This window comes from Acipenser ruthenus, chromosome 15, assembly GCF_902713425.1.
Source record: "Acipenser ruthenus chromosome 15, fAciRut3.2 maternal haplotype, whole genome shotgun sequence".
Taxonomy (NCBI): Eukaryota; Metazoa; Chordata; class Actinopteri; order Acipenseriformes; family Acipenseridae; genus Acipenser; species Acipenser ruthenus.
The window spans coordinates 28,402,305-28,525,699 of record NC_081203.1 but is presented as its reverse complement, the minus strand read 5'-3'; the positions used below and the strand labels follow the sequence as shown (position 1 = coordinate 28,525,699).

Sequence of the window (123,395 nt, the reverse complement as noted above, 5' to 3'; positions counted from 1 at the left end):
GCGCACACGCACACACACGCACACGCACACACTGACACACACATACACATGCACACACACACACACACACACACACACACACTGACACACACATGCACACGCACACACACTGACACACACATACACACGTGCGCACACACACACGCACACGCACACACACGCACACACACACATGCACATGCACACACAAGCACACACACACACTGACACACAAATACACACGTGCGCACGCACACACACACACACACATGCACACACACATATGAACATGCACACACAGAATTCTGGGCTAATTTGGTGATTTTTTAAAATTATGAAACTGACAACAAGGCTCTATTTTTCTGATCTTCTGCTCTGCAAATAAGCTTGTCATGTGACTATTTGCGTACGTCTCTTAACCAAACAGGAAATACAGATGATAACTGATTCTCTTTTCCTCTGAATTAAACCCCCACTTGAATTCCCCTGCCTTAACCCTGTAACCATCAAAGAAGCATTTTTACATTTGACTGGCAAAAAGGGGACATGTTAGATTATTTTAAACCATAGATTTACCAGCAGGAAGTAAGTGGGACATTGTAATGTGTGCTATTTATAGAACTACCGGTAACATGAACATCATTCACTGTTGATCTAAGAAATAATTTGAATGTTATAATATGTAAGGGGTTTTCATACTGAGCATCCCCGGACAGCAGGCAAGTGCGTACTGAATTGGTTAATTCTCATACTTTGAATTGAATGTGTCAAATGTCCAGGAAGTGTTTTAATAGGTATTTATTAACAGAGTGTGATAATTAAGCATAATCTGGCCAATAGATGAATGGGTGTCTCGTAAAATGCTGATAAGGGTTTTTGGAGGGGTTCAATTATGGTGTTCGGAGGAACTGCTGTAGCCGCTAAATAAAGATCCTGTATACATTTATCAGCCTTAGGCATCATTTCAAATACAGTGTTAACTCAGGCTTGGCTCAGTCCTAATACAGGTAATTAAAACATGGCTAAATTCCCTTCCCTATGTGATTGGGGGCTGCACACAAGATATTGAATGTAATCTATACTACAGTTTATATGAACTCTTACCTGAAATGGGATGGTTCTCTTGGAAACAGTAGTTGAAGCCTTCCTTGGCTCGAAGGTGATACTGTTTTTTAAAGGCTGGTGGTTCTTTTACTGTGGTTGCTCAGGTCAGACTTGGGTAGGTCTTGTTTTTGAAGCTGGTCACCTTAGAGGTCAGTGGGCATTCAGGGAGCAGATTGGAGCCAGCTGCAGGAAGAGATAGCCTCAAGAGGTGACACATATTTGAACAAAAGTACTATGTTGACCTGGAGACGGTATACTAAGTTGCCCTAGCAAAAAATAAATAAATAAATAAACTGTGCTGGTTTGCGGTGCTTATATATGAACCTAGCAACTTTCAGGAAAGAGGTGTTAAGTTGTTTATTGCTAGTTTTATATTGTTACAATTATTTATTCCTATCTGAAAACATGCCTTATTTAATGTACTAGGGCCTGTTTCTAACTGGGACCAGTTCAGTTCAGACAGCTTTTAAACACCAGACAGCATTTCAACACAAGATGCTTTCTTCTTTTCAAATAACTGAAAAAAAATGCATTAAAAATACTGTGGGTTTAAGTTTCTATAAGTGAATGGGAGAAACCAATTTATTATACCTGACGTGAAAGTGCTTATAGCCTGGTCTGTGTCGGTATCCCTGAAGCCACTTCTGAATCTTCTGGCATATCTTCCTACTGGCAGAACTGGGATTGGCTCACCAAAGCTAGACTTGGTGAACAAGTCTTGAACTAGAAACAACACAGACAACACAAAAAGATTAGTCACAGTGCACTACAGCATCATCATCAGTTGACCTACTGTAACCTCAAAACAGACCGTTACGGTTGATTAAGCCATTTGTATTTATTTATTTTTTATAAATAAACATTTGTTTTGGTTTCAATGACGGTGACAATACCACAGTTTATGCGCATGTGTGTCCCGGTGGGTGAGCGAGTGCTTGTGTGTTTTGATGGGTTTTGTGTGTGTGTGTGTTTTGGATGCTGAAGCGCTTGACGAAACAGACAAAGACGTCTCAGATTTTACACGCTACTTTCACTTTCCCTACAGTACAGGAAAGGGACGCTGCTGAAGCAATCGATTTCCCTTTTCCTCAGAAATGAGAAGTAGTTTGAAAAATAAACGTGGTGAAAAACTACCTTTCGTGGCCCGTGCAGATATATATTGGTATTTTTTCAAGATCTGTAGTGGACCAGTTGAAGTGCACTGGCTCTACAAAAGAAACAAAGAAACAGGGTTCTGGAGAAGAAAAGGAGGCACATAAACGTTGAAACATTTTTTTTGTTTGTTTTTTTAAACTTTCTTTTGGCTTTGATATTTTAGTACGATATTGTATTTGAAGATACAGATCCCTGTAGTGGTTACTTTCAGTTTAACAATACGCTCACCTTTACGCAGTTCAAATGTGTTGTTTATCTGCGGTAATTATAAATTGTCGAGTGATGATTTGTTATGAAATTGGTTTAACCATCAAATAATGTGCATTCTGATTCCCAATAATGGGTACTAACCGCAATTCCTGGAAAATTTTAAAATGGCAGTTTCCCTGTTTAGAACTGTTCCAGTAAAACATGCTCCAGTGACATGGAAATACATATTTTTTACAGCCCTGACAGCTTTAACATAGCCAATGAAATACATATTAAATATTATTTATAATCAGTACCAATTACAAAATATAACATTTAGTTAAAAATATTATCCTACTACAACAATATTATATATATATATATATATATATATATATATATATATATATATATATATATATATATATAAAAAAAATTACAAACCTTTGAGAATGTTCTACTTTAACATTGGCTCATATTAAGTTTGATTATATTATTATATTAAGTCTCAAGCTACTTATTTATGACATCACATCAGCTGTGGTCATCAGTGTTTTGATTACATCATCTTTTTTATGGTAACATCAGCTTCAGTATGCAGCATTTTCTAATGAGGGGAGAAATTTTAAAATATGCTTCTTGCTGTTCATTATGCATGTTCTATTTACAAACTGGTGCCTTTTCAGCTTTTCATTGTCATTGTGATTGATGACCAGCCTATCAGTGTAAAATTATGAGCCTACTGTGTATGCAAGTCATGGTGATCCACAGTACTAACAGCTCCAGTGTGCTACTTATATTGTAAGTAATACATATCAAGTTCATTACATACTCTGCTTCATCGGATTAAGGAAAAACTACAACCTGATATTTCTCAGCAGAGGGGAAATCAGCTAGAATAACCACATGTAGTTACTTATGGCAACTGCCATATTTCCATGTACGTCAGCAGCCAATCTCAAATAAATATGATGTACTGTCACTGTTCAAAATGGCAACATATTTGGCATAATGTCTGAATAAAGTGTTAAGTGTTTCATTTCAAAGAAAAAAGAAAAGACATATTTTTCAAAAACCTCAGCTTTATTTGAACAGGGTAAATGTACAGCAAACAATGGGCATACAGCTCTCAACCTGCAGTCTATATTCTTAAACAGTGCTCTAAGGGGCATACTCCCAATCCAGTTTCAATCTCTCTCTGCTAGGGACACCAGGTGTGTATCAATCTCTGCTTCTGAAAGAATCCTGGAAAACAGAAGAGATGCAAAACATCTTGTACTGGTTTATGTCATTTAGATAAATGTGAACCATAAAATCCTGATTCAGGAAAGTATAAAAATGAGTAAGAAGTATAAAACCACAAACATTCAGCCATCTTCACATTCAGTAATCCTGGCAATATAAACACACTTTCAAAAGACTTGGTTGTTACACCTTTAAAAACTGAAACCAACCCTTTACGGCACTACTATTAAACCACCCAAAAATCCCCTTTCATTTATAGCCTTTGTTTTATACAGCCAAATGAAAGTGAAATGTTTGTGGTGACTTGAACTTGGCCAACAATACTACAAACAAAAATGACAAACTAAAGTTTGTATTAGTAGTTCATCACAACACAAAACGAATGTTCTCCTCGTTAAAAAGCTCCTTTTTTTTACAGAAGACCCACTCACCTGAACTTCGTGTTTTCTGTTGTCACAACCCCAATTTCTAGCTCGGAGGGCTTGAAGTCAATAGACAGGACTGTTGACAGGCAGGTTATTGCGGTCTGGAAAACAAAAATAATATTCTTTCATAACATGATCTGTAACGCAAGTTACAAAACCTGGACCAATGTACTAATCACTTCAATGAACAAAAGCTAAATATCCTCTTTGGAAAACTGAAATGCGAGGACTACTTCAGAATACAGACACACAAAAAGACAAGCATGTGTACAATGTCATGCAACATTGCATTTGACTGAAAATATGGTTGTACCTGTAAGTGAACATTTAAAAAGTATACACTGCAAATTAACTGCACTTGAAATTTGCATGCCCCATTCTGATCACAGGCATTTTAAAACCACAAAAGCAAGGCGTCCTCAACATCAGGGTATTGCGCAAATTGGAAACGCTGACGACTTGCATCCACAGTTTGCTGTTCATAGGCCTGTATTATTGTACCCTGTTTTTTCAGAATAATTGCAAAAGTGTTCAGAGGAATGTTGAAATCTACAACATCTTTCTTTTTCTTGTACAGTTACCCGCCGCTTTCAACACTTGCACTTTTGTCTGCAGATAATGCACGTTTCTTGGCACTTCATAATCCATGTTAGAAAGAGCATCACCAGAAGTAGAGAAGTACCTATCAAACTTGGAAATAACATGGCTTCTTCTAACAATTTTACTGAACACTAAGCAACTAACAAAAATAGATTAGATCTTATATACTGCACAATCAATTGAGTGAAACATAATTCAGCTCCTTAATTATCAACATTAAGGAAACACAACCATTAATGAGATGATCATACAGGCTAAACATGGCATTATGGCTATTGTCCATTGACAATAGTTTAGGTTGAATCATGTTTGCAAGCTTGTGATGTTTCTTTAGCCAGACAACTGATGTGTTACACAATTAGACGCTGAGGAGCTTTGACATAACCCAAAATAAAATACAATAAAATAAATAAATAAAAACAGTTTGGCATATCTAATGGAAACACAATCTGAACATTTCTTACTTGGCTACAAGAGTCAGTTTTGGAAGATGTTTGCAGATGAAAACCTCAAAAGTCACCATGATGAGCTGCTTCTTACCTCTACTGTCTGCTCGAAAGTCCAATCCAATTTCTTCTTTACTTTCTTCTCCAGGAAGCTTGTGGCCTCTGTTTGTTTGACCCCAGCAGCAGTGGCCTTGAATCCACAGTAATAGCCTGCTGGGTCACACTTGTATACCTGAGGACCATTCTCTGCATCCACTCCTATCAGGATCATGCCTGCAATGAACCAAACCTTTATAAAAACCTAAACATTTCAGTCAGAAATGTGGTAAACATTGACAATCAATGGACTAATGGGTTAGCAGACGTGAGCTCACATAACGCAAGTCTAAATTTGGGAAATAAAATAAAGGCATCTGCCAAATTAATAAATACATAAAAAAAGACAACAATCTTGTGCATCTACAATTGTTTTTTATTTACTTATTTTTTATTTAGCGTGCACAATGTTTTCCCCCCTGCCAGCAGCAATTCCCCCACAAAGCTTAGGAGAACTGAAGGCTCAGTGGGTGTCCTCCGAAACTGTGACCAAGCCAGCTTCCTCTTTTACACCCAGGAACCCAAAAGCAGATGTAAGCGAGCTTCCGGCCTCTGGAGGTCAAAGGCCAGCCCTGTAGGTGTGTGCCTGAGCTCACTAGGCACCTGGCCAGCAGAGTTCACTGTAGCACGATGAGGTTTTACCCACAGGAGCGTCAGACCCATTGCAACGCTCCGTCCGGAATCCCCAGCAAAAACCGGTGACCACATAGCCAGGATGCGAACCCCCGCACCTTCAGACTGTATGACTCACCGTGCACACCACAAGGTCATGCTTTTACCATGCGAGCCACAACTTGTAGATAACTAGCTGCTCCGGGTCATACTGCCCAGTGCAAGCAATACATATCACTGAACAGATTATTTTTCTACAAACTGTCTTTCTAATAGGCTTAAAGTTACAGTGTATATAAACCCTAGGCGAGTGTTTACTACTTTCTTCCACACTGGACCTTTAACTTACACATGCAAATAATTTCTAGTAGCAGAACAATACTTACAACAGCCGAGAGGTCTCATCTCAGCGTTTTGTGTGTACACTTGAGAAATGTCTGCGATTCTCTTACACAGCATGTCTACTGGGATCTCATAGCCGTACTTGTATTTCCAGTTAGCAGCTTCATAGCGTGCTCTCTGGACCTGAGACCTGCTGTCAGCTGAAAGAGGTAGACAAAAACCAGGAACACAGTGAAATACAGTAAACAATCACGTGAAATTAGAGTCAAGCACTGTGTGTGGTACCTCAGGCCAAGCATCATCAGCTGCTTGTGACTAATACACACTATGACTCAACATAAAAACTAATTGGAGGGGTAGAGAGCTGTATAAACTGATTAGAACAGTCAGCCCATCAGACTGCTGGAGCCACACAGCTGATACTGAAAATCAAAATAAAACTCTTAGATAAGCACAGTACTACTTTCATTATCATAAATATTTACTTATAAATATTTGTTTTGCTACAAAACAAGTTTCTACACTCTCATTCCCTGTACAAACTATACAGCATACACAACAACCCATGTTTATTACTGAAATGTTATAGTTGAAACATTTCCTTAATTCATCCTATCAGGATTTCTCTCAAAATGTTTGAGACAGTTTTTACAGATGTTTCTTTCACAAGTAGTTTACCTGTCATCCCTGACATTACGCAGCCAATGTTTTCAGTTATTCTGAACAAATGAGAGACAGTGTTGGAGTCCAAAAGCTTGTCCTGAAAGACAGAATTAAAATTACCTAATAAAAAGGCTTTCTGTTAAGTCTGTGCATAATCTGACTCAGAAAAGTGCACCCCACACACCTCTCTCAAAGATGCTCTTTTGCTTCATTTTTCAAAATTAAGTAATAGATTACCTCATTAAAATGAGTGTGTTTCTATGAAAACCCTGGTTGAGTTGAATAAACCAGTTACCTTTTATAATACTGACTGTATCGTGTCATGATTACCATTATCAGCAAAATGAACACAGTTGTCAAAAACGACTTGTCTTTTGCACAACACATTTCAATTTTTTTTTTTTTTTTCCGGTAGAGGTATGCAGACCTATTCATTCACATGAAGTGAGACACACAAGAACACAACAAAAAATATGTATATGCAAAAAAAAAAAAAAAAAAAAAAAAAAAGCCAAAACTGCTAACTTGACTCTGGTCAACACAGAGTCACGGAGGTTATTTTGTGGTCTAATCGTTATTTGGTGGTAAAACTGATCATACTAAACAGGGTTACTGCTAATTTGGGCACCTGCATCTTTGCATACATACCGGTACTTTTTTCTGTGTGACAACGACTGCACATTCCTTCCCACGGACAGCTACTGAGGTAAGGCCACCTTGGTTTATAGCCTTGAATGCATATTCTAAAATATTAAAATGAATACGTTAAAAAATGGTAGCAGCAGAAATTCTCCCTACATGCAAAACTCTGTTTATGAATGCAAGTGCGTAAAAAAATAATAAAATTCTGTAAAGATGCTATATCACAACTGCAATGGTTTACAGTGATAATCCTGATACCAATTAATCCTGAAACAGCTAACATAGCTCCCGTTTGTACTGCTTATGAAAGCAACGCAAATTTACAAAAACATCAAATTAGAAAAGAATGTGCAAATATTGTAAAATACTCTAAACGAAGTAGTTCAAAATGCATATCAAAATGTTGCACGTTCCTTACGTAACACTAAACCCAACATAAGGCCTCATAGCCTGCAATTTCCATCGCACAACTATTCAATAAAAAAAAATAAAAAAAAACCGAGGCACACCGTACAAATCTAAATAGTATTCAATACCTTAACTGATCTGAAAAAGGTACATTAAAAATAAACATATTTTAATATTCTAGTTGTGGGGGATGGGAGATCCATAATGACTGGGCAGTTACTAGAGATGCCGCTATACGTAATAAAAGTTGAAGATAAATAACTTTTATACTGACCTACTTGGTAGAGTCTGCCTTCGGGAGAGAAGATGGTAATGTGCCGATCAAAGCCCGCACTCGATCCCCTGGACATTTTGATACAATTCTACACGTACTTATATAAAAAAAAGATTGAACTGTATTACAAACTGAACTGAACTAGGCACAACATGCAGAATTCACCCGGAAGAAATTTACCCATGCGCCGAAAAATTACTACCGGGGTCACCGGAAAGAGGGAGGCGTTCTATGAGACAATGCAACAGAGCAGCGGTGCAGAACTGAGTTTGCTTTTTGCATTAGACCTACCTTACTGACGTGGCTGGTTGCAAGAGGTGGTAGTTTTTATTTTAGGCGAGATGTTTGTGTGCGTCTATAATAAATATATAGAGAGTGAGAAAAATAAATAAATAAATAAATAAACCCTGGAGCTGGAATGATTTCCTTAAAGAAAACATGTTCTATTATTTGAATAATTACAGTATTTTTTTGTTCACAATGCTCTGCAGATCCATTTTCCGTGTGCTATGCCCAAGTTTTGCACCACCCAATAAAATTAACTAATTCTGCTTCATAAAGTTGAATGAAACCTGCTGAACAATGTCATGTTAACATATTGAATTACATTGCTCTTTGTAGTTTTCTATATACTTAACAAAAAACTGACACATTCAAATATGTGACATTTTCAAATCTAGTTTATTTGATTACATGATGTTGAATAAAATATCAAAATTATTATTATGTTTATTTTAAATGATGTCTCATTCCTAAAATGCAAAACTTTTGGCTATAGCTGTAGATGCGGCCATAGAGGATAATATGAAGAAAAGCAGTGGAAGGATTCAGAGTGCATCAACAGCAAGGAAATGGGCTGCTTGAAAGGTTAAGAATGGACTCGACACAGGACACTGGTTCATTAGTAACTTTGCCTCATTCACAGTATTCCCTAATATTTTTAAATAAATTAAGTCAGTGGTACTGAATTTGGTAGCTTCTTAGTCTGGTAAGTATGACATATTGAAAACTAGAGACTTTGAGGCTAAAATAGAGAAAGTGAGGCAAAATTATATTAAAAAAACGGTTTTAAATTTTAAACTTTTAGTAAATGCGTTCTGTGATTCTTACTGACTGAAAATACCTAATATAAAATGCACAGAGTTAGACACTATCACATTAAGTCCTGTGTAAACAAAACAGACTGTCATCAAGTCAGGCTAACATACACAAGTAATTGCTATTTCTGTGTAAAATTGAAGATTAATATTATTGTCTTTAAAATCAACAGTAAATTACATTATACGAGACTGTTGGAAAGATAATTGGCTTCTTAGTTACTGTTGTGAAAGATTGTAACTATTATTTATTTAGGTGTGACAAATATGCAAATCTTCAGGAAAAGGAAACAACTTCATTTTTGTAGTAAGACTGACACACATGGCAGGAAGTTGATGTTGGTTAAACAATTAGTTGTAAAAATACATATCTTAACAGGAAACCCATACTGTAAAACAGGTCAGTTAACAATAGAACAATATAAAAACCTGATCCTTTAATAGTAGGTAATATATGCAAACTCACTTTTCAGTGGAGGGAGTTTATGTTTTATTAAGTTACTGTTCTTTGTTTAAGATAATATAAAGTTCAAAGTGAGCAGGACAACAATTTTGAAGTAGACTGGTTTATTTAACATATTTATAACATCATAATACATTAGGACACCCTGGTTCACATAAATGATATTGAACGAGAGAATGTAATTAGGTACTCTTGGACTAAACCATTTATAGTAGGTAGGGGGTTTGTTCTGCTCTGTCTAAACTATAGGAAGCTTACATTTATTCACTCTTTGAGACATATACAAAATCTATCTGTACCACCTAAATATAGTCAATACCACACCCACTGAGTTAAACTCATTGCCAGGAAGGTAACTGACAATTTAACTACCACTTGTTAATTCCTGCTGAGCATAGACTGCTATAGTTAACTGTTTGTTTTTTCTCATTTACCTTTTTGAAAAGTGGCAGGTGAGCTACATTTGGAGTTTTAATAGGCGTGTGACTGTGCTTTTTGGTGAAGGAAGAATTGAAAAGGAACACTGGGCTCATCCCAAGCAAACTGTGACTACTGAAGCCTGTCTTCCCTTAACCCATGCAGCTGCAGGTATTTTAGGGGAAATTTTGGTTTTTTTATTCACAAATACAGATCTGTAGTTGAACTTCTTTCTCTTTACATCAACTGCTTTTATACAAACCCTAAAATGCAGACCATATCAACTGATGTTCAATGGTGGATTATGAATTTAGTTCATAAAAACAGCTCATTAGGTTGTTTCTTTTATCTAACTTTATTTTCTGGGTGTGAATACTGAGATAATGAAGTTTCATACACAGAACTACAGTCCAAGCACGTTTTTAGAATATTTGTTTACAGAATTTGTTCCTAGCAGGGCATTTTTTTGTTTGTTTTATCTATCACAAAATATGTAACCCTATTATCAATATACACACCATTTTTCAGAATACACTCCTATAGTACTGAAATATATGTTTTGCTCTTTCAATAAAAATACACAGGGAAATACACATTTTGGTAGCTTTCCTCATCTTTTCATTTCAAGACACAACCATTTTCTTGGCACTTCATAAGAGTATCTCTCCACTCCGTCTTCATCATAAGGAATGTGCCAGGAGTTCTCTTCTGTCTGGATTATAGTGTCATACTTAGGCACAGTCTGGGAATGAAGAGTTATTAGAGATTAGCCCTGATTAATAAAGTTAAGATTACCATAAAAAAAAGTGATAACAAAAATGTCATTTTAAAAAGAAGGTGGTTCTGAATTTGTTTGGTTTTTTTATTGGACTACCCTCCAGTAAAATCAATCAGACCTGCTGAGTTACTGGTTCTCAGGTTCTGGTTGTCCATTTCTTTATTGTTCCTTAAGTTATTCCCTTTGTTTTACCTCATCTTCAACCATGCATTTCCTGATAAAACTCCACTACCTTAAAAAGGTGATCTGCTGGCAGAGGCAGGATAGAATGAGTTTCACCCAAAGCAGCTTTCTCAATGGTTCTGCTGCATGCACTGGCCTACTTTCTGAATCACTATTAACTCAAGCATTCTGTCCAGTCCCACCTCAAAGCGAATCCTCCTTCCAGCGGTGTAGCTGGACAGAACTAGCTGATGTCCGCGCTGCCACTTAAAGAAGAGGCGTCGGGTGCTGCTGTCGGGCAGACAGGCCTTGTGGTCTCTCATGAGGTCTCTACTCAGGAACTTGCAGTGGTTTCCTGAGTGTAGGGTGGCATACAGCAGGAATGGATCATCTTCTGAACTGGTTTAGAAAAATAAATAAAACGGTTACGCCAGTAGATCTTTTGAGAACTTGAGCATTTTATGTTTAAGGTTTCAATAAAGCTATGTCTTCTACATTTACCATTTTCTTTAAAACTCCATCAGTACTGATGAACTACCCACCCCCAGGACAGGCAGAATAAATCTTGAAACTGCATCTCATTTGTGGGTGTATATTCCCTATATTACTGTAGCTCATTGAACTCACATGTTGTCGGTGAAGAAACAGTCTGCCTTTTGCTGAATAACAGACATGTTTTTCCTGTCCCAACTGCGAGATCCCCTCAGCATGTGCTTGCGACCCAGAACGAGCAGTCTCAGGTTCTGCTGGGCCAGGTGAGACACTACCTCCAGCAGCTGAGAGAGGGGGAAACAGGGATATCACATACCCGTATAAAAGAACGTACACTAAAAGCACCTCTTGCAAATGAGATTTGAAAGAACCGGCTGAGAGTGGGCGTTTGGTTGTCAGGTGTTTCCACACCGAGCTCTCTGCATTTCTGAGCTATCATAGTAGCAAAAGTGATATGACTGGAGATTTTCAAACTCAAGCAATGAGAATCAGTAAATGGCAAGGTGTGGTTTTGTATTTCTCCAAAACAACTTAAACACCCAACAACTAAACAATGGAAGTTTTTTATTGTCCAATTCCTAGCTATGCCCAGCTGGCCAACCACTTAACGTTAACAGTGTCATATTTTAAAACACAGAGCACATTTTTGTTCAAACTTACTGTGCATATTACAATATTTAGGACAGCTAGACCCCTTATGTACGACACAAGGAGGAGAAAGGGATTTATCCCAATAGAAGGCACATACTCCATACTGGTAAAGTGAAATCAGAACATGGTAAAGTGAAATCAAAAGTGACCGAATCTATTTATATGTCAGCTTTTTACAATGAGATTCTCTTTGCGGAGTTCTAGAAGAATGAACCTACTCCACAGACAGGCAGGCGCGTTTTAGACTTATCTAACCACACTTGTCTGTTTCTACATTTCTTTTGTGCATTTCTGTTTTACCTTTTTACAAAGGAATATACTGTATGGTACATACTGTGTTTATTCCATCACTAAGTGATGTTTTGTACTTGTAGCTGAACCTAATGAGACCAAGAGATATACTTGTCCCCCCCCCCCCCCCCCCAGTGAATGAGGGCATATTTGTGGAACCTTATGTTCGTCTGGTTATATCTAGATTTACTCCCCTGTGGTCCTCCCCCTAGTGTTGCATTCTTATTCTTTAAGAGATCACTGGGGGGGATTTCCTGATGACAAGGAAGTGGGCAAAACATTTTTGCAAAGGCAGTTCTGAATTGAAGTTCAAGAATGAAGAGGAAGTGTGATATTGTAGGAGGGACCGTGTTTTTTAGTTTTAGTTTAACTTGGCAGATTAAGTCATTGTAATACCCAACTTTTCTGAAGATTTCATCAGCTTTTGTAATGAGCCATAATCAGTGGCAGTGTAAAAAACGTTACTACTGTCTGGAATGAGCTGGGTGAGCTATTAAGTCAAATTCTGTGATTATTTTTCCTGCCATTTCAGGAATCACTGGGCTGGCGTATGTATTTGCAACATGATTTAGGTTAAAGGAGTGATAACCCAGGTATAAAAGCTTTTTTTTAGCATTTGTAATATTATCCCTACCTCCCTTTTGTTATGTTGAAGGCAAGTGCATGAATTTTAAAGCCTTGGTAATCAATCAGTTAAATCTTGCTGAGTATACCTAAATGTAAACTGAATTTACTACCAGGTACATTCAAACAAAGGCCTCCCCTGTAGAAAGGAGAACAGGATTCTCGAGTTTCTGCTAATTCACTGCAAGGAAGTGGTATACAGTCAGAGAGGTGTAATGTTTTACCTGGGAAACCACCACTGGCTGAGCTTTCCCCTTCCATTCCTGACATGCAATGGTACACGTTCATGTTGCATTGAGATGCATAAGACAGACTGCAATACAAACATGACAGAAATTCCTCTGAAAATTCCCCTACTGTCTTCCATTGTTTCACTCGCATGGAGTTATGAAGGATCTACAAACAAACTGATGCACTTCATAATTACATGTGACACTATAGTGATATGAATCATAAAACAGGGATAGAATTAGGACTCATATTGTATAACAATTTGACACATTTCAGGTTTTACTAAGGAGTTAATTATTCGCTCCTGAGCTTAATTCAGGATAACCTTGGTGCAAAACCATTGTGCTAAAATGTGTGATAGTAGAAAGGGACTTGCTTTCTAACAGAGCCTACCATAATGCATTACAATGTCTTGTAAGTATGTAAAATGGATAACAGCTCAGCTACATATTGGAGATTCTAAAGGCTTAATGTGCCCAGTCGGAACCTACCCAGTAGGGACCCGGCGTCATGTCGGCCGGCTACGCGATTTCACACTGCTTTTGATAAAGCAGGGTCGACCTGGGTGACAGAAGCAAATACACAACGTGCATAGGATTGAACTGTCGGCTCAAATGTTGATTAGAGCAAATGTTTCTTCATCCCTACTGCAATCTGGATTTATGGTGTGTCTCAAGCAACAAAAATATGGCTAAACAGAACAAACAGAAATGTTCCTTGCGGAAGTGAAACCTTCATGCATGTGTGGCTGTTTGTTATTTTGTCAGTTTACGAACGGCCGTCATACATTTTATCTCGCTCATTACCCGGGTCAAAGTGTGTCGACCCACATCCTGAGGTGGGTCTCTGCGACCCAGGTACGACCCAGGTACATGGTTTCACACTATGCGGAATTGTGACCCGGGTAGCGAGAACCCAGGTCGGGACCTAGGAGTGTCAGTGTGAAAGGGGCTTTAGCAAACAAGTGCAATGCTCAAGTCTAAACTGTACTAATACTGCAGTATCATAACAGCACCTTAAATAAGATTAGAAATTGAACCGAAAGGCTCACAATGTTCCCATTTAGACAAAGGAATGAAAAAAAAACAACACATACTTAGAAAAGTGAATAGCTTTGGATCATGTTTCATGTTTTTTTTTTTTTAAACAGAAGGCCCAGAAACTTAAAACCACAAAAATAAAAAGAACAGAGTAGACTACGCTGTGGCAGAACTCAAGTTCTAAAAGGATTGTGCGAGGATTGTGTTACAGATTATGTTAATATCTGTATCCAGATAGACTTAAAAGAGATCCCATTAGATATTAGCGCACCTTTCAATTGTACTTTTTTCTATTCTATTTTGTCTTAGGGGGAGCTTGATTTTCGTGTTTTTATTATTAGCTGCAAATACTGATTTTGGGCAGGTGTAGGTGGGCTGCACCTGCAATGGTGCATCTGATGCACCACCAGGATTCATAAAAGGAAAGACATTTATGCGTCTGTCATCCCACATGTTTCAAAGACACCTCTCCCCCCTCCCTCTCTCTTTCACTCTCACTCTGTCTTTTGTACGGGTGGGACTTTTCTGATTTTGTCACCCTGATTTGAGAAAGTCCCTGAGAGCTAGCGGGGAGATTATGGTACTCTTTTGGAAAGCTATAACGTTTCCAACCCACAGTTCAGTAAAAACAGATTCTTTCCAGCACACCAGCTTCCTGGATCCCAGTTCAGCCCACTCCCTCATAAACTACAACAACGCAGTTCTAAATGCTAGGCATTGTTTGAAATACTTAAAATATTATATATATTTTCTTTAACAAAACTAAATAAATACAGTAATTTAACAAATGGAATGTACAAAACAAAAGCAGCACCCAAGCTAATGCTATTGCGGTGCAGGGACACAGAACACAATCTACTGCTCCCAGTCTATTCCAAAATCAACTCACTCCAGGAGCTGTCTCAGATCCTATATATGTGGCCAAGCTATATTAAATGATTAACTGCCAATCTAGCTTGACCACAATTCTCACATGCTTTTTTTCTTTCCCCTCCAGTGAGGTCAGGCCTTCCATTCAAACACACATTCTCACATGTTTGGTGGCCTGGCCATTTGGAGGGGTAAGTACATAGAATTCAACACTGCAGGGATGAGTTTTCACACATAATACTAATTAAGAAATCACAAATATATACACAATTACATACCACACACACGATTATATATATATATATATATATATATATATATATATATATATATATATATATATATATATATACACATGCACAGGGCCTCTGTCCTGCTACAAACACGTAATCATTATATCCATGTTTTCCAGGTTCCTGAAGGTTTAATGGGATCAAATGGCAGCACAGCTTCTGTAATATTGTTAAAAAAAACAATTAAATGGGTTTGCTGTTTTAAATTCCATTGATTTTTTTTATTTTTTATTTTACCTCCTAATTCATTTGATTTGCATCATGCATAATCTTTGCACTTCATGTCTGGTGTTTGTTGCCAATACTATTTTCTACCACCAACAAAAACTACATGGTATAACTGAGACAAAGCCACAGACACGCACATAAATAAACAGACCAGTTTTAATAATGAGAATCTTTCACTGCTGCATTAGTCACTTCTAGGTCTGGTGGAAAGAAGAAATCCCCTTTCAGGCTCTGTGGGTGCACTTGTTTCCTGTGCAACATGGCCCTCCTGCTAGAAGAAGCATTTGACACAGCCTTTAACCCTGATTTTACTACTGCATTTTTTTTAACTGTGCCCCATCAGGTTTAGCAGGGTCCCCTTATTGCACTTGTTTAATAAAAGCTGGTTCAGCCCCTAAACATTCAGAGTAGGAATACCCTAGCTGGTAAAACAGGCTGCTAGTTAGGAGCACCACATTAGAGATGAGGTACTATTCAAGGCACCTCACAAACCTACGCCAAACAACCCAATTCTAAGAGGAAGGACCACTGTTGCTATTTGCTAATGTGCCACATTTGAGATCACAAAACTCATTTTGTTTATACCGTTATAATTATTTACTCTTCACAGAAAATGTGCCATTGCATTTGCACTTGTTTCAAAATAGGACCTCACAAAATTTCCAAACCTAAGAATTTAGGTAGTTTTGCAAAGGCAGTTTTTCATTTTGGTTGTACTAAATTGTTCTTTACTCAGACAGTCAGGTATGTCTCTTCATCTTCCTGCAAAAAATGCATAATTAATAAGGGGTTTTCCCCACTGTGCAGCAGAAGCAGCACTGTTGAAGCTGAGCTGCTTTGAAAGCTGAGCACAAGGACTTGGAGCTCCATGACAATATAGCCACTACAGAGAGCGTCAGCTCAATAGAAGGACAGACTTTTATGTTTTCATCCCTATGATATCAAGTAGTGAGTTAAAACACAAAGTTTTTCTTCAAACTACAGTGCAGCCATTATGTTTGTAATGGCTATTGCTGTGGGAAAAGTCAGTGTGTGTCTGTGTAAAAAACCCTCTTTTTATACAGTAAAATAGTATATCGTCTACTTTGTATACATAGAAAGAGAGAGAAACTCAACATTGAGTTGTAGTGTATGCTTAGGTTTGCTTCTAAACTGTTTCAGTTAAATATCTAAAAATATACTATCTTCCCCCACAGGAAGTTACTGTGGTAACAGCGCTCAGCTAACAGAGGCTGCAAAGCACCTACCTACCTCAGACCAAAAGTCAACAAGATTCCACCATGGGCTACAGTCAGGTGGAAAATACAGTTATTACATCAAAAATTCCTTTATTAAATGTGATCTGATTTCCAGCCACACACTGGACTGTAAAATACAAACAGAACATCACAAGGGAAGCAGTTTATAGAGTACAGGAAATGCTGCCTCAGAGAACTTGCAAAATGCAGTATAAACAAGTGTTTTAAGTTTGTGAACAGAAGTAGTAACGTGGCGCATGCTCCAAGAGTTATTTAAAACCTTCTCACTTAAACAAGTCGTTTTAGTAAGCATTTAGGAACACAAAGGAAAAATATTGCACAAAGGATAAAACATTGCACTGAATGACAGACAATGTGTCTTCTAGCCTAGGTTAGAATAATTAAAAATAAAAATAAAAAGGTTCAACCCAAGCTGTCACAGGTACTTTTATTTCTCCGATTGTCAATTTCAACATACCACTATTAGATTACCCCCAGTACTGTAAGTCAACTCTCTCTCGATTTCAATCCAAAACAGCTGAATAAAAAGACTGCATCATGCTAAGATGTAGTTCATGGGGTTTATTTGATTCTGTTCAATCAATTTAATGCAGAGAGTGCCCCTTTGAGTGTAATGGAATGTAAACAACATGGGGTCTTTACCGATTGGTGATGGAAACTCTGAAGAGATCCATGACTGCCCTTCACTTCTGTATTAGCGGCTCTGGAAACTTCCTTTACCTGTGTGCACAGCTACTCTTGCAGCTCCACTACCCCCCCTGTGGCTGCTCTAGTGTTACACGCAGATCAGATTACACTTTTTATCTGTAAATGGTCTGTTTCTTTTCTTTATACTTCTATTCCAAAACCCCATCAAACGTGACGTTTGCAGTTCACTGACTTCACACTGTCTTGCTAAAAGTTCATTAATATGCCTTTAAGGGCTTAGGTGCAGTCATTGGCTCATTATGGGTCTGCTGATACTAAAAGAGAAAGGAGACTCAAAGTCACCACTACTCCTTGTTCACACCTTGTTGGAAAACGAAACCATTCCGGCTACCTTAAAGTACACATAATCTCAATACAAGGTACAACAGAGAGCTGAAATACGATTGGGTTTATGTAATAAGACTAGCTGTCATCAAATACATTGCGATTTACTTCTTTCTAAAGAGGTAGATCTCTATATTTAGTTTTGAAACGCAACTGAATATTACAAAGATGTGGGACAGATTTTATGTTGCATTCCTGTTGCCATAGTTCCCACAAAACACAGTGAGAATGTTTGCTATGTTGTCATAGGTGCATAAAAATAGCGACACACCTCTTGTACTGAAACACACTGACGTTAACAATGATGCAGGCAAGTCACTAAGCAAGCATTGCAATAAACGGTATCCTTACAGTGTAATAAGAAATAAAATCACAAACTCCATTTAGAGATTTTAATCTTGGTGAAAGAAAGATACTGGAAAAGAAACCTACACTTAGCTCAGTGACTAGCACTATTAAAATGTATATACTTATTTTCACTTTGCAGGCCAAGCTTTGTATAGTGGTTTGATGGTTCTGTCATGGGATTTTGTACAAAAGAGATGATGCCAATAATTTTATGCAATATATCCTTTTATGCATGTGCCCCTTGAGGTAGTGTGTGCATACTGTACTTGTAGTTCAAAGGGGGAAAGCCATTTATTTGGAAATAAAGAAATGCTCTAGAATTTAAATAAAAACAAAATGCTGAAAGTATGATGGAAAAATAACAATGCATTTCTAACTGGAAAAACACAATCCTAGTTCAAAGCTGGAAGCACAGTGATAATGGTTTAGGAATAACATTATTTTGTATATCTGGTTAGGGTTAAAGTCACCCTGCACTGCTACTGTGCAGTTCATAGGATCTGGTTCTATTTTAAAAACAATGCTCTGAGGGACTTTTTGCACTGAAGAAAGAGCTTTTTTTTACATCATTAAATGCTGACACATGCTGTGGCTTGTAGCTTCCTGAGATTTTCATTTCATAAGACAGAGCTGTAAGCGACCTCTCCACTGCTTTTATTAAGTTCCTCCTAGCCAGTGAGAACTGAAAACCACAGCATGTCATCTGGTTATCACTGACTTCCGATTTGTACATGTTGGATTTGCCATGTTGTGTGTGGAGATATTGCTATTCCCCCACCCAAATTAGGGAGAAATTCAAAGCTACAGTATTTATGGCTATATAACACACAATAAACACAACAGTATATATATATATATATATATATATATACTACTTACCAACAAGAAATGGGACAGATGAATATGTGTATAAGATGACTATGATAATTGCTGCTCATCGGACCCCTTGCTCACTAAATCCCTAAATAGATACACTTCAGATACAGGCAAACGATTTTAATGAACAATCTTTAATATTGAATGTTGTAACAGAGTAAACCAGTTAAGTAAATTAACCAATAGTTCTGCATTGGCAGTAAATGCATAATGTTTGTTCATGTTTTTAACACTTCCCATTGCATTGGTTGACAAAAGGTAACACTGTTCAGATTTAGAACATTGAAAAACAGGCTTAATGGAATAATGCTAAAAGATTCAGTTTCTGTCTAACGATACCCAGCCCTAGTCTGATACAGTATATACAGTACTACAGATTAGGAATCATGAGAGACCTGAAGCAAATAAGGGAGGTAGAAATATCCAACCACTACTCACTGTTTCTGACTGGTTTCCTTTACTGGTGGTGTTGGCAACGTTCAGTCCATCAATTACAACATCAAAAGGGGGTCTCTTCTTCACAAAACTCTTGAAGCTCTCCAATTCCTTAAAAATAAATTGACCTTTCCATTTTAAATCATGGAACAGCAAGTGATTGCACCTGAACGATCATCTAACGAATAAGGAATAATCCCAAATAAATATAACTGTGATCAGCCCTCGGAACTTTGTTGTGTATTACATTGCTTCCTTACTAGCTGTAGATCAAAAAACATACAATCAAAACACATTTGCAAAGCCAGCAATAAACATAAGCAGTCTGGATGTAAAGAATGAATATTTAAGAACATTAACTAATCCCATGCAGTAAGCTTTTAGAAACCCTTATTCTCACTAGTAGCTATGATAATAAATCCCTTTTTTTACTGGTTATAGTTTTTTTGTAATTCGAGTATTTCCACAGTATTTGGAAAGGCACTGTAAACATTGTATTGGCCTTGCATTGAACTGACTGTTCCAGGAGTTTTACTTTCCATTCAATTGGCTTATGTGCACATACACTATGAATGATTCCAAAGTACAGGATGCCTTTTGTTGAATCCACGCTTCAGGGGAATTTCCAACTGTTTGCTTATTCACCTTTCAACTTGCAAACAACTCTTTAATGCTGCTCAGCTGGTGCTGAATAGTCCACATTATTTAGAAGAAGATGGATCTGTTCACATTTTGAAAATTCAGTTTATTACGATTTTAAATTTTCATTGGTCAAAGGGGTACAATACATCACTGGAATCAACAAGCTACCAGCTATACTGTTAAATTGTTCTTAATTATATTTAATAAAATATATAGTTTAGTGTGTTGTGTAAGATAATAAGCTGATTTCCACCCACTCAAAGACAGAACGGACAGCAAGTCCACTTGTGTGATATTCTATATATAAGTCGGACTACACTGAGCACTCCTCCTCCATCTTCTAAAGACATTCTTTTTTAAAACTTTTTTTTAATTCTAGTGCACATTTCTGCCTTCTCTGTATTTCCTCTGGACAAAACTATGACTTCTCCTTTTTCAGCATAATGTCTGCAGCTGCTGGCTCCAAATAAAACTGTAGTGTAGTCCCTCTCCTGGAGTCTAACCTGCCACAGTATACAGTATATTATCAGCAGTCTACCATGAAACCTTTCAAGGATCTTGTTTCGAAAGGACACACTATGTACTGACTTTGATAAACCCTTTGAAAGGTAAGAAATGCTAGCACCTATTAGAACACCACAGCTGCATATGGTGAATTGCACAGCAAAAGACTTACATCAGTGCAGCATTAAAATGCATTTAAAATTTAAGCAACTGATTCTAAATGAGACCTTTTGATGCAACTAAAAGCAAAGTTTGCTAACAACAAAGAGAACTATTTCCATAATTCTTCTGTCCTTAAGTTTTAAGAAGTCCCTAAAGGAGGATGGTTTATTCATTAATTATATGGTTCCTTTCGGTCATTGTCTGGCCTGAAAAGCAGAACCGCACTCCAGTTGTAAAAGTGGGGAATCCCAGACTGAGCATGCTTATATGCACTGTACACATTCCAAAGCCTAGGGGATATTTAAAAGCAGACGTGCCAAGAACAAAATGTTCTGTCTTTAGATACCTGAACTCGCAAGCTACCTGTACAGAACAAATGGTAACATTTAAACAACTGTCTACTCACGTCCTTAAATAGACACTCACTTGCTCAACCAGTTTTAAAGACAAAAATGCTGTAACATAGCTTTCATTTTTATATATTTTGAAAGCTGGCTGATGTTGAGTTGCTATATTTTAATTTCTTTCTATATTTTATATTTTAAAATGCTTGCTTAAAAAACCTGTTAGGTTGGGAAAAGAACAACCCTTTCTTGTTTTCACAAGTAATAAAACAAGGTGTTTTCAACAGGTATTTAAGCTGATACTTAAGAGTACTTGGCTTGGGTTCACTTCAAACAAAGGCTTGTACAAACAGGAATATGTAGTAGCATTGCTGTACACGAAAAAGGCATGAGGCAGTCATATTTTAGGTTAGTATCATAGTGTTTTGATTGCACAAGCCAGTACTAAAAGCTCTGAAAATCCAGCTATAGCACATAGCTAGTACCTAGCCATTTGTGGTTTAAGATAGAACAGCATTTGCCACAAAATTCCTACATGTATGTGCAAGCAAGGACACAGGAAAGGATTTTATATGTAAGGCTATTAGTGCATGGAAATTTCAACACTGGTGTATCATGTATTAATCCACACAGGAAGCCCCAAGTAGAAAGGAAAAATACCAAAACGTGATGTGATGCCAAAAGTCACAAAAACCCTTACTGTGCTAGCTGCTAATGCAACAGAAAGAGGAGTCAGCTTAAATACTGGAAATCACTAGCAAACTTTTTTTTTTTGTAAAGATTTTAGTAACTGGTGATAGGTGGAACCATATGACTTAGATTCCACCTAGTTCTTCAGTGTGTTCCTGGGTGTATACAGCTGAACTGCTATTGGGGGTTAAAGCACAATGAGAAGGGACTTTCCAGGGTCATGCTGTGTTATCAGTTAATGGCTGAAATTTGAAACCAGTATCTGTTTTTTACACTGCTTTCGCTCTAGAACAGATTCAGAAAGCAAAAAGAAAAACTAAATGTTCATGTTACAAAACATGAAATGAATAACCCAGCTTGAGAGCTACCATGTACTGCACGTAGCTGCTTCTTGCTAGTGGTGTAACATTACCAGTTTATTGTTAATGTTACCAAAACCGTTGCAAACTACTGTATGCACTGAAGTAAATGCTTAGTGAAACTGCCTCAAGGTTGAAAGTCTTAGGCAAGTACATTTGAGCAAAATTAACACAATAAGCATAAACTTGCAGCAATGGCTTAATATTAATTATAAACTACATACTTAATCATGGCTTACTTTGCAGTGATATTACATAGCTGTAGTTTCTTTTTTTAAATCTTGTGAACCACTGGATTTGTACACAAGTCAAAGTCAAGATTCTGCAGGATGTAAAAGCAGTTAAATAATAGAAGCTCATTGTATAAGATCAATACAAGGCAACACTGAAGGTGCAAGGCTTTACCACACAGTACTGCAAAACTGCAGACAGATATATTGCAGATTATGTACTATCCTGCAGAAGTGCGCAGGACACATTGCTGGAAATCCCCCGTTTAAGACGGAAGTTTGGAGCCAGCCTGGTGGAGGAATGGACAGCTTTCTGTTTTGATTCAAACTGTAGTGCATGACTGTAGGTGGGCTTTCTGTCTTCTGAAGAACATGAGCTCACCTTCTTGTAAGAAAATAACTTTTCCAATTAGTTTGTAAGGACTTGTCAATTTGAGAAGCCACTATTTCTTTGATTACTACCAAAGTAATATAACCCAGGATTTTTTGTTCATGAATCTTCAAAGCAAGTGCAAAGGAAAATATAGAGAGATGAATACAGCAATTGCAAATGTATAAAATAAGCAAGAAAGAAGTGTTGGGCCAAGTGCTTTCCAGCTTTTTTTAGTTGACTAAATTTGTTTTTAAAATGTGCATTTACTTTAGGAAAAATTGGGCCAATTATGTTTAGAAATATTCATGCATTTTATAAAAAAAACAAAACAAAAAACAAACAAACAAAAAAAAAAACTGCAGTGAACTGTGGCCAAAAAACTCCCAAACGGATTTCCCCTCATTTTTTCAAAATGTTAATGGGACAGTGGTGCCACCTAGGGGAAGTAATTTGTTTAGCTTAGGTTTTCTTTTTCTGCTTAAAATGTCGGCAAACTAGCCGAGTACTAGAATTTAGCATCGAAGTAAAATGGAGTTTTTAAAACAGGAAAGCATGCCAGAGCTACTTTTAAGAAAAAAAGCAACTACAGTGCACTTGTTCATATTAACAGATTATTTTTTTCTCTTGATATTTCCTGTCTGGTAGATATTTAAATTTGCTCACTACTCTTTTGAATCATGTATTTCGTTTTCCCCTTTAAACTGCAAATTGCTTTCGATACTTTGAAGCAGGAGGAAAGTAATGCTAATGTAATGACTGGAGTAATCTGCATAGTGGGGAAAAATGTTTTTAGTCCTCTTGCATTTGTTATAAATAAGTGTTAATCTAATTGAATGCTACAAAATAAGAATTTCACAGTTGATTCAACATAATGCGAATATCTCAACAGTATGCCCCTGTACTTTCCCATTTTCACATTGGTCAATTCATCTCATCTCCCACTTTGCTTTGTACAGTTTAGCAATCACAACCCCAGGCACTGCCCCCTACGTCACTGAAATGCAAAAAGAAAACAACCAAGCATGCAAACAAAACAACATGTCTATTGCAAAAGCACTGCAATTAACTTCAAGGCCATCCAAAATGAAGTTTGCAAATGGTTTAAAATGTAATCATACTTAATTGGGGCTTTAAAATACATTATATTGCCAGTTATGAAATTAAAATAAAGGTTAGATGGATACATGCTTTTAAAATAACATCCACTGTGAGCTTACCTGAGGAGTTGTCTTCTTAAACACGTCTTTGCCCTGTATGACATCATTCATCACCTTCTCCTTCAACTGGTTATACTCATCCTCAGTCAGCTGGATGGACTCCAGGCTTGAGCAGCAGTTCCTACAGTGGCCACTAAACCAAAGGGAATGACAAGGGGAAGCATCAGTGAAGCATGAGGGCTGTTGCACTTGACTCAGCATTTATCACTTTGTCAGACATCATCAGTAGAACGGACTCACTGTTTGAAGATGTGTCTTCGCTGGGTTTTCCAAGTATTATTTCTTTATATATAAAGAATGCATGTATGTATAATGCAATTGCTGCTTGCTAAATAAGTACAAATGACTGTAAAAGAGAACAAGCTATCTCTTCTGAAAAGGGTGTTTACATTATGTACCTGTTTTCAGGGGTTGTCCAACTTCCATTCCATTTGTTACCTGGAACACTTAGAGAAAAAGCAAACAGAAAAAAACAAACATAATTTATCTTCATAAATTGAGTATTATTATTAAAACGTAACGCCTCACCCGTAACACTAAATAATATGAGATTCTGTATATCTTAAACACAACTCTTCTGCAATTTAAACATTGCTTACTAGATATAAGGCAGTACATGTTTCCCAGCTTTATAATGTGTTCTTGTGTAAAACTGTACACATTAAAATGAATGGTCAAAAGTGCACATATAATCTGACCTTGGATTTCATTAATTTATCCTATAATACATATCCTATAATACTGTGGGATATGACGCCATTTTGTGACAGCTCACTAATGCTGCCACCTACTGTGCACTTAAAAGCATGTCACCACAAACTGCATGTCGGAATGAATGTATGATTGTCTACATTGGTAGATGGTATAGATTAGACAAGCATAGTAAACTCATAGTGTAGGTATGGTAAAATCATGGTAAATCACCAAGCAAACTTACCATAGTAAACTTTATAACAGCAGGGAAATACAGAGTATTCGTTACTTATCATCCAAACTACAGCGTGGTCATTTTGTTTTCCAAGGTCTTTGTCTTTACTTTAAAGCTTTTGTCATGTTACTCTGCTTTGATCTGCTCTGCTAGCAGGGTCGATAAACCCTTTAAACCCTTTTTTAAGCAGGTCAAAGTGATTATAGGGAGAATTTCAATTGCTGCTCCATGTGTTGACGGAAGTACCAATATGACTGTAATATGCATCACCTGGGTGAAACTCATGAATTGCATCTAATCAGATGGCTGAACAGAACCTTTAAATTCAATAAATTAATCTGTCAATCAAGTCTATAGACTTCTAATCTGCACCTTGCCCACATAATAAACTCACATTACATCCATCCCCTACGGTTTCTTTAGTTTTTATGATTATTTGAGGCCTGTAGAACTGTAGCCTACCTTTCAAACCACGCCTTGATGCTTTTCACCAGTGCCTCTCCAGGATATATCTGATTGTTCCTCATATACAACAGAAGTGACGACAACTTGCTTTCACTGTCATGGGCTGAACGGTCACTGTCGAAGAATGCCTGCCAGGTTTCCTGATTGGGAGTCAGTCCCTTCTCCACCATTTCTTCATACAAAACCCAAGCAGTCCTGCTGTCACTGTGTAAGAGAGCACCGTTGATTGCATGTCCATAGTTGCGAGGGGAGGGGGTGATGACCCTCTTGATGCTTTCTAAGAGCAATAGACATTCTCGCCACTTCTCTGTCCTGCTGAACCCTTTAATGAAGAGGCTGTAAGCCCCGGTTTCCAAGGTCTTGAACCGTTTTTTCATTATATCATACACATCAAAGACCTCTGATTCATGGTTGCCATGAACACAAAGTGTCAAGTACCTAAGGAGCAGTTCGTAGCTAACTGTCCCTGTCTCCATAGCAACGTAGGCCAGAAGGGACTTGGCCACATCAATGTCACTATTGGCAGCTAACATCTTCTCCATCATGCTCACTTCAAAATGATGGCTGGCCCTGGCATCATCCTTCAGTTTCTTCCATTGGGCTGCTGAGAGTGGTTGGCTTGGGATGTTGTTTTCTTTAGGCTTTCTGGGTCCTTTTAGCTCTTTGTCAAAGTCGTTCCCCCATTTCTGCTTCAAAAACTCTGCTTTTTTCCTTGCAGTTCCAGCTGCAAATACTGATTTGGGTAAAGCATGCGGTACTTTGCCCGACTGCTCTTTTTGCTTTGTGTTTGGTCTCTTATCATCTCCTTCATGACTGTTCCCAACTCGTGTTGAAAACCTGTGCACTTTAAGTGGCACCCAGACTTTAAAAAATGATGAGACATTTTTATGAACAGCAAAACAACTGGCCCTTGAATGCACCAACAATGGATATATATTGTTTAAAGTGCATGAAATAAGGAGTGTTCCCATGCTTAAAAATGTTGACTAAACCTTTACTGCATCATTTAGTGGAATTACTGCTGACTTATTTGGCTGTGATCTTATTAATGGTACCAGTAATGGATAGCCAAATAGGACAATTTTCAGCTAGGTTCAAATTTTAAGATTGCATGTGTAAATTAAATCTAAGGAAGAGTATGTATTGTGTGATATTCCTGAACTTTGGAAACTGGATGCAATTGTATACTTGAAGGAGTTCCTCTCATAAAATCTCTTATTTGCTCGGGTGTATTGTTTTCTAATACTTTTTTTCAGAATCAGTAGCATAGACAATGCTGTTCAAAGATTTAGAAACCAGTTAATACACTGTATTGTTGTGGAGTGGTTTTAACATAGGACTCAGTTCAGTTATGAAACACAAAACGTTTCTTGCCGGAAGCCTAAATATCATTTCTAAGATCAGGGTAACAAAATGTTAATAGTTTATCATTGGAAAAACAACATATAGTAATTCACGTATTACATTACCACAAAACACTGGCACCGATTCATTGCACCCCTCTGTCAGTCACTGTCAGAAATGAAAACCATGCCTTTTGCTAATCGTACATTGTGACTTCTTTAGTGACGTCATAATAAAGCGACGAGAAGACACCGAGGTTAGAGGTCATTAGTACCCGCCCCTTCACTCCGTGTGAGCCAATCAGGTTGCGGTTATGCGCTTTGGAAACAGACATTAACTTCTTCAGAAGGGATAGGATATTTAATATGTCGAATGATAGCGTAATGGACTGGAAAGAGGTTCTTAAAAACAGACTTTCTGCTTCTAAGAAAGGTACAGTAACGTTAAACCCTCCCCCAGTTATCAAGTTAACGAGCGGAGCGGCGTAGGTATTTGTTATGATAGTGATCCTCAAAATGATATACAGTATATACGTTGTATTGACTATAACTGAAGACAAAAATAGAACATAAATGGTCATTTTAAACAAGTATAGCCTGCAGTAAAATGTTACGATACTGCAACAAATGTACCGGGCGGTATAACTTATTTCATTCGCTTGCAATCGGTTGATGGAATATCTCCGTGGCCGGCAAGCGCTGGCAATTATATTTCATGACAACCTTAAGAAAATGTGCACAACTGTATGGCTAAACTCTTCTATATTTTCTACAGTTGAAAAGATGGAGGAAGAGAAGAAGGAGGAAGAGATGGCACTGTTTACCAAGAATTACATGGAGTGGAAAGGGGGAGGAAAAAGAGATTATTCCTATAACAATATACCAAGATTTTACTACAGGGTACGTATAGAGTATGCATGTATAATAATAATAATAATAATAATAATAATAATAATAATTCCCATATGTATGTATATTGAAGTACAGTACTATAGTGTTTTGTGGCAACCTTGTAAATATAATGTAAGCAGTATTAGGAAATGTAGAGGATATGGGGCCATCGCCACAATATTCTGCATAAATGAGTAAGAATCAGAATTTGTTTTCTCTAATACAAGTGTATAAAGTTTGGTTGCATCTATTCTGTCTCAAAACTATCACCATCTGTGGCATAGGGCTCTAGACTACAGGTATGTTTGCTACCTATTTGCTACAGCTGAACAAAAACAAAACAAAAAAACTATATAAAAGAAGAAAAAAAACAACAATATGGTATTTATTTTTATTCATTTTAAAATGATTGAATATGAAAACAAACTAAAAAAAACTTTAATGTATGGCTTACATTCTTCCCCCAAGCTGCCAGCTGAAGATGAGGTTTTGCAGCAGAAGCTACGTGAGGAATCAAGAGCAGTCTTCCTCCAGAGGAAAAGTCGTGAGCTGCTGGATAATGAAGAATTACAGGTACTCAATCAGGTGGTGACAAATATCTAGTACTGTAATTGTTTAGTTACTATGGTGATGGGCAAGAAGCTTGTTTTTATCAGGGAATGAAGGAACAAGGCTTTAGGCACTGGTGTGTCTGGCTGTGAGTCCTTCAGCATACTTCTGTGCATTTATGTAGCAGATTATTGTTAGTGCTTGGATTGCTTTAATCTTTGTTAATTGCTCCTGTAGCTGTACATGTGTTTGTGCTTGTTGTTTTAGAACCTGTGGTTCCTGCTGGACAAACACCAGACACCACCAATGATAGGGGAGGAAGCAATGATTAATTATGACAACTTCTTAAAAGTCGAGGAAAAAGCAGGAGCGAAATGCATGTAAGTATTATTTATGATTAAGCATGGTGTACATTTACAGCGTATTGCCTTTAGAAATGCTAACTGCATTTTCATTTTTGCAAAATAGGCAGTTCTTCACCGCCAGGGTTTTTGCCAAACTGTTACACAGCGACCCATATGGAAGGATATCAATAATGCAGTTCTTTAACTATGTAATGCGAAAAGGTTTGTACTTCTTTCTACTTGTTTATTAGTAATCTAGAAAATGAGTGTAGTGCGCAAGACAAGTTTGTTTTATTTGATTTCCTATACTATTGAACATTTAATTGACAAGGGACGCATTGCCCTCTAGAGGCTTTATAGGACTGATAAAGAAAATTATTTGATGGAACCTGAACAAGTTAAAATTTGAGTCTCAGCAGTACTGTAACTCAATTTAAAGAGTACTGTAATTTAAAGAGTCAAACTGTAACTCTTCTGCTTTAAAGAGTGAGCTAACAAAAGCAGACTTAAACTAATAAAATAAAAATGTCGCCAAAAATTACAATTCAATCATCACATAGAAAAGATGCAATCCACAAACAACATATAAACAAAAACAATCAAAGTTTAATAGTAAATATTCAACACCTACAAATAGCTAATGAGGCTTAATATATATATATATACAATATATATTTTTCATTATAAGAGAAGGTTATGGTTTATAGTATTGTAGCAAGTATGTATTGCAAATAATTTTAAAAATCAGTTGTACATATCTATATCGGATACATTGGAAAGTAAATTATGTGTATTACCATTTTTCTAAGTTTGAATTTCTCTCTACATTACTTTCCAGTATGGCTTCATCAGACCAGGATTGGCCTTAGCCTGTATGACGTTGCTGGCCAAGGCTATCTCAGGGAGTCGGTGGGTGTTTTAATAAAGAGCCCGGTTCAATTAATTTTTTGCTGAGAGAAAAATATGTAATAAAATATAACAGAATGTTTAGAGCATTTTGCTGTATACATCATATTGTTTCAATCGTTTTGATATTTATATCCTTGAGCTTTACCACTATTTGTTTATGATTACTTTGCTGCCTGCATCATGTTGTATTTATTTATTCATAGTTGCAAAATATTAAAAATATATTTACAGAGCTTTTCTGGAGTATGCTCCATTAAAATGGATGTAGACTGTGGCAGAGTTTGTTTAAATCATTACAAGGACATAGCTTGAGTCTTGACTTGCACATATTGTTCACAGAAATCCTATACAGAGAACAGTAAAACAGGTTTATGTTTGCTATTTTCTAGGATTTAGAGAATTACATTCTGGAGCTGATTCCCACATTGCCACAGCTAGATGGCTTAGAGAAATCCTTCTATTCGTTTTATGTCTGTACGGCTGTTCGTAAATTCTTCTTCTTTCTGGATCCTCTTCGGACAGGTATTAAAAAAAATATATATATATACATACATACATACATACATACATTATTGTAACGCACACTTTAATTTTCTGTGTGTTATAGCCTGCATATGAAGGGCATCTGCTTGTTAGTGTTTATACAATTTTCCACGGGTAACATAAGTATGTTTACCAGGTGTTCATGTGACAGATCGGATTACTTTGTAGTTTGCCATCACTGAGCCTCTATAGAATTTCTTGGCTTGGCTGAAAGCACAAAACGTGAAGCTGCAGAGGTGTGATGGTTGTGAATGGTTGGGACGTTTTAATCCAACATATTTGTGATCTGTTCCATTGGTCTAAATTGAAGAAGAGTTATTGAGAAGAATACATGTTATTGATTTCATAATGAAACCTCAGTGTCCCTTCACCTATCAGATCTTTAACAATGCAGAACATTTTTGTAATAAAATAACTAGTAGTTTGTTTTTTTTTAATTTATGTCTGCAAATTAAAAGTTTTAACAAATAAAAGTATCACTGTTTAATGAAGATAGGTAGAATTACTATTGATCTATCTGAATTAATGTTTATCCACCAGAAATATATTATTAACTTTTTTATTGTTGTTGCAGGCAAGATTAAAATCCAGGATATTTTAGCCTGCAGTTTCCTGGATGATTTACTAGAGGTAAAAGCTTCTTGTATTTTGTGTAACACTTTCAGGGCTAAATTCTCAATGCTACGGTATTTACTCCAATTCGTCATTAGCACAAATTTTTCAGAAAGGAGAAGCACACACAATAAAGTTACCAAACCAGAAATAAACAACCAAGACTTTTAATTCAGGGGCTTGAATTAAGTATTAAGTTGTTTCTTCTCTGTTGTACGTGTTTAATTGGTGTTTTTTCCATTCTGGACAAATTACGCTAATGATGATTTGGAGTAAATAGTTTTGAGAATCTAGCTCTGTTTCCTTATGGGAAAATTAAACTTAATGGTATTATTTTGGGAGATCCTTTTGCAAAATCTGATTGGATAGACTGTTAGTGAGGATTCAGTTATTAAACTAATGGGACAATAGTGGGAGAGAAGGATTATAAAAGGTGTGTTTCACTGAGGCCCTGTCCACACTACATAACCGATCCCGAGAACCGTATTCATAAACGCTTTAATTAATCCAACGCAAAGCATCCACACTAAAGTACCGTTTCATGTTTAGTTGGGCTTAATGTGTACAAACACTATTAATATAGTTTGGTTACAGTTCCTAGCAGCACAAAGGTGGTCTTGAGTACAGTATTAAAAGCTGCTTGGTATGGACGCTAAACATATTGCCGGTTTAAAGGCAACTAACACAGTTTAAAGGCATAGTGTGAACAGGGCCTGAATCAAGTGATAATAACCACTGATCCTGTCAATTTTCAACACAATATATTTACTGTCTTCTTTTTTTATTCCAGCTAAGAGATGAGGAACTTTCTAAAGAGAGTCAAGAATCAAACTGGTTTTCTGCTCCTTCAGCACTGCGTGTTTATGGTATGTTATAAATCAGCGGATTCAAATTGTGTATGATATATTATTAGAGATAAAAAAAGGAGGCGTAAAGTATTTTCTTGGTATGTGGCATGTTTGCATCACTGGAATTGTATAATCTTTTTCATTGCTTTGCCCTGCAGGTCAGTATTTAAATCTAGACAAAGACCACAATGGGATGTTGAGCAAGGAGGAGCTGTCTCGCTATGGCACAGGAACCTTCACCAATGTCTTTCTTGACCAAGTCTATCAGGAGTGCCTCACTTACGACGGAGAGATGGTAATTTTAAGTTAGAATGAAGAGCTCTTTGAAATTGGTTATCTTCCTTTGTATTAACCAACGACTTGGATAGGTGACCAACAAGGAAACTAGGTACTGACGACATGGAGCTCTGTGCTGTAAATGGTGGACATTAAATATTGTCAGGAATCTTTCAGGAAGACTAGTGATTTTCACCCAGGGGTCCTGATTAATTTCATGAGGCTTATCAGGGTCACTGTCTATCTTCTAGATAGACAGTAACCCGGGGTGTAATACTAGAACAAAGAAAAGTGAACCATGTACATGATAATGACAACAACAAAAAAGCTGTATAGTACAGGTTGAAGTGTTCTAACAAATTGTGGCATGCATTCAAGTATTGTTTGTGTGTTATGTGGTGCAGATTGCTGTCAATAAGACAAAGTAGATCATGGCAAAATGGTTAGTCCACTGGGCCAGTAAGCATACCTTTTAATTAACTAGTTTGTTTTACTGGGATTGTTTTAGGATTACAAGACCTATCTTGATTTTGTGCTGGCTCTGGAGAACAGGAAAGAACCTGCTGCTCTGCAGTACATTTTTAAGTTGCTGGACATTGAAAATAAGGGCTACCTCAATGTCTTCACACTCAACTACTTTTTCAGGGTGAGTAATCTTCTTTTTAAACAGACTAGCAAAACCGAATGTAGTTATTTACTGTTACCTAAGTGCTGTTTTTCACTGGAAATCCAGCCCACACAATGCTCAGTATTACTACCGGGAACAAAACATTTAATCAATGAGTTATGTTGCTTAACCTCTTTATCTGCTGTGTTTCTTAGCAAGGAGTGGTATTACATAATATTTCTATAAAAACAGCCATTTCACAACCATATACCATAACCACCTGTGACTTACTTTGTGCCATTTTAGTCTTTTAAATTATATTGAGTTTTTAGAATATGATAATTTCAAAGAATTGCAAATATTGTTTTTTGAGTGTGTATTTGTAAATAAGGTAGTGTTTCATATGCAATTACACTTGTTACAAAATAATAAACATAAACCCAAAACAGTCATGTTTTATTTTAATTTTACTTTTTGTACTAATTTTAGGCATGTTTACTAAAAATAGTAGTTGGATAATTCTACTATTGACAATTTAAATAGACACTTCCAGACTCTTGACAACACGCATTTTGTTCTAATAATCCAACTTGTGTACTGTAAAATAACATCAAATTTAGTAACAGTAGTAACTACATTGAAGGAAATGTATATACTCTGAATACCTCTAAAGCTATTATTTTTAGGAAACTTTTACATTTTACTTTAAGGATGTGTAGCATGTTTGTTTATTTCTTTAAATATCTGCGTTGAAATAAGTTTGTAGACTCCTCCAAAGGTTACAGTGAAACAAAACCACTTTGTGTGTGTGAGCTGTCCCGTTTGCCCTTGGCCTTCCTGCTTCCTGAAATAATACCTTCTTTGTGGTAATTACAGTAGTGCTGAATTGCTCAGCTCCAGTATTTCTCTAAGGGAAAGAAAGTGCCTTTATGCAACTAACGCAGGTGCACAAGTCTTAAATTGTGGCCTTGTTATATGTATAGGGTGTCTGATTTATTTTATCCAGTAGTTTGTGATTACTGAAATAGTGGTATTGAATTTTCTCCACCAGCTGTGCCAGAAGTCCATGGCTTTAAGATAATGAGATGCTAGAGACCTAGTGAAACTGAACCTCATTTGTCATTAATAGGCATTTGCTTGCTCTTGTTCAATAAATAACAGCCATCTATCCTGAGCTGCGCAATAGTGGGCTCTGATTTATGACCGAAAAACAGTACCAAAAAGTGTCAATTAAATTAAACCTATTAGACTTTTTGTTTTGAATTGCACACAGGCCATCCAGGAACAAATGAAATTACATGGACAGGAGCAAGTATCTTTCCAAGATGTAAAGGTAAAGATGACACTCTCTATCATTTTTCTTTGGTGCACTGATGATTGAAAAGCAAAATAATGTTTTTTAAACATCCTATCTATTTTTTTTATGTGGAACATTTCAGATTTAATATGGTCCTTTTCTTGTATTGAAGGATGAAATCTTTGACATGGTGAAGCCCAAGGACCCTTGTAAGATCACCCTTCAGGATTTAGTGAACAGCAGCCAGGGAGACACTGTCACTAGTATCCTCATTGACCTAAATGGCTTCTGGACCTATGAAAACAGAGAAGTCCTTGTTGCTAATGACAATGACAGCAGTGCTGATCTGGATGATACATGAAACTTCTACTTATAAAAACTGCATAGCAAAATCCTTTTCTCTCTACCAGTGGATCTGCCCACTGTTACTTTATCTTGATAAACATATCATCAAAATATTTGTAACCTTCAAATTGCATAAGCAGACTATCACTCATCTCACCAAACACCCGGTGCATGCAACAATTAATGCACTTTAAATACAAGAGCAAAATCTACTGTTTAACTAACATTAAGTGGCCATTATTTGGATAATTCGTGACTAAACAAGTGGCACCTTGGAACCAAGCGAGGAAAATTGATTAATGTAGCTTTATAGCCTCTAGGGTTTGCCCCTGCCATTTTATTTATGAACATATTCAATTAAAAATGTCATGGTTGTGCCTTTCTAAGCTGGACTCTAGTTGGTTGTTGCTGCAGATCAGCTGTACAAGGGAAAACACTGCAAATTACATTAGCCTATTCATATTTTAATTACATTTTCAGACAGTGACATATTGCTGTACATGATATACAGTACATAAATACAGGTCTGATTAATAAAGTTTATTAAGCTGTATTATATACAAAATAAAATGCAAAACATTTTTTGCTCAATTAATTATAAAATCCTTCCCCTTTTTAAACATTTGCATAAATAAATTAGAAAACTGATTTATAGAAAAAGGTATCTACGTGGTGGATTCAAATAAAAAGTGCAACACTGATTCCACAGTGTGTTACTTTTAGGTTGTTTTTTTTGTTGTTATTTTGTAGTTAAATACTTCATGAAAAGTTGCAATTAAAGGCATGCACTTCATTTTCCAAGAATCGGTTGCAAAAGTTTTGCAAATATTCTATATATTTAATTTTCATTGCTGTGAAAAATGACGTCAATCTAATTCCCTTAAACGCACATGTAATTCTGTGCAAGAAAACAGTTTGTATGGGTGAGGTATACTGCCGTCTTATTAGGGGAGAGATAAATAGATAGATAAATAATATGTAGCAATACCAGATGTATCCCTTACATAAAAAAAAAACCTGGCATTTGTGTGTTATTATAGTTGCTATTTATAAATTAACATTTGTAAATGACAATCAGATATTCTGTTAAAACTTAAGTGAATGATCCTGTTAAAGCACTTTACAACCAATTGTGTTGATGCAAATGGTTACATATACATTGCAATAGCAAGATGCCCCAATGTTTCTAACATTGCTGTGAAACCTCCCTCTGGAAGCATTAGAACTAGATGCAGGAGGCAGGTCTTCAAATTAAATTTCAGGCTTTACTATGTTACTGTTAATATATTCTACCAACTATACTTGGTAGTCATTTTTTTTTTTAAACCTCCATAGGCTTATTGTATAAATATCACTGGGAATATAAAACATATGTATGGATCTGAGATGTATGTGGTAAGACTATCTAAAAACTTTGCAATATTGTATATTTCACGAGGGAGATGTTAATGGCAAGAAAAACAAAATAAGAACTGAAAACTTTTGCAAAGGATTCGATTCAGTTTTTTTAAATGGTTGTACTGTTATGTGGGAATGGGTGCTGGAACTCTGCTGTTCTCCGGACTTGCACAGGGATCGTTTTCCAGCTCGAAAGTGACATTAACAAATGAAGCAGATCCCTCTGGCTGTTCAGTGTGCGGTTCTGGACTTTCCTGGCTCTGCTGCTCCTGGAAATTACGCTCTGCCTCCTCAGACATGCGGTTCTCCTCCTCCTCTTCTTCATCCTACAGGAAATATAGCATAAATGAGGGAATACATGCACAAGAGATGTATGGATAGCCCTTAACTGGATGAGGACACCCAGACAGAAAATAATCATGTCTCCGCTACAGATCTAAAAGACTGGCGGATCTAAATAATGTCAATCTTTAAACTAATCCTGATGTTGTTTACCCTTAAGGGTGTTGTTACCTGATTGAGTGTGCCTCTGTTTAGTCTGAAGTTTTAAAACTATTGCACCCATAAATACACACCTCCTTCTTCATCCTGTAGTACTCATCAATGGCATACTGGTATTTAGGTGTACTTATTCCAAACAGTGAGTCAATTTTTTCTCCAAGAAAGTCACACACTGAAATAAATAAAACAGATTTTACTGTTATTTAAAATACATATTCCTACCAAGATTTTGGCTATATCTCAACCTTCCTAGCAGACAGAAACAGTTTTCCAGTCTTATTAATAGAATATTATGAAAGTACCTGATATCGTGGTAGTGGCTGCCCTCCACATGTGGAAAAAGAGGTATGGTCTCCAAGTCAGCTTTGACTGAAAAACAAAAATGTTCATTTTTCTGTATTGTCGTTATCAATATTTATTTAAAAGATCCGATTTTATTTGAGAGCAAAACCAGTTGTTCTCAAAGCTGTGGCCAGCTGACTAGCAGGGGTTATAAAGACATGTACTCACTGTTTTTGCTTTTGCACTATTCAATTCAAACTGTATTTTACATTTTGTAATAAGTAGTTAGTTAAAAGTCAAGATTGAAAATGATCATGCCCTCAGTCTTACGAGCGTAAAAAAAAAAAAAAAAGAATATGTGCCGTTGGACAAAAAACAAACGATGATCACTTAAATTAATATCTGGCTTTACCTACAGCCGTACAATCAGTAAAGTTAAATTTATGGTGGATATTGCAATAATAATATTATTAACAATAAAGTGCCTTTATCAACATTGTGACAGTAGTGAAAAAATGCTTTCAGCAACCCACTTACTGGATCGACTGCAGGCAGCATTTCTTTTTTCTCCGGCTCCTGTTCTTCATCCGTGCTGTACTCTTCCATGGTGTCTCCGCTGGCAAAGTGAATAATCCGCCGTGGCACCTTCTGCTGCTTCTCCTTTCCAATCTCCCCTAGTTCCACACTTTCAAAGTCTTTCCCAGCATTCTGAGACATAAAAATACAGTTCATGGTGTGTCTGAGCACAAAGCACAAACAATCGGCCATTCCAGCCCAAGCTGAAGTCATACAGCCCGAGTCTGCATTTACCATACTATACACTACACATACAATATATTTGTACAAAGAGAGAGAGAGAGAGAATTGCTTAGACATTTTAAAAAAAAGTACCTCTGTATTATGATCTACAGAAAGTGAAGAAGACGAATATTGTATTGTGATGTTCGACCTGTACTGAAATGTAGCCATATCTCATGTACCTATAAGCAGACATTTTCCGTGTAGCTTTGCCTTGGTTCTTTTGACACTGGAGGACATACTTCAAAATGATGTATTTAACATATTCGTGTCTTCAATAAAATGGTGATAGGACTATAGAACACGTCATTAAATGTTTCGTGCCGTGGGTGCAACAGCAAACAAAACATTACAAAATAACTTGGTAGGAGTCTTAAACTGAGGGCCGCATTACCGTAATTAGAAAGGTGTAACGTACATAAATTCAACACAACCGTTTATCCTTTGAATATATATATATAACATACTTTTTGTGAACACATAATTCTGCCACCTGGTTACTTCTGTTGCTGGTACACTAGTTTCTCAAACGGCAACTTACAAACAAGTTCCACTAATTAAGAGTTTTAGTATTGTTGATTAAATCATGTATTGTCACCAAACAACTAAAATCTTACCCATTACAGGTTAATTTACCTTATTGCCATCCATTTTTTGTCCCAAGGAAACGTTGATATTTGTTAAATAAAGCGACAGATCAGCCATCTCCAATTTCCCCTCCTACCGAGTATCTCGTTTGTGGTGTTTTCTTCGGCGAATAAAACCAGGAAGTGACACAGCTTGAGTAAATGCTGGAGACTTAAAGAGACAGTTCTCGTTATAAGAGGTTGCGCTTAAAAAATGGAGGGATGGAGGACTCAGGGGACAAACCAAACCGGCAGGGCAGAATATCACAAACGACTCAGTGACTGAACACATCAAACTACTGGCAGTTGAGACTAACTGATTTTTTTTTTGTCATGACTTACATGTTATTGTTCAACTATAATCTATAATAAACTTCACCTTGTTAATGTTGTTTATCCCGTTCTTCAGTCTTCGTTTTGGGCACGCAGATAAAACAGTATAACAGACTCCCTCTGCAGGAAGCAGGCAGGTATTGCAAAAATAACAGGTTGGACCGTACCATAACTTTAAGCGTGTTTATCAGCATTGTGTCACCTTCAAGCAAGGGAGTAAACATGGGTAATACGACGCACGTGACAAAAATGCTATTATAGCTGCTAAAATCAAGCGCTTTTTTTCAATACTGTTATTATATTTGAATAAGTAAAAAATAAATTAAAGTGTTGTTCCCCCTGTGTTAGGTTTGTGGTTCGCTCCAATAGTAGTGAAGGGGATGCTGTTGGGCGCTGTTTGTTTTCTCTAGTGAATCTCTGTTGAGTGCTGTAATTGTTGCTTATTGATAGACTGTGTCTCAGAAACACAGATAAATTACTTTATCAGGAGCAACAGTACATAGCGTACCGGCCATGGCTCTATACGGGGGTGTTGGAGCCTCGGCCTTGCCCAGCGAGCTGATAGTGCACATCTTCTCCTTCTTGTCGGCCCGGGATAAGCTGTGGGCCTCGGCTGTGTGCTCCCGTTGGAGGGAGTGTCTCTTTTATCCAGCGCTGTGGCCTGAGCTCAAACTGCGGCTCGGCAGAGGCACTGGCGGAGCAGGCTCCAGCTCTGACGAGACCCCCAAGCTGGAGTTTCTCATGCGGAAGTTTGGCTCGTTTGTTCGTGAGCTGCAGCTGGAGTTTGCTCCAGTCGAAGGCTACCCTGTCCGCTGGAGGGATTCCCTGAACAACTACCTGGAACAGGTGCTGTGCGTGCTGAGGAGTCTGAAAAATAACAGGTAATGAAAACCTGGCAAGTGTTGCATTATTAAATATATTGGTGGGTGCATTATTTTATAGTTTGATATGTCGTCCTTTTATACCTCAATATTACGTACCATTCCCTACTACACTTCCACTACGCATCTGTTACCCTGCTTTCCATTTAGGATATATATATATATATATATATATATATATATATATATATATATATATATATTACAGGCGCCTTCTGTGTCATGCCCATGTCATTTATGAGATACACTTCACTAGTCATTTAGACTACCAACTACGACGCATCTGGAAAAAAAAAACAGGTAGCTAGCATTGCCTGAGCACGCGCAAACAGAAGCATCGTATATTTGTGTATTAAGCCCTAGTAAGTGTTGTAATAGCTTATTGTAATTTCACTACACACAGTGTGTTAATTAAATAAATAAATAATTGTCATTAAAAATTACATATCATATGTTTTCAGGTGAAAGTTTATGTATTTATTTTCTAAATATAGGCCTAATGTTTACCTTTGTTGTATTCATAAATATTTACCGTGTTGGAAAATACTGTCACTGTAAGTTAAATTATATAACTGCATGGAATACACATATAAGTATTTATTATGTGTGCAAACCTGACGCAGTTAAACCGTAGGCTAATTTTAATGTGATGTCATTTCCATCTGATACAAGCAATGCCTCCACTCCCAAAGTGATTTGAATCGTGACCCTTTTCTAAGATTTCCTTTTTTAAAATGTAGCATCACTGAATTTATTTTAAGTTACATTGTGTATATGCAGTACAAAAAAAGGACAACAGTAAAAAAAACAAAAGAACAACAACAATCCAAAAAGTACATTATAGAAGAATGTGGTAGTCAAACAATTTACAGAACGCACGTTTCCTTTCTGTGCATTTTATTTCTGATGGAACAGCAAATCTGTTGTAGAATGATGTTTACTCATGTTTAGAAAACGATAGACTAAGCCAAGAGATTCGATTACTATTACAAGTAATGTGTAAGCAAAGATGAGAATCCTTTTTATGTGATTATGCCATTTTAATTTTAGTTTCGAACTTTACCAATAAGGCTATGTATATTTCTGATAAATGGTTACAAGGCTTATGGGTCAGTGTTTAATAAACCAAAAACTTGTCTTTCTTATGATCATGTTCAGAGGCTACAGGCATTTGTCATCTCAGTGTTCTGAACAAAGTGGGACAAAAAATGTTCATTTATTCAGCTTCATTACAAAGGATGTCTTGGCTACCATAGCTGAACTTTTCGACTTTCGTTTTTATCTTTCCCAGTTTCCCTAATCTGTGACTATCATGGGGATTTGCTCCCAGCTAGTCATCGTCATAAGATTCTTGCTTGTGTTTTACAGGAATCTACAGAAGTTGAGCCTCTATGGAGACACATGCATCCTCCAGGAGGAAGGGATTCTAGACGGCACCCATCTCACCCAGATGGACCAGGGAGGCAAGAAAATGAAAGAGTGAGTTAACTTACATAAATGTGTTCCAGGCCAAGGATGGGCAGTTCCTAATCTGGAGTTTTGTGGGGCCTAGTTACATTCCTTTTCCTGCTTTAGCTGTTTTGATGTTGTTCATAGTAGCAACCAGTATCCAGTTTCCAAATCGTTTCAGACGCTAATCAACAATAATTTAAGCATTGAGAACACACACATTTTAACAAAAGCCTTTAAAAGCAACTGAAAACATTTAATGTGCTGGTAATATAATATACACGAGGTGTGAGCACAACGTTTTTCATAATGTTTCTTTTTTATTTTATTGTTGTTTAGTTTTAGGGTTTTTAGCTATGCTCTATGCTTGCAGGATAAAGCAGCTGTTTGAAGAGACCCTGGCCAGTAGCAGGCAGTTGAAATGGCTGTCTTCTGCGTTCATGCTGGGTATGGTTACCCCTAACTCTCTGTCGACAATGTCCAACCTCAGTGCCAACTCCCTGGAGCATCTGAGCCTGCTGGACAACCAGGCCCCACCCCTTATTCCGTCTATCGAGTTGGGGCGCCTGCTTAACCTGCACTCCCTCGCCTTGGACTTCTGTGACTTCACCTCCGAGATGTGCCAGGTACTCTCCAACAGTGACCACATGCCTTTGCACCGACTCTCCCTCGTGCTCCACGGCACAGTGCTGCACAATAAACCACTGGACATCACGCCTGGCGAGGTGGATTGGCAGGCGCTAGTCCGCCACAGTGCCAATTTGCGGGTGTACATCATGGCACTGGATGTACACAGCCAAGATCTGCTGAGCGTGCTGAAGCCTAGCCTGCCCCTGGAGAGGATCCACTTTGACAGCTACTCCACCTGCGCCTCCGAGGCTGCCCTGGATCTCATTTCCAGGCAGTACTGCAAGACCCTCTCCCACTTCATCCTCGTGAGGGACCTGATGGAGAGGGATGACACCGGCTTCCCTGACCTCAGTGACAACCGCAACGAGGACCCCTTGGTCCTCCTCGCCTGGAGGTGCACGCATCTCTCTCTCCTCATCATTCACGGTGAGTCTTGGCACTTTAATTTGTATGGAGAATTTAATAATACAAATCTGGGCATTTCGGAAAGACCGTCATTTTTAAAATGTAATTGTTAATGCTAGTTGGCAGAGACTAAAAAAATGCTACAACTAAACTGTGAAATTCATTATTGTACACCCATTTGCAGAAATTCCAAGCAGTAAGAAACCCGAGTCATGCAACCTTTTAATTAAGACTGATCTTGAGTAAAGTTTGCAGCATCATAACTTTAACAGTTTCTTTAAATTGTATTTATCGTTTTCAAAGCTTTCTTTTTTTGAGGATCTGACCATGTTTAGATTTTCACTGCTTGTAATTTATATTCTGTGAATAAAGCATGTATGATAGTGGTGGTGTGTTCTCTAACTTCACCTATGCATTATACCCAGGAAGGTGCATTATTAAATGATGATTTGCATTCCACTAAATTGCTGAACTGCAAGTTGAGTTTGCAATTTAAATGTTAATTTTAGTGTGTCATTAATTGGATTAATATTGTACTGTTCTGTAACACCAGGGATATTGTAGTTGTTCATAGCAACATTTTTAAAAAATATATATATTTAAGGTTGTCCATTAGATTAATGGAAACACAAACCCAATCAAAAAAGGGAACATTTAAGGTATTAGCATTTGGGGTATAAGCAAAATATGATTGTGTTGAAGTGTGTGTTGTATTTGGATGAAGATCTAGGCTTTTTCAGGGAATAATAATAATCGTCATTTGTGGTCAATAATAATTCTTCTTCTTCTTCTTCTTCTTCTTCTTCTTCTTCTTCTTCTTCTTCTTCTTCTTCTTATCAGACTGTTCTCCGCTTAAAAAAATGATGGATATAGTAGTATCAGTTTTATTTAGGTGTTGCCATCTAGGCTAAAAAAAGCGGAAACATTTTTGATAATCCATAATCACCCACTTTCCATTTTGTTCAATGAGTAGTTTATTTAAAACCCCAAACACTTTGAACATATCTATTTGTACATTGTATTTAGGTTACACTGTGTGGGCTCACAATTTGATTGCGATATCTCGGCTCCGTGGCTCCAACTTGAAGGTGCTGGCAGTATCTGAGGAGAGCATCGACTTTGACCAGGATCAGCTGCTGTTCCAGGATGAGGACCCCATCCACAACCTGATCGAGGAGGTGTCCTTGGGCCTTGGTCGACCCTGGAACCCCATGATGGACACCAATATTGTCCTCAGTGAACCAACGCAGCACTTTTTCCGGGAGATGCAGCGATTTAGCGAGGGCATTTAGCCAGTTCTCCTTGTGGCTCCTTTAGACAAATAAGGGCCACATCTTTTTCATTATTCTAATTATTATTTTTGTTTTCCTGTAGTGTGAACTAACCCTTTATATGTGCTGTGTTTAATCAGTATTAGCTCTATATTTATATCTATCTATATATCTTGCTTTTTAATCTGAGAGTATAGTCGGGTATTGGTTTAGTAGCTAATGAGTGAATGTGAGGGAAGGGATTTCACGGCTAGCTAGCAAAATGATTGGACGGGTGATTCTTCATAGGATTTTTAGAGCAGTCATAAACTAGAAAACCCCTAGTCTACCATTAGTATATCCGTCCCAGCAACTGAAGTGATTGTGATCCTGTTCCTTGCTTGTCTTCCAGTCAAGGAAGGAAGACTGATGAAAACTGGTACTGTCCTATCCTTCAGCCATCCTAATCATTTTCTAAGGTGTTGCTGAACTTGAGCAGAGGACCCTGCTGACTCCATTTGATATTTACAAACATATGGTTATATCTTTAACCTTCATTCCCAGGTCTCTGTCAAGAGTTGCAGTCTACAAGAAGTGATGGGCAGAGCTGGGATCTAAACTTTCAACCTGCTCTGCCACATGTGGGTTAGTAGTTTTCTAGACTCATTATACCTCTCTTACAGATCAGATGTCGTGGAAGCAGTCTATTTTCAGTACTTTGTCTCAGAAAGGCAGCACAATGCTAGCTGTATGACGCCATCTATTTATTGGTCTTGAGTCACAGTTTCCTTGGATATCCAATTGTTTCTATAAACTGCTGATCTTCTGTAAACCTGTTATAGGCCCAGTCCTGTGCCAGTAGTCGGCGAGTATGTGACTGGTTGTTTGTCTGCCAACATTCTCCAAAGCAAGACTAAAATCATATTAACATCACTAGATGAAATTTCCGATTACAGCAAAAGTGAGCCGTTTAATGTTCGTGTACGTGTGAGTTGGTGATCAGAGGTCAGTTGTCCTGCAATTTATATTTAATTTATTAAACTACCTTTGTTCTAAACATCCAGTTAAACAGAACATATGCACTTTTTTGGTACCAGTGCTGTTCACACTGACTTCATAGGCATAGGCCACTTATTGCAAAGAGTGATGAATGCTGTAAGGAATTTTTATTTTTTTTTGCAGTTGTTAAAATCTTCTAAGGAATGAAACGTGTATACTTTGTTGCAGTTTAAACTGATACTAATTGATCATGCTGTGCCACATTCCAGAAAGTTTGCTTGTTTAACCAATATCTGTTTTTTTGTTCAATTGCATTTAGTTTTGTGAGTTAAATATTAATGATGATAGTCGAAGAATATACAAATGCTTCAATGTGTTTTGCTAGGAGGAGAAATGCAAGAGTTAAGATAGAGGTTTGCCTCATGGAAATATATCAATATGTCAAATCTTACCAGTGAACAGTGGGCAACAATCTTTCTCAGGGTTACTGTTAGACTAAGGGGTGGGAGAGGAGTTTAACTACTCAGGCCTGTGATTGAAAGCTAGTCGTGAAAAACCCTTCTCAGCAAGTCACTGGATTTTAATTCTGTCAGCGCCTGTGTCAGCTGCCAAAGATAATGGAAATAAAAACCTTATGAAGTGCCCACATGCTGGCAGGGGCAGACCAATGGCTGGTCAGCCAGGGTATACTACTAGATTTACGTACTAAGAAGTCAAAGTTCGACCTGTGTGGGACACAGCTGTGCTGTGGCTTGGTCAACAACTTTAGAACTCTTTAACCATGCACCTGTTTCACTGTGAAGAGTGAATGTAATTCATGAAAACAACTGAAACCGTTGGTTCTATCAAACCTGTAAGCTGCTATGAAACGTAAAGGAACATTCCACTGGGGAGTTGAAAGGCCAAATGTCTGCATGAAATAATTTTTATTTTTTTATTTGTTCTGTTTGGAAAGGGGTCCAAAAGCATCCAGATAACTGGTCTGTGACAGGTGAATACTATTTTTCAAATAGTCCTAAAAAGGGTTCAGTGTTTTCTTTGCACCGATCTTTATAGCAAGGGACGGACTATCAGTTGCTCATTAAAGTGGACGACCAGTTATTTATTTTAAAACTTGGAGCCCCATTTCTCTCTCTTTTTTTTTTTTTTTTTTTTTCTTTGTTGGTTGGGTGGGAAAAAACTTCATAAGACAATGTACGCATTCCTAATCCAAATGCATCATTGCAATTTAATGAAAGCTCTTTCTACACTCCAGTGTTTTAATGCGGTCCAACAGTTGGCTTTGCTGTGTGTTTTACCTTGCATATTGTCAGTTTACCTTGTTTTTTAAGGTGGGACATACCAGCCTGAGCTTGGTAATAAAATCAGTGTGTGGCCTTTTACAGGAGGAGATGACCGTAGTTGCTTCCTATTTTCAGGTTAATCCTATTTTGATGACGTCTTTTAAAACCAGAGATGTCTGAACAAAATCAATCTTGCATAATAAAAAATAGCAAACTATGCAAGAGGGATGCATACAAGCGATGTGTCTTAGGAAGTTTTTTTTCTGTATGTATATTATTTATAAAGGTAAAAAACATATTTGCATTGATACTTGGCCTTATTGTTTTAAAATCTTGATGCTTCGGAAGCCAATTTAGTTTCAGGGGCAACCGCGGGTACAGACATGGTCTCTGTGAGACTTTCCACCTGACCCCAGTTTTAAGTGGTACGAATGTTGTGCATTTATTGTTTAAATAAATCAGGACAGTTTGCAATAATGAAGTCGTAAAGTGGCTACCGTGGGTTACTAGCAGTGCTAAGACCTGGCTGCTACCTTATAAACTTCTTTGAAAATAAATAAATAAACTGTGTGTATGTATGTATGTGTGTGTGTCTGTATACATACAGTATATACATACATATGCAACAGATGTCCAGATTCTATTTATGAACAAAAAAAGTTTATAAGCGTATCGTTTTACAAAAATGGTTTTACCATCTTAATGTTTAATATTTTGACAGGTGTGCACTGTCTCTATTTTTGTCTCCAGTGAGCACATAGCGTTCGGATTTTATATGTACATCAGCAAACGTGAATCCACTGGCACCGTGAACATGCCAGATGTGGTGAGATTTTATTGAATGAAAGTGATCAGATTTATCTAAAGGAAAAAAAAAACCTGACAGACATGAGTAAGGCAATCCAGATGAATGTTGTTGTTTGATTTAGTGTTGAATGCATTTTATTTTAATCGATGAATAAAGCATTTAAGAAAATACTGTTTTTGTTTTGAATTTATTTCAACTTTATTTACATTTTGATTTCTGCTAACCAGCTAATGTAATGCTACTAGTAATTCTGTCTTTTAATAGTCATTTAATAACCACAGTGCTCCCTTGTTTGACGATCTGGTAATTCACAAATTGAGCTAATTAACTGTTAGACCACCTTGACAGTAAAATGCACTGTGTGAAACACTACTGTGTAAGGCCCATTCACTGCTTTTTTTTTTGTTCACGACACATGGCATAATTTTGAGTTATTAAAAATAACCCACTATTCCCTGGATGCACATGACATTTACACCCCCCTCCCACCCCAAAAATTCCTCAAGCACAATAAAAATAAACGGTCAATCTGCTTTGTGAAGTAGGGGGCTAAGATTTGGATGGAGCACTGCAAATTGCCACACATCTTATTGACGGTGATGTAGGATCCAACATCATGCAAGTTTTTAGAAAGCACTTTCACATTTCACTTCCTGAAACTGCATATTTGTGGAGATTGAGAACTAGGAAGCTGGTTCTTTGTATGTGATGTGTTTTTGGACAGATTAAGTTTACAGTAAAATCTGGAATAGAATAGAAATGCCTATGCAGAAAAGACATGTTCTCCTCTATTCATTAATGCAAATGTTTGCATTATTCAAAACCAAACCAACTGCCCCAGTTTTATGAACATACCCTTACACACTAAGGTCTATTCAACTGATCTAATACTGTGAAGGTATGTAATACTTGTTAGTGTTAGTGAAATAGGGTCTTTATTGACAGTAACATCTTTCATAAAATAAAATGTGTAAGTTACCTTGAAAGGGTAAGACCACGACCTACAATAAAGAGTATAAACATTGGAAGAAGTTTCCAAGATTTAAAAAAATGTATCAATCAGGTATCCTTTCTATGATGAATTGGGTCACCATTATCAAGTAGAGTAATATCTCCTAGCAATTGAACATGCATACATTGAGCAAAGTTAAAGTGCTTCCAGAGATGTTGAGAAGATACTGTCCAACTAATCGGAGGCTAGATAAGTAGGTCATGGCGATCGGCTTTGCTTCAGAATAGATAACTAAAAGTTAAGGATTCCCAAGATATAACCAAAACAATGCATGACATAAAAATGAACAATTTATAGTACTTGGTATAGGTTTGGTATTGTAAATTACTTTGAAGATGTCAGCCCTATGTTTTTGGTTCAGTAGACTTTGGCTGCAAGAGCCAAGACATGTTCTCTATTTGTTAGGTTGATTTGCTTTTTTTCCTTAACACTCCTATGGTGTGGAAGTAATAATGGGGAAGTAAAATAAATAAAATTATATATATAATAAACAACATTAGTAAAATTTGAACACATGAAAGAAGTCTGTAATAAATCTTTATTTTTACAATACACAATTATGTAATTTAAAAAAGTATCCTCCCAGTCAACTGTATACATAATTACAATGCAGCGTGTAACATGGACGGTTTAAAGACTTGCAGATTAAATAGGTGTAAAACTGAGAACACCTCAATAACAGTTTATACTCCTGTAGACTGAAAGAATTAAAAAAAAAACACTATATTAAAATGACGCATGACAGGAACTCTTATACAAAGCCCATCTATTGACAACATTAACACAAATTCTCTATATACATTTAAAAATCCTGAGTCCAAACAATTCAGTAAAATCTGAAATGATTTAAAAATTAGAATGATGAATTAGCAATAATTAATAGAGTTGAAACATTACATGTGCAAAGCTGACAAGTTGCTCTGGGTATATTTGCTCATTCTGTGGGTTATCTAGTTGGCTAGCTGATTTTGGTACGGTTGCAAAACAAGGCATGGGGAACAGTGACAAAAAAATAAAATACAAATATGTTCAAATCACATGGAAAATAAACTATCAAATCCAAAATTAAAATAAAAAAAGACATATGAAAACGCCTGACTGTTGTTGCATCATTTTGTTTCACATTTCTTTTCTGTGCCAGTACCAATATTCAGAACTCGTCAGCTAGGTAAGCCACGGCTGTGTGGATAAACCTTGTACATGATACTTTAGTTTAATTGTATGCAGGGTTTACAGGAAGCCAGACATGTGGTTCTTTCTTACAGCAAAGCAAGTCTGTATGAAACAGCCCTGTGCTACAATATAGAAGGTTCCAAGTCAGGTTTGAGTACTGAACAAAGAATTCATTATGTGACTCGAATTTTTTTGAACACCAAATCACACAGGGCCAACATTGATATTTCTTGGTGCACATCAAATCACTCTTGTATGTCTATATAGGCTCACTACCATTTTAAAATCAGTACTATGACATTTCCACAATGAAAGAGATCGTGGCACATCTAGCACCCGACTGTGGACTACATCCATAATGTAATACATGAACATAGTGTCCGGAAGCTATTTCAAATAATATCCTGAGGTGGTGGTGGTGCTGCATGTTCTCCCGGCTGTTCACTTGTGGGAGGAGATGGTCTGAGTGGAGGTTCACTTGCACTTTCTGTTGGGTACCTTGCAGGGGGGTATCCAGGATGCAGTTGAGGAGGAGGGAACCTAGGGAACATTCCTGGTGGAGGGGGGCCACGCACTAAATAACACAAAGGAAATAAAAAAGAGGATTGTCAAGGAAGGAGATATGCTAGAGCAAACGTATATTAAAATGTAAACCAAAGGTCATTAAAGATGAATTGCTTGAAGTAAATGATTTTATTTGTAGATTCCTTGCATACCATCTACAAAGTGGTGCCATTTATTTAAAAACGTGTCATATATTGTGGTCTGTGTTTTTATGCAGCCTACACAAATAGTTTGTCTTTAAAAGGAAATTACAATTTGCATTTAACAAAACCATATGCACAACCACATGCTTTCTACATAGAAAAAAAACAATGTTACACATTTTTTTTTTGCTACCTGTAGAAAGCTATTATATTTTTTACTGTATTGCTTTTTTTTTTTTTCATAACATTGTTATTATTTATTGATTTTGCTTAAGGTTACTATATGGTGACATACCTGTACTGCACTTCAGACACCCGGCAGGCATTATTGTCAAGTAATTGCGCTGTAAAGGTACTCTTGTGGTATAAAAACATTTACATTACCACTTATAACTGTAAAGTCTGTATTTACTGTAATACATTATACTGCGTCTATGTGAACGGGGTAGCTGATTTTGGGTATGGACGAATCTTAGTAACTTCCAGTTGCCATAACAGAATTGTTAGGAAAGCAAAAGGCACTTACTACATAGTAGGGGACCACTTGGCCCTCTCGGGGGGAAAAACTCTGAAGGCCCATATGGGCCCCTACGAGGAAAGTGACCTCTCGGATCCATTGGCAGAAGAGGTCCTCGCATCACTGGAGGCCCAAAACCAGGGTCCATCCTTAACTCAGCATCAGAGGGAAGAGGCAGATCTCCAGACATAGACAAGAGACTCTATACAGACCCAACATCAGTATAAACAGTTACATTGATACATAATTTGCTTTCATACTATTCATATTCATGTTGCAACCCTTGCCAGCGATTTCACCATAAGACAAATCTAGAAAAGTAAAACCTTTCACAAATGCTACCCCCCCCCCCCCCAATATGGTGTTTGTGGAATTTTATGGGGGGTGGGGGGGGCTACAGTTATAAAATATATACATTTACATCGAATAGATAGTAGCTTATGTCTAGTTCTTATACTGACTGCATTTTATATTCTATAAACAGAATAAAATGATCTGGTGAGTTGCTTTTACTCTCAAAAAAAACAAATACCAGACAAATACATTTTAAATGTCTAAAATAATAATTACTTTAAATGTTCTACATTCTTCTAACAAATTAACAAGTTGTGTTACTTACATCCTTGTTTTCATTTCCAGCTGCCCCTGAATTGTCTAAACTGTTTACAAGATACGATCCATCTAAAAAGAAGAAATTGAAAAGTTATTCAAAATACTGTGTTAATGTATGTATGTAGTGTATAGATTAATCTGCTCCATTTACCCTGTAAAATCTTTATCAGTGTTATTCCTTGCACTTCTGATGTAACCCTATTTTGACAAATTGTTCTTTCAGACAACATTTTATGTTTTTGTTTCTATATTGAACTGTAACATACACCACAAATGAAAATGTGTAGCTGTGGGTGAAATACATATACCAATTTCTGGGGCATATTACAGTAAAATGATATATCAATGTATTTGTCAATTTAGTGATAATGATATTTCAATACAACCATTATAGAAATCAAATGCTGTATGAATTCATTTAGACTATTAACAATGTTCAAAATATGCTTGTAGCAGTTGTTCTCAAATTTAACATTCATCAAGATGTCTTACCTGCTGAAAGAGGGCTGTAACCACGTATTTCAGCTGGTCCTGATAATCTTCCTGACAGGGGAGGCATGGGGTATCCCCTCTCTGGGGGAGGTCTTCGGTAAGGAAAGGTGGGGTCTGGGTAGGGGTATCCTGTTACCACATCAAATAAAGTGAAGTCTTAATAGATTACATCTGTTTGAGCAAACTCATACAAAACTGAAAGAGGGACAAACATGTTTAGGGAAAGAAAGGTAATTTATAAGTAGAACACCTTGAGAGCAGTGAGATTTCATTTTAAGGGACAGTGCGACAACCATTCTAGAAGAAGTACACAAATACAAGGAGAAACACTGTAGTAGGTTGCAGTACTGTGAGAAAAGGAGTCAAGTAACTTAGAAATAAGTGCAATATACAGTGATGCTTACATGTATTAGCACCCTCAATAATGAAAACAAATGTTTTTCATTCTACACAATTAATAACAACATAAAGTATTGTAAAAGACACACTCAATTTTGGGAAATATATATTATCTGAAGTATTTAGAATGTTACATAACCATTCGTCGATTATCATTCAGTCTATGCCACAATTTAAATAGTGCTTTCCAATCAATGTGTTTAGAAATCTCTGGAACACACCAGTTGATCAATTAGGTTCTGGGAGAATCTGTCTGCTAGGTCAGCTTTTCTACAGTAAGTGGCTGTGCGCTATTCATAGTGGTAAAGCTCAAAGAATTTCAACCAGCTCTTTGTGAAAGAGACACAAAATTGAGCAAGACAAAAAGTTAGGAGACACAGCCATAGATGTCAGAGAAAACAAACAGATTAAGACTACTTATGCACATACTAAGATACTAAGCAAACAAGAAAAGCAAGGAAAACCAGATTGAATTCTGGGAACATTAAATCTGGTTCATACAGGATTTCTGTTGATCAGAAGGGCTGTCACCATGATATCTGCAGGCTCCATTGCACAAGCCAAATGAGCAGTCCATTTTACAATGAACAATTGATTACTGTGATTTGTACAGTGTATATTTGATGAAGTAAATGTTTGTGTACAAACATTTTTTTTTTTTTATTAGGATGCCAATACTTCTGAGCATCACTGTACCTGGTGGGGGTACATGAACCCTTCGTTCTCTTTCCCATGTCGGAGACAATGATCCACTGTCAGAATGAGTGCTGTAGTTATCGAAATTCCTGTCACAGTTTGGGTCCAAACTTTCACTAAGAACTGGATGAGCTGCATGATTTGGTGGACCTCTTGATGCTAACAAAAATATAAAAAATAGCTTTTTGTTAATCTTTAAACACTAAATGTATTCCACAAATAATGCATCAGTCAAAAGTTAGGGATATTGAAATATACTATATGCTATAGTATGGAGTTCCATTTGAACAGGAGGTTGCTCAGATTGCACTCTCCTAAATGGTGCTGTAGCTAGAATAATCCTAACTGCTTACTAGCACTATTTTCTCCAACAGCCTTCACATAAGAGAAATCCTTGCTTCTGTGTTAAGGCAATGTAAGTGCGAGGATTAGTCACATAATAGCTCATTGTGTGGTATCCTTTAAATGTGCAACATTTGTTGTGTGTCAGCTGACAAACAGCAATGAACAGCAGATATACATTATATGTTCCTTTCATAGCAATGCCTCAGTTTTATGCATTTAGGCATTATATGCTCTTTCATGAGAACTACTTCACAGTGTTATGCAGTAACAGGAAGGCAATTAAGTATTAAGTATTTTAATTTCTAGGGGTTACATGGAGGCAGCAAGAAAATGATACATGATGGACAGCAAATAATGGTACATGATCTATTCTTATACTATGTTTGGCTAATTTAAAGCAAAAACTGTTTACACCAAAATACTATACCTCTACCGCCAGGCACTCCAGGAAACGCTGGGGAGACCCTGGGCGGACCATCCATCAGGGTTGGTGGAGAAAGGAAGGCCCTTGTTTCAGATGCAGGTCTTCCCAAAGGTGAAGGTCCAAAAGGGGATCTTTCACCTACAAATTATTGGAGTAAGTTTAGTTTCTGTAGCTCTTAGTTTTAACCACCCAGGCCAAAGTAATTAGTCTGTTTCCTATACAGTAACATTATACTGGTTCTGAATAATTTCATTTAAAACAAATGGATGCTACTAATTTTACACCATTATAATTGTTTATTCCCTCTATTAAAATGTGCCTTTATACTTGCCTATAGGCTTTAATGGTACAAAACAAGATGAAAGTGAGTATTACAGTAGGGAAACATTTTTACCTCTGAACTGTGGTCTTCCTGGAACATCAAGAGCGTACGGGTCCTTCTCTACCATCTCCAGCTTAAACTGTGAATCAGTTAGCCTGTTGGAAGAACAACCATTTCAAGACCGAGTGTCTCTTGCGTAGTAGCTTCCAAGGTTAATCATGTACATATGTAATTAGCAAGTAGGTTAGTAACATTCTTGTAAATATAAAATGTAAGAAACTTCCTGTATGGCTTCAGTAATTACTTACCTCTGTCTGAGGTGCGAGTTCTCTCTCTTTATTTCATTAAGGTCTCTTTCAGCTGCCCGTGCTGCCAGCTATAAACAAACAAATCAAATCTTAGAAATGTACATTGCTTTTAAACAATAAAATATTGTACTTCTTGAACTACATCCACTTTCCAGTAAAAAAAGTTTACAGATAGTATTGTAATTACTTGTCTCACAATGTAGGAGAGTAATATGATCATTTCTGAGGTCTGTTATTTTTCAGATATTTAAAACAATAGGCAGAACTTACCCAGTTATCATGTGCCTTCTTCTCATGAGAGGCAATCTATTGAAAATAAAAATAAATAGGCAAATAAAAAATCCAGCCAGATATTTGCACATAAACAGTAATATTTATATCAAGGGGTAGACATACACAAATCTTTAAAAACAAATTGGGATTAAAACCTGGTTTTTGTAGGCTTGGTTAGTCCTTTCTCGTTCTTCCTCAAGGTCTTTAGCTCTTTGTCTGCAACAAGAAAACAACACGATAGAAGAGAGAACATGCCAGTGAAGGGACAAAACCCATTGCAGTTTTACCCATTAGATATTTTCTTTCTAAAAAGGTGTCTTCTATTGCTTCATGTGGCTTAGGCTGAAGTAAAAGGAAACTTTATTCTTATGTATTAAAGCTCTTGGTGGTATGAAGTGGTGTTACCTGTAACTGCTAAGCTCTTCTGCTGCAAGGATAATTTTCTCATCTGCTTTGGTGAGCTTCTCCTCTTTCTGCGTGCGTTCTTTTTCTTCCACAGTCAGCTTTCTATACAATGCAAATGAATCAAAGTCTGTCACTAGGAAAGACAATATCCAGACAATATGTTCACAAAAAAGAGTTAGACTATTGCTGAAGAGTCTTGACTACCTACCTGTGTAATTTCAGTTCATTTTCCTGATACATCTCGGTCATAATCTTGAGTTTTTGTTGTAGTTTCTGAGCCTCACTTGTGTACTTCATACTTTCAGAATGCAACACGTCTTTATCATTCTTAAGCTTTTCAATACGCTCTGAGAAAACAAAGGGTAAATAGTCTTTAAAAACTGCATTCTTTTCAAGGGACAGATTTTTCTGGTACTGCACATTCAAACCACTAAGAAAGAAAGTGTGGAACATATTGGTGTAAACTTAATTTCACTTATCAAGAATTAATATTATTTCTAATATTATAAAAATATTGACCAAAAAAATGATCTATTCAGAAGGCCAAACTGTCTGCTATCACGAGTGCTCAATTAGGTATTTATCCCTTTTTCTTCTCAATTTTAAAATACCTAATTTTCTGTAATCCGCTGTAGATCAACAGGCATCCTCCGTTTCTACTGTCTAGCCAATCACCTTTTATTACTGCAACCTAAATTGTGGATGTTGTCAAGAATCCAGAAGGATAGAGTTCAGCTTGACCTGACTCCACCTGGTATTGTCTGAAGCCTGACTAGTGGGGCCACTGTGACATGGTGAGGGAATCTATCATACGATTATCGCCAAGAAGAGCAAGGGCAGTTGTAGTGTTCTCTATGAGCCCCCAGCCAATACAACCAACTGGGGACCCCCTTTATCACCATTACCTCAGCAACATACCTTTGAGATCCTCCTTTGCTTTCTCCTCATCAGCTAGTTTGGTGAAAATCCTGTTTTTATCTTCTTCAATGGATTTCAACCCAGCATGCAGCTGAAAGGGCGTGGCAGTCATTTTTAGTGAAACTTTTCTTTAAAAATCACCAGGTGTATTTTTTATTTGGTGTGCTGGTTAAAAAAGTAAACGTACCTTCACTGCATAAATAAGATTCTGTATTTGTTCTTTCTGATGATCTGTTTTCAAGAGGGAAAAAAAGCATATATAAATGTTTAACAGTAAATTGTACATCAGTTTAACTTACAGTTTCTAGCATTTTCTACATGCATGTTGAGAGTATGACCTAAACAAAATTATTACTAAAGACAGCTTATGTTAATTAGAAATCTTGGCTACTGATGAATGGGTTGAGTCTCATTTCTACAAGACCTCTTTCAGAGCTTGAGGTCCTCTCTAAACTAAAAGTATGATAATAGTTCAATTTCATCAGGATGGCTGGTTACATAAGTTGTACCTAAGTATTCTCCATTTTCGGTTTGAGTCGTTTGGTCATCTTCCAGCTCAGAATCCCAATCTTTCATCTTGAGCAGACAGTCTGTCAGAGTCTTTGATCATCAAGGGAAATAAGGGATTTTAATACCGTTATAAACTGGAGCAGAGCAGATACTTCTACTCGAGACTTGAGCACTCGCTCTATATCCACCCTTTTTTGATAATACTAAGGAACATACTGTATTAGACTCTCAACATCTACATTTTAGTATAAGCTCTGTATTGTTTAACTAATACAACTGAATCATTACAGGAACTATGGCTATACAGTAGCATGTTATATTCTACTTATATAGAGTGATGGTATTGTACAAAAATAGGTTCTTACCTTAATCTGCTCATCCTTATTTGAGCAATCCATATCCATATCTTTCTGAGACTCCTCACACATCTTAATCTGTTCAGCGAGTTCATTTAGTCGTTCATCCCATCCTTCAGCTTCTTGCACAAGCTGCAAAAACAACTTATTCGTCTCAATGCATACAGAAATATATATATGTGGATGTCTAAAAAATACTTGAATCTGGTGTACAATGTACTGCAGCTCTAGAACCATAGCAAGAATGTAAATATTTATAAAAAAAATACTCAATAAAGTACTGTAATAAGATAGTAATAAGAAAGGTGAATGACAAAAATGTGTTCCAACACACCTGTGCTTTGCTTTCTTGAAGTTGGCAATTCTCTTCCTTTGCAGCTTGTAGATTTGTTTGCAGTCGTTCACTGTTGATTTGGTAGATTTTTAATGTAGTTTGGGCCTAAAAATATTTAAAAAAATATCTGTATTATTATCTACAGATTTGATATGATAGAAATAATGAGGCAGACAGACAAAACAAAACAACATTCACTAGCTCTTCAGTACTTTATTTTTGTGTTTATGAAATGTACCCCAAAGGTTCAAATTTTGCAAAAAGTATACATACTGATCATCCCAAAACCAAACGACAAATAACCAACTCCTCACGAAAGCAGAACAGAAACTGAAAAAAATGCAAATGCTGGGTTTCAACTTATCTTGATCTGTTTTTTTTTAAAATAAATTATAAAAGGGCAGTTTGATAAAGTTTCAGATCACTTTAATTATTAAAACAATGACATAATATTTTATAAACCCTTATGAAGCAGTAAAAAATACTATTTATGTTCATTTATACAATATCTGGAGAATAGTGTGTGTTTATCTAGTTTGTAAAGGTAATAATAATCCCCAGCAGCCACATTAGATCAGAGATCAATGCCAAAAACACAGGTACATTTTGCCTGTTGTTTATTAACCCTGCACATAAATAGTATGTATTCCCATGGGGGTGTTTAAATATATTTCTTAATATTTTACACACACACAGTACATTAAGTTATGCAAAGCGGTTCAAATACCTGCTCCATTTGTGACTTCAGGCCTAATGCTTCTTCTTCTAAACTTTTCAAGGATCTCTGCATTTCTGCAAGCTGTGGAAATCAAATTAACACAATGTTTTCTTTATATTACATTAAATTCCAATCTGAACAAAGGAAACTTAATTTGCACCCACATTGTCTATCTCAGCTATAATTAAAAAACAAAAGGGCTGTAATACATTTTCTACAGAGGGGGCAATTTAATTGTGACTTGCCCATTAGAGATAAAAAAGGCCTAAAAATATGTATCCCAATGTACTTATTGGATTTATAAATCTTTAAAAAAAAATTAAAAACACACATTAAAATAGAACAAATCATACCAGTTCATCTTGTTGTGCTCTTGTAGTTCTCTGAGAATCCAGATCCTGCTTTAGTTGATCAATTTCCTCTTTTAACTCAGAGTTAGAGTTTTTCAATTTCATAGACATAACCTACAATACCGGATAATTAAAAGTATGAATTTTGTTTCATCTGGAACATAGGCTTTTTTTCTACAGATACAGTATGTTCTGTTTGAATTTATAAATATAAAATCTGTCTTTCTGTCTTCACACAAAATTTGCATGTATTCTTGGGAACTTCCTACAAATAGAGTGAAAACTCCCTAAAATCAATGATCACTCTCCCGCCCCACAACAAAAGTTATACTTCACTTTCTGGGCACTACTAACTGTGACATATGTCCTATGTAAATGGAGCTATGCCTGAGCTTCAATACAATAACATCTACAACTAACTTGGCCATCTTACCAACACCAAGTTCTGGTTGAGGAAATGGAAACCATGAAGCTTAAACTAAAAAGTGTTTGGGAGACTTGTTTATGTTTTTTTTTAAATCCTTAAAAGGAGTCAAAAAAGTTAACCCCAGTACAAACCAGGAGCAGAGGTCACATTTGGAAGTTGAGTGAATTTGGATTCAGGGCAGAGGGTAGTAGGTCCCTTTGGAATGGGTTGTCAAAAAATGTTGTTGCAGCCAATTCACAATGATTCTTCTGAATGCAGTCTTGGAATAGCTAAAGGCCAAATGACCTCTCATTCATAACTTTATTGTGCAGAAAATTTGCAGTGCAGTTTTACGCTGGGGGTTACCTGAAGATTTTCTTTTTCTGAAGTTTGTTTTGAATGGCCACCATTTTTCAAGGTTGCGTCAAGTTTTTCATACTGTGAAATATAAAATGTTCAGTATAAATAAAACAAAATATAAGGCAGCAAGTACAATAACTGTTTAAAAAAAGGAAGTACAAATGGATGTTGACCAACTTACTTGCTGTTTGCACTCACTAAGTGTTTCAAGAACTTTGCATTTTTCTTCAAGTAATTCAGCCACTTTGGTGGCAAGTTTTTTCTCCCTTCCTGAAAACAACATTTAAAAACAAATAAAGCAGTGTCTTGCAGTAGACAAAGAATATACTGAAATAATGTTTTTAAATTGATTTTAAAGAGGTTTCCGGTTTAAAATAAGTGAAAGTTCTGTTTTAAAATACAAACAACTCACCAACATATAATCTGCTTTTAATCTGCAAGACAAAAAAGAAAGAAAAATTAAGATCTATGACATTTCTTAATTTTAAATATCTCACTATTTAGATAAACTTTGAACATAATTATTACCCAATTTCTCAGCTCAAAAGTCAATCAATAATGATGTTCAATACGTTTCAATGACTTGGCACCCAGAATGGAGCGTCGTTTTTCTAGAATTGTGAAGTCATCATACCGTCACCGTACTATACTTTTCTAGATTTTGGATACACACATTCCAAGCATGGAACATCTGGAGGGGGCATGCCAGTTTAAGAATCATCATCTTACTAGACAGAAATATACTTCCTCATCACCTCTCTTTGAAAATGTAATTGATTTGGAAAGATTTATTTTCACATTTAAATAGAGACTATATTGCAGTACACTTACTAAACTGATAACTTTGTTTTGAAAAAAAAACATATTATTCAAATAAATAAAAAAAACATACAAGAAAAATGATTAACTTACTGATTGCCAGAATCTACAAAGAAAGAGAAGTGCAGATAATATTCCCACAAATGCTGTTACTATCACCACTTCCCATGGTAATCCATACATGTCTGGACCAGGTCTCATGTCCTCTGGAAGCAATGACACAGCCTTGGGAGAAAAAAGCAAATATAAGGAAAACTGACAGTTGTCGCAATGATTACCTTAGAGTTTCAAACAAAAAAGCTAATAAACAGTCCTGATTTCTTCATTAGTCCTAATAGGTTACCATGTGAACCATACATGCATTACTTATTAATAGTCAAATTAGTTGCCATAAAAATGTATTGGACGTACACTTCCTGTGCATTATTCATACAATCATGGAAAACCCTGGTCAATTTCACAAAATAGCTGAATAGCACCAGCCCTTAAATAATGAGTCTCCTACATGATTTTTTGGCTTTTGCATTCAAGACAAGCAGACAAACATTGTGCTTGTGCCTTCAACAGAAATGTTTTCAGTTTTCCCTTTTAAATTGAAGGTTTCAAAGTGTACTGGAATATTCAACTCAGAACCACACAAAAGGCCCTGCTTCAATCACTTGAAACCCCCGGTTTTGCTTACAGTGTACACCTGAGTGTGGGAATTGCCAGGTGCTGAACAATACCCAACCTGCACCACACACACTGCTGAAAATCTAACTGCCAACAGTAATGAAAATATTACACAGTAAACTCTGGAGAGATAGTGTTTTGCGTTTTTTCAGGTCTACATTATTAATTTCAATAAAAGAATCCACAGACAGAATAGTAATTTTGAGAAACCGTTATCAATAGGACTAGTGTCGTGACAACACAATAACCATAAGCTTGCTAGTTATGGTCTTGTCTACACGACACTTCAATAACTAGCTCACAAATTAACAGTTTTTCACATAGTTTCAAACTAAATACATATTTTGAAAAATAAATAATGATATGCTATACAGTACTCTTAATATTAAAACCAATTCTGAGGATACCGCACTTACATCTTTCACTTTCTCTAAAGCCAGGGAGCAGTACAATTTGGATACCACGGCAAAACCGGGTTCCTCTGTGGGCGCTCCAACCAAATCGCTGGTTCCTTTATCTACCATTGTTATTATTTGCTATTAAATACATATATTTTACGACACAATGGACATAAATCATCATCCAATTCTGTGCAATATGTCGCGCTGTCAGTCACCAGGATGAGCTTAGAATACAGCAGCGGAAATCGGAACGTCTTAATATAAATACTAGAGGGACGCGGAAGTATTATAAAAAAAAAACAAACATATTTTTTCAGCAGTTGCGCTATAATCTTTAGTTCAAATATACTGAATATCAAGCTAATTACGGTAAATGCACATATATGTCTTACATTCACGTTTGCCCACTTACAAAGAGTTATTTAAAAATGACCCTCCTTTCATTGTACACTAAATTTGAAGTGGTTTGTTCCGAGCGTCACCAATGGATTGCCACTCTGACTCTGTCTGACTCGGATAGTGAAGATAATGTGGATAGCTTGAAAAATAACCTGCTTATTACACACTTGCCTCCTTATAATCCTCAAAAAGGGTCATATTTAAAATTATTTTGTTACTGTTTAACGTAATTCTTAAGGCCGATCTATCATACTCAGTCAGGATATGCAGTATGCCTTAGACAAGAAAACATCAGACAGTAATTCTACTCCAAATTTAAATACTGTCGACTGCAAAAAAAATAAATAAATAAATGTTCAATGTATTTTTTAAGCTTTACTACCGGTAGTTATTTGACATAATAATATGTACAGTGCCAATTTACCGCGAGTTTCGAGAATGTTATCATTGGGCTGACCTTGCAAATTTTGACAACATGTTAATTTTGGATTTAAAAAAAACAAAAAAAAAGCGGTTAGTGAAGCTAATAGTAGCGCAAGGTGTTGGGCCAACAACCTGATTAGAATACACGTTTTTCACAAATCATAACTAGCCTACATCCAGTGCAATTCAAATGGTTCTATCAAATTTGTCCACGTATCAACTGCCTGCCTTTGGCTTAACAAATATAAAGACGTTACATGTCAAGTTAAAAATACTTACCTCAGCGGTGACCTCGTCAAGTTTCATTTTGATTATTCACATTAACCATTGACATGCTTTCAAACGAGAGGAAATTGAAAAAGAAGACTCAGAACCCCTGTGCTATCCAGTTAAAAATAAATAAACGACGGACTGTGAGGACAAAAATTCAGATGAAACTGATCCTGCCACCGACATCTGATTTGAAAGGGGTGGCGCTGGTAGATTAACGACAACCAACAGGATTTAAAAAAAAAAAAAATAGAAATAAAGATTTTATTTTTTTTTGCAACAACTGATCAAACTAAATTGGGCAAAGTGAAAGTAGTGACGTCAAACAACAAGCAAGAGACTGAAAACACTTTAAAATAATTTAAATATTAACTGATACACCCAGAACTACAGGGGGATTTCCTCTACTGGAACTACTGCCAAGCAGCAGTGACATTCTGAAGAGCAAGTTCACTGCTGAACTGTCATATTGCAAGGGCCAGCGGGGCTTTTGCACAATGCTTACAGATAAAAATGATAAAGAGATTATTTAAATATTGGGATCAGTTTATGAGAAAACAAACAAACTCTGCACTATTTAACTCGCAGTTTTGTGTAAATGCACCATTTCTTACTGATTGATGGATATGCAACCTTTGACATATATTCTGTAATGTCAGTTTCAGTCCCAGTAGTCATGAACTGCTACTGCATAAACAGAATGTTATACAACCCAAAACTATTCATCGTTAATTAAAAAAAGAAACAAATTAAAAACATACTAACAAACAAACAAAAAATCTTTTCAAATAAAAATCTCTAACTTTTTTTCGAGGTGCCATTTCTATTATAGTGGATATCTTTATAGTAATTTTGTTTTCAGAAAGACAAGAACATGACCCAATGATTAAGCACTGGAAACACCTTGCACACTTGTCACAGTAATTCAATGTCATCTTCACTGCCTATGGTAGCCCTACAATTGTGTTTCAACACATGTGTTTCAAATGTTTGTCAGATTGCCAATAATGGGGACGTAGATTGAATGTCAGTTTAATAAAACATTATTTACCGTTTTGGCAAAATGTTGAACACGTGGCCAGAGAGGTCTAAGAAGGCTAGATGCTTCAAACATGGCATGCAGTGCTCTCCCTACAACAGACACACCTTCTGTTTTGTCTGCAATATATAAAAAAAAAGGGTTTACTGAATTTTCCTTTGTTTGTAAGGAAAAAGCATATCAAATAAATACATTTACCCAGAATTGCCAGAACAATATTTTTCTTAGCTAATATAAGCACAACAATAGTTCACAAAATTTTTACATACCGTTTTGTGAAGATGCGTCCTCCTTTAACTGTAAAATAATTTGGGATGTTGTGTTCCTGCTTAAAGTTTTATCTTTTCCTTCTTGAACACTCTCTGAAGGCCATTCTGTTTCTGTTTGCATGGTTCTTGTAGTATCTTTAATACCTTTGGGAAGTCCAATTGTACTAATAGACTTTTCATCTCCCTTGTTGCTTCTTACCATTACAGAACTCAATGTACTGTCTTCTTTAGTCCCTTCAGTTATTTTAGCACCTTGATCACTATTCTTCTCTTCAGTTTTTTCTGCCTGAATGCAAGTGTCTGTGGTACATCCTGAGATGTATTTATCTGTAAAAGAAAACAGCTATTGACTGTCTGAATTTTAGTTATAAAAATATGTATCTATAAATTTTAAACATTTGTTTTACAAATTTTACAATCTGTTTTCTTGCATTGTGTCCAATATAATTTACATTAGCACGTATTAGATCTGCTATATTGCAGTATTGTGGCTGTGTATTTTTTAAATTATAAAATGTTACAGTGTAACTCCCCTTGTAAATTTTACTTTTTAAAAAAACACTATAGCGAGTGACATATTTAAACAGTAATAGCAATCAATTGCATTTAAAATGACAGCACTGTTATAGCTCAGTTATACTATATTTGCTACAAAATTAATTTGATAAATGACGCAGAACAGTAATGAGGTGAAGTGGAAATTCATCATGTAAATCAACATATGAATAAAATATTGGACATTCCAAACTGAGGAGAAAATCAGGGGTAATAATAATTGGGCACACTAAATAAAAAATAAATAAATAAACAAAACTAGTATTTACTTAATTAAGAAATAACTTTGTATAAACACACATTGACATGGGTGGAGCACTAAACATGTCTTACTGTCTTGTACTTCCTACAACTACACAAATATGTATTTATTAATACTTAAGTCAACTGTGAATTTCCACCACGTGCACATTCCTCATTAGCAAATACATCAAGTAACCAATACCTTGGTCTTCAATTCTAACAGATGTCTTTGCAGTGTATCTACTTTTCAGGGTAGACAGAAGACCTTCTAGTTTTTGAAGTGCCATGTTATTGTCATGAAGACGGTCTCCTTTTATGTTTTCTTGAACACTTGATTTTTTTGCAGCAGAAATTATTCTTTGATAATGTTTGAGACCATGTTCAAAGTCAGAAATTAAAGTAAGAATGTCTTCGTCATTTTGGCTAGAAAGTTCTGCCTCTGTATTGTCAAGACAATAGTCGAGCCATAGAAGCTTCCGATATCCAAATGCATGTATCAAATACTCAATATCTTCCGCAGTCATATATTTTCTCATCCTTCTAAGATCCTTAAAAGCCTTTGTAGCCTTGGGGACTGGTGTATGTATCTGATCCTGGTGTTTAGTTTCTTGGAGTGAATCTGCTGTCTGGGTTGAGGATATGCTTGTTTCTTCTTCACCCTCTAATGAAAATGTCGATTTTGTACTATGATCATGTGGTTGTAGCCCTAAACTCCCTTCGTCTCTTAAGCTATTGCTATACTCTGGCTCATCACTATTTAATTCCACATGGTTAATACCTGATTGTTTTTCAACTTGACCTGAATCTTTCTTGTCAACACCTGGGTTATCTTCTTCCCCACATTTGGCTTCCAAATTATTTTGTGTCTTATCTACCCCCTCTTTAAATGTTAATGAATCTAATTTGTTTTGAACTTCTTTTTCAGCAGTTAGTTTGTTTTCTATTTTACCAATACTTGTTTCACTATGAACATCGTTAGTTTTAGGTAGCTTGTGTAGATCTTGGACCACATTTTCTTTTTTGATTAAGTCAGGATGAAGCTCTGCAATCCCTTTAATTGATTCAGTGTTTGTTTTATCTGTATAAATAGATTTATCCAGAACTGCATCAAGGGGGCTCTCAGTACTGGAACTATGTTCTACTAGAGGACTATCTGAAGTAAGCTTCCCATTAGCCTGCTTGGCTTCAGTCCTGAGGTTCTGCTCAAAATTTAAGGTACCAGGTTGTTCGTTTTTCATTTCTAAGAGTAATTGTTCTTCAACTCTATTGAACTCTTGTGGAACATAAGGGCTTTCCTCAGAAACATGCAATACAGATGTTTCCTGATTTGTGGCAGAAACAGACTCTGATTTTATAATCTTAGTTTGTTGCTGTGAGAATGGTTGAGATTCATGTGTTTTTGTATCAGTTTGTTCTGGAGACAAAGCTTCACTTTCTATCACTGGGCTGATCCCCTGTTCAGTGATTAGTTTTTGTGCCAACAATACTAGTTCTTGGCTTGAACGACTGCTGTCTTCAGAATCTGCATCTAGTTTTAATCCTTTACACTCTAAAGAATGTTTATCATTGTCACCATCACGATGATCAGTACTGGTTTCATGCAAAATAACTTCATCCGTATCTATGACAATTGTTTTTTCAGGTTTCAAACTAGACAAGACTCTAACAGCATATCTTGAGTAACTGGTGTCAGCTGTGCATTGTCACTGTTGATAGATTCATAATGATCTTTGGTATCTAAAGTTGACTTTTCTAAAGACTGAAGTTCTGGTAGATGTTTTGTTGTGCTTTCAAAAATACCTTGGTCTTTATCTTTTACATTGTGTTTTTTCTCTTCAGGTGGAACTACTTTACTGTCATGTGTTTGTGGTAAATACTCGTTTGACATATCTTTAATGCTTAAGTGATTCAACGACTTATCTGCATGAGCTAATGATTCACGACAACTTAGCTTTTCTTCATTTAACATTTTGTGCTGAATCTTCATTATTTCTTCAGCATCTTCTGGCTTTCTGACCTTTTTATTGTCTTCCTTTAGTTTTGCCTGAGCTTCAATTGAAGGTTGATCCTGACTTTGAAAACCTTCCTTTATAGACAAATTCATTTTTATTAATCCTTCTTCCTGCACTAATATGGAAGTAAGCTCCTTCAATGTTAGTGAGGATGTTGTATCAGTTGCTTCAAGAATCCCTCCATCAATGGCTGTGTCACCTGGTAAATTTGCGTAATTGTAGTGTTCCTGTTTGGAAACTAAGTGCAGTTGATCTTGATTATCGTCTTCATTTTGCAGTTGTTTAGTAAAATCTGTAGCTGATAATGGATCTGACTCTTTATTGAATAATGTGCTTTCAGAAGGAGAATGTATAGTTTCTTTTAAATTATGGTTCACAGTGGTTTCTGCATGTTCTTTGTCCTGCACAGCATTATGTTTTTCAGTGTCACTTTCAAAAACTTCCTTATTGAGTCCAGCATCATTTAAATGATAATTATGTGACTTGGTACTTGGTTTCCCCACAACAAATCCTTCAGAAAGGTTTAGTATAGTATTTTTAGTAGTATGTTCTGGAATTGTTCTTTCAATCTGTTCATGCTCTGCTTCTTTTTCAATATCATTGTCACTGTCTTTTGGAAGATCAGATTCCTTGCTAAAATGGTTGCTGTTTCCTGTTAACTTTATTGGATCTTCTGAGTCTGAAATAAAAACATCTTGAAAATCGTGGTGGTTGCCAGTGCCTTCTTTAACTACGTCTAATTCCTCAATGAACTGTACGTTGTTTCCTACATTACTACCAAAAGGAATATCCACCTCTGCCCGATGTTCAGGTCCTGGTTTATTGGCTGTTGGAATGCCTATCTCATTTTCACCACCTTGATCTCCTTCTAGCATTTCTTCCATTTCATTTAAACCAGCAACCTGTACAGAGTCTGACATTGATTGTTCTTGTAAGTTCTCCATGGGATGCATGTTGTCTAAAACATCCTGATCCGATTCTGTTAACTTCTTTTGCTCTGTGCTTTCTACTGAGCCGTCCTCTTTTGGGAGGTCTTTTTTGGTATCTGAATTGTCTTGCTGAAACCTTGATGTTAGGCTTCCATACATGTTTTGAATACCCCCTACAGAAAGCATAGACTGAGATTCCTCTTCTTCTCTGTTATCTGTGATTTCAGCGCTTACTTTAACCTCTTCCCCTAAATCAGGCTCTTGTATATCTAAAGCCATTTCTGTTGATTCAGCATCTTTTAAAAAATGTACTTCCCTCTGTCCCGACATCTCTTCCCTGACAAACCCAAGGGTATTATTAGAGACATTATCATACCAACCTGTTTTTTCCCCTTTCATATTCGTCTCTCCCTCAACAGTCTCTTTGTCAGGGTGTGAAGTTGAATCTTTTTTCTCCGTATTTGGAACAATGGACCTCTGTTCTCCAATCTGTGTTGATGTCTCCTCGCGATTGAGCTCCTGTTCTCCGTCACTACTTATTTTATCATCTTCAACCTGACCATCATATTTCTCTTTAAGTGTACCATCCTTTGGTTTTGAATTTCCATTCCAGCTGTTCCGACTAAAGCTTAAAACATCACTGATTCCAATATTAAGCCAGTTAGATTTTGACCCATCACTTGCAGCTTTTTCTTCCTGTGAATTGTGCTCCATTTCTGTCTCACCTGCTTCTCCTGTGTTAGTCATAGTTGCCTTTTTTCTGTGCTGTGCTGTAATTTTGTCATCAGCATTTTCAGGTTTATTATTGGCTAAAACCTCTGGCGCCTCACCTCTAAAATTCATTAAGTTTGATAAACTTCCACTTAACCAGCCAGTTTTTTTAGGTTCTGTCTCTTTATCTATATCACTTTTAAATGCATTATCATTGAAATCCATGGCAATCTTCCTGCTTTTAAACGAGAGTTGTTCCGCTGTCTTCTGCTCACCATCATCCTCTTGGCTTCCTAAACCCAGCCATCCAGTAACTCGAGATCCAAGCCAGCGAGACCCCTCTTGTTCTGCAACCTTCAGGTCCTTATTAACCTGACCCAGTTGTTCAGCTGAGTCACCAGGTTCTCCTTTTCCTGAGTCTACATTTTCATTCTGTTCTGTTTTAGAACCAATTTTTACTGAACTTCCTGTTTCACTTGCAGGCACTTCTGGCTTATGAGGCTCCTGGCTCTCCAAGTGGCTTGATTCACTTTCAGTGAAATACCCACTTCCATCAAGACAGAAGAAGTCAGTTTCCTAAAACGAATTAAGCAATTGTTAATTTACCAACCTAAAGTTTTATTAGGTTAACTACAAAGCATAGCAAGGGTTAATAATGTTCAAGTTGGGTACCAACTGCTTTAGAAGATAATGCATTCCAGTTCAATAGAAATTGAGCAGAACAGAAAATCCACAACTACAGCTATGAGAGAGAAACAACAAATCAGGAATAACAATATTAAATCCTTATATGGGGAATAGCATTTAAAAAAAATGTATATATGTTTTACCTTTGCAGGAATCTGAACTTCATTTGATACATAAACCTCTTCAATTTCCACTGCATCCCTTGGGAAATAGCCAAACTGTTTGTCAATCTACAACATTAGAAAAATAATAATAATTTGGAGAGCACTAGTGTTTACAAATGATTACATGTATATAGTTAAGTGGTAACTACAGGGTACATTGAACCTGGAGAACTACTGGATAAAATATCTGACAAGTGCTTGGTCTTTCCTTTTTTAAGGTTACGGATTTTAATTAAAATAAAAGTCAGATGAGAGGCAATTCCGCTCTGAGTTTGATTTCAACCGAATCAGTTATTCGGTTCAATGTCAGACTGGTGAAGCTCTACTGTTACAACGTTTTGGTAACTTTTGTTTATGCAAACTGTTTTGGTCAGATACTGTAGTATATGTCCTTGACTTTTAATAGCCCAGTAGATACTGTTTCTTAATTCAATCAAATACTTACACTGCCAGCCCACAGGTCATCTCTTTGTCCTGCGAGTTTATAATACACAAATATCACAGCACCAGATTTAAAGTTTAGGAATCTACAGTCAGGTCCTTTGTGGTCTCTTATGGCTTGCACACGGCTTATTAAACCTGAAAGCAAAAAAACATATGAACAAGTTTTAAGTTATTTAAGGACTTGAGCAAACAATTTGAAACTATACTATGAAGACTGAAAAATAATGACCATACTGCACTGTCATATACAACAAAGTTCCTTGGTGTAACTGGAACTCCAAAGCACACAAATGTATAAATACTGATACTATGACATGCATTAAAAAGTAGTGCTAAAAAGAAAGTAGTAAACTTGACAAAGGTACGGACAAGAAGTCTTTATCAATAGGTTAACTTAAGTATGAGGCAAGCAAGATAACACTGCACATTTTTCTATAATGCTAAATTAAATATTTAAGAAGAAACAGTGTTGTCTTCTTTCGTTTTATTTTTCAAACTGAATTAAATAGCTGTTTAGTATTTTTGTTTACTCGTTTCGACTATTGGCTTAGCTGGTTTTGTGAACTTTGCCCTGCTATTTACAAAATCAGTGCCACACAATCGAGAGACGTGCCTTGTAATATGACCCATTGGACCTGATAAAGAATGTTTATGATTTGACATGTACGAATATGCTTATATTATATGGTTTTGTCAAATGAATTTCCAACAAAACATGTACTATATGAGTATATTAATTTAATTACTAATAAAATAAATACCATACAGCCAACACATCATATTGTTTTTGTAATACAAATTATCATAGTAAGAATAGTTTAACCCGCTCCTGGAACTCTGTAGGTACTGCACTGTTGTCACTTACTTTCACACTCGGCATCTCCGCATTTTTTGAAGTCCGACAGCAGCCCCTGACTTCTTGTCGACATTAGCAAAACCAAAAGAACTGAAAGCAAACTCCCCCAAACTGCCATGTTTTCAGAGGCATGTGAACGTTGTGTTAAGTTACGATGTGGCAAGCTAAACAACAGAGGAGCAAGAGGTTAACAAACGGTAATTGAGGAAGTTTCCAAGCAGGTTTGCGAAACGCTCTCTAAAAAAGTCGTGTAAACTGCAGCAGGCTGCAGAGAGGTCTAGATGTACATCAGAAAGGTCTCTTGCTGAGTGCAAAGGTTTAATGATTAACTTATTTCTGGTAATACACAAAGAGCTTGCCATATCAGCAAAACTGAATGTATGGGTGATCGTGTAAATTCCACACGAGGCACGCGCGCATCTATATATATATATATATATATATTTTTTTTTTCAAATATCAATATTTTTGATGCTCTGCCCTTGGCATCTAATTTAGTCTGTCAGGATTCTAATCAATTCTACTTAGCCATCAATCATGTACGTTTATTTTTTAATTTTAAAAGCAATATTATATGACAATGCATATTACTGTAGAAAGTTATGTGATCTCAGTCATGTACGACGGGGCAATTTCTGGCAACAACACAGTAACCATAGCAGCGGCCGCTTGATGATAACGTCAGAATCAAAATGGCAGCTAGCAGAATGTGAAAACGTAGTAAGCAAAAAAGCCTTTGGAGCCAGAAATAAATTAAACATTCTGTGTTTATTAAGTGAACTTTACAAACGGTACATTTCTTGTAACATTTCTTGTTTACTCCAGCCACCCATACAAAGTGCAAAAGTATATTCGTATTAAAAGCAACGGCACTATGAAATCAGATGTAGAGGAGTTGATGCCCAGGCTCCTGCCTGTAGAAGAATATGACGTTGAAGATTTTGATCCCAGCGTGCCCCCGAGGAACCCCCAAGAATATTTAAGACAGGTTCAGTAAGTCCGGTTTTAGCTTGTTGTGGTTCCACTTAATATAATGTACAAATAGGTTTGCGCCTGTGATGGTGAAAAGCATTAAGATTTAGGCTGTGTTCTAAGTTATAAATTGATCAAGTGCGATCACCAATTCAGCACAGTTCACTGAAGCAAAGAAACTAGAATACGAATATCCGTTCAGGCTTTTAGAACTTTCGATTAAAAATTGAAATGCATTATGGATTATACAATCCCAGGTTGATACAGTAGTAACCTAGACGTTAAATGCCAATTTGTTTAGAGTGAAGGTTTGTAATTCACTTGGTTTGTGTTGATCTTTGTTTCCCTAAATCTGTTGTATTTTGCCCCTATAAATGTTAATGCCCCAGTGGTGGATTTCTATTTATGGATTATGTTTATTATTAGAAGAAGCCATGTTTATTTTTTAGAGTGACATTTATGAAACTACATCAGCACTAGGAAAAAAAAGTGCCACTGATAATTCTATTAAAGATATGGACCTTGATTCTTTGTGTCACAAAAATGTCTGATCTTAATCTTGTAAAATACTGTCCCTTTTCTTTAATAGGCTTGAGGCTTCAATGTGCCCTGATGTTATGGTGGCTCAGATCGACCCAAAGAAGCTTAAAAAGAACCAGACTGTAAACATTTCAGTAAGTATGGACAGGGGTTCATTTGTGCAGGATCACACCGGATCCCATCTGGTGCTGTTTTGTCTGACAGGCGAGAATTATACGGTTTGAAAATGATGAACAGTACACAAAAAAAAACCAAAAAAAACATGGACATTACATGAACAATAATAATAATAATAAAAAAACGCTTTCCTGTTCCAGAAATTGATTGACAAATTGATTGTAACAATAAATGGCCAAACGCCAAAAACGAGTGCTCTTAACAACAACAGTGTAGTCGTTCCTGTTCATCAGATTAGTAGGCCCACCACTGGTTTTGTTCAGAACTGAAGATCATGTTAAAACACGGCTAGGCAAAGGTTGGCATGCAGCTACCAACACCAACAATAGGCACGAAACCAACAAACAGATGAGAACTTGAAGCTACTGTAAATCAAGGTCAGTTCATTAGGTCTAGAAACAAAAATGCTATCTCTCGCCTTAATTTTAAGATCCGGTAACAATTACTTTTTTTTACAAATTAACCATTGAGTATGGACTATGGGAACTTGAATTTCTGAAACTAGCGACACGATCCAAGAATGTTGTTTTTTTAATCATATTTAAATAAACTTTGATTAGAGGAGATTCATTTACTAGTATGAAACTCCAGTTTGAGATGATCAAATCTATGACAAGTATAAAAGAGCTACTGGTCGTTTGTAGACAATACCAATGAGAGCTTAGTTTCAAACTGTGTTTGACTCCACCAAACACACATCTTTTCATGTTGAAGGACAACCTTCATATGGAGAAGAGGACAGGCTTGGACCTTGCCTTGGGTTTAATAGGTTGGTTACATCCATTGCTTTGGTTTAGCGGGTGAAAAGAGGATTGACTTTCATGACATAGACCTGATTGTTAGGTAGGTTGAATGTAGGTTTGTATAACCATTTCAAAATTAAGAGAAACAAAGAACAAAAAAACATTCTGCATATCTTTTTTTTTTTTTTTTAAGCTTTCGGGATGCCAGCCTGCCCCTGAAGGGTTTTCACCCAGTCTCAAGTGGCAGCAACTGCAAGTTGCCAATTTTTCAGATGTTAGACAGGTAAATATAACAAAAAGGATTATGAAGGACTCCTACCGAATAGCTGGATTGGATGTAGGCTTATATTATAATGTTTGTCTTTTAATATGAAATTCCTTGCATGTGAAAAGTATTATTGTATAACAAGATATGCAGTATGACTATTCAAGAAGTGTTAAAGTAAATATTTTCATTTTGTATAACTGCAATTTTAAATGTAAATGTTTTCAATGGGTATCTATGTCAATACCCCCCTAATGTTTACTGTTACACTTTATAGAATGTTAACAAGCACAGAGAACATTGGAAGTTACAGTCTTTGGACAATAATGTAGTGATGGTGAGTACAGAGTTGTTAGAAATCATAAATAACCTACCAAATACTTAACCCACATTTATGTATATCATGAAATTAGTTTTGCTGTCTTTCTTTTAGCCCAATCCGGAAGATGAGGAAGGCTGGCTGAAATTTTGCCTGGGTGAAAAGGTGTACTTTGAAAGGCTGCTTTCACAGGATGATAATGATAATGAGAACCCAGGCATTGATTATGTAAAGGTAAAAAAAAATACCATACAATGCATTTTAAATGAAATGTGTTTTCTGACAGTCTGAGGGCTAAAAACTCTCAAGTGAACTTACACTGAAGGAGGTCTGGTACCCATCTATGCTATATGAATGTTCTTGTACTTTTTAAAAATAGCATTTAAAAATATTACAGCATGTTAAGAAATGAATATGTGTGTGTGCTGGTATGTCCTTTTGAAGACGGTTTGTTTTCCAGATGGGATTCCCGCCTCTGCTTAGCATTGTCAGCAGATTGAGTCAAGTAAGTATCACATTATGATATAGAACTTCTATTTTCGTGCTAAGATTAACAAAGTATGTAATTATCATGGCAAAGCCAACACCCAAATTCTGTTCCCCAACCCCATAAACCTTAATTATAAAAACTGAGATATCTTTTGACATTTTTTTTTAAGTCTTCTATATAAGCTACCAAAAATATGACTATTCCTCTGATGTTTTGCAAAGGAGCGTATGTAGCCAATGCTGACCATAATATTGTTGGTCTGTGAGATGCTTGTGTTTATTGTGTTTTTCTCTTTGCTTTTAAAGGCGTCAGTAACTATTGTTTTGGAGTATTTGATGAACTGGTTAGGAGAGAAAGCCTTTACTTCTGAACTGGTGAGTCTTGAATAATATACAAGATGCTTTGTGGACCGGTTTACTTTATAGAGATGTTACTGTGTGTTGTAGACTAGTGTCACAGCAGGAAATGGAAAGATAGATGAGGATGCAGAATGTGTAAGTGGAAGAACACATTGCTTTGTATTGTGATGCCATTCTGTAATTAATCCTAGTCATAAAGTGAGAGCCAGTATTACGATAACAGCAGGCATTGTACCTGCCTTGTTTGGAAAAAGTCTACAATACCTACCTAGAATAGTTGGTATAGATTATTATATCAGTTTAAAGCTAAATAGCCTAAAAGTATGCAGTGCTGCCTCTCTGTATCATGTTTGTTTAATGGAGAGAAATTATGCTTTTTAATCAGATGTTGATTACAATTTTCTCAAGCCATTAAAACATTGGCCAGTATGAATTTTGCATTCTAATGAAGTTGTTCTTTGATGATTTTGCACCTACAGGGACGATGGTTGTATGCATTGCTGGCTTGCCTTGAAAAACCTTTGCTGCCAGAAGCCCATTCCCTTATCCGACAGTTGGCAAGACGTTGCTCTGAAGTCCGTGCCAGTCTTGTACGTTTATTTTTTCTGGAAATAGTTTAGTATACTACAAATGTTAAGGCCTAAACTCAAGTATGTTTGGGGTTTTGAACTTACTGATTAATTATAATTCATTTCTGAAAACTGATGAATATTACTTAGGAAGGATTCCTCATTTTCTTAATAATGTATTGGAGTGTCCTGCTCTAAAGGCTACTGTTCATAGAACCCATATTGTGTTACAATTAGTACATATTGTCCCATTATTTTTATTACACAAACACAATTCTAGACCAGTGACAAAATTGACAGACTGGCTTATGGTTTTAGTATGGCTAACCTTTTTTTTTTGTTTTATTTTAGGAGAGTAAAGAGGATAAGAGACTATCTGCGCTGAATTTACTGATTTGTCTGGTGGCCAGGTAGATACAGCAGACTTTATTTAATCTATATTTTTACAATAAAAAATTAACGAACCCCTGTTTCAGACAGAGCAATGTGAAAATGAAATGTAAAAAATGTACTAAAACACAGTTATGCCTTTTAAAACAGTTTGATTGTATATGATTTTAAAATCTTTACATGGTTTATACTAGCAGGGTATATATAGGTTGATCAAATCAACCCATAAATGTCCCATTTAGAAATCCTATATTATTTTTTTTATTTTATTTGTTATCACAATTACTAGTCTATTTATGTGTAAGTTAACAGTATCCTTTATTTTTTCAGGTATTTTGAACAGAATGACTTGGCTGATAAGGAGTGATGCATCTGCAGAATTGTGGTTGGGATTTATCAGTACAGTAACCACAATGGGATGTGAAGCTGGGCTACAGAACCCCTAGTGGTAACAAAACTGTAGCCTTATTGCAGTTTGCACAGCAAGGTCACTGATCTTTTTTTTTTTTGTAGAAGTAAATGTCTTCTATGAAAATTGTTTGGGTCTTTCATATATTTTGGGACTGTTGATACATGATATAGATCATGTTAATAAACCATACATATAAAGTGTTGTGTGCTTCAGTTATTTTTTTTCTATTACATTACATTTCTATAAGAATGAGAATGCAGCCAATCGTGGAACCAGTATAAATCTGGAGTCAATGTATTCAGATTTTTTTTTAATATATATATTTACTTTGATATTGTATTTTTCAAAATTAAATTATTTTGTACTAGTCATCCTCAGTTTTCTTGTAATTAATGGAGTTCAGTGCAAATACATCTAGATTACTCTTTCAGTGAGATAACCTGCATAATCTCTATATAACATTTTTTAAAGCATATGTATAAAAAGATAACACAGTTGTCTGTGCAAGGACATGCTACAGTTTTGTGGCTCTGTTGAAATTGTACACTGGTACTTACAAAATCCCTTTAAAAAATGCAACTTTAACAGTATCTTTGTTTAACCTTAGGACAAAGTCCAAATCCATCTGTGCTTTGGAAAGAATAACGTTCCTTATCACATACAAAAGATTTAACTATGTCTTAACTCGGATGATACGTATTCAAGTCTCTTCTAAAGATTACATTGGAATCATAACACATCAAATTGACCAATGGTCCTCAATTCACAGATTATTTTTATAATACGTACAGTGATCATTTCCATCTGACACAGGCACGCATCCACATAAACCATTGTGACCAGTGTGGGGTCAAAGAGTAACTTGGTATAGGTATGACATATCAGGTTCATCTAAACGTATTATTCTTGATGTTACAGGTACTTCTGGAACACTGCCTGAAGTTGATGTAAGAAATACCACATGTGTTCAATGTAGTATTTATCACTGAAGTATCTCTTGCATCCACTGGAGGCAGATTGTTGCATGGGGACATATTAATGGATACATCCCAAGTTGCTCTTTAAATTAATATGCTTCCTAAAGCATATATTTTGGTAAAAGTCAGTTACTAAAAACATAATTGTGTTACCAACATTTTTTTGCAATATAATATAGTCTTTACACTATCTCAAGATTACGCAATATGAAAAAGCGCCCATGTATATGATGTAATAATATACCACCGTGGTTTTTACATTGTAGTTTGTCTAAATACATTAAAGGGTTAAACGTCCCCCCCCCAAAAAAAAAATCACGTCGTTGAAGTTACTACCTCTCAACCAAACTACAATGACGACGACCCGCCCTCTTAGGCGCCACTTAATAGTTCCCCTTCGATTGGCTCTGCGGGAAGCAATTTGTTTTTCTATTGGATTTGCTGCCAGTCAAGCATTGGTTGTACGAGTTACTAAGATGAAATGACCCGGAGGTGCTTTGCGGCGGAGAAGGCAGGCAGTGTTGAGACGAGAGATAAGATGGCGGTAGCTGTGAGGTCTTTTCAGGAGCAGCTTGAAAAAGCAAAAGAAGGATTAAAAAATGTAGACGAAAATATTCGCAAATTGATTGGCAGGGACCCGAACGAACTTAGGTATGTGAACGTTTAAAAATAAAAACAAACAAAAAAAGACAATGGCGAGAAAAATCCGAACCCATGCTCTTTTTGGAGCTAGGCGTGTTCGTGAGGCGCCTGTTCTGATGTGATTTTATTGTATAACCTGCAGGATATATTAAATGCCAATGTTGTGTATTAATTGGATGATGCAAATGTCAATAATAATAATTACGACTGTTTTGAAGTGGTTTAAAGCAATATCTGTCGCTTGCTATACGTTTTTATAAATGTGAAGATGCAGACGAAATCAAAAACAAAACAATTTCTGAATGGCCCAAACATCGATTACTACGTATAGTACTAGTTTATAACTTTTCTAACTTGTGTAATCCGAATACATATATTATAGTAGGTCAGTGTCTTCTGAACTGTGATATCATACTAAACGTTAACTAGTGTTAGTTAATTTTGGTCGTTTATAACAATATATAGGCCTCTTTTTTTATAACCAGATATACTCAGTAACTAAGTACAGTTGACCACATTTTTGGCTATTTTGAATGAATCTCAGTCAATTTTCCACCATCAGTTACTATTTACAAGTGCTTGTATCAGAAATATCCTTTGTTCGACATTTTATATAGACCTGAAACGAAACTGATAGTGTATTGTAATTTAGTATTTTTGCTGGCGTTAAGCACCTTTTGTGACAACATTTTTGTGTTTTCATTATCACAGTAATGTCCTAAGCACACCATTTTCTGTAAACGTGAAGATGAATCGATCTGTTGCCATAACATTAATTGATCAGGAAAGATAGTTACTGAGAACGTAGGTTTTAGCCTTCATTTATGAGTGGGCGTCTGTCTACCAGTCTGGAAATAAAAGTATTCATTGACGCCACAAGGGACACGCATTGAAGTGGTTTTCTTGAACATTAAAGCAGTTCCATTTTTAAATGCCGCATAAACCATTCAAACTCTTAACTGTTCGCAGCAGATTCGCACTGAGGTGCATGTGCGAATTTCTTTTAGATCTCGTGATGGTCATTTAATTGTATGAGCAGACATACTATAAATCAGTTATAACAAACTTTAATTCTGATAATGGGGTATACCAAAGCATTGCCGTTTGATCCATTGCAGGTTTTGCTATGAGTTTAATAAGACACACCTGAGCTTGTTACCTGTACACTGTGGCCTAATCAAGCATGTAGTGAAACCTGGAATGGGTAAAACTGCAATGGAATAGGAGTGTTATTGCTACCCCTGGAGTGAATATTGAACTTTTATTGACTTGGACAATCTAAGGAAACCTCTGTTTTGGCTGCAGTGTTTATATTTGTGTTTCATTAATCTAATGTTGCAGCAAGTTAAAGTGACTTCTTAATAAAAATGTTTTTTTTTTTTTACTACATTGGTTCCATTTCTATCCTCAATATCTTGTTCTTCTCAAGGCAAGATTGTAATAAGTTTGTTTTTCAGGCCAGGCCAAGCAAGAAGGCTAACCATCCCAGGCCCAGGAGGAGGTAGGGGGCGAGGAATTAATTTACTGAGGTATGAAAAGTGGAGATTGATAACTTTCTATTCTTATCCTTTTACATTATGCTTGGTTTTAGGTGATATGAGAAAGTTCATCTTATGTTAAAAGGCTAAGGCTGAGTAATCTCTTTTTTTTCTTCTGTTTTTTTCTTCTCTTATTTACCCATTATGACTTTGCCTTGTTTAAGGTGTCTGATAACCGACACCTTAACAAATACAATGGTTTAAGATATTTAAGCGAAAAACCTAGATAACAATAGGAAAAGTAATACATCAATGTATAGCACTTAAAGATGGACTTGACAGAATTTGGTCAGCTTCAGAAATATATACGTGTGTTTCATTTTTTAGGCGTGGACTCTCGGACAGCGGAGGAGGACCCCCAGCTAAACATAGGGATATTGACGGGGCACTCTTGAGGTATGTTCATCAGGGTTCACGTGTGGAAGCCTACAGGTCACGCAGAGCTAAAGTACAGCTCTCAATATTGGAGAGTCATTCACCCAAATTGTTGGAACCAGTGCATGTTTGGAAATCATGAAACTCTATCTGTGGTGTTAATCAGAAATTCGAAATGGAACCAGAACAATAGATGAGAGGGTTTTTTTTTTTTGTTCACTTTCAGCCCATTCTCTCTGTCTCTTTCCATTGTTTTCGAACATACAATAATTTGAAAAAAGCACTCTTCCCGTGGTACACCTCAGTGGTCAATGACAAAGCATTATATCCCAGCCAGCTAATGAAATTCAACATTATTTAGCTTGTTTTTCGGGGCAGCCAGCAAATCAAATAGCACTACATTTTTTAAATTTTTTTTAAATAGTTAAAAACACCACAAAGTTAAAAGGTGGAACAGGTTGTTGAAAAAAGCAAGTGGCATATTTGATGGAGCCATGATCTTGATTAGCTGCATAGTTTATTTCAAACAAACTTTGCATTACGTTATTACATTGAATGTAAGGACGCTAACCCACATAGTGTTGGGAAATGTTGCTGTTTTTAATTGCTTAAAAAAAAAATTGTAAATTCTAACTGAGGCAAAGAAGTTGCAACGGAGAAAAACAAAGCAGACTGCTGTCATTTTCTTTTAAGGATGCAACATTAGGCATTGTTACTATAGACAGGAAGTAAGTGCATTTCTTGATACAGATGGATAACTTAACTCACCACTCAAAGGGAAAACGGTGTGACATTTGCAGTTAACTGTTTCATGCTGTTTTTGTTTAATTCGAGAATGAAGACCTGTGAACACCAATACAATAGCCTATTTGTTTAGAAAAAAAACTTCAGTATCAGTTTACCTAAAGCTAAGCATGTTAAGGCCCTTTATGTTCCTGTTTTCCAGGCTGGCTGGAGATCGACGGGCAAGGAGAGATTCACGCCATGAAAGCGACGCAGAGGACGATGAAGATGATAAAAAGGTAAAAACTTCATAAAAACCTTTTTTTTTCATGTCTGCAGAAATTGACAAGAATTAGCAGTGGTGTTGGGGGTGACGTAGTGATTTATCTAATGCCTCGGTTTAAATTTCTTTATTTTTTATTATTTTTAAAATTCAGCCAGCGTTGCAGTCTTCAGTTGTTGCTACCTCCAAAGAACGAACACGTCGAGACCTTATTCAAGACCAAAATACGGATGAGAAAGGCAAACAAAGGTAGGAGTTATTTGTGCCTGGCAAATTAAGTGATGGTAGATTAGAGCTTTCTAATGTTAAAAGTAGATCTGGTTAATTCATGGTGCTGTCCTGTCTTCTGTTGTGTGCAATAGATGAGTTGGAATGGAAAACAAACATTACAAAGTTGAAATGTATGATTGAGTAAAATATGTTGGATTCAAGATTCTCACAGGATGACGTTTTTATGTGGTAGTGGTGCTTGCATTACAATGTAGTTCATTAGCATCCTAAGGGGCTTGTCTTTTTCTTTCCTCTCAAGGAATCGACGTATGTTTGGCCTGTTGATGGGTACTCTTCAGAAGTTCAAACAAGAATCTACAGTGGCGACAGAAAGGGTAATGCTCCAATTCAAGGCATCTAAGACATCCATTTTAACCATTTATTCACAATGAATTAACTTAACACAAGTCTCAGCAACCACAATTCAGTAGAATAGAGGAAGCTGTGTTTAGGATACTGAATTTTTAATCTATAGCAGACCAGTGATTTTAGCTTTTTACAAATGTTGACCTCTTTCCATTTAGCAAAAAAGGCGTCACGAGATAGAACACAAGCTAGAAATCCAAGCAGAAGCGGAACGCAAAAAGGTTGAAAATGAACGACGAGAACTCTTTGAAGAACGTCGTGCCAAACAATCAGAGCTGAGACTTTTGGAACAAAAAGTGGAACTGGCTCAGTTGGTAAGATATGTTTCAGTGTGTTGGGCAGGGGGAGGGGACAGGAGAGATGGGGCTTGGTTTTAAGCATTAATGGAATGCTAAATTACAGCACACCTTGTTTAAAGTGGAACTGTTTTTAAACTTTATTTTCACAGCAAGAAGAATGGAATGAGCACAACTCTAAAATAATAAAATATATAAGAACAAAGACAAAGCCTCCAATCTTCTATATGCCTGGCAAAATGTGTTCAGCCACTCGTAAGCTCTTTGAGGAGTCTCAGAAAAAAATGAATGGTAAGTAACTCTACTGGTTGTTTTAAACTAAAACTTTAGTATCGTATAATATATGCAGCACAAACAAATTATGCTGGCTTGGAACATGCTATATCTATATATATATAATATATAATCTCTCTCGCTCTCTCTCTCTCGCTCTCTCTCTCTATACATATATATATACAATCTCTATCTCTATCTATATCTATCTATCTTGTGCATTGTAGACCAATTATCAAAGAGCAAAAATAACACTTGCACTGGACAATTGAATAAAGTAGTAATGGTGTTTTAAATGTAATTTATTTAATTTAAAATAACGTGCAGTGCAGAAACTCTTAAGCTTTCTTTGAAATATGTATACCTGTATGTTTCAGTGAAGATCATTGTGGTAAACTGAATATATGATGTGTAGCTTCATCACAACAAAATATTTTGTGCCATCTGTCTTCTCTGTGATGCCGTGGGAAGAATGATAGCTATTCTACAAGGTGATTGTTTTTTATCTTGTTACAGCCATATTTGAGGAAAGGCGTGAAGAGTTTGCAGAACATCTCAACAAAATGGTGGCCCGTCCCAGACGCCAGTCAGTGAAGGAGAAACAGGAGGAATTACACAATGAAGATCTGCAGAATGAAGAGCAAGAGGAGGGTAAGCCGCCTCGGCAGGAGGCCGAGATGGAGGAGACAGGTAACCAGAAACATGATGTAGAGATGGAGGAAGCAGGAGAGGGTGAGGTGAGCATAGTTCATAGTGATTTGGAGCCAGAGCAGGAAGAGGTTACAAAACTGGAGGAGGAGCAGGGGCAGCCAATGGAGCTTAGAGGAGAAGAGGAGGAGGAGGTTGCTGATGCTAGGGAAGAAAGGCAGCCAGTGAGTCAGCCGGAGAGCATTTCAGAGGCTAAGGAGGATGAAAGGGTTCAGCAGGGAGAGAGTGATCAGGAGATGGAGTTTAAAGAGAGCCCAGAGGTAGCGGAAATAGAGGTTAGCCAGGATAAAAAGGAAGAGGAGGAAGTAGTTAAGAATGAGGCAGAGCAGAAACAGGAGTCCTTAATGGAACCTGAAAGGGAGAATGGCCTTGAAGCTGAATCCCCTGTTGAACAGGAGCCAGTGCCTGATCCTGAGCCAGTTCTAGAAATGGTAGCAGCGAAGGAGCCTGGAAGCCAGTCTCCCACAGAGGAAATTGGTTTTGTGGCTCCTGGACCAGAGGACAGGCAGCAGCTGCAGCAACAGTTGCAGCAGGCGACAGAAAAGCAGCCTAAGGCAGTGTCAGCAGTTCGCAGCAAAAACAGGACTAGGAGCCAGAGCAGGGGGAGGGTGGGTGAGAAGAAGAAAAGCAGGAGCAGCAGTAGCTCCTCCTCCAGCAGCACCTCGAGCTCCAGCAGCAGTGGCAGCAGCTCTAGCAGTAGCGGCAGCAGCCAGAGCAGCTCCAGCAGTAGTAGCAGCAGCACCAGCAGTAGCAGCAGTAGCCGCAGCCGGAGCCGGGCAAGGGGACACAACCGGGACAGAAAGCGCAGGCAAAGGAGTACAGAGAAGGACAGGGAAAGGGAGAGGAAAAGAGGCAGTTCAGGAGTGGACAGGAACCACAAGTCCTCCAAAAACAGCAGCCGGGATGTGAAGGGGTCCAAAGAGAAGAGCTCCAGGTCAGACGGGAAGAGGTCAGTGACAGAGGGCAGTCGATCGGATAAAAAGCCATCACGCAGCGAGAGAGATCGCAAACCAGACAAAAAGGACAAACGGCGCTAAATGGGCTGATCTGGCTTTTCATGTATATTTAAAAAAAAAAAAAAAAAGTCCTCCTCTGCAGCCGAAGAGGATTTGTTGTAGTTGGACGCCGAGGAGCAACAGTTCCTTTGTAAGGAATGGATCATTTAAGTCCTAATTGTGTATCGACTTTCTAGCACCTGCTGTGGGACTTTTTTTAAGTTTAAAAGAGAAAATAAAAATTGAAATTGAAAAAACTCCAGAAGGTACTTGGTACTTTTTAGTAGTTTTCATATGGTTTCTCAGACTGATACAATGCAATTTTAATTCTATACAAAAGATTGATCCATACCCTTTTCAGCAATTTGGTAAGATGTATAAATTTGAAATGAATATCGCTTGTGCATTTTAATAAAGTTGATAAATGTAATTCTGATTAAGTGCTGTCCCTCTGGGTTTTGAATATTGATATTTGGTCCATTTTTTTTGTAATTTACACCTTTTTTTTTTTTTTTTTTTTATCATTGTTGCATGTTAAATGATCATCGAAGACTTGGTGCTAGTTGTGCATGTTTCCTTGCACCTTTCAAGTCTGCTGGTCTACATTTTTTTATTTATTTTTTTTGACTAGCAAATTGTATGCTGAAGAGTCCTGGAGTCTAGAACTCTGCTCACTTGTCTTTGGTGGTACAGTGGTGTTGAACCCACATGTCCTGGTATAACTTTTTTTGCCTTCCTACTTCAATGCTTTTGTTGCCCCTCTCCTCCCTCCCCCAGTGGGATATTTCCTCATTTTTTTTTTTTTCTTCCAATTTTGCTTTGCACCCATGAGGGACAAAGTGACCCCTGAGAACATTTGATTGGTTTTTAGTTTCTTTTGTGGACCTGCTTTGAAATGCTGTTCAAAAATGTTAATGCCATGTATAATTTTGTACAAATTGGACATCTTCAAAAATAAAGAGCATTTGTGTTGGTACTATACCTGCGATCCTATTTATAATCCTGCTGTGTCTCTCACATACGTTATATACACAATATCTGGTGACTTATTTATAATCCTGCTATGACTGTCACACACACACACAAGTTATATATACGATTGTCAATTGATGGGTAATGTAAAATGAGTGAAAGTTGATAGAGGGCTTTTAAAGTGTAATGTGGGGTTTATTGAAGGCTGAATTCTTCACGGAAGATGTCTGGATTTAAATTGATTTTGCTGTTTGTACTAACTTGGCCGTGGCTGAAATATATATTGCATACTCTTTTTCATTTCGGTGCATGTCAAAGCAGGATGTCGCCAGGGTTTTTCCAGTTCTGCCAAGTGGCATCTGCTACGGTCCTGATTTTTAAAAAAGAAATAAAAGAATGGTCGCACTGTAACCGGTCATTCTTGAGCCAAATACATTCTGTTTTATCTTACAAAAATCATGTTAATATTTGTTAGCTTTAGGTTACATCGCACCATAGAGTGATCGTAAGAAGCATTGTGTCTGAACCTCCCTGTATACCCAAGTGCAGTAAAGCGGCACTTCTGTATTCTGCAGTCAGAACTGCAAATCAGCTGTAGAATGAAATACAATCTTTGTTTTCATATGCTATGGTGCTTTGCTGACAACACCTCCACCTATTTGGTCATGAAACAGTTAGGCTGACTCACAAAAGACCTGGAATTACAAATGTTATCACTGGTACACATTTCTGTATAAAAGCACTAATTTAAGAATGGTATTGAAAACATTGTGTTTATAGAGTGAGGGAAGGTAAGGTCTCCTATCATAGTTTGAAGGGTTCTTGACAAACAGGCCTCCTGTGATACCTACAGGGGGAGAATACTACCTGAAGGTTTCTTTGGCGATTCATATGACAAATGAGCTAATTTTGATCAAAGTACCACTTTGTGTGAACAGAACGTCTTATTGTTTAAAGTGTGGTTTTGAAAATACAGTAACATGTAGGCCAAAGCAAGGCCTGTTATAATTTAGGGGTGTAACTGTGGCCTAGTGCATAAAGGAGTACTGCTTCTTAATTAATGGGACTCAACTTTGAATCATTTCAAAGCTGGTCTCTGCCTAAATCAAATAACTTTTAGGTCTTACTTAAATTTAGACCAGTGCTATACAGGTGGCTGTGTGTGTAATTATAATTTTTTTGTTTTTTGTGAAAAATCATAATCACAATGGTGTGTCTCTTGTACGTGTGTTACCTTAGGGCAGTGTTACTCAACTCTGGCCCTCGAGATCCCTCCAGTTCAGGTTTTTAGTTGGAGCAGGTTCTAATGTAGTTAATTGGTTAGAATACAGACCAGGAATGGAACAGATCTTGAGGGCCAGAGTTGAGTACCACTGCTCTAGGGTTAAGGGTTAAGGGTTAAGGGTTAAGGGTTAAGGGGGGGGGGGGGGTGTAGTCATAAAAAAACATTGGGATTGTTATTCATTCTCTTGAGGGGGATTAACTTGAGTGATAGAAAATGCCTTGAGTGATAGAAAATGCCTTCAGTGTAAACTTCTTGGATATAATTATATTCTACCTAGGGGAGGCAATCTAACTTTTGGAGATGGCAAACAGAAAGTACTGCATACATGAATAACAATTAGAAACATTTGCATATTGATTTGTTATCTCTCTCTGCACCTGTGAAAAAAAAGAATTGGTCCTCTGAGCTCGTGCTGGAATCATTAAAACCCAAGACACAGCAGTAGGGTCCAAATTCAAAGTTATCACTGTGAATTGAAAGAAATGACCAATACATATATTCAGAAGAAATTGATTTACTGATATGAGATCATATGCTGAAGCACATGACCAAACAGATTTCTGTTCCTATTTTTGTGCTGTATGTTAATTATGACACCCTGTAGATCTGAGAATTGCATATTTGAAAAGCATAGCAACACATTTTATATTTATTTTATAAATACCTAAACTGAATATTGTATGCATAGTGCAGCAGTTTAATATACTAATAATGTATTGAACAGTGGAAAATACCTGTCAATATATGATCATTTTATTTCTAGCCCCACTCCATAAAAAAATAAAAAAAGATTCACAGACCAGTCATGACTAAATCCAGCCAGAACAATGGGCTCTGTTCACAAAACTGTAACCCTCTAAAACTGTTGAATGAAGGTTCATTCACTCTTTATCATCCAATCTTTTTAATTGTCTTCTGTATTTGACTGCCTCAAAAAAAAAAAAAATTACATAGATTTAATCCAGTGTTTGCTACAGAAGAGATGACATCATTTACAATGTCATTTTCCTATTCTAAGGATTAGATGTTACAAGTCTGTGTGGGTGATATTTTCTTTCTAATGGAAAACATCTTAATCAAAACTGTTTTTGGAAAGGTATTTTGTTGGGGGGGGGGAAAAACAAAACAAAAAAACCCAAACAAAAACATAAAACTTGACATTAAAGCCAAAACTGAAAAATGAACTACAACTATGCTGATTTATTTGGAGATTTGAATCCCTGCTTGTTTCTGTCATTATCATAATATTTTCATTAAGGAGGCATCAACATGATTGATTAAATATGCAAGTCACTTATTTACTTACTAACCTAATAATTAATTAGCAAGTCATCATTTTAATCCCTGGGTAATACCTTTTGACAGATCTGAATTGTTTTGGGAAGTAAGCGCTCATTGGGGCGGCAAGCGATCACAAAATGCAGTAATACATGATTAACAAATGTAATTAACTACAGACAAATGAAATAATATTCATTACCGCTTAATAAATCATTTTTACATATATAGCAGTTAATGATTCATTTAGAGCCTTTAATGTGTGCATAAAATTATTTGAGAAGTACACACATCATTCTTAATTAACTGGTGAAACCTGTGCTACATTATCAAAGGTTATTAATTTATGTATTTTCTAGAGAAACTAAGAGGTTGATTTGATACCCCACAGAGATAAACCACAGCATTGCAACTCAAAGCAGGTTTGCCACAACTGTTGAATGCAGTTGGTAATCCCAGGGTAACCAGGTTCTTGAAACCAAGAATGTGATTCCCCAGTGCTGTTAAATTCTCTAAAAACTATCGAGCTGACTTATTCCCACAGTGTATTGGTTCCTTCATTAGTGTGACATTTTTTTGTCTGAATTACAAATTTTCATCTAGGATATTAGCATCAGTAGGGTCTGCTATTATTTGGTTGCTGTGAGTGAAGAAAGAAAATAAAAACATAGAGCAAAAATACAGTTCCATTACTGTTTTACTATATAATAAAATATTTCTTTATTTCATGAAATCTGCCCTTGATCCAGGATACTTTGTCCAATGTATAGCCTATATCAATGAGCAGTGAATTTAAAGTAGGTTACACTACACACCAAAGTGAAATGCTTTCAAAGGCTTGTTTAGTAAGTAATCTACCATTTCTTCCACTAGATGTCAGCAGCAACCCAATGATATGATATAGCTACTGCAAACAAGTTGCCAGACAGCCTTTTCATCCACAGAGTTCTTGAAAAATAACAAGTTTACTGCACTGTGTTTACTTTTCTTTCTACACAGCTGAAGAAGGGCTTTTGAACGAAACATCCTGAAATATATTTTTTAATCATTTAAACCATTTGTGTACATCCAAAAAAACCTCAAAAAACGTTTATTTGTTTTTCTCATTTTTTTTTAAATTTCAGCATATATATACCCTGCCAATATTTGTAATAAAAGCAATCAGCAAAATAGATACATTGATTTCCTTTATTCCTTCCACATTGCGGTGTAGCCTGACTGTTACTGTGTGAAACTATAGATAAATACATAAATACTCATTATACTGTCGACCATGTAAGGAGCAGCATGACTCGGTGTCAGATCTGCTAGAATTGAACTTGGTAGTTTTATGGGAAGAGATGAAGGCCATTCCATTAACACATTCAGAAAACTGATCAGTCAGCTGTTCTGGGCTCATTAGTAGCTTGTTTCTTTGATGACTGCATGATAAAACAGTTCTATTGATCCCAGGAAATGTGCAGGATACACAAGCCTGCTTAATGATACCAGGGAGAGCTGTTCAAAAGAAACTGAAAAGAGTGCTGTTTTTGTTTTGAAAGAGCACATGAAAAGAATATTTCCATCTAACTGTGGAGAGAGAGAGAGACGTGCTAGATAATGCATTCTGACTCGAGAGAGGCTTTCTGAGACAGCAAGGAAAAGATGACGTCTCGGGCTGCTTACTGGCCTTTAACTAAACCAGCAGGAGCTGTAGTATAAGAATGCCTAAGAAGCCCAGTGGGTCACCCTTCATCTCGGATCGGGTTCAAATCCAGCCAGAGCACTAACAAGTGGATCAGATTCAGGTCGTTTCTAACAAGCTAGTGGTCCTTCACAGCTGGAAGTAAAATATAGGCTGTGGCTGTGTTTAGGACTATTGCTGAGTGAGAAATGATTGCTACTGCAGGAGCAGTTCCTTGTCCTGTCACTTCTTTTGCTTGGATATTCTGTAGTGCTTGAAAAAGAGGTTCATATCCTTTTTCACCCACTGTTACAGTATACTGTAAAAAATAAAATTGATTCAATAGTACCCTGAGGTGGTAAGAGAATATGCACTACCCAGGGCTGTCCAACAAATGGCTCCCAAATATGAATCTTTTGATTTAGATGTGGGGTATCCTGTTCAAGTTTCTAAATGAGTTTCAAAAGACAAGGGCAATTGATAGTCTTAGGGAGGAGCAAGTAATGTCAGAAAAAAAGATGTGATGAAGCCTGGCACATGACACCTCTAGCATTGGGTAGTCCAACACTGAGCATGTTTCCACTGGGAATTTGATTGGTTTTGTTAAATGTTTAGCTGTTTTCTCAGGTCAGGTATTCTCGGAGGCAGGAAGAGTCATGTAAAATCTGGGAAGTAGAAATGCCAGGGAGACAATATCAAAAATGATGCAGAAACTGTCCAGAATGTTTGTAGGAGTTACAACAATACATATATATTTAATAAGAAACCAACTGCTTGTGTGTTTTTCTTTGTATTTCACATTGAACCGAATACTGTTTCCTTGTATAAATGTATGCTTGTGCTGAGGAAGTCACAGACCTCTTCCTGTTACAGAGATGTTAACCCTCAAGCCAGCAGGCTAAACCTAATGAAATGAAACCCCTGTCACATAGATCTTAGTTAACAGATAACATCAGGGGTTTTTTTTATGCCGCATACGACAGGTTACAAATAAATATTGCCAAGACTTCACAGCAGCTTCCTGGCTCATTGCCTCGTGTAGTTTAGATATAATCAGAAAACATCCAGGTGCATGACATTACGGCTCTCTGCTTTACAAGCTTTGCAATTGGCAGCCATTCCTCGTCCTGCATAAGGAGAAGATATGGTTATTACAGTTACAGGAGAGAGTGCCAGGCAGCTGTGCTGTAGCCTTTTACAGGATCCCCTACTAAATGTTGTATTGTCAAAAGATTAATGAGATATAACCTCAACAATGCTGTATTACCAGTACTTTCCCTGTATAGTCTTGCTAGTATCAGTTCACTGCCAGCAGTTTTTTTTCTACTAATGGTAGTTACATTCTCACAGCAGAGAATGTATTTCTACACACACCACCTCATTTTGTTCTTTCTTAGCATGCAACAAATGGGTTTCATGATCATATCCGATATTACATGGTGACTGTTGTTTGTATTTCATTGTTTTTTGGTTTGACAGTAAGTGAGTGGAAATATAAACATTCAAAAGAGACATGTTTCCATTTTAAGGTAGAATGCTATCAGAATTTAACAACTGACCACATGTGTACATTGTCTTGTAAATGCTTTCCTTACTGAGAATTTCAGCAACTGCTGGTGAGCAAATATTCATTGGACTCTTACTGGGTTCCCAGCAGATATATAAAACCCCAGACATGGTTCACATCAAATTGATAAATAAAGGAGTATTGACAACAAACAGTTGACATTCAAAATGTACAGTAAATTGATTTTTAATGGATCTGCTTTGTGTTTTTGTATTGGACAAGTTTAACCAGAACTAAATCTCGTGTTTGATTTTATTACAGATTTACAGTATATGTTCAACAGAGATAGCACTTACATATATTTCATATGCACCAGTGATTGAGCTACTGGATATTATTTAAAACTTAAGTGATGAGGCAATGTTGGGCACTTCCTGACATCATTCTTCTTCAATCAAACAAGAGCTAAATGAGCAACAGAGCATTTTAAAATCTAACTGCAAGCACACTGCGCTAAACTACAGCCACCTCTAGAGGGCACTGGTGTTCTATATAACCAATGCTTTGGGCAGTGTGACTGCACCACTACCCCATAATGTTGCTTTCAGCACTATCTAAAAGAAGCCTCGGGCATGGTTGCTGAGGAAGACTGGGAAGCTTATTAACTATCCTATTTAAATGCAATATGAGTATACCTTTCCTAACAGTGAATTGCATAATTAATTCATATTCACAGACTGACATTTTGCCAGGGTTCAAAACACAGTGATAATGCAAAACTATGTGCCTACAAGGCTTTTTTTCATGACAGATAAATAAAATGTGAGTGGGCAGCAGTGGATTGCTGATACAATATAACATTTCCTCTCTAAAGAGTTCAGCGGACATCTGACCAGATATCTGTTTTCTGATGCACCCACACCCCCTCAACCAGGCTCCACAACTGGAGAGCGCTGTTGGGGGTCATGTTGTTCTGAGTTTGGCATTCTGGAGTCCCCTAATTAAGCTAGGCTCCACTGGATATCAGGCAAGTATTGATTGATTACACTATGTAACACAATTTTTGTTCCTGGGTAGTAAGTGTTATTTCCTAATTGCTTATGCCTCAAAAGTATAGATAATGGCTATTATTCCCCACAAACTTTGCTTTTGTGACCAGGACAGTGATATTTTGAAATTTACCTATTTCCAATGAGAAAACGGGCGAATTTGTGTCTTTTCGTTCACATAAAGTCAGAAAAAAACAACATATGAATCCAAATGAACATGTATTTATACTAAAGTAATACAAAAATGACTACAAAAGATTTAGAAGTGAGTAGTTTTTCGAGATTTACGATTATACTGTAAATCACTTTCACGAATCAGCCCCCAAATGTAGTCTCCCATCATGTTCTCGTTATACTGTCCTTGGTAGCGGCGTTCAAAGTCCAGTATATCCTGGTGGAAGCGCTCGCCTTGCTCCTCCGAGTACGCTCCCATGTTCTGTTGCGCCGTAGTTCTTCACCAGAGTCTCAACCAGCTCCACATAGTTTTCGGCCTTGTGATTGCCCAGGAAGGCCCGAACCACTGCGACAAAGCTGTTCCAAGCCGCTTTCTCCTTACTAGTGAGCTTCTTGGGGAATTCATTGCACTCCAGGATCTTCTTTATCTGTGGTCCGACGAAGACACCGGCTTTGACCTTTGCCTCAGACAGCTTAGGGAAGAAGTCTTGAAGGTACTTGAAGGCTGCCGACTCCTTATCTAGAGCTCTGACAAATTGTTTCATAAGGCCCAATTTGATGTGCAGTGGTGGCATCAGCACCTTCCAGTGGCTCCCACTTGACATTATTCCCTCCCACAGAGAACTCGGTCCGCTGTGGCCAGTCCCGCCTGTGGTAGTGCGCCTTGGTGTCCCTGCTGTCCCAAAGGCCATTTCCTTGATGCTCATCTTGATAAATTCAAGGAGAACATGGGAGTGTACTCGGAGGAGCAAGGCGAGCGCTTCCACCAGGATATACTGGACTTTGAACGCCGCTACCAAGGACAGTATAACGAGAACATGATGGGAGACTACATTTGGGGGCTGATTCGTGAAAGTGATTTACAGTATGATCGTAAATCTCGAAAAACTACTCACTTCTAAATCTTTTGTAGTCATTTTTGTATTACTTTAGTATAAATACATGTTAATTTGGATTCATATGTTGTTTTTTTCTGACTATGTGAACGAAAAGACACAAATTCGCCCGTTTTCTCATTGGAAATAGGTAAATTTCAAAATATCACTGTCCTGGTCACAAAAGCAAAGTTTGTGGGGAATAATAGCCATTTTCTATACTTTTGAGGCATAAGCAATTAGGAAATAACACTTACTACCCAGGAACAAAAAAAAAAAAAAAATGTGTTACACGGTGTTAATTATTATTCAACTACAAAGCTGTTCATGGCCTTGGGCCTTCTTATCTGTAAGAGCTGATATCAGTCTACACCCCTGGTTGCTCCCTGTGTGTGGTCTGCGGAGGCTGCTTTTAGCTACTATGAATAAGATTATAGGACTTCCTTCAAAAAGACATACATGATGCAGCAGGTTAAACAGCATCTCAAAACACATGTGCTTAGCTGACAAACATGACTAATGCACTCCATCAGTGTTTTACAGTCTTGAGATGCCTGCATTGAAAGGTGCTATAAAATGTACAATGTACTGCTGTGTATCGTAAAGTAACCTTACCAATTCTTCAATTATGGATGCCACATGCCACATTTCTTGCTGCACAATGAAACCAGTGTGTAAAATTCCATCTCATCTCATTCCAATCCTGAATCTACAATCAAATCTGGAACCGGACTAGCTTGGATCCGCCCCTGAAATGTGTTGCAATAATTGTGATGTTTCTGTATCTTGAATAACCTAAGAATGTAATCAAATGTAATCATGTTTTGAATATTATCATCAGTTAAGAATCATCTTTCATTAATAACTAAACTGTGTAATTCGAATATTATATCAAAGTAGAATTGCCTGATTTATTATAATAAATAATAAAGCAACAGGATGGGAGTACACCTCTAACCTCTAACCACTGTAATCACCCACTGCTATATACAGCAATCCCTAACATGCTTACTCTGTAGTGACTCTTTTCTGTTTTGAGATGAAACAAACACACTACTTGTTATATGCAGGTAACAACAAAAGCACTAATTCATTTGTTGTTCATTCACTGAAAACTAGTATTGAGTATAATTTGGTTTTTAGACACAAGGGCATAGATGAATAGGCTGCTTGTGATTTTTAAGGTCAATATTCCTCATTAGCCAAATTTAAGTATGCTATGTTTTCAGAAGACAGGATTGCAAAGCAATGTTTTAAGTTACCTGTTTGCTTTTTCCTTAGAGTATTATAATATTATGCAATACACCAATGGTAATGGATCCAGGTGGCTGACATTGCATCATACTGTCGCCATTTGTGAGTTAAAAAAAATCGCCCTAAATTTATGATTATGGTGATCTTTGACATTTCATTCAACTGATGATACTGCCCTGATATACAATAGATTAATCCAAACCTCCTTTTTTGGACCTGAGAACTCAAGTTTTGACTGTAAAATTAAATAGCTTCAGGTGCTTATTGTGAAGGATCAACATTATTACAGCATTACTCAACCTAGCCTGGATCAGACAGAGTGATACATTGTATCATATATGGCAAAGGGGATAATGGTTTTAGAGTCACAGTTCTTGGGGGCAATGGAATATTGGATGGAGAGTATTAAATAATGATTTTCATGTTACATCTTTTTTAAGGTTTCCCATCAGTGACATTCTGCACAAATACATCCAATTTAGAGAACTCCATCAGATGTTCCAAGCTGTACTCAGAACTCACCTTTACTTGTCCTCTTTGATCTTGCAGCTGCCATTCCTGCTGTGCACAGAGTGTTCTCATTATTAGCGCTTTCCACTCTGAAAATACTGCAACATAAAGAGTCTTCTTCACAGGAATAACACTGCCAGTATGTTATTACGGTGTAGTTATCTGGGGTTTAAGAAAAGCCACCATAACATGGAAACTAAATATTACACAAGGAGGAAAAAATGCAGGGAGTGGAAGTTTAAATATACTTTTGCCACATGAAGAACATTTTTTTATCTTGAAGCAAAGGCTGTTTTTGACAGGAAATAATGAACAAGCCTTATTTAAGTGTTCCGGCAGGTTCTCTTAAACCACCGCTGGTGCAATTGTTCCTGAAACTACAATGACTGACTGGCAGTTTTATTTAAGTTGTTCCTGTAAATCTAGTGGCTCTGAGTTGAACATTTTTTGTTACTGCGTGGAAGAAAGACAAAAGTAATTTCACCCGTCCATGTGATATATTAACCATAGTGTTCTCACAGTCCAGATAAGCCATCCTGTCTGTAGGCTAGCTCTTGCTTCTTGGCAGGGATCTTGTTTTTTTTTTTTTTAAGGCACACACAAATAATATAGCACCAGCTTGTAGTTAAATGTATTGCCCAATAAAAAGACATAATGAAGATAGTATTTCTTACCAATGAAAGTAGTGAAAAACTATTTATTCTGTTTATAAAAATGATACCACCAAACTAACTCTGCAATGCACAAAGTAAAGGGGAAGAAATGCATAAGAAATAAATGCTTTGCCATACACATGGAGTATTATTATTATTATTATTATTATTATTATTTATTTCTTAGCAGATGCCCCTTATCCAGGGCGACTTACAATCGTAAGCAAATACATTTCAAGTGTTACAGTACAAGGGAAAAAAGCCAATATATTTTACAGGAAGACACAAACTACTGTCACAAAATATATTTGTTTCTGTCACAAGGCTTATGTAAGGTAGTTTATGGGCTCTACAAAGAGAACAACATGTTTATTAAGTTATTATGATATGATATTGAATGGTTTTATATTCAACATTGTATTAATACAAGATACTGCATCATTTCACACTACCTTTTTTGTTATATATGTTTTCATTTAGGCTAAAGAGGCAGTAGCCATCACTATAAAAACATACAAACATAAAATCACAGGTGAATGTGATCTTATTCAATATGTGACATACCACTATGCAAGGACCTCATTCAATCACCATGACGTCCATTTAATGTAGATTTTCTGAAGTGTTTTGAACTAGCAATCTCCCAACAGTTTTGGTGGTCCTGTTTTTTTTTCAAAAGGAAGGACTATTTAGAAACATGTAATAGACATTGAAAAGTAACCTCTGCATTGTCAGTTTGACATACATATCCACCATGGAAAAGAAACAATGTGAATGAATTGACAATCCAAACAATTACTGTATCTTTCAGATAATGAAAATACCATATGAGAAAATAAGACGTGTTTAATAGGCCTGTATCCTGCTCGGGACTTAGGTTTGAAGTGCTTTTTTCATTAGGTGTCCGCACCTTGAAGTTCTGAATCCAGTCTGATTCTTGTTCTGATTAAGGAAGATAAACAGACTGGGATGTTTATGTGACCTTTATAGATCAATCCAGCTGAAGCTTTTGAACTTTGAAAAAATGATTTGGGCAACTGATAAGGGGCGTCTGAGGAACGATCCTCAAAAGAGATATTGCGCTGTTGTCTCTAATCTTTTCACTGAAGTCAAGTTAAGTGATTCAAGGATTATGGTATCTCAGTGTGAGTCTTAGTACTTTCATATGGCTTTAGGTCCTCGTAACATTTGAACACTGAATGACTAGGTTAGCTTTTCTAGAAAAAAAGTCTGCATTATTGCACTTTGTTATGGATGAACAAATATGTTACCAAATATAGATGTGGTCCATATAAGCTCAGTAACTTTTCACATTTTCTCTGAGGTTATACTTAACTGTGGCCCTCATGGTACTAGAAATGTAAGAGTATGAGATTCTCAGTGTGAAAGGTGCCAATGCAGGAGCTGACATAGTTAGCAGCCTGACAAGTTGTACCTCCTGGTTGAACATTGGTTGACATACAACTATCACTTTTCACACTTAGACCATAGCAACAACCACCACTCATGGGGAGGGTCACAATTAGACTTAAGTGTGTTAGCAAAATAAACTGTGAATTACTAACCAAAATGTTTACACCCGGTGGAGATGTTCATCTGGAGATATGCAGAAGCATAACTGCCTGTTCTTGGTTGGTGTCAATTTGTGGTTCATTCATTTGGAAAAGAAATGAAGATTGAAAATCTTTGATATGAGAGTGCTGCTGAATACCTGTGGAAAACTGCCTTTCTTGTGTGATATCTAATGCAAAACAAGAGATAAAAGATGTTTAGAATCATAAATTATAACAAATGGGGGAGGGTGTGTGTAACAGGGAGTACCCTGTCACTGGTTCTTGAGTGCATGTGTGCCTTTATGGAAGCAGCTGAGATGCGCAACAGGAGACGGGTTGCTAAGCAACTCATTGAGCAGGTAGGCTCGCCCAGTGCTGAGTTGATCAGGAGGTCCTGATTGGCTGCTTGTGAAAGCATTGCCCAGCCGAGGCCGTTTGAAGAGGCCGGAACTACTGCAACTACCTCCAGGTGTGGAAGAGTGCAAAAGAAGAAGAATCAGCAGATGAATCCGTCCACAATTTTAATAAAGGCAACGTCTTATAGCAGCTGTCCTGCATAGTTATACTTAAAAAATCAATATCGCAATCTTAAAAAATAATAAGCCCAATGGGAAGTATTTGATTGCGTAAAAAAGATAAATGAAGTATTATGATTGTATTTTTCATTTATATGATTAGATAAGCATACTTTGCTTTATAATTAATGTTTTTAATTATTAAATTTGCATGAGTGACTATTTCTTGTATTGGAAGTTTATTGTGTTTTGTAATAGATGCATTGCTATTTATGTATACAACTTTGTTTCTAAATAGCAAACACTATCCACCTGACGAAGACACGAGGGTGTCGAAACGCGTTGTGGTGTACAGCTATCTGTTTGTGCGCTGCTTTTGTTTTCAACAATAAAATGAAATCCATTTTAATAAGTAATCTGTAGTGGTCATGTTCTTATAAATATACGTTATATGATGAGTGTGCAACCAAGACATCTCTACAAGGTCTACTATCAAGCTACAAGCCTTTGCTAACAGCGATAAAAGCATCTGGATCTTTATTGACACTTTTATATATATATATATATATATATATATATATATATATATATATATATATATATAAAGCAACATCAACAACAAGCAAAAAAAGAAATCACCTTTCGCCTCAATACTGTGAACATTGAATCCATTTCGGAGACTTTGCTACAGGGATAATTTCACTTTTTTTATTCAAGTCAGGTATGAAACTCAAGGCTACAGAGGTGAAAGATTGACCTTTGGATCACTCTCACTCACTCACCCAGAGCACAAAAGGGGGTTTCAATTGCTGCTTCATATCAGAGATGTTTTTCTTCTTTGGGATCACATAAACGTCAACACCTATATTATTATTAATATAAGCACACACGCTTCTGTGCAAGCTAACACCTTTTTGACAGATTCTTTGTGCTTGCTTCTGTACGTGTGTTATTTTTCCTTTGTGTAACAAGGAATAAGCTGCGAACAAACCAGCAACCATGCACCTCCCAAGTCAGCATCTTAACCCTTCACAAAAGAGCCTCATCTTATCAGTAGGAGCAGAATCTATAAAGGCAATATATCTGTAACGACATTGGCTTCTACATTCTTGCATAAGTGCACCCTGGAATATAATGTATGATTAATACAAGCCTTTAGATGAAGATTTCAGGCGCTAAATTACTGTGTAATTGTGTTGAGTGGTATTAGTGGCAGATGTTGTGGTTCTTGTCTGTTTTTTTTTTCCTCTGCTGTTGGTGTCAAGACCTGTAGAAGACATTGAGAAAAACTTGTAATCAAAATACATTAAGACCTGGAGATACTTTATAACAGTACCTGGCAGTTTTTAGTACAAAAATGCACAATCTGTGCACCTGTTATTCAGCTACACGGTATGATTGATTTGTAGTTATCAGATAACTAGCCGTATTCCCTTTATAGAAATGGAGAACTCTAGGCTTCAATAGGGCAAGGCAATATCGTTCTCTCCTCTACCCTGCTCATCCCTCACCTGGCTCCTATTCAACTCATTTCCAATCCCATTATGCCCTCTACAACAGTTAAACCATTTGATCTGAGACGTTGCTTTTCCATATCAGTTGCAGTAATAATATGCAATGAGATTATAATGTTGAATGTTTATAATGGAACCCATTCACATCTATGGCTGGATTAGCTGCAGAACTGGCACACAAAGCACTGGCATTGTAACACAGGCTAAACACCAAAGAATGTAAGTTGCAGAATCCACAATGAGACCTCTTGACATTCAGTTTTGTTCGTGATGGTTTTACATATGGAGGTAAGAGCCTATCAGGAATGCAGCAGTGAGATAATGCTAAGCCCCTTTTGTAGAATTTCAAGACAGGTCCCTCAGCTGCAGGTTAGTTGGCAGCCTCCCAAAAAGTCCTAGTCATAACATTATATTTCTCTTTCTCTCCCTGTAATACCTGTAATGTAACAATAGCAAAAGAAACATCAACTTCATTCTTTTCTTTATCTATACCACTTTAACAGCCATGCTGTGGAAAAATTCTGGACTGGCATGAACAGTGTTGGCTCATGAAAGGCAAATCCTTGGTAAAGGGTGCATTAACACATCAACTACACTGTAATTACACTATAATAACACAGGAATTACACTGATGACTGTGTAGTTACAATATCACAACATGTTTAATTGCATAATTGTACCTGTTTGAAGTTGCTTGTGTCTTTTGTAATTAACTGCATGTTTACGTATGCTTGTACATGTATTATGCAAATACAATGTAACCACACATGAACGCTGGAATTACAGTGCAGTTAGAATTTTTTTTTAATTGCATTTATAATACAACCTGTAATATAATTGAACAACTGATGCCTTCCCCTGCTTGACCAAGAGTGGTGGCTGATCTATAAAAAAACGAAATGTGTATATCACGTTGTACATTAGATTGTGTAATTCTGTTTCTTTAATATCACTCAGCCCTATTTCCGCCTGGTTTTCAATTATGTATGTTTAACTACTGGATAGTTTGTGCTGCATGCATGTAACTTATATCAAATGAAAGGCCACAAAATGTCCTTTCATAGTATGTAAGTTGCAACAGGATCAGCCATACTATAAGTGGTAGAGACAAGAATATATGAAAAAAAAACATTTTTCCAAAAAAAAAAAAAAAAAGCTTTCCAGCGATACTGCCCCGTTAACTAACATGTTGTCCAATTTCCCCATATATCTATGTAAAGAATAAGGTTTTGATGAGCTAGAAGGATCAAACCAAAGACTATCTCACTGCCGTACAACCTCTAGCAAAACACAGTGCATGTAATCAAGAATGATATACGAGTTTGGAATGAACATCAAACCACATGCAAGAACTCTTTCCTTCAAATGATTTTTTCCCTGAAAGCATACTGTATTTTTGGACCTTCTTCTGACCCTTTTGCCACAGATCAAAATGTGGAAAAAGAAATGGAAAGAACTTGGCTTTCTTTTCTTGTCCCTTGTGTGTGAACTAAAATGAACATAAACATAAGGGTGACAACTTGATAACTGGAGAAACAACACACACCAATATAGAGTACTATTCAAATGTTTTTGGCTAGTATTTTCCATATACCTCCTCCTGGCACCACTCCCCATACAAACAAACAGTACTTACCGTAGTAAAGCCACCTTATTACCTCCCTGGCCAGTCCACGTCATGGTTAGTCATATAGCAAATAAAATCTGTTTTGAGTCTTTGAAGCACAGCATTTTGAGTTAGGCGCTAAAAGGTTTTACTTGTACTTCCCTACTCTGAGTCACCACAAGCTTGTAACACCCACAGAATGACCTCTCCTCAAGCACCTTTCCATGTTCCTGCCTGACAGTGAGTTGCCGTGACATAGCAAATTTGAAAGAACTGTGAGTCTCAACATTACCCCCCAGGGACCACGCCTCCCTATGGTCTTGGGTCGAGTCTCTCATTGAATTCATTATGTTTCTTTTAGTATTTCTAGTGTTGAGTCTTGTCAGCTGGCTTTAGGGCAATACGAATGTGAAAGCTCCTTACTCACTCCGAAGGAACGTAAAAGTGTTGTACTTGTATGATTGAGTGGTTATTACTGAATTTCAAAATATAAAAAATGAAATACGAGTTGCATATGGATTAAATCTCAGAAATGTAAAAAAAAACTCATAACACAAAGCTATAATTAAAGCCTTCTCCGAGAAACTGAAAATGTCTTCTTGCTTACTATTTTTTTTCCCATACTTTTAACCCCAGCAAACCTGCAGGCAAATATCACCAACCTGTCTACTTGGAGAAGCTTAACTTGCCCTCAGAAGCTTCCTTGCAGCACAGTTATGCAGGTTTCCATGGACACTAAGTCAGAGTTAAGGTGACATGTCAAAATGGTTTAGCGAATTCTTGTTCATGTTTCTTGTTCAAATGTCATGAAATCCAGTTTTCATCTTTAAAAGAGGTAATGTGTCAAAACAGAATCGTGTTCATTTAAATAGATAAATGCTACGCTTCATTTACACAAATGCTGTATATATGTAATTGTTGTACACCTGAAAAGGGAATGATTGAAATAATCAAAACATTGCCTTGTGTGCTTGCTGCAGGAGTGATTTTATCAACAATAAAATAAAAGTTTAGTCATTTCTTTTACACAGAAAACTACATGCTTAATCTTTACATCAGTAAAATAGCAAGTATCCTTTTAGAGTTGTACCAGCTCAAAAAGAGAATAAAAACCACCGTTGGCGCTTTTCTTTCCCCTTAGTTGCTGTGACGTGATAGATCTTATTAGCTAAGCACTTTTACTGACAAGTTCACAAAACACATCATAAACACTTGAACAGAATTATTAGTAAAACGTACCTTTCTCTTTTTCTTTGTGTAACACAATGTACACAACAGCTGCTATCGTTAATTTGAAATTTCAACAAATGCAAATTATCGCGATTACTTGGGAGAGGCTGTTGCGATGGTTTTTTTGCAGGCAGAACAATTTTTGGCAAAATTGTTTCAGTCAATGTTACATTGTCAGGCTAGTCTCTGCACTTTCGATGCCATGAAGCATGAACACTTTCCTTTGAGCCTTTTAACTTTTCACAGAAACTGCCATTTGGGGGCCCCCCTGGCGAGCTTGGAGGGGGCGGCTGACCCTGACGCCCCCCCCCCCCCCCAAATGACACACATGTTCTAGATTGCTATTACAGGTACAGCAAGCTACAGTGGTAGCACAATGTAATTGCTGGCTTGTCAATAGGAACAAAATTGTAGTTTCAGTGGGCTGTTAGATTATGATGCTGTATTCTTTTTTATGTGATGTGCTGAAAACATTTTATCTGGCATTTATTTCCACAGAAGAAAACTTTAATTTGTGACATTTTTGTTTTAAACAGAAATGAGGTTCACCAAGTGGTAAAGGCACAATCATGTGGTGTGCAGGTTGAGTCATATATATTAAAAAAAACAAGCAAAATTAAATGACTTCCAGCTCAGTGGACTATCATTTATCCCAAACCATAGAACCAGTATTCACAAGTAAACCAGAGCACTCATGGTTAACACAAATATTTTAATCAGCCTCAAATAATATTGCTTGAGCCTTTAAATTACTCTCCAGATGCAATCTTGTTTTCAAATGTATATTAATGACAAAACAAATCAGAAGACATTTTTTTTGCTCTTCTTTGGTTAATTGAAAGACTGCATCCTGTGTCGCACGAGGCCTTAATATTTAAGCATGATGACAGCTGGTTTGCAGTTTTTAATAGATTTTTAATAAAATGTACATAACAACCTGTCAAGTTTGATTAATATTTAATACGCTTCATTTATCAATGTCCTAGCCGTAAACAGCAATAGCAGAATATGCTGCAGTCCGATTCTTTTCAGATTGGATTGCAAATAAAACGTCTTTCTGAGGTTCAACATTGTAGATTCCTAAAGCCATTGCATCAATATTCATGTAATTAACCCTCACATTTTGGGGTCCACTCATAGTATATTGGAGAATTTACGAAACACTGTGAACATTTAACTTTTGAACGGCAAAATAAGAAATCATTCCTCAGCATCTGTAAAAGATTGGTTAACTGTTACAAAAATAACTGTTCCCACATTTTACTGCGAAACGTCTGGACCTTTGTTACTAAACGCAATACGCACTACCGTATTTACTGTTTAGAAGCTTACAGTCTTTGGCTAAAACCTTTTGTATACTACATAGATGCCAAATCTTGGAAGAGCAATATACACACTTTGTCTTACCCTAGGGCCAGGAAGCTACAATTTCAGGGCTAATAACTTGGCACTCGATTTCAGTCAGTGGACCCCACAGCTTTCTCCCTTAAAGTACGGCGTCCTAGTCTTGGCAGAACAATGACAAATTAAATTACATTACATACATGACTGCAGTGCTATACTGGAACTAGACAGGAAAGATCACATAACATTAGGTTCTGGAGAAGGAAAGAAACTTACCTCATCTCCAATCAATGAAGATGGAGGTTCACTGGAATCAACACGCTTTTATGCTACATTTAAAGGAATGTTTTGTTAAGGACTGTTTCAAAGCCTGTTTTGATTAATTAAATTATAAACACCCTAAAACATTTTGAATAGGGCCCTATATACAGTGCTCCCCCTTTATAAGGCGGCCCTTTATAAGGAGGTTATAAGGCGGTACGGTCATGGCTCCCATTTGCCCCATAAAGCCATTACACTAACACTAGTAGTCTCGTTATAAGGCGGAACACAAATGGCATGGTCTCTTAACTATGGCTCCCAACTACAGCGTTATAAAGCACTGTATATATATATCTTTATAAAATACGACAACATGAAACAGTTTGTATAAAATAAAACAAACACCTCCTTTAGCCTTACTTTAGCAACCTCTGCTCACTTGCTTGTTTAGTAAACTATGTCTTGGAGTCATTATGCAAGGTTCTTTTTAATCAAAAAACAATGATTCCATAGTAGGCTGAATCAAGCCCTACCATCCATGGGTCCACACCCTTGTTATATGGAAGCACAATGCGTTACTAGCAATGGTTATTTGCAAGTAACTGTGCTACTGTTGCAGGCTTCTAGTCAGCCTCAGTTTATTTAGCAGACACCTTTATCCAAGGCAATTTACAGAGACTAGGGAGTGTGAACTATGCATCAGCTGCAGAGTCACTTACAACAACGTCTCACCTGAAAGACAGAGCACAAAGAGATTAAGTGACTTGCTCGTGGTCACACAGTGAGTCAGTGAGTGACCTGGTTACAAGCCCTTTTTCTTTAACCGCTGGACCACACAGTCGCTTAATACATCAATGGTTACATCAGATACTGTTGCATTATTACAGCCTTTGGATTTACAAAGATAGAAGGACCATAGGACCTTTCTGTAAAGTTGTGTATAAACCAGTGGCAGTGTAGCAGGGTGAAAGCCCTGCCGGTGCACGTGTGTGTGTGTTGGTGTGAGGAATATTGGGTTGGCAAGGAGGGGGTTAAATTTCTCCCTGTCAAGACACGTGGGAATGTGGCTGGAGCCGTGAATTGAATAAATGAGTAAATTATTAATTAAGGCTCTAGCCAGAGGTGTATAAATAGGGTGATCACCGGTGTTAGTTAGAATTAGTAGAGTTAATGTTGAGTTAATGTGTTTTCGTGTTCCATGTGGTATGTGTTTTCGTGTTCCGTGTGGAATGTGTTTTCGTGTTCCGTGTGGTATGTGTTTTCGTGTTCCATGTGGTATGTGTTTTCGTGTTCAGTGTGGTATGTGTTTTCGTGTTCCGTGTGGTATGTGTTTTCGTGTTCCGTGTGGTATGTGTTTTCGTGTTCCGTGTGGTATGTGTTTTCGTGTTCCGTGTGGTATGTGTTTTCATGTTCCGTGTGGTATGTGTTTTCGTGTTCCGTGTGGTATGTGTTTTCGTGTTCCGTGTGGTATGTGTTTTCGTGTTCCGTGTGGTATGTGTTTTCATGTTCCGTGTGGTATGTGTTTTCGTGTTCCGTGTGGTATGTGTTTTCGTGTTCCGTGTGGTATGTGTTTTCATGTTCCGTGTGGTATGTGTTTTCGTGTTCCGTGTGGTATGTGTTTTCGTGTTCCGTGTGGTATGTGTTTTCGTGTTCCGTGTGGTATGTGTTTTCGTGTTCCGTGTGGTATGTGTTTTCGTGTTCCGTGTGGTATGTGTTTTCGTGTTCCGTGTGGTATGTGTTTTCGTGTTCCGTGTGGTATGTGTTTTCGTGTTCCGTGTGGTATGTGTTTTCGTGTTCCGTGTGGTATGTGTTTTCGTGTTCCGTGTGGTATGTGTTTTCGTGTTCCGTGTGGTATGTGTTTTCGTGTTCCTTGTGGTATGTGTTTTCATTTTCCGTGCAGTACCGTCTTGTTTACATTTGTGAGTTTTTTGTATAACCTTTTGTTTTGGCCTCTGTGCTGTTTGTTTTGTTAAATGTGTTCTGTGTTTGTTCGTGTCATTTATGTTTGTGTTGTAAATAAATGTGCGCATTAGCACTTAACCTGCAGCTCCTGTGTCTGAGTCTCACTTCCTGGCAGAAACAGCTTGCCAGTGACGCTGTCCTGTCTCAATACCAGTGACCTTTTATACAGCAAACAGAATGCATAGAGCACATACTAAGGGCTCAAAAAGCTTTAAAAGTCCCATAGACAAAAATGATGAATTCTTTACAATAAAGCAAGGGATTCAACCACCACATATACTTTAATATAGTTCTTGCGTACTTGATTTGTGTATATCTTATTGCAGGGCTTACCATATTTATCAAAAATGTCACAGTCTATTGGAGGGAATTTAAAATCAGGATGAAATATTTCTCATTGCACAGAAGGATCTCTTTTTTTCTTGTATTGTGAATGAAACTCTGTGAGCATGGAAATCAATTAAATGATCTTTTCCAGGTTGAATATAAATGATGGCTAAGCCCATAAAGCCTCTGATATTTAAACCCTGTGGTTCTTGAAAGGTGCTTCTTTTTTATACCTATCAAGTTAAAGGTCATCTCGTGCAGAAGGGATTGTGCAAATTTTTTTAAAAAAATGGGCTATAATAAAGTGTAATAGACAAAACATTTAAGAAAACTGCGTAGAAGCTATGAGGCATAACACTGACTTAATGTACTGTGTAATAATTTGATGTATTATTCTCTAAATAGTGTTTGAGATATGAGTCTTTGTTCTTTTGAAGAGGAAATTACAAATGCTGTCTTTTGCTTTTGTTTTAAAAACTTGTTATGTTGAGTAAATATTGAGCAAATGTACTCACTTAATCAACTTCAAATTAATCTGCTTTGCTCTGTATTTGTCTTTAATTTCAGAGATTCAATATTAATATTTTCTCAACAAAAGTTACCAAGCTTATAAGGGAAATATTCACACACTTAGACGAAGCACTCTTGAAATGGTTCTGTAAGTCTGTGTCTGTGTGCGTGTGCATATAGCATGAAAGAACCTTCCCAACTCTCCAACTACTGCGTCATGCTCTCAGTTTGTTAAGAAGCTGGATGGAAACCAAATTGGATTATTTCAAATTAAAAACATTACTTTGAAATGGTTGATGATGACAAAGCAGGATTGCACAGCTGCGTCTTCTTCAGTTTGCTCATGGTCTGCGTCCTGAAATAGTTTGTCAAGTAAGACCTGTGCAGTCATAATCTGCCATTATTGGTCTTATACAATTTCCTCATCTTAGAAAGAAAAAAGTAACTGACTTTTGGCTGAAGGTCTGTCACCATGTAAGGCATTTTACAATGTGCAACTGTGTGTCTATGAAGCAGTTGGTATTGTCTGTACAATGGGCACTTGTCAGTTTCCAGCTTTCCAAATGCGCCCAGGAGAATCAAGATTATGTGTGAAAATCACATGGAATCATAGTGCTTTGGACACATGTTTTGTCTGTGAACGAGGGAAGAGTGGGTTTTTTTGTAGTTGATTTACTGTATATAAATAGTTAGTGTTAAAGAATGGTAATTTGGAGATTTCAACACAAACTTAATTTGCACTTTTACACAAAAATAAATTGCTCAGCTAGTACCATTATAATGTAAAACTGTTCAGTCCAAAAGCCCCAATACAGATCACAAAGATTTATATATATATATATATATATATATATATATATATATATATATATATATACACTTCTCTACAATAAACAAAGGCCTTAGATGAAAGGGGAAAGAACAGATTATAGATAAAAGCAGTTTGCAGTCACCAGCAGTCTTCTTTTTTCTGTCATAAACACAGCAATAGAAAAGCCATTTGGATGCAAGCATCTCTCTGTCACGGACTGGTAACTAATGACTGGTCCTGGAGTGACAATGTGGAGAATAAATGGGTCGTGATGTGAAAAGAATGACAAGAGAGGCAGTTGAGAAGCATGTTTCCTGAGAATCCTCTAATCTCATCATTATGCTAGTGTGGAAAGTGGAGATTGTGAAAAGGCACTTCTTGTTTTACCTTGTGGTCATCTGCAGTATTTTCCATATTTCCATTTTCTCCCTACACAATGAAAAAGTTGTTTCTCAGCTTACTTCTTTTGATATACTGCTGTGCCTATTTAGTCAAAGAATATCTCTCTTGTTTAAGCACTTTAAACTATTGTCAGGAGACAGCAAGTTCAGAAAATCAAGAAATGGCTACTTCTCTTCCCTTTCTCAAACCGAATGTTCTGCCTCCAATTAGTTATGCAATCAATTTAATCTTCGTGTCATCCACGCATGACAACTTATGATTACAAGGGCAGAATACTGACACCTACTGGAGAAAAAGTGATATGAACTCAGTAAAATGCAAATTCCTTTTACAGTCAGCACTCACATATCTGACCCTATAAAATTTTGACTTCAGTGACGGTTAAACGTGTGTGACGCATATCTGATTATTTCATTTTGGCCGTTCCAACCCTTAGCCATTTTTCAGGGAACACAAAAAAGATACAATATCAAAAATACATATCTGAAAGGACTGTGTTTTAAAATAAGTAAACTTCCATTTAGATGTACTGTATTGGTTTTGTTGGTGCAGTACTATATTTTCAACAGAAGTAGTATTGTAGTTCAGAATGATATGATTATGAAAATCAAAAATCAAACAGTTTCCAGAATTAAAACAGTATCCCAAGTAAGTATTCAAAATTGCAGAATATAGTGCTCGATAAGACCTTAATGTCACGCTTCACTTGCAAATGAAAATGCACAAATGCAACAAAAGATCTTATAATAATAATAATAATAATAATAATAATAATAATAATAATAATAATAATAATAATAATAATACATCACAGTAGCTAGAACTGTTTAATGATTAACTGTTACATTACCCTAGCTTGTCTCGTTTGCTTTGTTTTGGCTGCATTTTCATCAGGTGAAACTGGAGGAAGCGCTGTGTAACTGCACAATATAAGACAGACTGATTTGGCATTAGAGAGAATTTTAAAAAAAACGAGGGCTGTGACGGATATTCAGATAAATTGTAACATTGAAGAGATGGGCTTTGTATCAGAAAACTGGTGACAGAGTCGGAAATCGCGTGTGACGGGTAAATGCATTAATTTGTTACATATATATATATATATATATATATATATATATATAATGGGGATTGATTTTATTCTTAATACAAGGGCGGTAAAACGCGACTGACTTGTATCTGGGTAACGGATATCCGAATGCTGACTGCACATGTCTATCAAAAATGTAATTAAAAATTAATTCAAAATATTGATTTAAAACAGAACTGCCATTTAATGCATAACAAGCTCATGTTTTCATCCCTTTTAACATTTTCTATAGTTTTTAAAGCTTTTGTTTTAATTTGTTTTAATTAGTGAATTAATTTCTAATTTAATGTGTATTATTATCTCCACACATATATATATACATTGAGTCTACTGGACCTCTCTAACTGCTAGCTGTTACAATTACTGTGACAGAGCATTCAAAATAAAGTATTGGTTACTGGAGACACAGATCTCTAATAAAATTGTTTAGTCTTGCCATATTTTATTAATTTATAACTTTATTTCCTCATTTCATGGTAATTTATTCTCTTGCCTTCATGGAAGACCTTGGAACCTTGACATGTCAAGTGATTTAATACTCAGACATCCATGTAACAATATCAGCAAAGCAATCTTTATTGTATTAGCTATACTGATGCAACTTCCGTAGACTGTATGTAATCAGTTTCAGGCTGTTCTAATGTAACCTGTGCAGAACGTTACATGTAGCAGTACCTGACAAGGGCATAAACAAATGAATACAATGATCCCACTTTCTTACAGAAGGCACCAGAGCCCAGTAAAACTATCCATCTATGATGAATTTCAACAATTTTGTTTGGACACCCAAAGCATATCAAATAGAAATGTATGGGGAAACCAAACTAACAATCCACAGATAGTTGTGGGCTGTTTACTGAAACTACAGACTTGATGTGGAAATATTTAAAAGGTTTAAGATCTGTCGGCCATTTCATTGGATCTGTATGATGTATTCAATGGCCAAAGGGTTTGTTATCCATTTAAGCAATGATTATTCTTGTGGTAGTCCTGTGTAATGACAGAAGCACTGCTATAGAAATGGAGAGACTCTGTCCCCAGTGAGGAGTGTTGGCTACAAGCAGTTATCTACAGTACCCGTCCTACAAGCTAGGAGACTTAAGTTCTCTGGGTAATCCTACACAAGATTTTAAATCAAGAGAAATCAGGGGAACATTATATCCTTTTCACTCAACACAACCATACTATATCCTATTTGTTCTGTCTCAAGTATATTAACCATTTATATGATGAGCCATGAATGAAAAATAGATCTTTTGCATCAATCCCAAATTAACCACTGCTTTGAAGAAACAAAATAGGGTATCTACTGTGTTGTTTAATATCAATGTATTTAGGTACTAAATAACAGATTCTTTTAAAGTTAATTTCATTTTTATAGATACATGAAACATTTATTATATTCCCAGAGTCTGTTTTTAAGAAGCTTTTGAAAGTACAATATGTTAAAATTAGACTCCTTTAATTGCAACAATCATTGAAGATCACTAGGGGCTGATGGAAAAAAAGGACAGAAAACTAGTATGATTGTTCATAGTTTTTCAGAGCACTAAATCATAATCTCAATTCTGAATCTGCTAAATTGAAAGATGGTCCTGTCCTTTAGAGATACAGCATCCAGGATGGGATGGATATTTTATTAAATTTGTTTAATAATTGAGCTATTTCTGCAGCTGGCATGTTTGATTTTTAAAGGTCAAGCACACTAAAATATTGATATAGAGAAAAATAATGTTGCACTGAAACCATTTGCTTGGCTGCCTCTATCTCTGTAATTATTTTCATTGAAATTCAATACAATTGTCTCTAGTGGGCCATTACTCCTCTGGTTGTTACCTATTTAATTGTGAACAAAAAAAAAAAAAAAACACATGAACTTCAGTGGGAGGCAAATATAAACAGCAAGGTTCTTTGGGGGTAGACATTTGATAAGAAAGATATAGAACATGATTTTCAGTCAAAAAATTATTATTTTGCTCAGTTTGAAAATCACACTGTAAGTAAAGATCCAGTTGCCATGTAGCTATTTGTTGGGACCTCTACGACCTGTTCAACAGCCTCTGTGATTTCTATCCTATTGTGCAATGGAAGATTTTACAGGAGGGTAACAGATTTACTGCTAACTCTTTCTCTATTATTCTTAATAAAACTATGTTGGATTCAGACCCTGCCCTTCAATTGCCAAATTAATTTGTGCCCTCCATGGTCCAATTGGTCATCTTGAATCCCTTGATTGATAGCAGTTTGGGGGGGCACAAATTGCTATTAATGATACTTCATTTTTAAGATATTTCATTCTCCCGTTATGTCCCAACCCCCCAGATTAAGTCTCTTCACAAGACTGCAATAAGCTTCACATTTTATTTTTATATTTAGCTTTTTCAGCACCCAGAGCTCTGTGTCATGCAGAAATCCAATTTAACCAGGCGATTTACATTCACTCTGCCTAAGGGAATTTGAAAACGTGCCCATTCACATAAGTCACACTTTTCAAAATACATTTTTCTTTCATAATTAAATTCATATGAAATCTTTGTTACACTTGTTTTTCGGCGTACAGTGCTCACAGAAGCCAATTGATTAAGCAGGGTTACTGAATAATTGAATGCTTCATATTAAAAATGAGATTAATGAAAGCAGTTAACATAATCATATTACTAAATAATTTGTGATTCCGGAACTTGATATCAACATGCACACACATGCACACATACCACTGCAACCCTCTGTAATACCTCTTGACATTATGTAGGACCGTTGTGCATGATGGACATTAACTAGTGCTAATGACTTTTTGCCCTGATAGCCCAGGATCCCTACCAGTGTATTTTTAAGTGGCAAGCATCGACCTGAGATTGATAGCACGCACACATGTTTGCATAATGTACCTCTTTGAGTCTGTTTCGTTGGGAGTATTGTATCGATTGACCCCATTTTGGATATTGCAGATTGAATCTCTTTACACGGTCAGGGGTCATGTCACAGTGGCTTGACAGGCAATAATGAGGCATCCTATACATTTCAATTAGAAGTCTACCACTGGTACCACAATCTCTTCAGATTACTGGATCAGCTCTCTTATTTGGGTACTAAATACATATTTCCCAGCTGCCATCCTCACTGTAGCCAGGGGCTGCTTTTGTAAATCTGGAAGTAATTATTTATTTCTTAGCAATATGTAATGTACAAAGAAACCTGTGGGCTGTTATTTGATTTATACACAAAGCCCATAGTCATCTTATTTTACCCACTGTAGGCTACGCTTTTATATAGTTCATGGAAAAATCTCCAGTGGAATAAGATGGCCAGCAGGCATGGGTAGCACAGATAATTACTCATTCAGATATAGCAGCAATTAGTTCCCTGCTACAACATTTTTGAGGTCATTGCCGAGGTTTTCAACAGCAGACACTGTAGCAAAGCCGAAGTCCCTAAGTACCGAATGAGTTGTACCAGGTTATTTCAATCTCTCTCTCTCTCTCTCTCTCTCTCTCTCTCTCTCTCTCTCTTTTTAATACCTCAAATTTTGACTAAAATTGACATTTTGATTGAGAGGGCTTATTGTTCATAAAAACTCACAACAGCAGTGAGAGACAAAGGGATCATAAATGCATGACTAAAATGAATACAGTTATTTATTAAACAAAACAAAAATACATACATTTACTGTAAAACAAAATATAAGGCTGGCATAAAATGATATATCCAACATGGTGTGCTGTATTTAGGAACTGACACAGAACAAGCCATTGTACATATGTACATATTTGGGCTTCCAAAGCTTCCCCTATGGTAAATATTTGTATTGCATCATGTTCTTCATGTTCACTGTAGCTTGTGCTGTGCCGGTACCAAAATGCTAAAGCCACCAGGAAACTCCAGGAAACAGACTTGATAAACAGAACTCAATCAACAAAAGATAGGACACAGAGAAATTACTAAAAAGAGTTGGATATGTTGGAATCAAATAATGCAATATGATGGGATCAGGATATTGCATTATTGTGTACAATGCATTGTTGTAAATATCTAAATGAATAACAGTTGTTTCCAATGCACACCAATATAATGTTACGTTGGAATATGCCATAGGGAGGCAATCAAGCTTGTTGCCATGGTTATAAAGAACAGTGTGACTCTGGCAGAACAGGAAATAGAAACTGATAACAGATTCCTAAGCTCCAAACACTAGAGAGTCTTGCCACCTTTATTATTATTAAGTATTATTATTATTTGTATTTATCCAAGGCGCCTTTACTCTTAGCAAATGTAAGTTAAATATAGCTGGAAAAAAATCCCCCGAGAATTATAGATAAAGTCGAATAAAGACGGGCAATGACAGCTAAGTGAGAAACAGTGTTTAGACAACAAGCTTCTACTTTTGAAGAGGTGTAAGTAAGTGTGTTTTCAGTGCAAAACACTAATCTGACAGAACAGTCTAGATACATCTGGCAGCATGTTCATGTTAAAGAAAACGATTGCCAATATACAGGGCAAAAAAAACACAAAAACAATTTAACTTTCCTGATGGTTTTCAGTGTTGTACACATCGGCAGAGTTGCATTATAACTGGGAAGTAGTTGAAGCAACAGCAGATGTAATAGGTTCAATATGCAATGGGACGTGTTGGGAGTAAAATATATGATCATAGCATGCATAGCAAGCAGAAATGAATCTTTGAGGAGAGAGAGAGAGAGAGAGAGAGAGAGAGAGAGAGAGAGAGAGAGAGAGAGAGAGAGAGAGAGAGAGAGGCTGGAATGAAAAAGGACATGCATCATGATTCTAGTTAGCAGTGGCTATGCCTTGTGAGCATATCTCTTAAGAAGGGGATGGAACTGTAATTTTATCTGAGACTGGAAATATGAAATAAAAGGTAGCGGATGTCATTCCACAGCACAGATACCAGCCAAGCAAGTCTTTATCTCTCTGGGGCTCATATGTGATAATATAACTTCCTCTTCTGATCCTTGACTTATTCCTTTATTGTAAAAAAAGTCTCTTCCCTAATCAGAAAGTCAAAGGATTCGGATTACTTGAACATGCTCTACGTACAGTATATACCCATGTGGCCTGTGTGTGCATTGTGCAGTTAGAAACGCCCACTCCAAATGAGAAAATAAATTGAGGTCCCCTTGCTGTACACGCGTTCATTAATTTTGCAGATTTTCAGATCATACGATAGTGCCTTTGCTAAATTTGGCATTCGTGTCAATTGCTGTATACTGTGGCATATCTTGCCATTCCCACTCCCCAGCCAATTACATTTGTGTGAATATCAAGCTTGTTAAATCTCAGTTGTAATTAATCTCTTACTGTTTTACATACAGTATATATTGTTAGTGTCCCGGGAGGGGGCTCCCTGGCATTTACACCAATCTGGCTCTTCCTGCTGATGTGGGATTGCGAGTCAGAATTGGTCTGAGGATCTGATGTTATTCCGCAGGTCAGTGAAGGGGTATTTAAAGGAGCCAGCAGGTGCAGGGAGACCCCTCCTAGTAGCCCAGGAAACACCTCTTACTCCTGCCTGTAGGTTTGGTTCAAAGTCTCCGGTCTGTTTCCTGCTCCTGTTGCTTCCTGGAATGCTTCAATGTTTAACTCTTTGTGTTTGGGATATTGCTTACATGTGGGAAAACCTTTATAGAATAACAGGCATGTTTAGTGTTTTACATTTTGACGTACATTTTTGAGTGATTGATAATCCCTAAACTGCTACATGTAATTTTGAGCACAGTCTGAAGAATGTTTTATTATGTTTTGCATAACTATGTAACATTGGAAAATGCTGCATTTATTCCGTAAGAAGAATTAGTTTTCCGACACAGGGATCATAATGAAAATGCATTCATTCGGGTTTAAATTAATACAGTCGTCTCTACCAAATTGGAATTTAAAAGTAGGGGTATTTATCTTTAATGAAGTGTGTTCTTGAATTAAACGGTAACAAAAAAAGTAAAAAAAAAAACAAAACAACGAAATCAAAAACTAAAGTAATGCAATTAGAAATAATATCCAAATGGCTGCAACTGAGAGTAAGTCACTAGAATTTAATAGTGAAAAGTAATGGAAAAAAAGGCTAGTTTAACTTGTGTTGCTTATTTTGAGGGAAAATGTTGGTCAGCAAATTAAAATGATAAATGGTCTTTATAGGCCACTGGGAGCCTGTTTTTTTTTCAATAACTCTTAACATGAGCCGTGTTTGCAAAGTTTGAAAGTATTGAAATTGGCAAAACATCAAATTGGGCTACACTGAAGTTTCTGTGTGCACTTGTGCCAGAAACCTCACAGAGTTTGGCTGCCTGAAAACCTTTTGTTCATACTTAATTGAGATTATTATATTCAGCTCTAGAATAAATAAATCCCCAAGTGATTATAATATTAACTTTTTAAAGCTTAAGCACTATTTTAAATATAACTGAGAACAGGCTTACTATGATCACAGATCCGTTAAATTGACCTACACCAAAAAAATTAAATCTGCAAGTTTGTTCTTTTTCGCTCGCAGTAAATATTCTCCCTTAGGAATACCTTCAGGCTTCGGATCACTAATAAAGGGTAACAAGCAGGTGATTAACCTGACTGAAACAGATGAGCTCTGGCCATTGTGAAAAGTGCTGACAAATATGTAAGAACCAGAAGACGAGCAAGAGTAGGGCATTGGCTTTAATTGATTGGGACAACTACTCCAAAGGCATTGCAATTTCCCAAGCAAAGGCCCATTTTGTTGTTTCTGACAGCAAATGGCAAGAGAGGGTGCTGTTGTATTACAAATACAATACAGAGTGAACTATGCCGGCATTCTTTTACTTCTGCATAAACTGACTGGATATTAACCAAAGGACCCTGCTTCATCAGAACATTCTTCATCATGAGATGTAGCTCACAGAAAACCTTGTGGAACAGTAATCAAAGTCTACAGTGTTTATTCACAACACTTAAACAAAAATCAAGCCATTATTGAATGTATTTTTACAATGAAGGGTGATCATAATTGTCTACTTATGCAATCATGCTGGATAAAGGGTCACATGGAACATGTTATACTACTTATTCTTTCATACCATAATTAATGCTGGTCTGCTAATATTTGATTTAGTGAGTATATTGGTAAAATGATTTCAGAGAAAAGCTTTGATTTAACTGCTTTACTTTCGTCTGACACTATGTAAAATCCCCAGCACAGATTTTCAATTTAGATTAATATAGACAACAATCACTTTACTAGCACTAACAGGCCTACTTTACCACCTATGCCACATAAATATTATTTCATACACATACCCTGCTCACACTACTTAAATAATGCAGTCAGCAGCTATTTTTAAGATGATTGTGCATTATGTACAGTAGGTAGTGAATACAGTTAAAACATAAGAAGTGTAAGCTTTCACATTTTCAGATGCACTGTACTCTAACCTAAGGAACATCACTAAGGAGAAACCATGTTAAATGATTTGTATATTGTAAGACCATCATGACACTGGTGACCATGAGCCATGGTTTACTGAATATGCAGACATGCAGAACTTGGACCTTGTGTCAAATCCCAAGGCCACTACACAATGAGAAGTGTAATTGTAGTAGAGTACAACGGAAGCATTGGCATAAGAAGCAATGCCACAGCACCCAGTGTAGTTTATAGTTCAAGCCCTAGCTAGATAAATGGGCTTGTGAATATATCCTGAGGCTTCTACCCTCACATATCCTAACTCCTCAGCAAGAGCCCAATTAGTTAGTGAGCCTCTCTCTCTGTAAGATAACCTCCCTTGAGATTATTGAGACATATACAACCTACACAACAGCACACAGTGTCTGACTTTAATATGAGCAGGGCAAAGCTTGACAGAAAACTAGAATAGACTGGAGAGTCTAAGCCACCTTCTTGCAGTGCCTTTTACTGTATTTGTTGTGAAGTCTTATTGTGCAGGTTGACATAACAGAAAAAGGGCTATGTCTGTGCTGTTTAAGGAATAAGAGGATGCAGTACCTAGAGTGGTGAGCAACATATCCCTCGTTAAATATATTGTTAGTTTAACCTCTTTCCATATTGCTGAAAATCAAAACTGTTATAAAATGTAGACCCTGACTTGTCCATCATTTACCGTGGTTAACGGTTGCCAGGCCATATTTGGCAGATGGCACCACAGCTAAGCCGTGTTAAACTCACAGAAATTCACTGTCACACCATGTATGTACACCAGAACCAGTCATTGTTATACCATGAGTGCCCATTAAACAACATGGTCAACAATGGTACACGGTTTACAAAATGTCTGGGAAATACTTTTTTCTGGACACGTGGGGCTAATTGCAATGAACTGAAAGTAGCTTAATAACTACCAGTGATGCTGTGGTTAGTATGGAGGAATAGAACAAGAAAATCTGCAGGATACCACGTTGATTCCACGTTGATAAGTGAGCTACTGCCTTGGAACAGCACATAGATTGAAACAGCTAGACTTGCTCCAAGTAGGCATATATTGACTTAAGCTTTCATTGTTATTTCATTTATTGATCACATCCAATTACACCCTAATAGTCTTCTAATGACTACATTTTTAAGCCCTATTTGGTAAGCTTTTGAGCAGGATTGTGTAACATAATTGCCTATTTGGCCCTGTTCCAGTTTGTAATGTTTATTTACATAATGCGAGAAATATGAGATGTTATAGATTTCATTTGAAAATGTATAGTCTGGATGTGTGTTTACACTATGGTAAGGGACATTGCAGTTGGAGGTTGTTATTTAAGGACTGACTATTAGACAACCTCTTAGTATTATATAATTTCTCTCTTGCCTTAAAAATGCATTAGAAACTCACTCTTCCTTATTTTTCAATTTGACTCTTAATTTAGCAAGATGATTGTTTTAGAGCACATGATAAATGATGGCATAAAATAGCCTGCAATTTTCTTGCCTATGATTTATTGTATAATGCATAATTTTCAGTCTGTGAGGGAAACCCTAATACAAGCACTTATTCTATGTACATTGCGTCGAAATGCGTCCCTAATAGCTGGAATAATAGTCTTGGGAAACAACTGATCTTTCATTGAACTTCCATTACAACCCCGGCCATAAATACCTTAATATCTTGTCCATTGAGGTGAGGGTTTTGCCACCCTGGAATCATGATTAAAATGTATTTGTTTTTCAAATAACATGGCTACTTATAATGAGGAAGAGAGGTGGTGGTGGTGGTGGTGTGTGTGTGTGGTGGGGGGGTTATGTGCAACCTCATTGCTTTGTACCTCTTCATTCATCAGGTCCTATTTTGAAGCACCGGAAAGACAACATTCACATATGTTTTTGTGTTTACCATGACACCCGTTCAAGGAGATGCATGTCTGTTTAGCCCTAGTTGATGGACAACATGTTTAATCCTGAATGTCCCTTTTCTTTGCTGCATATTTTCTTATGAAAAGGAACTTGAATTATGGAGATGTAGGACTGACAAGATGTCGAACTATGGAGAGAAAAACAGAAGATAGAAAACAAGTGAGAGAGAAGAGGGAAGAGTAGAGATAAACAGTATAAAACTGATTTTATCTGCTTGACCAATGACCTCCTTTCAATAAACCATAGAACATTTTTATATATCCTTCCGCACAACATATACAGTGTGTGGTGAGCATGTCAAAACTTTGAAGAATGTGTTTGTTAGCAGCAAAGAGGACCGGGGTTTATTATCGTCACAATATTTTATATTTAAACCTGCTCTGTCCCTCTGATTACAGTCATGTAAGTGAAAGTGGTTTTTTTGTTTGTACAGGACTCTGCTGTTCTTTTCAGTTAGACTCAAACTCCATGTTTGATTCCGTTTCTTGCTGACTACATTTATTTTGGACAAAAATAGCACTGGCAAAGCTTCCAATTCCAATTAAATGCCTCTTGCTGTTGAAGGGCAATAGTCACACATGCAATATAGAGGCCTTGTCAAGAAAAAAAAAAAGAAACTACAAAAATAGAAATGACCCTCATTTCACACCTTGTGCTTAAAAAAGCATAGATTCCCTAACTGTAGCCACTCAGAATATATTTAGAGACAGGCACTGATTCATTAAAAGTATAATAAGCTCGCAGTGGGAGGTGAAACTCCTGGTTTTTGTCTAATTCAAGGCTATTGATGAAGGAATTAAACTCATATGGCTAATTATTTTCTTGTGTGTTTCCATTTAACAAAAAAGGATACATAATTTTCAGAAATTGTTTATCCTTCATAACCCCACTTGTTTCTGAAGCTGATTACATTTGATAAGAGTGTCCTGGTGGGAAACAGCTTAAGGAATTATACATTTTAATACTATATAATTTAGAGAATTCCTCATACCATGAAGCCCAGGCAGAAATTGATCACCTTAAGCACTAGATACAGTAGATGCTCCTCTGCCAACATATTTATCAAGTCACACACCTACTAAGTAACTGTATATAGTACAGTTACTGTACATACTGTATTGGCCGTAAGAGATCAGAAAGACAAGTCCATTCACTGCAAAAGATGCATGAATGGAGCAGAGCTCTCTTGATGGTTAATGCTGATCCACTTTCACCAATGGTTGAGGACATGTTGCAGAATGCCTGGTTGTAAGTTTAGCCCTTTCAGCATTCAGAGGCGAGTCTTTTTACACTGGTGTGGCATATTTTCCCCACTCTGTATAAGAATATCTGTCACAAGTGACTAATTTAGAGTGTGTGGTAGTATATCATTTATAGTTGTTGTGTGCAGGTGTGTGTTCTTTTGTGTTAATTGTAATCATTATTGAATTTTGCTGTGTGATTTATTTGGAATAATGTATTGTTTTGAATATGTGTGCATATTGTTTATTCTTTGCTGGGTTCACTAATTAATAATCTTGCACAATCTGTCACGTACCTTTCCCAGGATCCAGACTCTAATTGCCACAGGTGCGTGCCATTCTGCATCAATTGATTAATTGTTATTATAGACTCTGGTGACGTGCTTAATGATTTTGGTTTTTTCCTTATTTTTGTATTGTTTTAGCATTAAGGGTGTGCAAGAAATTGCACTTTGTTTTTGGATGGTGCACAGCAGTTATTTACCTTTGTATATACATGTAGTATACCGTATACTACATGTATACTAATTGAAATGTATACTAATTGCAATTGTGTATTTAAACCCTACATCTGAATTGGTGTCTGAATGTTAATAATCCTTGTGTCTGCAGTGGTCTGTGGAAAGCTGCTTCATAATTTCTGTATATGCATCATTTAGATATTCCAATAAACAGGAATTAAGAGAACATCGGAGGGAACATGTTTGGTTTTTCAAGAGGAACAGAAGCACTGCAAGTGGAACGTGTTAAAATCGTGAGGGAGAGCCTAATGCTCAAGCTGTCAGCTGGTAATCCAGAGCACAGCAGCTTGTCAAAGGCACACATAACGACAAGTGTGCAGCAGTGCTCTAGGGGCTGGTGTGATGGGTTTGTCTGGATATTATATTGATACAGCAGGTCAAGAGTAGGGGTGCTGACCACTCTATAAAATGTGTTATTTAGTACACGTTTAAATTATGTTTAAAATCAAATTATGACATGTTCTAATTTATCAATCACCACATTAAGGAAATACAACCAGAGCCAAGGGAGATAAATAATAAATATAATGTAATAAATCAACCAATGAAAATATGTCTTATATGTGTCAGTTCAGATGAATTCCAGAGTGAAGTAGACCACTATTTCAATGCATCTCAATATAAAATAAGAGTGCTACTGAGAAGGGACCTCAAGGGAGGTGGTGTAGGGGTGTGCCAAGTAATGGGAATAAACGAGTTTCCGTAATGAGTAGCACACAGGTGCAAAATGTATTTCTGTTAACACTTTAAAGATATTACAGTTAAAACCACATCCAGCAGTGGTGCCTCAAGCAATCAGAATTGTCTATATTACATATTACTTGCAGAAACTTGCTTGCAAAAATGTATTTTTCCAGTATCATCTTGTATCAGTACTTGTTTCAGTATCTCAGGTCCATATTGGCAGATATGCTCCCAGACAAGTGGTCTTTAGTTTATTTTTTTTTTCCATTCCAATGTATCTTATGTTTCTACCTGTTTTGAGGAGGTTGAAGTAAGATCAGGTCACTGCAATGTTTCTTGTTTATTATATTTATAAGGTATTTTCAGTAAAGTAAATTTACATTGTAAACATGATGATGCATACGTGTTTGTGTTCGGTCACATTTTCAGAACTGTGCTTTTTAAATTTGTGCCAATATAGAACATTCTTCTTGAAATCTCATTGCTTGTGTCTTGGAGGGTTTCTAAGAAAAGTATTTCTTTGGGCACATAAAAAACAAATTGATTTTTTTTTTTAAATTGCTTCAAACAATTCAAAGCTTTATACATATGTTCAATATGTCAAAATTGGATGTGTAATGTGCTGTTAAATCCCATAGCTGTTATTATGTCATGTATAACAGACAGTTTTGCTTAGCTGCCTACAATATACATAGTGGAAGTCTGTTTTCAAATTATGTATTTTAGGGGAGAGTTTAAAAAACATAACTTGTATTTGATAAACAAAAATATGTACTTCATGGTTGCTTATTTCAAACTTTGGTTTTATTTATACATCTATTATTTGATTATTATACCTGTTTATTGATTTTGGATACTGTATAGTGTAAATGCTTACCATGATAGAATGGCTTATTTTACTTTACCTTAAATTCAGCTCATCAAAGTTTATATTCAATTTCATTGTGGTTGATCACACTTATTTTAGTGTCATGGGGACATACAAAGAATTCACTCTAGTTTTTACAACACACTCTCAAGGTTTGTCTCTCAGATTAGCAGATCATTTTACATTAATTGTTGTTTACTTCCTAAATGTGTGCTGTTAAATATATTAGCTAGCATATCAGCAATGTTATTACCAAACCATGTATGCAGAAATTAACAGTGGTTCAACAAACAGTTACTGCCCTGGGGCTAACTGCACACAAGCAAGGGATGAGCATCTATGTGCCTCTTCTCATTGCCAACATGTTCTAACATCAGCAGATTTGTGTATTGTGATAGTATCCGGAAAATGGGGTCACTGTAAGATAATTCACTGTCACCACAATGTGATATGTAATCTATGCAAAAAAGCATTATTAATTTGTATGAGTGTAGTGTATCATAGCACATTAAAAAATAATTGTGAAACTAGGTTACATATCCTGCATAATGTCCTCCTTTGAATTTTAGGTGACACTATTTATTCTTTCAAAACAGGAATTATTTCCGTTCTACAAGATTGGAAATGTTGCTAGGGTAACCAAGATATTTAAATGTACTGAAAAATGGTTATTAACTTTTGTAATCTCATACATTTTAGTAACAGTAATGTTTGTTTGCTATCAACTAAAGAATTATTTTAAAAAAATCAGTGATGGGTTTTCAGTTCTACTGATCCTCTCACTCAATACATGTATTGTCTCTGCCTAAAGGAGGGCATATTTCTGGATGGCATTTTAATACAAAATGATATGAAAGGACATATCGAAATGATGTATTCAAAGAGCCAGATAGTACATCTTTAAAACTCTCCCAGACTTTGCACACATGTCTTCCATAAGTAATTTGAAATGTGTTATATTAGCAATCACTTGATTGCAGAATGTTCTGGAGCATTAATATTAACTGCCAGCTGAAGTATTAGATTTACTGTTGTCAGTACGTCACTGGTAAAAAAAAACAATTACTATGTCTCAATCATTTACAGTATATAAACAATGGCATAAACACACAATCCTTCTCAATTCACAAATCAGCATACTGGTAGTGAAATCCTTTTTCAATGAAAGACAAAACATGAGGGATTGCTTGAGAACAGATCAATTTGATAATGTAACATATAAGGTTGGTTTCATAGACCCTGATTAGCACTATCAGACTACTTTACCTAAAGTAACATTAGGCAGTCCAGGATTAGTGTTAACCAGGGTCTGTGAAACCAGACGACAGATGAATAAAGAAAACAAATGTAAAAATAGGCTTAACACATTGATGCTCTTTATCAGAAGTTCTGTCTGGGCTTTCTTGCCCTGTTAAACCTTTCAAAAGGTTAGACAGATAGCTGCTTCAAGCAGCAAAGCTCTGATAAAGCTTACTAAATGACATTATTAATTCCAATTCAACTATATTAAACAGTATTATACTGTACTGTATACATATTACAGTTAATCATGAAGCTTTTCACTTAATCTTTAAAGAAACAACAGAATTTAGAATGTACAATTATGTTACCTCGCAGCAACTCCCCACAACAGCACAGGAGAATTGAAGGTCAGTGGGTGTCCACTGATCCCACCTCTTTACTCCCAGGAGCTCAACAGCAGATGTGAGCTACGGGCGCTGCAGGTGTCAGCTCAAGCTCACTGGGCATCTGGCCAGTAGGAGGTGTGTGAGGATAAAGTCCCAGAGTAACAGAACCAACAAGATGCTCCCTTTGGCATCACCAGCGAAGATTGTCAACTTGGCACAGCCAGAACACAAACCTGAGCTCCACCAACTGTATGACAGGAAGATATAAACATTAGATATCATGTCAGATTTTGGACAGAATTAGCCCTGAAAAAGAGCTTGCCTGTATGTGGGAAGTGCATCAGGTTGTCTGATCCTCCAATGGACATAGTAGAGGCAATTTTGTACCCCTGGTGCCTAGTGTGCCTGCAGCTCAGGGTCTTCTACTTTGGTGCCTTTCCTATAGCCCTTGTGTTTGCTGGTATTGTGCCCATAAATGGTGGTCACTGAATGTTAAGTACCCAGGTGATTTGCAACATGTCCGTTCTATTGTGTTTGAAAAAAACTGTATTCAGTGCTCACAAAATCAGTTTGTGCCTAAGGAAGGACAATTTACAACATTAATGCAATTTTCTTATCTGAAAGAAATATCTGTTAGCTTTAACGGAAGAATTTAGCACCATGCGATGTACATAAATAATTACAGTAGAAGAAAGTTATTTGCAAACAAACAAAAGAAAAGTATGTTGAACTCGACATTGTAGGTGACTTTCTATTGAATGTTTTTGACATTACGTTAATTGAAAAGTTCTATGGAAGAATGATTCCAAAAAAGTTTCAATGTATGATAAGATTTCCATTTTGTAGCTGCCATATACACCTTCTTAATGTTTATTAAAATGGGTTTTACAAACCAGTTTTATTTATTCTCAAATTGAAAACCCAGAAAGATGTAGATAAATGTGGGTAAAATAAAAACAAAAAAAAAGATTTAACTGAAAGCTCATTAAAGCATGATACTGAACATCCAGAAGGTATCATTAGTTTCCCAAACAACCTTAATATATCCCTTACAGGTGTGTCTGGAAAATACAGAACCTTCACAGACACCCTCTCTTCAACTCAATAGAGCTTCTGGAGACACTAGTGAGTTTGGGAACACTGGAGCATACTGGTACTCTAACAATGCTTTTGGGGAAGTTTCTGGCAATCTGACATCCAAAGAACTTCAAATATCCATTCATCTTTGGACGGGCATACATTTATAATGTTCTATGGTACATGTCAGGTATGTTGCATGTTTTATTTTACCTCTATAAACCTCTTAATGTTCCCCCAAAAACAGTAGAGGCATTTGTTTCTGAGCCTCACATCAAATAACAGTATTGAGCTTGACACCTCTATTTTAAAGTAGTGGTTTAAAGATGAGGCAGAATGCAATCCATTCTATTTCACTGAATAAGTAATATTGGGGTTCATATTGTCATGGGACACACTGCACATGGAAAAATCACAGAAATCATTAGCCACCACAATATTAACTAACCTCTCATGCATGCCTTAGCTTAACACAAAGCCCATCTCAGACATCAATACTGGGCAATGGATGAAATACTTAATACTTAATAAAAAGTTAATGAAAAACCTTATAATATACTGCAGATATGTGAAGCCTTATCTTTATTACATCCTAATCTCAGTAACTCCATGAATATTTTTTTTTTTTTCGCTGTTCACATCATTAAAACATGATCAGACATTATTTGTGACATCAGACTTTGGTCATGAAAGGGCATCAGATGCTCCTTTGTGGTGGCGCTACCACTGCCTGTATGGTTTGCACGTGTCAAAAGTCTCTTTCCTGTCATAGTGTTGATTGACACTGACGTGTAGCAATCTACGATGACACTTGAGAACCCATGCAAATCAATCCACAGTGAAGATTTCTGGAGGCTTTATAATGCGTATAAACTATAAAAAATTCAGAAAAATTGAATGAGAATTGAATACATAACAAAGGCAGATCATTAATTCTTTAGCCTTAATTCTGCTAATAAATAATAATAATAATAATAATAATAATTCAATACTGTCCTGTGTCAGAAGAAAACAAAAACATCAGCAGTCACAAAATACACACACACATATATATATATATATATATATATATATATATATATATATATATATATATATATATATATATTAGTATACGTTTGTACAATATAATGTGTGTAAAAATAATATACATTTACAGTCAAAACTAATATATGTAGCACGCACCTTCCACTTCCCTATATAATGTGTTATGAAACAATGCCCAGTTGAACTAAGGAGTGTTTACTGCACATGTTGTAAATGACAGCTTGCAGGCTACTTTTTGTTGAAATTTTTGGCCTTTCCAGTCAATATTAACACCTCTGGTGTAATTCATCGTCTCTCACCAGTCATCTGAATCTCTTTGTCTTTCCAAAACAAAAGCAAGAATATTTTAAAAGTACTAGGTAGGAAATTGTGTTATTTTAGTGTGTAGCATACTAGATAGGACATTACATTGTTTTAGTGTGTAGTGTGCATTGGTTTAATTCTACTGTGAACCAGCTCCTCTCTGACTCCATTCCATCTATTTCATTACCTCGAATGAACGTGCCACACAAAATGGCTGCTTGGTATGCTCTACTGACTGATTTTTATATTCATGGTCATGGCACTGGCTCTCTAACGGACAAGAAAGTAGGAAAGTGAGTGTTTAGTAAGTTCATTTTACTTCAAGTAAAAAAAAACTAAAAAAAAACAGTTTGATTTCATAGTTGTGACTGTGCCTTTATACTGTTACATGATAGAAAAGTATGATGCAATGCAATTTATTAGAAAGCTTAATCAAAACAGCATTTTACATGTCACCACCGTTTTCTGTATCTAACATGCATCATGTAGTCACAGCAGTTGGAGGTGAACAAAATATATCTGTCTAAGGCTTCAAGGCACAGTCTCACTCCATTTCAGTGTGGTCAACAGACATCGATTTTGTGAATCAAAAACAAATACTTTTTTTCTGTTGATCAATTGCTTGTTACTGGTTTACAGTATGTCATAAATTCATACAGATGCTTAAATTCTGTGCTACAGCAAATAGCCTTTAGAAAAGCATGTTACTGAAACGCAGGAAACCAAAGTGATGGTGTTATTTTTTGGATCTACTGTCCAACCTACTGGAACCTAAGTGGCTTGTTTACCAGGCCATGAAGTGGTAAGTCATGCACTCAAGGGAGCACAGGTTGCCTCCTGGAGCAGCCAGGCTGTTCTTGGCCGGGGATATTGGTAAAACACAGTTCTAAAATAAAACAATGACCTCCCTTCTGTGGCCCTTGTACATCAATCAATCAATCAATCAATCAATCTTTATTTTATATAGCGCCTTTCATAGTGGACATCAGTGATTGACTGTACTGCAGCCAAATCCCAATTAACTATAAAAACAGTAAATCAAACAAACACAGCACAGCACAGACAGTGACTCACTTCTTTAAATGCATCGCAAACAAACTTAGGTTTCACACAAGATCAAAAAGGAAACTTAAGGAAATGTCAAATAAAGTGTAAAACATGCAAATACAGTACACACAACAGAATAATGTACTAATATTCTTAAGGGAGTGTGGGAATTATAAATGTTTCTTCCAGTCGAAATG

The 123,395-nt window shown here is 36.6% G+C and overlaps 8 protein-coding genes across 15 annotated transcripts; 4 read left to right on the top strand and 4 right to left on the bottom strand.

The window, feature by feature from the left end:
* Positions 1 to 3,489: 3,489 nt before the first annotated feature.
* LOC117422013 (proteasome subunit alpha type-6-like) lies at positions 3,490 to 8,412 on the bottom strand. The gene is made up of 7 exons (XM_034036605.3): positions 8,181 to 8,412; positions 7,505 to 7,599; positions 6,872 to 6,953; positions 6,238 to 6,393; positions 5,238 to 5,416; positions 4,104 to 4,198; positions 3,490 to 3,672 (listed from the first exon to the last, which is right to left on the bottom strand). The coding sequence occupies exons 1-7, from the start codon at positions 8,254 to 8,256 to the stop codon at positions 3,615 to 3,617; spliced, it is 741 nt and encodes a 246-aa protein (XP_033892496.1). The 5' UTR covers positions 8,257 to 8,412; the 3' UTR covers positions 3,490 to 3,614.
* A 1,415-nt stretch (positions 8,413 to 9,827) lies between these two features.
* Positions 9,828 to 27,257, bottom strand: LOC117422111 (mitochondrial ribonuclease P catalytic subunit-like). Of its 4 annotated transcripts, XM_058987715.1 has the most exons (8): positions 27,151 to 27,249; positions 25,679 to 25,885; positions 24,687 to 24,734; positions 24,289 to 24,421; positions 19,771 to 19,878; positions 11,725 to 11,873; positions 11,301 to 11,496; positions 9,828 to 10,899 (listed from the first exon to the last, which is right to left on the bottom strand). In XM_058987715.1, the coding sequence occupies exons 2-8, from the start codon at positions 25,849 to 25,851 to the stop codon at positions 10,768 to 10,770; spliced, it is 939 nt and encodes a 312-aa protein (XP_058843698.1). In that variant the 5' UTR covers positions 25,852 to 25,885; positions 27,151 to 27,249; the 3' UTR covers positions 9,828 to 10,767. The 4 variants fall into 4 exon arrangements, with proteins under 4 accessions (XP_058843698.1, XP_033892664.3, XP_058843699.1 ...); XM_034036773.3 differs by having other exon boundaries at positions 25,679 to 27,256; XM_058987716.1 differs by lacking the exon at positions 25,679 to 25,885 and having other exon boundaries at positions 27,151 to 27,242.
* Positions 27,258 to 27,320: 63 nt separating this feature from the next.
* LOC117423079 (serine/threonine-protein phosphatase 2A regulatory subunit B'' subunit gamma) lies at positions 27,321 to 34,546 on the top strand. Its single transcript, XM_034038499.3, has 13 exons — positions 27,321 to 27,457; positions 27,800 to 27,924; positions 28,384 to 28,488; positions 28,732 to 28,844; positions 28,933 to 29,030; positions 29,647 to 29,717; positions 30,107 to 30,239; positions 30,835 to 30,890; positions 31,663 to 31,738; positions 31,879 to 32,015; positions 32,505 to 32,642; positions 33,877 to 33,936; positions 34,073 to 34,546. The coding sequence occupies exons 1-13, from the start codon at positions 27,391 to 27,393 to the stop codon at positions 34,259 to 34,261; spliced, it is 1,368 nt and encodes a 455-aa protein (XP_033894390.3). The 5' UTR covers positions 27,321 to 27,390; the 3' UTR covers positions 34,262 to 34,546.
* A 224-nt stretch (positions 34,547 to 34,770) lies between these two features.
* LOC131697605 (protein FAM177A1-like) lies at positions 34,771 to 38,308 on the bottom strand. 2 transcript variants are annotated; one of them, XM_058987718.1, is made up of 6 exons: positions 38,230 to 38,308; positions 37,861 to 38,015; positions 36,964 to 37,134; positions 36,447 to 36,513; positions 36,219 to 36,316; positions 34,771 to 35,969 (listed from the first exon to the last, which is right to left on the bottom strand). In XM_058987718.1, exons 2-6 carry the CDS (start codon positions 37,927 to 37,929, stop codon positions 35,769 to 35,771), a joined length of 606 nt encoding a protein of 201 aa, XP_058843701.1. In that variant the 5' UTR covers positions 37,930 to 38,015; positions 38,230 to 38,308; the 3' UTR covers positions 34,771 to 35,768. The 2 variants fall into 2 exon arrangements, with proteins under 2 accessions (XP_058843701.1, XP_058843702.1); XM_058987719.1 differs by having other exon boundaries at positions 37,861 to 38,022; positions 38,230 to 38,292.
* Positions 38,309 to 38,470: 162 nt separating this feature from the next.
* LOC117421810 (F-box only protein 33) lies at positions 38,471 to 46,056 on the top strand. The gene is made up of 4 exons (XM_034036187.3): positions 38,471 to 39,064; positions 40,433 to 40,543; positions 40,887 to 41,569; positions 42,575 to 46,056. The coding sequence occupies exons 1-4, from the start codon at positions 38,697 to 38,699 to the stop codon at positions 42,838 to 42,840; spliced, it is 1,428 nt and encodes a 475-aa protein (XP_033892078.3). The 5' UTR covers positions 38,471 to 38,696; the 3' UTR covers positions 42,841 to 46,056.
* Positions 46,057 to 47,420: 1,364 nt separating this feature from the next.
* Positions 47,421 to 68,699, bottom strand: LOC131696607 (cTAGE family member 2-like). 3 transcript variants are annotated; one of them, XM_058987709.1, is made up of 29 exons: positions 68,428 to 68,698; positions 67,564 to 67,697; positions 67,098 to 67,184; positions 65,937 to 66,843; positions 61,818 to 62,144; positions 61,561 to 61,667; positions 58,438 to 58,569; positions 57,938 to 57,959; positions 57,707 to 57,795; positions 57,532 to 57,603; positions 56,763 to 56,873; positions 56,419 to 56,490; positions 55,692 to 55,796; positions 55,367 to 55,489; positions 55,001 to 55,091; positions 54,679 to 54,722; positions 54,492 to 54,582; positions 53,782 to 53,920; positions 53,574 to 53,675; positions 53,324 to 53,384; positions 53,166 to 53,201; positions 52,896 to 52,963; positions 52,660 to 52,742; positions 52,269 to 52,403; positions 51,497 to 51,655; positions 50,402 to 50,530; positions 49,917 to 49,978; positions 49,307 to 49,499; positions 47,421 to 48,647 (listed from the first exon to the last, which is right to left on the bottom strand). In XM_058987709.1, the coding sequence occupies exons 1-29, from the start codon at positions 68,534 to 68,536 to the stop codon at positions 48,466 to 48,468; spliced, it is 3,972 nt and encodes a 1,323-aa protein (XP_058843692.1). In that variant the 5' UTR covers positions 68,537 to 68,698; the 3' UTR covers positions 47,421 to 48,465. The 3 variants fall into 3 exon arrangements, with proteins under 3 accessions (XP_058843692.1, XP_058843694.1, XP_058843695.1); XM_058987711.1 differs by lacking the exon at positions 51,497 to 51,655 and having other exon boundaries at positions 68,428 to 68,699; XM_058987712.1 differs by lacking the exons at positions 65,937 to 66,843; positions 67,098 to 67,184; positions 67,564 to 67,697; positions 68,428 to 68,698 and adding an exon at positions 62,818 to 64,263.
* A 360-nt stretch (positions 68,700 to 69,059) lies between these two features.
* On the top strand, positions 69,060 to 73,855 carry LOC131696461 (gem-associated protein 2-like). 2 transcript variants are annotated; one of them, XM_058987714.1, is made up of 11 exons: positions 69,060 to 69,138; positions 69,244 to 69,411; positions 69,980 to 70,064; positions 71,044 to 71,133; positions 71,393 to 71,452; positions 71,549 to 71,668; positions 71,895 to 71,939; positions 72,230 to 72,298; positions 72,763 to 72,873; positions 73,204 to 73,262; positions 73,573 to 73,855. In XM_058987714.1, exons 2-11 carry the CDS (start codon positions 69,293 to 69,295, stop codon positions 73,607 to 73,609), a joined length of 795 nt encoding a protein of 264 aa, XP_058843697.1. In that variant the 5' UTR covers positions 69,060 to 69,138; positions 69,244 to 69,292; the 3' UTR covers positions 73,610 to 73,855. The 2 variants fall into 2 exon arrangements, with proteins under 2 accessions (XP_058843697.1, XP_058843696.1); XM_058987713.1 differs by having other exon boundaries at positions 69,069 to 69,411.
* Positions 73,856 to 75,066: 1,211 nt separating this feature from the next.
* On the top strand, positions 75,067 to 82,100 carry LOC117421910 (pinin). Its single transcript, XM_034036398.3, has 9 exons — positions 75,067 to 75,282; positions 76,731 to 76,802; positions 77,139 to 77,207; positions 78,133 to 78,208; positions 78,347 to 78,441; positions 78,722 to 78,797; positions 78,987 to 79,142; positions 79,277 to 79,415; positions 79,914 to 82,100. Exons 1-9 carry the CDS (start codon positions 75,113 to 75,115, stop codon positions 81,140 to 81,142), a joined length of 2,082 nt encoding a protein of 693 aa, XP_033892289.3. The 5' UTR covers positions 75,067 to 75,112; the 3' UTR covers positions 81,143 to 82,100.
* Positions 82,101 to 123,395: the final 41,295 nt, after the last annotated feature.

Bases quoted from the DNA above. Each gene is read 5' to 3' on its own strand.
- LOC117421810 (XM_034036187.3), top strand. From the start codon at position 38,697: ATGGCTCTATACGGGGGTGTTGGAGCCTCGGCCTTGCCCAGCGAGCTG. The intron at 40,544-40,886 runs GTGAGTTAACTT...CTATGCTTGCAG, and splicing joins GGAGGCAAGAAAATGAAAGA to GATAAAGCAGCTGTTTGAAG. The intron at 41,570-42,574 runs GTGAGTCTTGGC...CATTGTATTTAG, and splicing joins CTCTCTCCTCATCATTCACG to GTTACACTGTGTGGGCTCAC.
- LOC117421910 (XM_034036398.3), top strand. From the start codon at position 75,113: ATGACCCGGAGGTGCTTTGCGGCGGAGAAGGCAGGCAGTGTTGAGACG. The intron at 79,143-79,276 runs GTAAGATATGTT...TTATTTTCACAG, and splicing joins AAGTGGAACTGGCTCAGTTG to CAAGAAGAATGGAATGAGCA. The intron at 79,416-79,913 runs GTAAGTAACTCT...ATCTTGTTACAG, and splicing joins GTCTCAGAAAAAAATGAATG to CCATATTTGAGGAAAGGCGT.
- LOC117422111 (XM_034036773.3), bottom strand. From the start codon at position 26,652: ATGGGAACACTCCTTATTTCATGCACTTTAAACAATATATATCCATTG. The intron at 24,735-25,678 runs GTAGGCTACAGT...TTTTTCTCTAAG, and splicing joins ATCAAGGCGTGGTTTGAAAG to TGTTCCAGGTAACAAATGGA. The intron at 11,874-19,770 runs GTGAGTAGTGGT...CCCCTCTCTCAG, and splicing joins AAGGAAACCAGTCAGAAACA to CTGCTGGAGGTAGTGTCTCA.
- LOC117423079 (XM_034038499.3), top strand. From the start codon at position 27,391: ATGTCGAATGATAGCGTAATGGACTGGAAAGAGGTTCTTAAAAACAGA. The intron at 27,925-28,383 runs GTACGTATAGAG...TCTTCCCCCAAG, and splicing joins TACCAAGATTTTACTACAGG to CTGCCAGCTGAAGATGAGGT. The intron at 29,031-29,646 runs GTTTGTACTTCT...ATTACTTTCCAG, and splicing joins TAACTATGTAATGCGAAAAG to TATGGCTTCATCAGACCAGG.
- LOC131696461 (XM_058987714.1), top strand. From the start codon at position 69,293: ATGAAATCAGATGTAGAGGAGTTGATGCCCAGGCTCCTGCCTGTAGAA. The intron at 71,669-71,894 runs GTAAAAAAAAAT...TTTGTTTTCCAG, and splicing joins CAGGCATTGATTATGTAAAG to ATGGGATTCCCGCCTCTGCT. The intron at 71,940-72,229 runs GTAAGTATCACA...TTGCTTTTAAAG, and splicing joins TTGTCAGCAGATTGAGTCAA to GCGTCAGTAACTATTGTTTT.
- LOC131697605 (XM_058987718.1), bottom strand. From the start codon at position 37,929: ATGGCTGATCTGTCGCTTTATTTAACAAATATCAACGTTTCCTTGGGA. The intron at 36,514-36,963 runs GTAAGTGGGTTG...TTTGTTTTTCAG, and splicing joins TGCTGCCTGCAGTCGATCCA to TCAAAGCTGACTTGGAGACC. The intron at 36,317-36,446 runs GTACTTTCATAA...TATTTATTTCAG, and splicing joins AGCCACTACCACGATATCAG to TGTGTGACTTTCTTGGAGAA.
- LOC131696607 (XM_058987709.1), bottom strand. From the start codon at position 68,536: ATGGCAGTTTGGGGGAGTTTGCTTTCAGTTCTTTTGGTTTTGCTAATG. The intron at 56,874-57,531 runs GTAACCCCCAGC...CCGGTATTGTAG, and splicing joins CAGAAAAAGAAAATCTTCAG to GTTATGTCTATGAAATTGAA. The intron at 53,676-53,781 runs GTAGGTAGTCAA...TGCATTGTATAG, and splicing joins AATGAACTGAAATTACACAG to AAAGCTGACTGTGGAAGAAA.
- LOC117422013 (XM_034036605.3), bottom strand. From the start codon at position 8,256: ATGTCCAGGGGATCGAGTGCGGGCTTTGATCGGCACATTACCATCTTC. The intron at 5,417-6,237 runs GTAAGTATTGTT...GGTTCATTGCAG, and splicing joins GATGAGACCTCTCGGCTGTT to GCATGATCCTGATAGGAGTG. The intron at 4,199-5,237 runs GTAAGAAGCAGC...TTTGTTTTCCAG, and splicing joins CTTTCGAGCAGACAGTAGAG to ACCGCAATAACCTGCCTGTC.